This window comes from Rattus norvegicus, chromosome 5 (genome assembly GCF_036323735.1).
Source record: "Rattus norvegicus strain BN/NHsdMcwi chromosome 5, GRCr8, whole genome shotgun sequence".
Lineage (NCBI taxonomy): Eukaryota > Metazoa > Chordata > Mammalia > Rodentia > Muridae > Rattus > Rattus norvegicus.
The window spans coordinates 64,029,523-64,169,732 of record NC_086023.1 but is presented as its reverse complement, the minus strand read 5'-3'; the positions used below and the strand labels follow the sequence as shown (position 1 = coordinate 64,169,732).

The 140,210-nt window shown below is 47.7% G+C and overlaps 5 protein-coding genes, 1 long non-coding RNA gene and 1 pseudogene across 15 annotated transcripts; 3 read left to right on the top strand and 4 right to left on the bottom strand.

Moving 5' to 3' along the window:
• Positions 1 to 47: 47 nt before the first annotated feature.
• On the bottom strand, positions 48 to 760 carry LOC103692346 (60S ribosomal protein L24 pseudogene; annotated as a pseudogene).
• Positions 761 to 8,875: 8,115 nt separating this feature from the next.
• On the top strand, positions 8,876 to 11,707 carry Tomm5 (translocase of outer mitochondrial membrane 5). Its single transcript, NM_001398960.1, has 2 exons — positions 8,876 to 9,062; positions 11,263 to 11,707. Exons 1-2 carry the CDS (start codon positions 8,942 to 8,944, stop codon positions 11,295 to 11,297), a joined length of 156 nt encoding a protein of 51 aa, NP_001385889.1. The 5' UTR covers positions 8,876 to 8,941; the 3' UTR covers positions 11,298 to 11,707.
• An 18,971-nt stretch (positions 11,708 to 30,678) lies between these two features.
• Positions 30,679 to 77,024, top strand: Fbxo10 (F-box protein 10). Of its 2 annotated transcripts, none has more exons than XM_006238142.5 (11): positions 30,679 to 30,790; positions 50,048 to 50,468; positions 53,854 to 54,675; positions 60,681 to 60,830; positions 64,800 to 64,936; positions 66,619 to 66,689; positions 68,208 to 68,360; positions 69,132 to 69,395; positions 70,476 to 70,789; positions 71,837 to 72,018; positions 75,201 to 77,024. In XM_006238142.5, the coding sequence occupies exons 2-11, from the start codon at positions 50,445 to 50,447 to the stop codon at positions 75,373 to 75,375; spliced, it is 2,292 nt and encodes a 763-aa protein (XP_006238204.1). In that variant the 5' UTR covers positions 30,679 to 30,790; positions 50,048 to 50,444; the 3' UTR covers positions 75,376 to 77,024. The 2 variants fall into 2 exon arrangements, with proteins under 2 accessions (XP_006238204.1, NP_001414143.1); NM_001427214.1 differs by having other exon boundaries at positions 30,725 to 30,790; positions 50,048 to 50,638.
• A 1,808-nt stretch (positions 77,025 to 78,832) lies between these two features.
• On the bottom strand, positions 78,833 to 94,610 carry Polr1e (RNA polymerase I subunit E). Of its 2 annotated transcripts, NM_001107938.1 has the most exons (12): positions 94,464 to 94,610; positions 93,643 to 93,746; positions 90,043 to 90,119; positions 88,872 to 88,957; positions 86,691 to 86,749; positions 85,786 to 85,930; positions 85,231 to 85,338; positions 84,600 to 84,696; positions 83,506 to 83,639; positions 80,502 to 80,583; positions 79,716 to 79,847; positions 78,834 to 79,250 (listed from the first exon to the last, which is right to left on the bottom strand). In NM_001107938.1, the coding sequence occupies exons 1-12, from the start codon at positions 94,582 to 94,584 to the stop codon at positions 79,091 to 79,093; spliced, it is 1,305 nt and encodes a 434-aa protein (NP_001101408.1). In that variant the 5' UTR covers positions 94,585 to 94,610; the 3' UTR covers positions 78,834 to 79,090. The 2 variants fall into 2 exon arrangements, with proteins under 2 accessions (XP_038965799.1, NP_001101408.1); XM_039109871.2 differs by lacking the exons at positions 86,691 to 86,749; positions 88,872 to 88,957; positions 90,043 to 90,119; positions 93,643 to 93,746; positions 94,464 to 94,610 and adding an exon at positions 86,041 to 86,677 and having other exon boundaries at positions 78,833 to 79,250.
• A 1,023-nt stretch (positions 94,611 to 95,633) lies between these two features.
• On the bottom strand, positions 95,634 to 97,650 carry LOC134486934 (uncharacterized). Its single transcript, XR_010066514.1, has 2 exons — positions 96,652 to 97,650; positions 95,634 to 96,046 (listed from the first exon to the last, which is right to left on the bottom strand). It is a non-coding gene; the product is annotated as an uncharacterized LOC134486934 (long non-coding RNA).
• Positions 97,651 to 107,281: 9,631 nt separating this feature from the next.
• On the top strand, positions 107,282 to 129,928 carry Zbtb5 (zinc finger and BTB domain containing 5). 6 transcript variants are annotated; one of them, XM_063287335.1, is made up of 3 exons: positions 107,282 to 108,862; positions 125,781 to 127,827; positions 129,092 to 129,928. In XM_063287335.1, the coding sequence occupies exon 2, from the start codon at positions 125,785 to 125,787 to the stop codon at positions 127,795 to 127,797; it is 2,013 nt and encodes a 670-aa protein (XP_063143405.1). In that variant the 5' UTR covers positions 107,282 to 108,862; positions 125,781 to 125,784; the 3' UTR covers positions 127,798 to 127,827; positions 129,092 to 129,928. The 6 variants fall into 6 exon arrangements, with proteins under 6 accessions (XP_063143405.1, XP_006238110.1, XP_063143404.1 ...); XM_063287334.1 differs by lacking the exon at positions 107,282 to 108,862 and adding an exon at positions 109,318 to 109,455; XM_063287333.1 differs by lacking the exon at positions 107,282 to 108,862 and adding an exon at positions 109,379 to 110,737.
• Positions 129,929 to 130,445: 517 nt separating this feature from the next.
• Grhpr (glyoxylate and hydroxypyruvate reductase) lies at positions 130,446 to 139,877 on the bottom strand. 3 transcript variants are annotated; one of them, NM_001113754.1, is made up of 9 exons: positions 139,737 to 139,877; positions 138,235 to 138,365; positions 137,295 to 137,367; positions 136,665 to 136,781; positions 135,775 to 135,863; positions 134,774 to 134,878; positions 133,674 to 133,809; positions 132,199 to 132,329; positions 130,446 to 130,789 (listed from the first exon to the last, which is right to left on the bottom strand). In NM_001113754.1, the coding sequence occupies exons 1-9, from the start codon at positions 139,838 to 139,840 to the stop codon at positions 130,668 to 130,670; spliced, it is 1,008 nt and encodes a 335-aa protein (NP_001107226.1). In that variant the 5' UTR covers positions 139,841 to 139,877; the 3' UTR covers positions 130,446 to 130,667. The 3 variants fall into 3 exon arrangements, with proteins under 3 accessions (NP_001107226.1, XP_017449110.1, XP_017449109.1); XM_017593621.3 differs by having other exon boundaries at positions 130,481 to 130,789; positions 139,639 to 139,849; XM_017593620.2 differs by lacking the exon at positions 139,737 to 139,877 and adding an exon at positions 139,557 to 139,715 and having other exon boundaries at positions 130,481 to 130,789.
• Positions 139,878 to 140,210: the final 333 nt, after the last annotated feature.

The following is a 140,210-nucleotide window of genomic DNA, read 5'->3' as shown; positions in this document are numbered from 1 at the left end:
TGTTTAAGAGTTAAAGACATCTTTATTTTAAATTCTGATCTACCAAATTAGCGTTTGCCACCAACTCGGAGCAGAGACCTTCACAGCTTCCCGATCTTTTGTTTAAGGGCTGCCTTTGTAGGGGCCTTGACAGCCTCCATTGCTGTCTTCTTTGATGCCTGCTTGGCCTTTCTTGCTTCCTTGGCAGCCCTGCTACCCTGCTCTCCGTGAGCTTTCCTGACTTCTGGTTTCTGAGTCCTCTCGGCCGTTAAATCAGCCAGAGACGCACTGGTAATGGCTCACTGGAATTTGACTGAACCGCGGTCTCTTTTCTTTTGAATGTCTTCCGACTGTCCTTTCCTGTGTCTTCCTCTGGAGGGGACAGTCCAGGTTATCTGCCGAGGATTCCTTTTGGAAAGAAATGCAAGGTCACATTTGGTGTTAAGAAACTGGAAAACCTTCCCATCGGTCCAGGCGTATCGCCCCCCGTGTCCCGGGGCAGATCTTGTAAAACTGCACAGCTCGACCTTCCTGGTGACAGATGTCGGCCTGTCAGGGGAAAGACGGTGAAGAGAGAAATAAGCATTCTTCTTTTTCGGAAGATGTGTCATTTCTAAGCTGAGACCGGTGGTGTCTGTCTTTCATCAGACATGTCTGTCATGCTTTAAACATCAGAGGCGGTGTATGGAAAACAGAAAGTTGGAGAAACGCCAAAAAGATTACCATTGCTATAACAATAGTTGCTTCAGGATCATAGGAGATTGTTTTCTTTCTTCCTTAATTCTGTATCATTACAAAATAAATATATGGGGTTGGAGAGGTGGCTCAGTGGTTAAGAGCAGTCCTGGAACTGACTAAGTAGGAGAGGGCTGGCCTGGAACTCACAGAGATCCCCCTGCCTCTGCCTTCAGAGTGTTGGGATTAAAAGTATATGCCGCAACACCTGGTTTCTTGCTGTTCTTACAGAGAACCCAGGTTCAGTTCCTAGCACCTATATTTGGTTTCACAACCATCCAAAACTTCAGTTCCAGGGGATCAGAGCCCTCTCTGGTATCTGAGAACACCAGGCATGTACTTGATGCACATACATGCATGGAAATTTGCCAAATGCTCATATAAATAAAATAAAAATAAATCTTCAAAACAAACAAATATATATATGTGTGTGTGTGTGTGTGTGTGTGTGTGTGTGTGTATTGATTAAAAAAGAGCCATATGGGTTTTATATAATTATATTGTCATAGATAAATAAAAGCAATAAAATTTAAAGGTCATAGTTTAAATTGTTTGTATTATATTTTTATCCATATAGGTGTTTTGTCTGCATGTATGTCTGTGTACCACATGCATCAGTGCCTGGGAAGGCCATATGAAGGAGTTGAATCCCCTAAAACTGGAGTTACAGATGGTTGTCAGCCACCATGTGGTTGCTGGGAATTGAACCAGGAGTTTTCAGGAAGAGCAGCCAGTGCTCTTAGCCCCTGAGCCATCTCTCCAGCCCCCGTAATACTGTTTTGTAGTGTGTATGTGTGTTGTGTGCTGTATGTATGTGTTATATGTGGCTGTGTTCGTATGGAGAACAGATGTCAACACTGAGCTCTCCCTGCTCTCTTTTTTATATATTATTTTTATTTTCAGAAAACAGCTTGCAGGACTCAGTTCTCTTCTTCTGCCGTGTGGATCCTGGGGATCAAACCCTGGTCACTGGGCTCAGGTGTAAGAGCCCTTACTCAGTAGCCACCCTGCTGGCCCTCTCCACCTTACTTTTTGAGATCCAGGATCTAACACAGAACCTGGAGTTCACTGTTTCAGCAAGACGGGGTGGTCCCCTCAGGAATCTTCCCTCTTCTCTGCCTCCATTGCTAGGTTACAGACATGGTCACCACACCCACCTTTCACATGGGTGCTGGGGGTCTGAACTCAGGCCCCCATGCTGCTTCATCCATTGAGGTATCTCCCCAGCCCTGTGGGTCATTCTTTACTTCTGCAGATGACTAGGTTTTCCATCAACAGACGTCTAGATAAAGGAAATGTGGACTACCTACCTACCTACAAACACAACACACACACACACACACACACACACACACACACACACACACACTGGGTTTTTTTTTTCAGCATAAAGAAGAAGGCCATCTCTTCAGGAGAATGGATGGAACCACAGACCATGTAGGTAAGTAAAAAAAAGACAGATGCAGAAGGACAAGTGTGGGGGTTGGGGATTTAGCTCAGTGGTAGAGCGCTTGCCTAGCAAGCACAAGGCCCTGGGTTTGGTTCCCAGCTCTGAAAAAAAGAACCAAAAAAAAAAAAAAAGGACAAGTGTGAAACTTCTCTCTAGATATAAATAGATACATATGTACATAAATACATACACACATGTACATACACACATACATGCATACGTATATTGATACATACACACAGACAACATATATACATTGTTACATACATGCATACACATACACATGTACATATATACATGCATGCATGCATACATACATTGATACATACACACATGTACATACATACATGCATGCATACATACATTGATACATACATACACACATATGTACATATATACATTGATACATACATATGCACATACATACATATATACATTGATACACACACATACATACACACATACATTGAGACATAGATGTGATGTGAAGGCAGAAAGGGACTATGTTATTTGGGCAAGGGAAGGGGCTAATTTGAATGTGAGGACAGGAGAGGGTGGTGAGAGAAAGCGCTGTAATGATAAACAGTGCACTTGAGTGAAAGAGTCATTGTGAAGCCCACCACTTTGTATGAAGAGCATACACTAGCAATCTCTTTTTAATTAAAAATAGGCTGGGCAGATCTCTACGAGTTTGAGGCTAGTCTGGTCCACTTAGCAAGTTCCCATCCAGCCAGAACTATATAGTGATACCTTGTCTCAAACAAACAATAAAAAATGGGCTGGCAGATACGGCTCAGTGGGTAAAGTCCCTGGCTGCCAAGCCTGATGATATGAGTTTGGTCCCAGGACCCCCTGGCTTGGCAGCAAGGACATTTACCCACTGGGTCATTTCACTGTGCGCCTACCTTTCTTAATTTTATGTAGCCAAGCAAAACCAAGTTTACCAAATCTATAAGAAACAAATCCTTATGTAGAAATATAATAAATACAATTTGGGGAGTAAACAATTTCCTATCAGTCCAATATATACCTGGCCATCCATCCATTCATTCCCTCAATGGATGGTGAGTTTTATCATACATAAACACATGCCCTCATTGGCTGGAGGGCTTCAGAAGGACCAGTGATATACTCCTTATACTTGAGATGCTTCCAGACTTCTCAGAGAAGTAGAAGGAGACCATAAACTTGTAGATACGAAGGCCTAACTGTCAAAGTGAGAGCAGAGTGTTCTATAAAGAAGATGCCAGTGAGGTGAAGTTTATCAAAATTCTCTGCATTCTTTAAGGTTCAGAAGGGTCTTCCCTAGAAATACAAGGCTCTCATTAGGTAGTAATTGCTAGAAGTAAGACACCTTATCTATCAGGTGAGGATTATGAGCCTCTATCACAGAGCAATCTTGTTGTTGTTATTGTTGTGATACAAGGATTCATTCATTATACAACCCCAGCTGGCCTGGGACCCACTATGTCAGAGCCACCTGCCTCTGCCTCCCGAGTACTGAGATCAAAAGCATGCAATAGCACACCTGAGCAGAATATATCTACCTACCTATTGTGTGTGTGTGTGTGTCTGTCTGTCTGTCTATCTATCTATCTATCTATCTATCTATCTATCTATCTATCACCTATCATTGAAGGCATCAGTATGGAGGTCAGAGAACAACTTGCAGGAGTTGTCTTTTCGTCATGTGGGTCTCAGGTCATCAGTCTTGACGGTAAGCACCTTTACTTGGTGAGCCATCCCCACAATCCAACACAACAGGCTTCCATAGTCCAAGTCTCACTGGGTGATGGTGGTGCACGCCTTTATCCCAGCACTAGGGAAGTGAAGACAGGCAGGCCTTGGAGTTTGAGGTCAGTCAAGTCTACAGAGAGAGTTCCAAGACAGCCAGGACTACACAGAGAATCCCTGTCTCAAAGAAAATGGAACGGAGGGAGGGAGGGAGGGAGGGAGAGAGAGGGAGAGAGAGGGAGAGAGAGAGAGAGAGAGAGAGAGAGAGAGAGAGAGAGAGAGAGTCCAATTCTCTCTTCTTTGTCCTGAATTTTGTTTCATTTATTTTGAGGCCTTAGTGGACTTCTAAGTCAAGTTTACTTATATATTTTTATTTATTTATTTTTCAGAGCTGGGGACCGAACCCAGGGCCTTGCATTTGCTAGGCAAGTGCTCTACCACTGAGCTAAATCCCCAACCCCTATATTTTTATTTTTGCCTTGGTTTTCTTTGATATGAGGTTATCCTGTAGCCCAGGATAAGATGGGCTTGATCTCCTAATCTTCTTCCTTCCAGCTCCTGAATACTAGGAGTGAAGAAACGTTCAACATGCCCAGTCAATGTTGAAGGAGGCTAGGATATACTCCTCTCTAAGGAATGAGGAAGGACAGGATTTGAGTGAAATAATAACTCAGTCCATGTGGCTGCCATCATGGGTGTGGGAACAGCTGCTCTCAGCCTCTGGTGTGTAAGCCCTGCTTCTCAAGATGGAAGGACCCCCATTCTTTCTGTCCTTATCTCTTGGGTGAGAACTGACCACGAAGGTACTTATACTACAGGATATGATGGGGGGAAAGCCAAACTAGCCATCAGAGACCAACCCAGGTCACTCCTTCTTCTAACTCGCTCCTCTCTGGGCCCCAGCTTCCCTGTATGTGAAACAGAGAAGTTGAACTGTTCAGTACCCAAAGTCTGTTTTCTATAGATCATAAAGCGCAAGCTCATTGGTATTTTATGTTGTGTTAATTTCTCAGTCAAGGATCGTCAGTGAATCTCTGGCCATACACATACAAATTTCTCCCCAGTGATGGAGATCGAAACACTTAATTCTCTTATAGTTTGGTTGTACACTCTGAACACTTTCGTGAGGGCTGTCTGGGAAATTGAGTCAAAGGAAATGGCTCCTAAATTCCTCCTGGGAGCTAAATGGAAAACAAGACAGGCTATGACATCAGCCGCTATTTCCTCTGTGATCAAACTAAAGAACACAAACATCAATATTAAATTATGTATGCACACTCTTTATCTTTGCCTCTCAGCGCGCATCACGGTAAATCCTTTGCTCTTAGGTTTAGTTCATTATGTAGGAAGAACAGGAAACACAGTGAGCCTGGAAATATAGTATTTTAGTTACGAGTGACTTCGAAGATGAGACCTAAGGCACTCAGCACCCAGATGAGGAGTCTGAAATATGAAATGGCTCCATCCAGTGCTGACTTCTGGAGGTTTATCTCTTTATTTGCCTTACCTAAATTCACTGTGATTGGATGACACCAGCTCCTATATGCTAAATAAAGATACGTAAATAAGCACTATTTAAAAGCCTGAAATGGGGAGCCCACTCTTCTTTTTTTCTTTTTTCTTTTTTTTTTCCCGGAGCCGGGGACCGAACCCAGGGCCTTGTGCTTGCTAGGCAAGCGCTCTACCACTGAGCTAAATCCCCAACCCCGGGGAGCCCACTCTTATGAGTGTCTTCCGAGACTCTTAGAGGGGCCGTGCAAGGGGAAGAAGGTCAAGTTCGCCAGGATGAGCATTTCTATCACAGAAATCAGTCTCATAGATTTGATCCAGACCAGTAAGGCACGGGCTGCACCACAAGTCACTTTATTCCTTCTATGTCGCTCAAGGCCGGCAGGTAGCAGACCTTCCTAAGGAATCTTCATAAGAATTACATTGTCCTGGGGAGGGAGAGGTGCCTCTGAGTGAAGAGCACCCACAAGGAGGCTCACAACCATCTGGACCTGCAGTTCCAAAAGACTCAACACCCTGTTTTGACTTTCTTGGGCACCAGGCACACACACGATACACAGACATCCACATAGGCAAAACATTCGTACACACAAAATAAAAACAAACAAGTCTAAGACTCATACTGTCTTTTAGCTGATCAATTAGGTAGTTCCTACCCGGACATAATGCCTCTTTAGTTGAGCTTTAGATAAACATAATTCAGTGTTAGAAATCATTTTTTTTTGAATCAAGAAGCATGGGTTTTGCTAATTTAATATCGTCTTTGATGGTCTGTGAATCCAAGCTACTCAAAAGCATCTCAGTAGAGGGGGAATAAGTATTACCTCATCTAAACTAGGTCAGTGTTTGGAGCCTAAGTTATTAGAATTATGTAATTGACAATTACTTCCTTCCTAGTCTGTGTTGCCTCACTCTTCAGATGCAAATCTGCCTATTGGGATCTTTGGTTGGTGTGTTGGTTGGTTGGCTGGTTGGTTTTTTGGTTTTTGAGAAGGGTTTCTCTGTGTAGCCCTGGGTGTCCTGGAGCTCACTCTGTAGACCAGGCTGGCCTCCAACTCAGAGATCTGCCTGTTTCTGCCTAGATTAAAGCTTCTGCTGAGATTAAAGGTTTGTGCCACCCTGTGTGGCAAAATCTGTTTGTTACATTCTTTCCTACCTTGACTAATACACACACTGGTTATTTTGTTTATCTGTTTTCGTTTGACTCTGTTGATGTGATAACAGAAAGCGACTTGAGAAGGAAATGGTTTATTTCGGCTGTCAGATGCAGTTCATTACAAAGGGACGTCAAAGGTAGGTGTTGAAGGCGGGAGCCTGGAGGCAGGGATTGAAGTGGAGGCCACGGAAGATTACTGCCTGCTTTACTCAGCCAGTTTTCCCACACAATCCAGGATCACGTGTCAAGGAATGGTACTGCTCTTACTGGGCTGGGCCCTCCCACATCAATCACCCATCAAGGAAATGCCACAAAGGCTTGCCCACAGGACAATCTGATGGAGGCATGAGGTTCCTTCTTCCCAGATGACCCAAGCTTGTGTCAACTTGACAAGAATCTAGCCAGCACCCTAGCCGGTGATGTACATTGATGTCCATGCACTCCAAACTATTCTGCCCTCAGTGTCACAAATGGGATTCAAAATGCATAGATTGCCAGAGTTAAAAGAGACTTTAGAGCACGAAACAGAGACTTGTCCCTGATTTTGCTCGCAGCGGGAGGCATTGCCAAGTGTGATCTTTCTAGGTTCTGTCTGCAGCACTCATGAAGGCTGGACCTCTTCCTTGGAGTCAGCCCCTCTCACACCACAGCTGCCTCTCCTGGTCCACTGTATGAATTATAGATGCAAATGCTTACTAAAGCTTGAAGTAGATGAAGTTTTTTACCCTAACCCCAGGGTCTTGCACTCTGTCAATCAGGAAGGTGGGTAGTTATGCTAACATTATCAATCACCCTCATAGTAAAGTATTATTCTTATTTAACCCCAAATTCATTGTTGCTATACAGTCTGTCCTCAAAATAAGGCATTCTGATATTGAATTGTGTGAAAAATTCAGTTGTCTGATTCATGTCTGAGAACTCTAACAGTGCACTTGATTTCCTCTCATTTGTCCAGTGTTGATCAGTTTTGAATTGGGCTCATACTTGCTGCATTTCAAAGTCTGCATTAGAATATTTAAGGATCAGTTTTTGGAGAAAAATGAGTATACAGAAAAAATGTGGGAGATGTTAAAAATTCAGTGTCTGGGGCACTAGCAGTCTGAACTCACTAACTGAGGGTGATAAGCTTGAACTCTGGTTTTCGTATGTGTTTGTTTGTTTGCGTTGGGGCCGTTTGTTTTTTGAGACAGGGTCTTTAGTCCAGATTGTCCTTGTAATTACTTTGTAACCCAGGCTGCCCTGAAACTTGCCGGGATTCTTCTGCCTCTGTCTCCTGAGGGCTGAGATTACAGGTCTCAGACACTGTTTCCAGTGACCTTGAGCTCTTGTTTGTTTGTTTGTTTGTTTGTTTGTTTTGAGACAGGGTTTTTCTGTGTAGACCTGGCTGTCCTGGAACTCACTTGGTAGGCCCAGTTGGCCTTGAGCTCAAAGATCTGCCTGCCTCTGCCTCCCAAATGCTGGGATTAAAGGCATGTGCTACCACTGCCCTGATCTTCAATTCTTGACCCTCTTCTTTCCAGCACCCTAGTGCTGGGAACACAGGCTAGTTTTTGTCAATTTGACACCTAGGAAGAGAAAACCTTAATTGAGGAATTGCCTCCACCAGAAGGCCCTGTTGGTGGACTACTAATTGATGGAGGAAGGCTTAGCCCACTGAAGGCTGCGCCACCCCACGGCGCCACCCCACAGGTGGTCCTAACCAGTAAAAGAAAGTTAGCTGGATGAGGCCAGGGCAAGCTAGCCAGTAAGTACAACATCTCTGCTTGATCTCCGTTTCAGTTCCTGCCTGTTTGTTCCAGCTTGAACTCCTGCCCTGGCTTCCCTGGATAATGTAACAGTTTAGGTACAATAAACCCTTTCCTTCCTAAATTGTCTTGATGGTGTTTATCACAACAACAGTACTAGCCAGGGCTTCATGCATTCTAAGTAAACGCTTTGGCAAACGAATTTCATTCCCAACCAAGCTCTTTTAAATTCCAAACCTAGAAAACACAGATTATAATGTGCATTTTACGAAGCACTATCTTAGACACTTCATAAATGCTATTATTATTTATAATGGTATTTTTGCACACACCTCTCTACTTTGCAGCATAAAACAATTTTACAGTTGGCAGTCTCCGTTTCAGTCCAGCTGGGAACCAAAACACAGTCCAGATCCACCCAAGGCTCAGAGATTTAAGGCTGCGACCGCCCCCTTCAGGTCTCCTAGCTTCAGACACAAGCGTACAGGATGAAGTTTTTCCCTCACAGGTTCCCGTCGCATGACGGAAACAAGGGGTGGGACAGGAAGTGGAGCCTGGTTGAGTTCCGGGTGCAAGGCGGCCGCTGGAGCAGAGCAAGCTGCCGCTCTCGCAAGCTTTGGAGGCAGAGCTGCAATGTTCCGGATCGAAGGTCTCGCGCCGAAGTTGGACCCGGAGGAGATGAAACGGAAGATGCGTGAGGATGTGGTCTCCTCCATTCGGAACTTCCTCATCTACGTGGCCCTGCTGCGAGTCAGTGAGTGTCCTTCTGGGCTGTGACCGTGAGGCCACGCGTCCACGCCCAACTCTGCACGCGGTCGTGAGGCTTTAAACTGAGCATCCAGGGGAGAGTGGGGTACTTGCACGTCCAGGGCTACCCAACCACGCTCACTCTAGGGGTCTGGGGGTCCTGAGGCTGTGCCCAGTGCACGTGGTGGCAGAGGGCGCGTGGTTAAGTCACCTTTGCTCGCCCAACGTTTGTGCTTAAGGAGCTTACACGTATTATCCCCAGAGCAATACCCTCTTTTTGCAAACCTAGAAACGGTCCCCGGGAGATGGCTGACCCAAGGTCATTTGGCCGTTCAGACAATGAGTCTGACTGCAATTCCGGCCGAGCTCTTAATAAGGTACCAGGCGCTTTCTCTTTCTTCTTGCCTTTGCAGTAAAAAAGATTAGCTTTCTTTGTGTTTATTTGCACCGAGGGTGAAGTAAACGATTGTTATTTCTTGAAAAAATATCTGAAGCGTTTGATTTCACCATTAACAAGTTAATTCTGTTGCTTGATCTCGGTACCCCCTTAATCGAGAGCTTGAGTTCACAGGACACATATGCAAGGTTAAAGACACACTGTCAATTTTAAAAGCAGGGGCTGGCTAGATGGCTCACTGAGTTGGGCGCTTTGCCCAAGCTGGACAACCTGAGCGGGATCCCCATTTGGTGGCAGGAGAGAACCAATTTCCAGAAGTTGTACTCTGACCTCCACACCTGCACCACACCACGGAGTACACACAAAGTAAACAATAAAAAGATTTTTTTAAAGCATTGAACGACTTTCTAGCACTGTTCTCTAACGGTATGACAAGTGGACAACCCCTCCCTTGTTCTCAATAGAACATACTTAACATTGTTCAGTGCTTGCTTGCATGTGGCTGTCTTCTGGGCGGGGAGAGGCAGGAGTGGTTGAAATAATTGAAGAGCATACCAAATCTTTTAGAAGACTAGAGTTAGACTTTGCCTGGAACTTACTGAAGTGGAGGCCTCTCTCATTTGGGTGCCTCTTTTGCTGTACTCTCTCTGTATCGCTGGTTTCTCTGGGAGAGGACATCTCAGAGTGTGGAAGCACCCAGAACATCTTGCTCATCTGACAGCCTCTAAACCTTAGCTTTTCCATCCTTTTCTTATAGGGGAGAGCTGTCAAGAAAATGTTAGCCCAGTGATCTTTGTATTTGACACGCACTGGCCGGGCATGCTAGCACACGCCTTTAATCCCAGCACTCAGAAGGCAGAGACAGGCGGATTTCAGTTGAGTTTTAGACCAGCCTGGTCTACAAATGGAGTTCAGAACAGTCAGGGCTGTTACACAGAGAAACCTGTCTTGAAACAAAACAAAACAAAAAAACAAGAGACTTTTGTTATGTGTTTTTCTGCTTGTCTGTATGTGAACCACATGCCTACAAGTGCCTGAGGTCCAGAAGGGGACACTGGAACTCCTGGAACTGGAGTGAAACTGGCAATTAATTGTAAGCTGCCATCGATGGCTGGCTGCTGGGATCTGAACTCAGGTCCTCCTGATTGACAGCAGACACTCTTAACTGCTGAGTCATCTCTAACTGCTGAGTCCTCTCTCTATCCTGGTGATGCCACCTCAGTGTTCCAGACAGCTCTGTGTATGTCATTTATCAAGTCAGCACAGTAACTGGTGGGATGCAAAAGACACACACAGGTGACAGAGAGAAAAACCAGAGGTGTCTGTTCCGCTTGCCTTCCTCAGGGCTTTCCCTCCCCTGTGCCTTCTAGCCTGTGTTTTCCCAGTATTGGTCATCGAACCTGATAATCATTTGTTTCCCCTTGGGTTTTGGGTTAAATATCCCCACCTCTCCAAGTATACCTTGGGGATAAAGTCCTTGCCTGGCCTGTGCAGGACCTGGGCTCAACTTCCTGTAGTGCAAAATAGGTGAAAGGTCCCTACAGTAAAGAACTGTTGTAGCCCTTGAGGAAAGATGCAGTGGTTGTCCTTCCTGTATGGCGATGGTTATTGGGCCACATGGGAATGGGCGGCTTTGCAAGGCACTGAATCCCTTTTTGTGATTAGGCAGACAGAGGTTTGGTAACAACTTGGAAGTTTCTGAAACCATATTTCATAAAGTCTGAGACACCCACCCCCACCCATTTTATAATTGTGCAGTATAGCCTGTGGGCTCGTAGAGTAAAACCTAATCCGGGGGTTTTTCTTTCAGCTCCATATATCTTAAAGAAGCTGGATAGCATATGAGGCTTGGGAGTCCCATGGATGCATGGCATGAAGAACCACCTGGTGACAGCTTCTCCTCCTGTCTGCAGATGAAATGGCCCAGAAAGGTGTAAGACTGATTAAACGGACATTAAAAAAACGAAAACAAACAAACAAAAAAAAAACTACTTGTTAAGAACAAGTTGGGCTTTGAGAACTGACCTCCATAGATGAAATATAAAACTACTTGGGAAGTGCAAATATCCACCTCTGTGAGTGTTGCCGGAATTGTAGATAATGCCAGACTCTGAGGGGCCTATGTCTCAGCAGTCATTTCTGTTTACGACTTCTGTTCAAAGTGTTACTTGGGAAGAGTCTGTTTGGAAGTCAGCATACACCCACAATGACTTTAAGCACAGTCTATATTTTTAATAAACATTCTGATGAAGGAAGCGTGGGTTTTTGTGTTCTTATCCCACTTTGGTTGGTCATGGCCATCCCTGGAAAGACTGCTGCAGTATTGTGACTCTTGCCCCTTTAGTTTTGTTTGAACATGAGAATTTGTTGATCCTGCTATGTGGAATTGTGCTTCTTTGCCGAAATCTTAGTGAACTGTAGATGACTGCTTGATGCTAGAAATACAAAGACAATGAAAGTGGGGTGGGGTTGCTGTATTTTAGACTCAGATAGTTCTCTTTCTCTAAATGTGTTGGCAGAAGGGGGCTCTCAGTCCTCCAGAGCAACGGTCCATGTTCCCCTCTGTTTAGCCAGTGTATATGGGTTTGCTCTGTTGTTAAGAGTGTTTTTATTTTATATGTATATGTGTCTGCCTGTGTTGTGTATGTGCACCATGTGGGTGTCTGGTGCTAACGGAGACCAGGAGAGGACGTTGGATTCTCTAGACCTGGAGTTGGGCAGTTAGGAGCTGCCGTTGGATGCTGGACCTTCTGTGAGAGCAGCAACTGAGCCCTCTCTCCAGCAACGCCACTGTGCCTTAGTAACATGATGATGCTGTCGTTTCTGTCTTAGGTCTTGTCCACCTCTCCGTGTATTACCAGGATTTGGTTTCTTTTCATTCTTTGTACCCATCATGCGTATGTTTCTTGTCACCTGTCTTCCTCTATGCAGCCTAGTGTGGTTTTGGTTACACCAAATGGTTTTCTTTTCCTACATATTCCTATTATCCCCTAGATTTTGTTTTTCTATGAACTTTCCACTAAGTTAACTAACTTTTCAACAGGTGCCAAAATACACCGTTTGCTTTGGTCAGTCACCACATCTGCCTTCTCAGGGGAGTGTCCCTGGAGCCTCTGCTGTTCCCTCCAGACCCTGTGGCTGTAACCTGGGAACGGCATTTCTTATCCTTGCTATCGTTTGTTTTCTTGAAGCTCTGACTGGTGACATAGGAAGTGAACATTTTTAGACTTTTCTGGTCTGGAAATTGCTTTTTATCTAGTCACACGTTTGCTGAAGTTAAGAGTTCTGGTTGGAATCTTCACCCTTCAGGGTTTCAAGACATTGTGACATTGCCTCCAGCTTTGAGTGCTGCTGAGAAATCTGAAACCTTTTGACTTCTGGTCTCTCTGTGAGGCCTAATTTTTCTTTCTGAGAAACAAGGATCTATTGTACTGGTAGTCCCTTCCATTCCACAGTGACAATTCTGTGTGTGTGTGTGTGTGTGTGTGTGTGTGTGTCTGTCTGTCTGTCTGTCTGTCTGTCTTCACACCATGGTCAAGGATACTGCCCCTGCAGAGAAGTAGATTTGACTTTGATCTCCAGTGCTCGAGATGCCTGACTTTGAGGAGATAAACCTCTGAATTAATTGTCGTACTAGAATTAGAGTGGCCCATCAAGGGGACCGACTGGCACTTGATAAACAACAGTTACCGATTTCCAGATGTTTTGAGGTGTCTGTCATGCTGATGCTAATGTATTCAGAATTACCAGAGACATTAACTCAGCAAGTGTGGTGGCACCCAGTGGAAGAATTTTAGTTTGAGGCCAAACAGCAAAAATCACTTAAATTCATTACCAAAAAATAATGTTGGTGGGTCAGTATTGATGTCTTCTAACAAGCGGTGAAGTTGAGGGTCAAGTTTCAGTGCGGCAGCTAAATAGATCGGCAAAGATTAGACTTCGAATGTAATTTGTGTGCTTTTCTTAGAGATAAAATGTGGCTGCTCCTGCCTATTCGAGTGCCTGTTCAGGCCAAAGTAAGAAATGTGGCGGCTCAGTTCTTAATGAGTGGCTCCTTCTAGAAATGGAGTCTTCCTGCTACATATCCCTGGTGACCCTTGAACTTTTGAATTCTGCTGCTATGTCTTCTAATTGCTGGGGTTACAAGTGTGCACTTCTATACCCGGCCTATAAATAGCTTTTTCAATTCAGGCTATGCCCATTGGGAGTGTTCGGTGTTTGGAATAGATAATTCTGAAATAATATACTAGAAAATATTTAGGGTGCTGGAACAGTGGCTCAGTGGTTAAGAGCACTGACTGCTCATACAAGGGTCCCGGGTTCAATCCTCAGCACCCACGTGGTGGCTCTCAACCGTTTTGTTACTCCAGTTTTGGAGATCCAAAACCCTCTAATGGCATCTCTGGACACAAGGCATGGATGTGGCACACAGACACACACGCAGACAATACTCATACCCAATGAATTCTTAAAATATTTAGACCATGTACTTCCTCAGCATAGATGTCCTTGCAGTCTCCACTGTCCCCCCAGCATAGACTACACTTCCCTTAGGTTTTCAGTGACCTTGGTCCTCTTTAAGGTCTTGGTTGAAAGGGTGTTTTCTCAGTGAAGCTTTATTAATACCTTTTATAGGCAATAGGGTATTTCAGTTTATGAAGACCCAAGCCTGCTGTACACCTGTGTGTGTTCTGCTAAATTGATGTTACGTTTAAGATTTTTTAAGTTACAGCAGGGGTAGTGCGGGTTGGTTTTGGGGCTGCTGGAGCCTTGCTGGTCAGTTTAGAGCACTTGCTGCTTGCAGAGGGTCATGGTTTGGTTCCTATTGTTCACGTCAGCTGACTCACAATAGACTGTTAGTTCCAGGTCCAGAATATCAAGTGCTTCTTCTGGCCTCCATTGGTGCCTTCGTGAGCATGGCACACACACACACACTCAGATACATACATCCACACGAGCTAAAACTTTAAAAATTATAGAGTCTGTGCAGTACGCTCCGTCTTCCCCTTCCTGGCTTTATGTTTATTGTCACTGTCATTGGGCATGATTTTTCTTGAGAATTGTTTGTCTCTCCTCACTAAGAACGTGTTCTGAGGACAGGGATTTCTGTCTACTGTGTTCACTCTGTATCCCAGGATACAGGTCTCCTGGCGTCCAGCAGGCACTCGGTATTTGTCCAATAAAAGAATGAAGGAGTGGGCAGGGCTGGAGAGAGGACTCAGTTCAGAGCACCTGTTGCTCTTGCAGAGGACCTGGGTTCAATTCCCAGCATCCACATGGTGGTTCACAACCGTTTATGGTAAGTGATGCCATCTTTGACCTCTGCAGGCTCCAAGTGTGCCTATGTTGCACATACCTACATGCAGGCAAGAAACACATAAAGTAAATCTTTTTTTAAAAAGAATGGAAGTGTAGAAGCATGAAAAGTAAAGTAACCATAAAATGGCGAGGCTCTCAGAGGGGCTTTTCTTTCTCCCTTCCTCCCCTCTTTCCTCTGTCCCCTCTTTCCCTTCTCTCTCTTCCCTCCCCCCACCCCCTTGTGTTGTGTTTACTTATGATTGTGCAGGATCACACACTCAAGCCCACCCAGATGTTGGGTGTCTTTCTCTCTCAGCCTTCCTATCTTGAGGCAGAGTCTCACTGAACAAGAGGTTTTTCTGTCTCAGCCCAGCTTTTTATGTGGATGCTGGGGATTTGAACTCAGGCCCTCATGCTTGCCGAGCAAGCTCTCTTACCCATCTCCAGCTTTCTCTAATGCTTTACTTACTGAGCCCAACTATCATTGCATGTAATTGTTTGAATTGATGGAAAACAAGTAATATGAGATCAGATGATACAGAGAGTGAAGAAAAGGTTTTGGGACTGTGGTGGATAAGAGTAAAACCTTTGATTGGCTCCTTCCCAGTTCCACAGGAAAATAACAGCATATTTTATTTTACATCATTTAGTTGTTTTTTAAGTGAGGCTGGTCTTGAGTGTCTTAGGTCGGCATCAAACCAACTCTGTAACTAAGGAAAATGAGCATGAACTTCAGATCCCTGTTTCTTCTCCCTCTCAAGTGCTAGATTATGGGTAAATGCCACTGCAGTGTTTTTGCAGTGCTAGGGGTGGAACCCAGGACTTCATGCATCCTAAGCAAGCCCTTTACAAACTGAGCTACAGGCCAGCCCTGGTATGTTAAATACTCATGTTGCTTAGTTGAAAAAGAACTCTATGGCAAGTATATCTTTGCTTTGACCTACATAATGGCTCTTCTGATCGCATCCTATTAATAGTAAATAGTTGCCAGGCCATATACCTACACATCAAAGAATACATCCTCCGAGGCGTTGGAAGGATGACCGTGCCCTGCTACACCTGATGGTGTGCTCCTGTGAGAGGAGAGGTTCAAGTGTAACAAGGAAAACAGCACCTGTCCCGCTGTTTCAGTCATCACGTGCTGAGGTGCCTTTCAAAACAGACTGCAGTCTGAAGTCACCTGGGAAGCTTTGTAACAAAAAGGCCCATTGAGGCAGAATTGGGGATGAGCCCCAGTGATCTGTTTTTCCGTAAGCATTCAGATGATCTCATTGGCTCAGGATCTGCTCTGGATAACTGATAAACTCATATTAACTTAAGGTCTTTTTCAATTATAAAATTACATAATTGTTTAGGAATAAGAAACAAAAGGAAGACTGAGTGGTTGTGGGTTTCATTAGTAAAACTGTAGCATGAAGGACTGAGGGGTGTGGCTACTCACATCTGTAATCCAGGGCGTTGCTCCACATCTGCAAACCCAGCATTTGTTAGGTGGAGGCTGCCGGAGGGCTCTTAATGCTTGAGATCAGCCCGAGCTGCATAGCAAGACCCTCTCTCAAAATAAAAGGTCCTCTGCTCTGACAGATACTTCAAGGTTAGCCATCTGGCCATAGACGAGTGGGTAGTTAGTATTGATGGGGGACTGGAAACCTGGCTTCTCGAGGAAAGACTCCAGTACCAATTCCAGATGCTTAGCCCAGAGACTCGAGAAGTTGGGTTAGTGTTTATTTTGTTGGTTTGTTTGTTTAGACAGGGTGTCTTTTTATGCCCCGCTGTCCTAGAACTCACTCTGTAGACCAGGCTGGCCTCTGAGTGCTGGGATTGAAGGCGTGAGCCACTGTGCTTGGCTGCCTTTTGAGCTGCATTTCTTTCTTGTGTAAGTGCGCAAATTCAAGTGCAAACACTCATGGAGGTCAGAGGACAACTGTGTGGAGTCCTTCCTCCCTCCACTTCTCTGGGTCCAGCTGAACTCAGAACCTCAGGATTGTCAGCAAGCACATGGACCTGCTGGAACATGGCGCTGGCTCTAGAGAGCTGTTTTTACAGATGAAAGGGGCGGCCTTTTCACACAGGCAGAGTTAGAACACCTACTTTCCCAGAAGGCAGAATAGGAACACCATATTGAAGCTATAAAGGGGATTCTTTCCTGAACCCACATTATGACCAAGAGAAGCTGGATCAGGGAAGGAGCCTTTCACTTAATATTAATTATCTTTTGGCAAATTGGTAAATAGCAGTAAACAAAACAAAACATACGCCATGATCTTTTCTCTACTTTCAAAAACTGCTTTATACAAATTCTGCCCCACATTTCTCTGTTACATCTTAACAAAGATATCGAATAAATGACAACTTGAATTAAAGGAGAAGAATATTGGCTTTGTGGGTGAAGCCTAATGTCCAAGTATCAAAAAACATCTTAATGGAAGACTTCACAATCCCAAGTATTTCTTTCATTGTCTGTGGTGCACCAAGCATCAGTGGTAGGGAGATGACCATAGTCTTAGGGTTTCTATTGCAGCAAAGAGACCATGGCAGCTGTTATAAAGGGAAGTATTTAATCTGAGCTGGCTTACAGTTAAGAGCTTTAGTCCCTTATCATCATGGTGAGAAGTATGGTGGTATGTAGGCAGACCTGGTGCTGGGGGAGGAACCAAGAGATCTGTATCTGATCCGCAGGAAGAGAGGCACTGGGCCTATCTGAAACCTCAAAGTCCACCCCCAATGACTCACTTCTCCAACAAGACCCTACCTCCTACTAGTGCCACAACTATGAGCCTATGGGGGACATTTTCATTCAAACTACCACAGCTATGATCTCTGACCTTAAGAGGCTTGCAGGGCTGGAGAGGTGGCTCGGTGGTTAGGAACACTTACTGCTCTCCCAGAGGACTCACATTTGGTTCCCAGCACCCACATACAGCTCACAACCCAGTGACTCCAGTTCCAGGGGATGAGGCCTCTTCTGGTTACAGGCACCTGCATGAAGGATGCACATAAAGTCACATGGGCATGCACACAAGTAATTAAAAATAAAAAGCGGTTCACACCATGCTTTTAATCCCAACACTTCAAAGCTACATAGTGAGACACTTGTCTCCAAAAATTATGGAAGAAAAATATTTTATGGGGTCCAGCAGACGTTATATCTTTTCTCCTCTATCATTTTGTTTCTGATGACCTCATTATATAAACTCCCATGAGAGCCAAGTGCAAGTGCTTGGAGCAGATGGAGAAGAGCCTGGACCCTCTTTGATTGGGGAAGAAGCAGAGAAGGCTCTGTGGGGAAGGTACAGGAAGATTTGGACCATTAGCACTTGGCTAGAGAAAGAGTGTGTCTGAGAAGTCTGAGGAAGACAGGAGGCAGTGTTATTGAAGTGAACTGTTGAGCAGAAGCATAAGAAGTCCTCAAGGCCTTTGCCAGTTTCTGGTTTCATGCTTGGCTCTGAAGGTCCCATGCTGCCATCTGCTGAGTAGTATGTGTACTGCAATCCCAGATTTCACCATACAAGCCTCCCCAGTAAACCACCACCAGTCTTTATTACAGTCCTCATTTATACGAAACAGTCTTTCAGGGTGAGATGGCTTGGGAGTAAAGACCCTTGCCACCAGGCCTGAAGGACAGAGGTCAATTTCCAGGACCTAAATGGTGCATTCTGATTCCTGGTAGTTGTCCTTGACCTCCACATACATACATGTACACCCTCACATGTACACACATGAAAATACACATCACATACAAACACATGCAAAAACATGAAAAGGGAAACAGTTTAAAATGCCATACCCTTCCCCTACCCTGCTTTGAGGCCCTGCCTAGAGACTACTATACATAGAAGGCACATGTAAGGGTGCAAAGACCACTACTGCAGCAGCAGAACACTACAAAAGCACTCACATACCTCACCTTTTTCCTATAAGAATGTGTGTCCAGGGACTGGAGAGATGCTCAGTGGCTAATGGTACTACTTTCTGATCTTGCAATGTGTCTTAGTTAGGGTTTTACTGCTGAGAACAGGCACCATGACCAAGGCAAGTCTTAGAAAAACAACATTTAACTGGGGCTGGCTTACAGGTTCAGAGGTTCAGTCCATTATCATCAAGGGGGGAACATGACAGCATCTAGGCAGGCCTGGTGCAGGAGGAGCTGAGAGTTCTACATCTTCATCAGAAGGCTGCTAGCAGAATACTGACTTCCAAGCAACTAGGATGGGGATCTTAAAGCCCACACCCACAGTGACATACCTACTCCAACAAGGCCACACTTCCTAATAGTGTCACTCACTGGGCCAAATATATACAAACCATTACACAATGGACAGGAGTTCAGACCCCAGCACCCACATAGGGTGGCTCACAAACACCAATTCCAGCTTCAGGGGATCTGACAACCACTTTTGGCCTCCAGAGCACTTATTCACACAGACACATAAATGAAATCTTTTTTTTAAAAGTATGTTTGTACAGCGTGCATGTGTGTATGGTTTGTGTGCATGTGTGTGTTTGTGCACATATGAGTACTGGCCTGAAGTAGGCTGTCTTCAACTGCTCTCTACCTCATACTGAAGCAGAGTCTCACTTGTCCTGAAACTTAGTTCTGCTAGCCAGCTTGCTCGGGAGAGTCTGCACTCTTGGGTAGCAAGTGCTGCTTCACCCCTGAGCCACCTTCCTAACCCATGCTTTAGTCTGATATGATATTCTTAAATTGTCTCTTTAGAAGTGACACATGAAGTAGAGAGGTTGCCTCAGCAACCAACAGTGTTTACTGCTCTTACAGAATCTCCTGGGTCTCCATAAGAGTACCAAGTCTAAGAATAATGGGAATATAGGGAAGAGAAGAAACCCAGGTCAAAGGAACAGTATGTATTTTCAACAAAATCCTAAAAGAATAATTTCTTATCCTAAGGAAAGAGCTGCCTTCTATCAAGGTACAAGAAGCATACAGAACACCAAGTAGACCGGGCCAGAAAAGAAAATCCCCTCACCACATAATACTCAAAACTCTAAATGTATAGAACAGAGAAAGAATATTAAAAGCTGCAAGGAAAAAGACCAAGTAACATATAAAGGCAGGCTTGCTAGAAACTGACTTCTCAGTGGAGACTGTAAAAGCCAGAAGGGTCTGGACAGGTGTGCTACAGACTTCCTAAGAGACCACAGATGCCAGCCCAGACTGCTATACCCAGAAATACTTTCAATCAACATAGTTGGAGGAAATAAGACATCCATGATAAAACTAAATTTTAGAAATATCTATCTACAAATCCATCCCTACAGAAGGTGCTAGAAGGAAAATTCCTAAAGAGGTTAACCATACTCAAGAACACACAGGGAATAAATAATCCCAGACCAGCAAATCAAAAGGGAAGAAACACAAACACAAACACAATAATAGGAATCAACCATCATTGGTCATTGATATCTCTCAACATCAATGGTCTCAATTCTCCCAATAAATGACACAGACTAATAGAATGGATGTGAATGCAGAATCCATCTTGCTGCTGCATCCAAGAAATATACATTAATATCAAGGGTAGACATTACCTTAGGATGGATGGCAAGGGGCATTACAAGCAAATGGACTTAAGAAACCAGCTGGCATAACCATTTTAATATCTAAAAAAGAAACAGACTTCAAACCAAAACTAATCAGAGGAGACAGGGAAAGACACTACATACTCATCAAAGTGGACATTGCAACTTTTTTTTTTTTTTGGTTCTTTTTTTCGGAGCTGGGGACCGAACCCAGGGCCTTGCGCTTCCTAGGCAAGTGCTCTACCACTGAGCTAAATCCCCAACCCGACATTGCAACTTTTAACAGCTATGCACCAAACACAAGGGTACCCAAGTTCATAAAAGAGATACTTCTATGGCTCCTCACACACTGATGGTGGGAGTTTTCAGTACCCCACTTTCACTAATAGACAGGTCATCCAGACAAACTAGAGAACTGCTGGAGCTGACTGAGGCTATAAACCAAACAGACCTAACGGATTTACAGAACATTTTACCCAAACACAAAAACATATACTGTTTTCTCAGCACTTGGGAACTTTCTCCAAAATTGACCATACACTCAGACACAAAGCAAGTCTCAATAGGTGGAAGAAAGTCGAAATATCGCCCTGCATCCTATCTGACCACCGTGAATTAAAGTGGGATATTGCCAACAGCAGACACCGCAGAAAGTTTACAAACTCACAGAAATGGAACAATTCACGACTGAATGAAAAAATAGATCAAGAAAGAAATGAATGTGCTGGCTAGTTTTATGTCAGCTTGACCCAAGCTACAGTTGTCTGGAAGGAGAGAACTTCAGTTAAGAAAATGTCTCCACATGATCCAGCTGTAGAGTATTTTCTTAGAGATTGTTGGGTGGGGCCATCCCTGGGGAGGTAGTCCTGGGTTCTGTAAGAAAGCAGGCTGAGCAAGCCACAAGGAGCAAACCAGCAAACAGCGCCTTTATCAGCTCTGCCTCTAGGTTCCTGCCCTGTTTGAGTTTTTGTCTTGATTTCCTTCAATAATGAACAGTGAAAGTGAAAAAAACCTTTTCCCCCCTCAATTGCTTTGGCCATGGTGTTTCATCACAGCAGTACCAATCTTAACTAAGAGAAACGAAATGAATGAAAATGAATGCACAACAAACCCAAAATTATAGCACATAAGGAAGGCAGTTCTTAGAAGCAAGTTCATAGCACTAAATGCCCACATTAAAATAAAACAAAACAAAAAGCGGGAGAGATCTCATACTAGCAACTTACTGGCACAATGGAAAGCTCTAGAACAAGAAGAAATCATGCCCCAAAGGAGTAGATGGCAAAAAATAATTAAGTTCAAGGCCGAGATCGATGAAAACAAACACACAAATAAGAATGACACAAATAATTAGTGAAACAAGGTTCACTTTTTGGGGGGGACAATATTGACAAACACTTATCCAAATTAACTAAAAGGCAGAGAGAGAAGATACAAATTAACAAAATCAGAAATGAAAAGGGGACCAGAACACCAGACGCTGAGGAAATCCAGAGGATCATATGAACATATTTAAAAACCTGTACGCCACCAAATTGGAAAGTCAAAAAGGAATGGGGAACTTTCTGAATACATACTATTTATGAAAGTTAAATCAAGACCAGGTAAGAATTCTTCCAGACTTTCAAAGAAGAGTTAATGCCAACACTCATCAAATTATTTCACCCAATAGAAACAGAAGAAACACTCCTACTCATTACACAAGACCATAATTACTCTGCCACGCAAATCACAAGAAAGAAAACATAGATGTAAAAATTCTCAATAAAATAGATCCAAGAGCACATTAAAAAGATCATCCACCATGATCAAGTTATGCTTCATCCCAAAGAGCCAGGGATGGTTTAATATATTAAAATCAATAAATGTAATTCACCATATAAACAGACTAAAAATGAACCCACATGGTCATCTCATTAGATGCAGAAAAAGGTCTTTGACAAAATCCAATACTCCTTCATGATACAAGTCTTGGAGAGATCAGGGATTTAGGGACATACCTTAACATTTTTTTAAGGCAGTTTACAGCAAACCCACAGCCAACACCAACTTGGAGAGAAAGTCAAAGCAGTTTTACCAAAGTCAAGAACAGGACAAGGTCGTCCACTCTCTTTACACCTATTCAACAAAGTACTTGAAGTCTTAGAACAATAAGACAATTGAAGGAGATCAAGGAGATACAAAGATACAAGTTTGAAAGGAAGAAGTCAAAGTATCTTTATTTGTAGATGATATGATAGCATATATAGGTGACTCTAAAAATTCCACTAGGGAACTCCTACAGCTGATAAACACTTTCAGCAGAGAGTCTGGATGCAAAATTAACTCACAGAAATCAGTAGTCCTCCCGTATACAAATGACCAATGGGCTGAGATAGAAATCAGGGAAACAATGCTTTTCACAATAGCCTCAAATAATAGGAAAATATCTTGGGTTAACTCAAGCGAGGCAAGCCCAAAACTTGTATATAAAAACTTCAAGAAGGACATTGAAGAGGATATGAGAAAATGGAAAGAACCCATGCTCATTAACAGTACGATTTATACAGTAAAAATGACCATCCTACTGAAAGCAGTCTACAGATTCAATGCAATCCCCATCAGAATTATTTTTTTCCTTTTTCTTTTCTTTTTTTTTTTTTTCCGGAGCTGGGGACTGAACCCAGGGCCTTGCGCTTGCTTGCTAGGCAAGCGCTCTACCACTGAGCTAAATCCCCAACCCCTCCCCATCAGAATTATTAACTCTTCATAAGTCTTGAAAGAACATTTTTCAGCTCAACATGGAAACACAGAAAACCCAGGGCAGCTAAAATAATCATGAATTACAAACAAACAAAACAAAACAAAAGAACTGTGTAAGGTACCACTCCCCCCCCACCCCTATTTCAAACTGCACTACAAAGCTATGGTAATAAAAACTGCATGGTATCGACACAGAAACAGACGAGTCGATCAGTGGGTTGGAGTTGACAGCACAGACATAAATCTATGGACACATGATTTCTGATAAAGAAGCCAGAAACACAGAACACTGGGGGCGGGGGCAGTGTCTTCAACAAATGGTGCTGGTCAAACTGGACACCTGCATACAGAAGATTGCAGATAGATCCATACTTCACACCCTGCACAAAACTCAACTCCAGATGGATCAAATACACCAACAAAAAAATCAGACACATTGAATCTGATAGAAGAGAAACCTGGAATAGCCTTGAACTCATTAGCACAGGAGACAACTTCCTGAACAGAACACCAATAGCACAGGCACTAAGATGGACAACTAATAAATGGGACCTCACGAAATGCAAATCAAACAACCCTGAGATTTCACCTCACACCAGTGAGAATGGCTAAGATCAAAAACTCAGGTGACAGTAGATGCTGGCGAGGATGTGGAGAAAGAGGAACACTCCTCCATTGTTGGTGGGATTGCAGACTGGTACAACCACTCTGGAAGTCAGTCTGGAGGTTCCTCAGAAAATTGGACATTGAACTGCCTGAGGATCCAGCTATACCTCTCTTGGGCATATACCCACAAGGTGCCCCAACATATAAAAAAGACACGTGCTCCACTATGTTCATAGCAGCCTTATTTATAATAGCCAGAAGCTGGGAAGAACCCAGATGCCCTTCAACAGAGGAATGGATACAGAAAATGTGGTACATCTACACAATGGAATATTACTCAGCTATCAAAAACAATGACTTGGGGCTGGGGATTTAGCTCAGTGGTAGAGCGCTTACCTAGGAAGCGCAAGGCCCTGGGTTTGGTCCCCAGCTCCGAAAAAAAGAACCAAAAAAAAAAAATGACTTTATGAAATTCGTAGGCAAATGGTTGGAACTGGAAAATATCATCCTGAGTGAGGTAACCCAATCACAGAAAAGCACACATGGTATGCACTCATTGATAAGTGGCTATTAGCCCAAATGCTTGAATTACCCTAGATGCATAGAACACATGAAACTCAAGATGGATGATCAAAATGTGAATGCTTCACTCCTTCTTTAAAAGGGGGAACAAGAATACCCTTGGCAGGGAATAGAGAAGCAAAGATTAAAACAGAGACAGAAGGAACACCCATTCAGAGCCTGCCCCACATGTGGCCCATACATATACAGCCACCCAATTAGACAAGATGGATGAAGCAAAGAAGTGCAGGCTGACAGGAGCTGGATGTAGATCTCTCCTGAGAGACACAGCCAGAATACAGCAAATACATAGGCGAATGCCAGCAGCAAACCACTGAACTGAGAACGGGACCCCTGTTGAAGGAATCAGAGAAAGGACTGGAAGAGCTTGAAGGGGCTGGAGACCCCATATGAACAACAATGCCACCCAACCAGAGCTTCCAGGGACTAAGCCACTACCCAAAGACTATACATGGACTGACCCTGGACTCTGACCTCATAGGTAGCAATGAATATCCTAGTAAGAGCACCAGTGGAAGGGGAAGCCCTTGGTCCTGCTAAGACTGAACCCCCAGTGAACGTGATTGTTGTGGGGAGAGCGGCAATGGGGGAAGGGTGGGGAGGGGATTAGGGGGATGTTTGCCCAGAAACCGGGAAAGGGAATAACATTCGAAATGTAAATAAGAAATACTCAAGTTATTAAAAATTAATTAATTAATTAATTTAAAAAAAATGGGGCCTCACGAAACTGAGAAGCTTCTGTCATCTCAACAAAGCTGCAGCCTACAGAAAGCGAAAAGATTTCTACCACCTACACATCCAAAGGAGGGGTAATATCCAAGATATATACATAAAACTTAAAAAAAAAACCCTACATATCAAAAACAATCACCAAATAACCTAATTTAAGAATGGACAGGGTACAGATCTAAACAAAATTCTCAAAAGAGGAAATTCAAACATCGAGAAGCATCAGGGAAATACAAATCAAAAGTACTTTGACATTTCATCTTTGTTGTAGTTCGTTTTGTTTTTGAGACAGGGCTTCTCTATGTAGCAAGCCTTGGTTGTCCTGGACTGGCTTTGTAGACCAGGCTGGCCTCGAACTCACAGAGACCTGCCTGCCTCTGCCTCCTGAGTGCGTAAATTCATCTGAATGGCTAAGATGAATAACACAAGGGACAGCTCGTGCCGGCAAGGATATGGAGCGAAGGGAACACTTTTCCACTGCTGGTAGAGTGGAAGCTTGTACAGCAACTGTGGAAATCAGCGTGGTGGTTCCCCAGGACGATGGGAAGCAATCTACCTCAAGATCCAGCTACACCACGCTTGGGCATCACCCAAAGGATGCTTCATCTTACCACAGAGATGCCCGCTCAGCCATGTTCAGTGCTGCTCTATTCATAATTGGAAACAACCCAGATGTCCCACAAGAGAAGAATGGATAAAGAAAACGTGCTTCTTTTACAGAATGGAGTCCTCTCCGGGTGTTAGAAAACTCTGACATCCTGGAATTTGTGGGTAAATGGATGGAAACAGGAAAAAACCCTTCCTGAATGACATAATCCCAGACCCAAAAAGATGAATATGGTGTGTATTTGCTTACGTGTGGTTGGTAGCTGGTAAGTCAATGGTCACCAAGCTACAGTCCATAGAACCACAGAGGGTAGGAAAGAGAGAGGTGATAGATCTGCCTGGGAAAATATAATAGATCATTATGGATGGACGGGGGAGGGGCTGGAGTGGGAGGATCAAGTGGGAAGGAGGAGAGCAGAGATACTGGGAGAGACAGCTAAAATTAAGGCCCATTTGAGGGGTAGAACGAAAGCCTAATGCAGTAGAAGCTTCCTAAAGTATAGATATATATGAAGGTGATCAAATAATGGGGAGACAGAGTCCCAACTGTTCATCTCCTGTCTCAAAAAATAAAGCTTCCAGTTCTGGGATTGGATTACATCTAACTGAATTGTTGGGCAAAGGAGTCCATGAGAACCCCAAACAAACAATCCCCAAGCTGTCGCCAAGACATTGCTCTCCGCAAACCGACAGCAAGGCCCCACTGCTGACGACAACATCTACATGATTCATTGATCATGGAGACGCTGAGCCTTCACTCTTATGTTCTAGCGGCTTTGGTACAGGAAGGTACTCCGCATGCTACCACAAAAGAAGTACAAACGCCAAGCCGGCCGCGAACCCTTTGATGGACCTTGGTATTCTGAAAGATGTGCTAGAGCACTGGTGGGGCAAAGATCAAGGGACCGACCAAACGGCTGATTTCACTTATGGCCCCTTCCACAGACGGAAGGTATGGATCGGACACTGCTTGGGTGACAAGAACCAGAGACTAGATGACCCAGGGACCTAAGGTAAAAATCAAACACCACTGGTCTTTTACAAAAAGTAGTACTAAAATGACTCCTGGTAACATTCTGCTATACTCATAGATCAGTCTGACTCAGCCACCAGAGAAGCTTCCGCCTGCAGCAGATGGGGAAAAGTACAGAGATCCACAGGCAGACGTTATGCAGAGAGTGAGAGACCTCGGAACACTCAGCCCTGAGTGGGACGTCTCCACCTAATCCCTCCCCTCAGGGCCCCAGGAACCCTTGCAAAGAGGATGTGGAAAGAGCGTAAGAGCAGAGGGGAGGGGGGTTGGGGATTTAGCTCAGTGGTAGAGCGCATGCCTAGGAAGCGCAAGGCCGGTTCGGTCCCCAGCTCCGGAAAAAAAAAGAACCGAAAAAAAAAGAAAAAAAAAAAGAGCAGAGGGGAGGCACCGAGAAAACAAGGCCCCTAAATTAACATGATCAAAGCTCCTATGAATTCACAGAGGCAGGCAGTGTGCACGGGGCCTGCAAATGTGTACCAGGTCCTCTGTGAATATGTTATAACTTCCAGTTACATGTTTTAAGATTTATTCATTTATCATATATGACTACACTGTAGCTGTCTTCAGACACACCAAAAGAGGGCACCAGATCTCATTACAGATGGTTGTGAGCCACCATGTGGTTGCTGGGGTTTGAACTCAGAACCTCTGGAAGAGTAGTCAAGTGCTCTTAACCATTGAGCCATCTCTCCAGCCTGGTTTTTAAAAATCTTATTATGTTTTATTTTGTTAATATTTTATTATTATCCCTTAGGGGGAAGAACCTGTTTGTTGTTTCTAATGAGAGGCAAAAGGGAATGGATCTGGACAGTAGGGGAATTGGGAGGGACTGGGAGGAGTAGGGGCAGGGGAAGCCATAGGCAGGATATATTGTATGAGAAAACAATCTATTTCAATAAAAGGAGAAAAAGTGAAGGTGAAGAAACTTTTGAGGAAGATGCTGAATGGTGGCTTCTGACCCCTTCCCCACCCATGGGCATGTGCACATACATGCACAAACAAACACGTACACACCCAAATACCACAGAGACATAGAGAGAAAGAAAAAAATTATATAGCAGATGTACAATGATACTTCTGCTTTTGAAACTGGATGTTCTATTGGCAGCCACCTCCCCAAGCAGCCACTCAAAATGTTTATTTTCAGCTTTCATAAAAATTCAGTTAAGAAATTGATACAGAGACATGGATACATAATGCAAATATTGTGGGTTGTTGGAACATGGAGATGAGCATGTGGAAAGAACACTAGAATCTGGAGTTCATAGTCCTGAGTAACAGCTTCAGTTTCTTAATATAAATTATGTGAGTCTGAATTTTTAGTTATAAACATCAAAATCCAATTTTGGCAGTAGTAAGGAAAAATATTTTTATTAAAAACATAAAAGGAATTTCAGGATCACCAGGAAACATAGAGAATCAGGCTGGGATGCCAGCCAACTGGAACATCACTGTTTATTGACCATTGGGTACCACTTCGAGGGATGGCAGCTCGCAGCTTTCATGGCACCCAAAGATGCTCTGGTCAAGTTGCTGGCATTGTTTTGGAGGTGTCGTTATATAACATGTAGGTCTCACTTCTGTACGGGGATATTTATTTGTAAAATTAGAGTTACATGGAAAGACAGAAAGTATCTAGAATTTCAACTTCCATAACAAAATACATAGTTTGCTTCCGACAAGCTCATCAATGAAGACCTCTCTCAAACGGTGAGCTCATCGATGAAGACCTCTCTCAAACGGCGAGCTCATCGATGAAGACCTCTCTCAAACCGTGAGCTCATCGATGAAGACCTCGCTCAAACAGCGAGCTCATCAATGAAGACCTCTCTCAGACGAGAAAGAAAGTTGAGACCCTCAGGCAGCCAAAAAGGATGACAGCTGTTGGGTTACCTGTGGCTGGTTGACAACCTGAGTCTAATCTGTCCATAAAGCAAAGGTTTTCATGACTGTGGGGACTGTGTGTCCCCTTATTCATTTGCTATAAATATGGGTTATGTGCCAGGCTGCTAAGGGGAGCAAGCCCACTCTAGTCAAACGAAGCAGAGAAGTCAGCAGACATTTGAAAACAGAGAAACATTGCACAAACGGAGGCCTGTGCCAGACAGATGAGGGCAGGAAGAGAGGAGCAGCCAACCGCTTACAAACGCTGTTCTTGTGCACAGACACGCATGTAGCCAAAGCACACATATGAATAAAATAAAGATAACTACATCTTAAATAAAACACCACTGTCCTGACGTTTAAATACTTATTAAAAGAAATAAAACCCCTCACGTGGCCCCTGTAGAAGAAGACAGACAGCATGCTGTGGTAGACAGCCCCCACTGTTCTCCTTTGAAAGTCCTAACCCTTTTACAGAAATGCCAACACAAACAATAACGTTTGACAGCACAAATCCAGGAACTCAGGCTTTTGATTGCATGTTGAAATTCACATCCAGCCTGCTGGTTTCATACAATGGGTCACTTTTCAAAGGATTAGACATGTGATCGGTTTGCCAAACGTAAGCAACATCCCCAAGTTTGTTGTAGTAGGAGTTCATCCTGTTGTGTGCTCGACTTGACCTAAACATGGCCTTCCCACTACATCTGTGAGCCTGGTGTACAGCTCTCAGTCTTTAAATTGTTGGGGTTTGGTCTAGGTGTTTTGTTTGGAGTTTAAACAAATGACTAATTGAAGGCTGGGATGTAGGTGTGTGTTGGGAGGGGATGTACCACTTGCCCAGAGTGTGCAAAACCCTGAATCTGCCCCAACCACTGCATAGAACAACAAATTTGACTCTATTGCAGAATGGTCTCAAATCCGTGTGCCCCCACATCCACTACCAGTACTGCAGGCCAGTCTCTACTTCTCTTGTCTTTTCACTACAAAGTAGCAGTGTCGAACACCCGCATTCTCCATCCCTTCAATGGCTTCCTTTATCGTGGCTTATGAAATACTGATGACCTCTAATACCCTTTGATCTAAGACCTCAGGTTAGTAGGGTGCAGATTGGAGAGACAGTTTAATAGGTTTATTGTTCGTGCACAGGATCCACTCGGAGGCTCACAACTGTCTGTATTCAAGTTCCAAGCGCTCTAACTCCCTCTTCTGGCTCCCAGGGCCTCCTGCATGCACAGGGTGCACATAAACCAGATACATACAAATACACATAAAAATTAAAAATCCTAAAACAGGGGTTGGGGATTTAGCTCAGTGGTAGAGTGCTTGCCTAGCAAGCGCAAGGCCCTGGTTCAGTCCCCAGCTCCGGAAAAAAAAAAAAAAAGAAAAGAAAAAAAAAAGAAAAAAGAAAAGAAAAAAAATCCTAAAACAAACAAACAAACAAACAAAAAAGAACCTTTTTATTTTTCTAAGGAGCAGTCTTGTCTCCCTCAGTGCATGAGCTGTCTCACATAGGCTTTCTTTGTCCTCTTTCATATTGCTACTGTCATGAGGTCATCACATTCCTCAAACCCTAGTTTGAAGCCAAAGTGCTCTTTTCACATACTTCATATAGTTTTAAATACATATGGACTTAAAAAGCTTTTTGTGTTTATCCCCTTTACCACAGAATGGATTTCAGAACAGGAGCCACCACCACTTGTTCTCTTGGGCCCATAAACTAGTAGTTGGAGCAACAAGTACTACACATCTTTTGCGTACACCACGCATTGTTATGCCAAACGCTTTCCACACAACCCACCCATGGCCCCAGAATCCTTCTTGACTTCTTTTTTTTTTTTTTTTTTTTTTTTTTTTTTTGGTTCTTTTTGTCGGAGCTGGGGACCGAACCCAGGGCCTTGCGCTTCCTAGGTAACCTTCTTGACTTCTAGCTGGGATCAGTTTGTTCTCAGGGTGAACCCAGCTCCTATGTGCTCATCCGCACTGAGCCCAGAGTGCCGTTAGGCTATAGTGGTGATGGGAAAGATCCACATTGACCGCCCACCTCCCCCAGGAGCCTCGTGCACTTCCCGCCCACGATGCTATTCCCACCCCTTCAAAGGCCACGCTCGCCCTCCGCGGAGCCTCGCTCGCCCCGCCTTTCCCCACAGTCTCACCGCCGCGCGCTCTCAGTCCAGCCCTACACCCGCGTCACGTGACAGCCATCGGGGGCGGGGCGCGCGGCGAAGTCGGACCCCCTCTGGCAGAGCTCCGCAGTCCTCTGGCAGCCCTGCGGCTTCCAGGGCGTCGCGGCCGCGGCCGGGGAGCGCGGCTCCCAGAGGTAAGAGGCGCGGGTTCCTCTGCGCGCCCGGGAGGTTTCTCCGGAGCCCGCGGATGCTCCAGGCTACCAGTGGCTCTATCCCTCCGTGGGCCCAGCGTTTGGCTGGGGTGCGGGGACCCGGCCTTGGGCAGTGTGCGGGAGGTAGGGCCCTCGGCCGCCGGAGCTCCAGGAGAGCTGTGCCGCGGACCACCCCCCACCCCGGAACCACCCGCGGTCGCCTGCAGCTCCAGGGCTTTGGGAGTGTGTGAGAGAATGAATTCGACTTGGCGGTTTGCTAGCCTTCACCTGGGATTCTGGAGAAGGTGTGCTGTCGCGCACCCAGTGGGTCTGGTTTTAACAAGTCGCGGAGCCTCGGTTTCTAAAATCTTTGAAGGAAGAGAGATAACCCCTGCCCGGCCTCCCTCCTGCACTGATGGGAAAGCCGTTTGGAGAGCCATAACTCCAGGGTTGGTTTAGTTCCACCACCCACTAGCCAGGCAACCTTGAGCCACGTCGATGGCGCTTCTGTTAAAATGAATTCTTCACCCCGAGGTTGCTGTGAGGATTAAGCCTGAAACGTTGAGGACTCCTTAGAGAGCACTCTCGGTATGAGCATTATTAAATAGCAAGCTAGATAGGACTCCATGATAGACGTCTTTCTTGGAGTAAGCACACCGTCCACTGTACATGTGATTCTGAAGACAGTGTCGTTTTGGCTGTAGAACCCTCTCCCCTTTCCCAGGCCCCCTCTGCCTTCTGTTTCATATTGGCATGTGAACCTGTTGTTCCTACCGAATGAGTCAGGCAGGATGGGAACGATAATTTACTTGAGCAGATGGGTATCGGATTCCCTCTGAGGGGAAAGAAAACTGCCAGGCATGTGCCGCCACCAAAAGAAAGAAAGAAAAAAAAAGCACAGTAGAGTGATTGACTGTCTCCTGGAAGATGCCTAGAACCCATGGAATTCAGTTGTCTCCAGCACATAGACCAAGAACGAGGCCAGCACTTTGATTTTTGCTCACACTCCAGCACTGTTGGCCCAGGGTAGTAGAAAAAATGCTTGAGCGTTCCTGTGTTCTAACTCAACTGTTCGTTTATTCTGGCTATAAGAACCAGACAATGATGTCTGCCCCCATAGAGCTGTTTTCTTAGCTAGCTATGTTAGTTATATAAAAGCCTATTTAGTGCACACACAGGTGTGTGTGTGTGTGTGTGTGTGTGTGTGTGTGTGTGTGTGTGTGTGTGTGTCTATGTCCGTGTGTGCCTGTGCCCCTCTGCTGGTTCTCAGTATGTTTTATGATAACAATAAGCTCTCAGCTCCCAGGGAGCTGGCCTCATAGCAGCTGGCCCCAGGGGACCAGCACACGAGAGAGGCTTGAATGGTTTCATGATCCCTCTCAGGTCTCCAGCCCTGGTGGAAGCTTGGTGAGATTTAGAGACTGGAGAAAATGGCCCTTTTTCAGTCAGAGCTTTTAAGAAAGGATTTCCCCTGGCTTGGAATGCCAAGATTTCTTTGTCTCTCTGGTTTCTGGCCTCTTATTGTTTTTAGATATCTAAAGAGAGCAGCCCTCACCACAGGGCCTTCATTTTGGTTTCCATGGTTATCAGGGGAATTACGTTTTTCATGATGGCAGCACCGGTAGCTATTGAGCCGTGTGGCCAACCACCAGTCAGTCACCCATCAGTCTCGTCCTGCATTCTGGTTTGTTTCGTTTTTCAGCTGTAGTGCAGACATAGTCTCCCTTTTCTTTTTCCCTCCCTTCCTCCTCCTCTTCAACAAGTGACAGTGTGAAGAGGGGTGGGAATAAGAACAGACAAAATAAAGGCAGACACAGGAGAGCTTAGACTCTCCCACTTGGGCCCATCCCATTGGTGATGGCAGTAATGGCGGTGATGGTGGTGATGGTGGTGATGGTGGTGATGGTGGTGATGGTGGTGATGGTGGTGATGGTGGTGATGGTGCAGTGCATTAGACTAAGGGTGTGGGGGACAAGTCAGTGAACCCCTGGACGATACAGACAGTGAATCAGCAAGAGCTCTCGGAGGCGGAGGGATGGTGTCCTGGGCAACAAGTATGCCTCACCCGCTTTTCACAGGGGGTGCGCCTTTACTGGGCCTTAGTCACAGAGGGATACCAGATTGCACAGTAGCATTCGTTCCTTAGTCACAGAGGGATACCAGATTGCACAGTAGCATTCGTTCCTTGAGTCTCCTTTAATGGATGGGCCTTCTCCTCTTGAGTCACCTGTCCTGGGCTTGATGTGAACGAGCCACTGATTTTCCTGTCAGCGCGAGAGTCACCTGACATAACGGGGTTGTTAACATAAAGGGACACTGGAGAAACAGCTGTTTAAGATCCACGTGTTTCGGTTGAGTTGTTTAACCCGGGTGTCTAATTTCTCAAGATGGCTACTGATGCACTCACACATTTTTTTTTTTTCAAGTATTCTGCCAAGTAATCTGAGGCCTTCATTAGTAAGGGTTCTAAACTCTCTGGAGGCTTCTGTAGCCCAAAGGGGTCCTTCTTGTCACTCTCGGAGGAGGGAGAGCACTGAGTTCTGCACCCGATGGTTATCTCTGACAGACGTGGGATGTCACTGGAACGGCTGCCCCGCACAGTCCAGAGTGCAGTAACTGCTGCTCAGTGCCCTTTAAGGACCAGATCCCTGCCAGCCAGGCCCCACGCTGGACTCTCAGGTTGGAACTTAATTTAGTTCATGTGCACGTGCTTAGCTTTGTGTTCCCAAAGCACCACTGGCTGGGCCTTCGATTGAGCTTGCTACTAGGCTGGCTTCTTGTAGTCTTCTGGGGTCACCACAGATCACCGAGATTCTCCCCCTTTCTAGCCTTTTATCTGAATTTAAGGGCTCTATCGCCTTTCCTTTTCCTGTGCTTAATCCAAGCAAGTCCCTTCGGTAAACTAGTTCTGCTTTGTCCCCAGGGCTTAAGCAAAGATTCTCAGGAACTGCGAATTCCAACAGGATGCCACCCAGGACTTTGGGTGCCTCTTCACCCTTGTTTTTCCAAGTGTAAGAAGGGCCTTTGGGTGATTCTTGGCAAAGCACACGTGTGTTCCCAGGTGACTGTGTGTACCTGCAGTCCTAAGAGGCTAGGCAGTTGTGAACACCCCCCGGCTCAGCCCTGCTTAAGCCGGGGTGGGGCAGGCTTGTATTTGGCATATACTGTGTTAGGAATTTGGGACGCAAGGTTTTAAATGAAAAACAAAGGATTGCATCCAGGCAAGGTGACACTGCCATCCCAGCTTTTGAAAGACTGAGGCAGGAGGATTTCTTGAGCCTAGAAGTTTTGAGTCAGTATGGCAAGATCTCGACTCAGAAACAAGCAAAAGCCTGGTTGGGAGAGTTTTCACTTGTTTTTGCTTTGTTTAGTTTCCCTTTTTATTTTCGATGATGGTTTTGGTGTTCTTTCAATTTTTCTAAGAATCAGTATGTTTATCGTTTTCTTTGTTTCGAACGTTGTTTACTCTGAAAGATAACATATACAGATGTGGCACAGATGTTTAGTTTAGCAACGAGTTGAGGTAAGTCACAGTGTAGACTCCACAACCTTAAGAAACGGAGCGTGGTCAGAGCCTCCTTCGAAGGCCTGAGCTCCCCAACCCCATCTCCCCAGGCCCCTCCCCCCAGAGGCTGCCATCTTGACCTGTGGATGGCCATCTCTTTGTCTCATCCCTGGTGGGTGCGCATTCATCTCTACACAGTACCATTTAGTTTAACTATGTGTGTGTGAGGTCACCCTGTCCGTATCCTGTGTTTTGCCTCTTTTGCTCAGCGTATCACTTGGCACGCATCCATGTGGTAACCTCACGTCCGTCGCTGACAGATGTGCTGGTGCGAATAGGTCACAGTAAGTTCAGTCAGCCATGGATGGGCCCTGGGTTGCCAAGAACATCCTCAGACGTAGTCTCTGTCTTTGAAATTGCATTTACTCATTTGTTTGTTTAGTGGTAGGAGGCATGCCAGAGGTGGCTTTCCTTTCACCGTGTGGGCTCCCGGCGTGGAACTCAGAGCATCAGGCTTTCCTCCTGACCCGTCTCTGGCCTTCCTCAGGCAGAGTCTGCTGTGTGTGTCAACAAGTTTCCTAGGTTATGTTCATACAAATAGAATTGCGTTGTTGTTGATGGTGGCTGTTTTTGTTGTTTTCGTTTTTCCCTGTTGGTTGGTTGGTTGGTTTGCTCTTTGAGACAAGATCTGACTGTGTAGTTCATGCTGTCCTGGAACTCAGTATGTAACCAACACTGCGCCGGAGCACAGACAGCAGTCCTCCTGCCTCAAGCTTGTAAGTGCTAGAGTCTACAGGTAGGAACTACACGCCCAGCTTCCAAATCTCTTTCCTTCCAGCAGTTCGTGAGTTATATTTGTTTCCGGTCTTGGGAGATAACTTGCTTTGGCCGCATTATTGTTTTTATGTGTATAACGTGTCTCGAGGCTTTAACTTACTTCTCTGGTTGTTGCTGATACTGAGCACATTTTTACAGTTAGTGGACGGTCTCTGTGAACGACTCAAGTCACCAGACTTGTTTGTTAATGTGGTTCCAGGTTGCCAGGGTTGGCGGGACTTCCTCCACCCGTCCATTCAGCTGGTCCTGCAGCTACTTTAAGAGAAGCACGCACTGGACTCGACACTGTGGTCCACATATAAATGAAAGCATGCAGAGTGTGTTTATCTAGATCCCTGTGGCCTCACTTATATAGTTTTCAGGCTCATCCATTTACCTTCACTGTGCGTAGGTGCCGTGCTTTTATGGTGGATGGACCTTTAGGATGTGTTCATGTCCTCTGTGTTGTCTGCAGAGCAGCAGTGAGTGTGAGTGAGCAGATGTCCCCAGGAGGCTCTGGAGTCCTTTGGGTATGCCTGGGAGTGGTCTGACTGGGTCATGTGGTAGGCGTCTCTCTGGCTCTTCTAGGAACCGCTCACAAAGATTTTGATAGTGGCCACACAACTTTGCTTTCCCAACTACAATGAACGAAGGCTTCTATCTCCCCACATCCTTGCCAGCATTTGCTCTCACTTGTTTTCTTACGGTTAACCGTTCTGACTGGGGTGGACGACATGTCAAAGTCGTTTTCATTTGTGTTTCCCTGATGGCTAATGCCATCAGCATTTTAAAAGATACATCTTAGACATTTGTGTTTAAGGTTTGTTTGTTTGTTTAAACTGTGTATGATGAGTTTAAAGAGGTTCCCCATAATCTCAGGCATTTGAATGCTTGGGGACCAATCGGTGGCACTGTTTGGGGAGGTTCAGGAGGTGTGGCTTTGTTGGAAGAAGTACATCCCTGGAGGTGAACTTAAAGATTCACGCTCTCTGCTTTCTGCTTGTGTTTTAAGACGCTCTCAACTTGCTTTTCCAGCTATCATTCTACCACTGTGGACTCTGACCCTGTGGAACCAGAAGTCCAGATAAACTCTCTGTCGTTACATTGGTCATGGTGTTTTATCCCAGCAACAGGAATGTAACTAAGACACTGGGCTTCACTGTGTTTCCAGGTCACACAGTGACCTGGAACTTGGAGATCTTCCTGCCTCTGCCTCTACCTCTCAAGTGCTCACATTAAGGGCACATGCTACCGTGTTAGTCACCGCTGTCTTTGCCTGTGTGTGTATGCATGTGAGTGTACGTGTGTGTGTGTGCATGTGTGTGTATGCATGTGTGTGTACGTGTGTGTGTGTGCATGTGTGTGTGTGCATGTGTGTGCGAGTGTGCATGTGTGTGAAGATCAGAAGACACTTTTTAGGAGAAGGCTCTTCCCTTCCACTTTATTCAGCTCCGTTAGCTAGTTTTTAAAGATTGGAGAGTGTGTTTTCTTGGTGTTTAGTTTTTCTGAGTTCTTTGTGTATTGTAGACACCAATTCTCTGTCAGATGTATATGATAGAGACCTCCCCCATATCCCATATTCTGTAGGCTGCCTCTTCAGTTTCTTCTGCAGTATTTCAACGTCATGAGGTTCCACTTGTTGATTATTAGCCACTGGAGCCCCGTTTAGAAAACCCTTACTTAAGTACACCCTGAAGTACTCCCTACACTCTCTCTGAATCTTCGGTTTCAGGTTAACATTGAGATTTTGACCCACTTGGAATTTTGTGCAGGGTGACAGATAAGAAACCACTTTCCCCACAAGACCCAGAACATCTCAGAAGAGGGAATAGAAAGATTCTAAGAGCCAGAGTTTCAGAGAGGACCAAGGTGAAGTAGTATCTTCTGGATATGGCAGGGCTGACGAACACACAAACCGACAGCAGCTGTCATCTGCACAGAATCAAACCGGTCAGTGTCCTAGCATGAAGTGGACAGGGAATCCCAAGCCCACGCTTAGCTGAGGAGCTTTTAACAGTTGATGACTTCTGCGGGAAGGTGAGTCAGTTAAGAGTATCCCCCAGTAGTCGACCCTGCTGCAGTGGGCTGTCCCACACCCATGAGTGCATGGACGACACAAACATCACACTCTCGTGCCTCTGTCTCCCAAGGGCTGGGGCTCCGTGGGTTATAACAAATAATCGTTTTCGAAAAGACAACAAGGAATTAGGAGGAGAGTGGAAGATGTATCCAGGAGGAGTGGGGGATGGACATCATTAAGATATGTCTGCCTCAGCCACTGTTCTATTGCTGTAAAGAGACACACGACCACAGTAACACTTACAGAAGAATGCATTTAGTTGAGGACTCGCTTACAGTTTCAGGGAGTCAGTCTATGATCGTCATGGTGGGGAACATAGTGGCAGGCAGACATGATGCTGGAGTGGTAGCTGTGAGCTCACATATCATCTGCAAGTTGCAGACGGACAGACAGACAGAGAGAAATCACACTGACCTGGCCGGCATGGGCTTTTGAATCCTCAAGCTCACCAACCACCTCCTTCTACAAGGCCACACCTCCTAATTCTTTTTAAATAGTCCACCCACTAGGGACTGAGCAAATATATGAGTCTGGGGTAATTTTTCATTCAAATGACTACATACTATATACATTCTCAAAGAGTTGATAAAAATACGAAAAGAATAAAGGAAAAAAATCCCAGGGTAGCAAGATGGACCAGCAGAAAAGGGTGCTTGCTACCAAACCTATCCATCAAAGTTCAGTTCTAGGGTCTACATGGCGGAAGGAGAGAACTGACTCTTACAGACTGTCCTCTGACATCCACGTAGATGCTATGACAGGTGCCTGCCTCCAGAATAAATAAATGTTGTTTTTTTTTCTAAGATCTCTCCTGAATTTCTGTTCCTGACAAGGGGCATTCACTTTAGGTAAAATATCTATTCTATGTGGTATCTTGTGTGGCTAAGGCACAGGTTAAATGGACTGGAACACAGCTCTAAGGACAAGGAGAGTGCTAGGCTTGATGTCACAGTCCTGTAACCTCAGCTGCTTGAGAGGCTAAAGAGTAGGGTTGCAAGTTCGAGGACCGCCTGGGCCACAGAGCGAGTTCCAGAGCAGCCTTGGCATTTTAGTAAGTCCGTATCTCAAAACGAGGACCGGGGATATAACCTAGCACACACAGACCCTGGGATCATTGCCAGTGCCAAAAACTAGATAAATGAAAATGAGGAGGAACAGACACTGCTGGAGCTTATGTCACAGAGGTAGAAAGTTTGAGGCCAGCCCAGGCGACATAGCCTGCTTCTTTGTAAGAACAAAGAAAAACAAAAGTGGAGGACCTGGCTGTGTAGCTCAGTGGTAGCAAGCTTGTTTGGTGTGCACAGGACCCTGGGTTCAATCCCCAGTGCTGTGACAGACTGTGTAGAGCAAAAGTGAGAGGAGGAGGGGGTGGGTCCATGTGTGGTGGGGCTTTGGTCTGTGAGGGATCCAGACTTCCCACCTCATTCTGGAAGGACCGGCATCTGGCCCTTCAGAGCTTACCATCTGCCCCCTTATTTGCACTTGAAATAGAAAAGCTCCCCAGAATCTGATATTTGGACCGCGGGGGCCACGCCCACCTGCTGCCAGTGCTGCTCTAACGATCCTGTTCTGAATAAAAACTTATTCTCTTTGCCATTTGATGGTCAGGAACCCAAAACTTGCTTACTTCTGTTACAATAAATGCTCACTGGGGCAGGGGAATGGCTTACTGCTCTTCCTGAGAACCTGAGTTCAGTGGCCCTTAGAGACCCCAGCCCTAGGAGATCAACACCCTCTTTTGCACTCTCGGTTCGACTCCCTCTGCACTTCAGACATTTTTTTTCCCCTAAGATGCTGAGAAAAGTGGCTCAAAATTCAGGGAGGAAGAGGAAGGGATTTGATTTAGGAAAACATCACAGGAGAGGAAATCTACCATTTGCGGTGTTTACTGTATGTCAACTCAGTGTTAACTGTTTCCCAGGCATCTTTCATCCACCTAATGAGCCTCTAAGGTAGCATTACCTCCATCTCTATAGATGAGGAAGAACAGCCAGAGACCAGACTGACTCCATTGAATGTTTAATGTCACCAGTCAAGTAGCAACTCCTTGGTGTGGAAATTGCCTCAAGCCGAGTGTGATTAAAGAGAAGTGGCTGGAGCGGGCTGTGGCTGGCTGGGAGGCAGAAGGGGACGAGAAGGACACTGTCTTGTTGACAGTGCTTAGGCGATTGGGGTTTACTAGCCAGGTAAGGAGGGGCCCTGGAGTTTTGTAGATGTTTTTTGTTTTTACTTGAAATCCTAAGTCTTTAGACTAGGCCTCCCAGCTGAATGCTGTCAGTCCAAATCTGACGTTTTATGACATTCCATAGTAATTTCAGGATCAACTTCATCTTCATGGTGGGTGAGGCCAAGGGTCCTGTGCACTCACTTGCTGTGAAACCCGACATTGCAAGGAAGGACCTGGGTGGCAGGCGGTTGGTTGTACTACGGGGACTTGAGACTCCGTCCAGGTTAGGAATCCATCCTCAGATACATTACTGCCAGGTCCTGGGATGAGGTGTGCAATGCAGTTTGTGTTGTGAATTCTCACCGAAATGACATCCTCCAAATACCTTCCTCGTGGGTGTGGTCATCCACACCTTTAATCCCACCGCCCAGGAGGCGGAGGCAGACAGAACTCTTGAATTAGAGGCCCTTGTGGTCTACCTATTGACTTTCCAGGCCAAGCAGGGCCATACGGGGAGAATCTGCCTCAAAAAAAAAAAAAAAAAAAAAAAAATCAAGCAAAAAACCCAAAACACCCCCTTCCTTACCCTTTCAGGCTTGCTTACTAAATTTGTGAGAATCAGGATTAAGGGCCAGTTCAAAGGGTTCCCTGATGCACGTCCCTTCCTAGCTAAGCCTCAGTGAGCAGGCAGGCCCCGGGCTGACAGAGGAGGGCAAAGGGAGGGTCTGTCTGAACCCCTGCGAGCTCCTGACTTTGACCAAGCTCACAGTATCTGGATTATAGTATCTGATTTCATTGCTAAGAGTACTGTCTCCCAGGCGTAGGGGACTGAGGCTTGAAGAAACAATGGAGGGCCCCACTGAGGCATTTAGGGTTTTCCTCCTTTCCCAAAGCCTATGGATGTGTGGGTTCAGGCCTATGTACAGGCTTTTTGGCTCATTTTACTCTCTCTTACTTTAGAACGGATTCGAACTAAAACCCGCAGACATAGAGACATCTCCTTTCATTTGAGATGTTTAATCATTAACGTGTTAGAGTTGTTCCTCTGTACAGTGTGTTCTTGTTTAACTGGTGCTTTGTATGCTCCACAGAGTGGGTGAGAAATCTCGTTTCCCCTCCACATGGATACTAAAAAAGGTTTGCGCTGCCCTACATCCTTTCTTCTTATTGATTTTTTAAAACTAAATCTAATTTCCCACCACCTTGCCACGAAGATGTCCTCCTGTAAGTGGGAAGCAGTTGGTCTTGGCTGTTTGGGTTTGGTCGAGGCACCAGGTCTCTACAGCCCAGCCTCAGCCTCACCCCCCTCCTGTTTGCCACCACCCAGGCTCTGGGATTTGCAGTCGTGTGCACCACCATGGTGGTTTTGTCATTGTAGAGCAAGAAAGCAGAGTTCAGTCGCTGTAGAGGGAGGCAGAGCTAAGCTAGAATGTAAAGCCCTGCGTGTCCTTGGTGCAGTTCTTTCACCACGATATGTAGAGCCTTCTGTGCAGAGGCCCAAGGCAGCTCCCAAATTAATTTGTAGCTCTGGTGGGGTCCATGGGAACCGGCTGGCGTTTCTGGCTGACCCTGGAGCTGTCTTAGTCTGACTAAGAACTGTCCTGTTTAGCTGCAGCTTCCCCTCAGAGCTCTTCCTGACACCTGCCTTACTCCTGTGCACGTCTGGGGTAACTTGCTCATCCATGAAGTCTGCTTGCCGTCCTGAGTCTCTCCTTTCTGCCCTCAGGCTGAACTCCCTCCTGGATCTGTAAAATGAGGACGGGACTGCTTCCATTTAGTGTGTCCACAGGAGCTCCTAGGAGGTTAAAGGGCCTTCTCTGGGGCTGGAGAAGATGGCCCAGCAGCTTAGAGTATTTCCTGTTCTCCGCTGGGCTTGGTGGCATATGCCTGTCATCCCAGCACCCAGGAGGTCGAGGCTAGCCTGGTCTACAGAGCCAGTGCTAGTTTAGAGAGACAGAGAGACCCTGTCTCAAAAAACCAAAGATAAATATTAAGTGAAGTACTCGCTGCTCTGGCAGATCATCCGAGATTCGGTTCCCAGCACCACACAGCAGCTCACAGCCGCCTGCAAGTTCAATTCATGGGGACCTGACACCCTCTTCTGTCCTCTGCAGAAACCTTCACTCAGGAGTCATATATTTACACAAACACACACTTATACACAGATAAAAATAAATCTTTGTCTGATGGCACCCAAGACTTAGTGTTCCAACAACCCTCTAGATTCTGGGATGCCACGTGGCCTGGAGTCATGTGGCTGTCTCCAGTGGGAGGGTGGGAGACCACGGAAAGCATGTATCACCCTGAAGAGATGTGAAGAGAAGATTATGAAGTAATTCATTGGAAAAAATAACATTTGTTTGGAGACACGGTGTTGCTTGGATGTAACCTAGGCTGGCCTAGATCCCCTGTCTCCTGATGGGATCTCAGGTATGTCATTCCAGCCTCAAGTGTGTCTGTCACTCCAGCCAGTTTTTATTCCCTAAATAGGGTTTTTCCTGAGGCACTGGATGCTTTTCACCTCCGTTGTGTTTTGCTTTGGTTTGTCAGGGATGGCATTGTTTTGGTTAGAGGGGATATTGTTGTTATTTTCGGTGGACGAATTTTTGTCTTCTGCTGTGTAGAAAGCAGGACCCTGATCTGCTTCCCCACTGAACTGTGAGGCCTACCGCTGGTCTCAGACATGGTGAGTGTTGAACACACACTGAGGTTTTATTTGTTTGTTGTGCAGTGCTGTGGTGGTGAGTCTGTGGTGATGATGGGAAGTCTCAACACTGTCAGTCCGGTAAGGACTTACTCATTCAGTGCAAAGTGCCCGCCGTGGGCTGCATTCTAGACCAACTACACACAGCGATGCAGCTCTCCTGGCCTACAGGGCTTGCGTTCCACTCAGGAAAGATAAAGAGGAGGAGAAAGTCTCTCTGCTGTCTGTTCTGGTGAGTGTCAGGCTAAGTGGGTGTGTTGGGGTCAGGCACTGAAGTCCCCCAGATTCTGAGGCTGACAGAAAGCACCGAGAAGACAGACAGACAGCAAAACCAAACTGCAGAGCCTTCCTTCTAGCCCTCTCCACAGGGAGAGTACTACAGTGCTTGAGGACGTTTTGAGCACTTTCTCCTTTAGAGGTGTGTCCTATTGTGCATCCTGTACCTGCTGGACTGGCAGGGCACTTGGTCATCAGACTTTCCCTGCCTTCACTCTGTACTGGCATTTCCTCTTGTGCCAGGTCTATATTCAGGGCACTTCCCTAGAGTCCATCCCTGCAGCCTGTCTAATAAAATAGTCCTGAACAGTTGTTTACACATGAACACACGCGTGTGTGCAAGTCCCGTTTTATCTCTGGGTAGCATTTGTGGTAATGTTTGCCTCATTCCTTTCTTCCTTTTTTCCATTTGCATCATTTCTTATCTGTCTCTGAGGATAGGAACTTCTTCTTCATTGCTCTTCAGTACTTGGAACAGTGCCTGGCTCATAGTAGGCAATCACATACTTGTTAACTAAATGCCACTTTTCTTTAGAAGTTGTCAGAGATGTGTACACTGTGGCAGAAGAGTCATCTGGTGAGAGGTCTTAGTCTTACTTCAGAGGTGGGAAGATAGGCTCAGAGAGGTTTGAGGACTTGCTTTAAGCCACAGGGCTGGGAAGCAGCAGTTCGTACTTGCTGAGAGCGAAGTCTCGTGGGCTCACCTCCCAGGAGGAAGCCTCTGCCCCTTTTAACTGAAGTTGGGGATACTGATTGGCCTGGAGTCCTGTGGCTCTCTCCAGACCACAGAAACACTGCACTCACCTCTCAGGAGCATATCAAATGTGGAGGTGATGGGGCCTGCCTGCTTTCCCACACGTTGTTTTCCAGTTCTTACAGACGTCACGTTACAGGCACACAGGCCCAGGGGACAGTTGTTACTTTTTAATTCCATGCTCAGAGGCTCCAGTGGCAAAAAGGAAAGGCAGACGATGTACAGTACTCTTTTAAAAACTGCTACCTAGTTAGAGAATCCCTGGCTGCATGGATCCCAGTGGACTAATTTTGTAAATACAGCTGAAAGGAATGGAACAGCAAGGGACTGGCAGGGAAATAAAGGAGACCTTTATCTGATCCTAGGGGGATCCTGAGGGAGGATTGGCCTCAGCCTGTCTACACTGAGGACCCCTGGAATGGGGGACGAAGTGAATCTGGAGAAAGGGTAGAAACCGGCTGCCTCCTGAAACCTCCTGAGAGGCCAGGAGCGAGGTGGGACTGTTTGCTTCCTGAACCCAAAACTCAAAGCTGCAGTGGATTCTGTGTGGAATGCAGTCTTTGTCTTTTTTTCCACTGCTATAACAAAATATTTGAGCACAGACGATTTAAAGAAAGGGGAGGGGGAGGGCAGCCAAGCAGTGATGACACACAAACCTTTAAATCCAGCACTCGGGAGGCAGAGGCAGGTGGATCTCTGAGTTTGAGGCTAGCCTGGTCTACAGAGTGAGTTCCAGGACAGCCAGGAGTACACAGAGAACCTGTGTCTCAACAAAAACCAAACCAAACAAACAATGAAACAAACAAACAAACAAAAATGGGCAGGAGAGATGGGTTTAGAGGTTAAGAGCACTCACTGCTCTTCCAGAGGTCCAGAGTTCAATTCCCAGAAACCATGGATGGCTCACAACCATCTGCAATGGGATCTGATGCCCTCTTCTGGTGTGTCTGAAGACAGCTACAGTGTATTCATATAAATACAATGAATAAATAAACCTTTATAAAAACACAGGCCAACAAAAAGGGAGAATTTATTTAGCTTAGGTCCAAGAGCATGAAAGCACAGGGGTTGGGCCTGTGGTCCTCCATACCTGAGAAGCTAAGACAGGAAGCACAGCTGAGCCCAAGAGTTCAAGGTCACCTTGTATAATTCAGAAGACCCTACCTCAAACCAAACCCTACCTCTCAAAACCAACCAAACAAGCAAAGCTAAGAGCACAGTGTCCACATCTGCTTGGCTGGAAAGGCCTCTTGTTCCACGATAAAACCTCAGAGGCCATTGCATGCTGAGGTGACCAGTGAACTGCTACTAATGACTACATCGTGGGCATCCTGCTCTAACAACCTCAATGGTAATTAGCTCCCAAAGGTTCCTTCAGGTGCCCCTGACATATGACTCTGGAGATTAAGTTTCTAACACGTAGTTTGTTGGGAGACACACTCAAAATATTACAGATGTTTTTGCCCAAAATTTCTCAAACAACCCCACAATCTGAGGGGAAAACATTTTCACTTAATATTTGCAAAGTTGTGACTTCTTGCTTTTACTGTTCCACTTACCATACCTCTTGTGGATCTCCTTAAAACAGCTTTGGCCAGGCCACGGCCCTCCTGAGAGACCTGCACCAGACTTCCAGCCGCTGGGACTGTCACTCAAGGTCTCTGCCAGTCTGGACTGTGTGAGGGTGTAGAATGTGAGTGGCTCAAGGGAGGAGGGAGCGAGACCAGCTGAGGAAGTAATTAAGAGCTAGACACCTGCTCAGCTCTGAGAAGAGCACTGTAGTCCCTGTGGAGTATCCATGGAATGGGCAACCTCAGGGTTTCCGGAGGCATCACCTCATGCCTTTAGAGCAGTAGCTCTCAACCTTCCTGACCCTGGGACCCTTTAATACAGTTCCACATGTTGCTACTTTGTAACTGTGATTTTGCTACTGTTATGAATCATAATGCAAATATCTGTGTTTTCCAATGGTCTCAGAGGACCCCTTTGAGGAGGTTGTTCAACCTCCAGAGGGGTCATGACCCCTAGGCTGAAACCTGCTGCTTTTGAGCTTCCCTTGCTCTGCTAGTTGAGTAGCCCCAAGTTCTTAGCATCTTCACTCAACAATTTCCCTTTTTTTTTTTTTTTTTTGGAGACAGTCTCACTGTGTAGACCAGGCTGGCCTTCAGCTCACAGATATCCTCCTGTCTCTGCCTCCTGAGTGCTGGGACCAAAGGCATGTGCCAATCCTCCAGGATTTTTACTCTTCGACTCCTTATTCATATTATTACTGGAAGAATTTCTGTTCAGAAATTTCTAGATCAGTCTCATTATACATGGAAGGGGGTTCTCAAAGATGTAATAGTACATCCAGCTGAGGAAACAATTTATTTACCTGAAGACTAGGGTGGAGACTTGATGGTGATTCACCTCTGCTTGTTCAGTTACTTATAACTAGTGTAGTAAGCTTGTATTTTGTGCTCAGTTTTGGGTTTTGCTGTAGTCTTTGAATTGTGGCCCGGGGCATCCTTTCTTAACAGGCTGCTACCATATGGATGAGAAAGCCACCTGGGACAGGTGACATGTGGGCTGAAGCTGTACTTAGCATGACCAGTGGCTATAATTTGGGTAGTTGTAATTTGGATGTCTTTTAACATCACTGCTAGGAATGGGGTATTATTAGCAATAGATCCCAGGGGGACCCTCATGGACGGATGTGGGAGGCTCAGTTCTCACCGGGAGCACCTGCCAGCTGTCTTCTGTAGAAGTAAAGGGCTTGATGGACAATGTGTTGTGGAAGTGCACCCCTAAAGAGAGAACAGTGCTCATTGCACTCCGGAGGACCAGTGTGAGGAAGTGGGGCACGGAGACGAGGAAAGCATGGGTGTAGAAGTAGGTCAAAGCCCTAAGGAATGATCACAAGATACCCCCTGAGCTGCAGCACTCCGTCCTGATTCGCATGAACACAGGCTCTGGGAGGTGTCTGCATATTTCATATTTTTATGGGCGTGTGGTGGCTCTGCTGGTTTTGAGATGATGTCATAGATAATAAAGGGAAGGGAAGTGAGAAGCGGCTAGTGCAGTCTTGTCAGTGAGCCCCTCGCAGGGAAGAAAACACTAGAGAGAGTGAGTGGCGTGGCAGGGCAGCTGTTAAGTGGGAGGGGAGGCTCAATATGTACTAGGAAGCTGAGATGTAGTCTCCGAGTGTCAGGGCTGGGTGGAAGAAATGTTAGTGTTGTCCCAGCTACAGGAGGGTGTGAGGCAGGAGGTTGCCAATGGAGGGCCTGCCTGGGCAGTTAAAGCTCAGTCGTAGATCACTTGCCTGACACGTGTGAAGCCCTGAGTTTGAGCCCCAGAATGAGGAGTGGGGGTGGGGGAGGGGAAGAAAGCATTTTTGGTGTTCATGACAGAAATTGGATATGACCGGCTTATGCCAAAAGGAGAGCATTTATGTGTGATAGAGTTTTGTAACCCAGGCTGGCCTTGAACTCCCTGATACTCCCAAGTTTTGGATTAGAGATTTGGGTGACCACACCCAGTCAAAAGGGGCATTTGTTAGAGAGGCATGGAGATTACTGGTAGCATTCAAAGGCCAAGGGTAAAGCTGAGCTTAGAGGCTGGCACTGTGACCTACAGCAAAACTGGGATGCACCTTCCTTCCATTGCTTCCTCTGGTTCATCCTCTGTGTGGCTCATCTTCTGCCTTCGTCTTCCAGCACCTACTCCAGAGTTTATCGCTTAGGAAAGGAGCCAGCAGCTAGAATATCATGTACACCTAGGGAATGTCTCAGTGGTCCATTCGTGTCAGATGCAGCCTGTCGTGGGCTGACTGTCATGTCGCTATGTACTTCCTTTCAGAGACCCCTGCTTCTGTAATCATGCGATATACATTGTTGGTAAGGGGCAAGAATATTCCCAAAGAAAGCAAGGAGGCAGCAGTGGGGGCAGCCAGTCCAGTGGATGGTTAGGATTACACCAGGGAGGAGAGAAGCCAGGACAAAACCCCACCATGATTCTTAGGGAAACACTAGTAATTAGCTGATATGGGAGTGGTAAGGGAAAGACACATAGATACTTAGTTTTCATTGGTGTCTAGGACATCCAGATGCTAGGACAGCTGCAGTCAAAGATGGCCTTGCTCTGTGCGATCCAAACTCTTTTAGGTAGATTTCAGGGGCATGTCAGGGATCTCATTCCTTATTCCCAGGGTACATGCACCTGTCTGTCCTCTGTCCTCACCTTTTTTTTTTTCTTTTTCTTTTTTTCTTTTTTTTTTTTTTTTTTTTTTTTTTGCCTTGACTTCATACTACATCTCTACTCCTTTCTATATGGCTGTTTCACTGTAATGATTTGAATGAGAACAGCCCCTCATGAGATCCTCAGTTTGGGGCACTGTTTGAGGAGGCTTGGGAGTTGTGCCATTGAGAAAAAGTGTGGAATACAGGAGTGTTCAGAACGATTCTGTCTGTGGAGGCCTCAGCTCAAGAGGTTTCAGAGGCAAACAGTATGCGCAACCGGGCTAGCGATCTTTCCGTGACATTTTGGTGAAGACTGTGGCTGTTCCTGCTAGGATGGCCTGTTGACCTTTACCGTTACAATGCTTGATGGCTCCAAAGCTCAAAGTCTATCACGTGCCTCAAAAACCCAACGTGGTCAGGTCTGTCACAGCAGCGATATCAATTGCTTTTCTCTTGCTGTGGTAAGACACCATAACGAGGCGGCTGATAAGAGGAAGGGTTTATTTGAGCTATGGTCCCAGAAGGCTAGAAGTCCATCACCATCATGGTGGGGAAGCAGGCAGGCAAGATGGCAGGAACAGCTGAGAGCTGACTTGTTGGAGTGCAGGCGGGATGCAGAGAAGGTGAGCTCAAATTGTCCTGGATCTCCAAACTGTCATGCCCATCTTCAGTGACACATCCCCTCCAACAAGGCCTCACCTCTTAATCTCTCCAAACAAAGCCACCAACTCAAGACCAAGCATTTAAACATCTGAGCATACAGGGCCCACCCATTCTTATTCAAACCACCACACTCTACTCCCCGTCCCCCAGAGGCTTGAAGCCACATCAAAATATAAAATGCATTCAGTCCAACTTCAGAAGTCCTCATAGTCTTTCAGTCTCAGCACTGTTTAAAATCCAAAGTCTCTTCTGAGACTCATGGCGATCTCTTAATTGTAACCCCTGTGAAAGCAGATCACATACTTCGAACATACAATGCCCCGAATATACGTTACCATCCCGAAAGGGAGGGAATGCTGGACCAAAGCAAGACAAACTCCAGATCCTAGAGCTTCATATGTGGTGTCTAAGGCTTAGACGGCTCCATCCTCCCTGCTTTGCTGCCTGTACTAGTACCACAAGGCTTTCTCCACAAGGTTGGGGCTCTGGTTTCTGGGAGTCCTGGGATCGTGTCCTTAGAGAGTCCGACTGAGGACAGTAGAGACCTACACATGGCAGGGATTGGGTGAAAATCCCTGAGGACCCAGTGCTAGTGACTTTTCTTGTCATTTTGACCAAATGTGTGACAGAAATAGCCAAAAAAATTACTTATTTTGGCTCAGAACTGACGGTTCCTTTTAACTATATGTGTTTGGGCAGATATCAAAACAGAGAGAGTATATGATAGAACGGGTTTTGTTGTAGTTTGTTTTATTTTGGGGACAGGGTCTCACTTGGTAGCTCTGGCTGCCCTGGAACTCACTCTGTAGACCACAAAGACTTCGAACTCACAGAGACATGGTTGTATCTGTCTTAGTGCTGAGCTTCAAGGCCTGCGGCACTATGCCTGGCTCATAGAAAAAAAATATTTTTAAAAGATTTATTTATTTATTATAAGTACACTGTAACTGTCTTCAGACACACCAGAAGAGGCATAGGATTCCCATTACAGATGTTGTGAACCACCAAGTGGTTGCTGGGATTTGAACCTAGGACCTCTGGAAGAGCAGTCAGTGCTCTTATCCACTGAGCCATCTCTCCAGCCCAGAAAATATTAAAAAAAAACAACCTTATTTTTATGTGTAAGGGTTTGTCTTAGTTAGGGTTTCACTGCTGTGAACAGACACCATGACCAAGGCAACTCTTATAAGGACAACATTTAATTGGGGTTGGCTTACAGGTTCAGAGGTTCAGTCCATTATCATCAAGGCAGGAACATGGCAGCATCCAGGCAGGCCTGGTGCAGGAGCTGAGAGTTCTACATCCTCATCTGAAGGCTGCTAGTGGAAGACTGACTTCCAGGCAGCTAGGATGAGGGTATTAAAGCCCACGCCCACAGTGACACAGCTACTCCAACAAGGCCACACCTTCTAATAGTGCCACTCCCTGGGCAGAGCATAGTCAAACTATCACCGTGTATATGTATATGTATTCTCATATGTTCATGTACATGTGTTCATGTATGCCATGTGAATGTAGGTGCCTGTGGAAGCCAGAAGGAGGAACTGAATCACTGGGACTGGGTTACAGATGGTTGTCAGCTGCCTGGTGTGGGTTTGTGCTTTTAACATCTGAGCCATCTCTCCATCCCCAGAACTCCATTACCTCACAAAATATAGAAGCAAGAAGAGGGTGGTGCCAGATGAGACCAGGGCAAGGTACAGCTCCAAGAATAGGCCACCAGGTCCTGCTTCCTGAAGTTCGGTCCCACCTTTCACTACTTCCTGATGATGCTGTCATATTATGAAGCTATCAAGGAACTAACACATTGATTAGCCAGTCCTCCTGACCTTCTCATGTCTGGAACTGCAGCACAGACTCACCCAGAGGTGTGCTTCACTAATTCCTAGGTGTTTCTTAGTCTAACCACATTAACGATCAAAATTAACCATCACAGATTCTGGTCGAGGGAATGGAGCCCTCTGATTGGCTGCGCCTTGTTCACTTGCTCATCTCTGGGATCAGGAGGCATTATTCTTAAAAGGGGAACAACAAAATGAAGTGACTAGAGAACATCTTCTTTTGTGTCTTTCTCCCAGGTGACCATGGAAACGGGCGGCCTCCCCCTGGAGCTGTGGCGTGTGATCTTAGCCTACCTGCATCTTCCTGACCTGGGCCGCTGCAGTCTGGTGTGCAGGGCCTGGTATGAGCTGATCCTCAGCCTGGACAGTACCCGTTGGCGACAGCTGTGTCTGGGCTGCACTGAGTGCCGCCACCCCAACTGGCCCAACCAGCCCGATGTGGAGCCCGAGTCCTGGAGGGAGGCCTTCAAGCAGCACTATCTTGCCTCTAAGACCTGGGCTAAGAACGCACTGGACTTGGAGTCTTCTATCTGCTTCTCTCTGTTCCGCAGGAAGAAGGAGCGACGTACCTTGAGTGTTGGGCCAGGCCATGAGTTTGACAGCTTGGGCAGTGCCTTAGCCATGGCCAGCCTCTATGATCGAATCGTGCTTTTCCCAGGTGTGTACGAGGAGCAAGGGGAAATCATCCTGAAGGTGCCAGTGGAGATTGTGGGCCAAGGGAAGTTGGGTGAGGTGGTCTTGCTTGCCAGCATTGACCAGCACTGCTCAACCACCCGTGTGTGCAATCTTGTCTTCATGCCAGCCTGGTTCTCACCAATCATGTATAAGGTGGGTGCACACCCGATGCCATCCAGTCCCCACCCCACGGCCTTGGCCTCAGTGCCTGCCCTTTAGGTTAGACTTGAGAACTTAGTATTTTTTCCTACGTGCACACTCCCGAGAGCTGAACTGAGAAGTGGGCACACGGGTCAGTAGTTATGCTTGGTGCCTTAATTCAAAGCTCCCTTAGAAATGAGAGGTGGGCTAAGGACAACATTTTTGTGCCTCTTCTATTCCTAAGAAGATAGACTAGAGCACTGGGTAGAGTGGTGAGGTGGCAGCCATGCAGCATGGTGACAGGACATTAGCTGAGCAGCATGTGGGGGGCGGGGGAGGCAGAAACCCTCAATATCTGAAGCTTGATCTGTGCAGGAGTCACTGCTTCTCAAGGATACCTGGAGGGAAAATCAGGAAATACCAGTCCAGCATAGGATTCGTTAGCACAGAGCAGTCACCTTCTGAACAAAGTGTGTGTAGAGAGAGGAGCTGGTGGCCCTGTAAAACAGCACAGAGCCTGTGCACTGGCTGGCAGTGGTCCTCTTACAGCCAGCAGCAAGCCCTTGTCTTCATTGTAATGATCAGTACCTCATTGGAAATTCATGACACTCAATATGTGCCAGGTCTCAGTTTCTCTCCCCCGGAGCCCTGGGAGGATGCTGCATCCCCTGGTTTTATAGATGAGAGAAACTGAGGCCCAGCAACAGCAGCATAAGCAAGGTTTTGGGCTTATGGGCAGAGCTTGGACCCAAAGCCTACTAATAATCAGGATAAGCTCCGTCTAAGCAGACATCTGTGGTGATCACTAGCTGTGGTTCCCTTGGGCAGATGAGGGGCATTAAAAGCCAGAGACGCTAGTAAGTTTCCCAGATGGGTAATTAGTGAGGTTAGAGCTCAAATCCAGGCCCTCTGGTTTATAAAATTACATCGTGCCAAAGTCCTTGGGAGCCTGAAAGCCTGTGTTTTAGTTCGAGAATGTTTTATAAGGAGTAATGGACGTCCCTGTTCTGGTCTGCAGACCCAGAAGTAAAGTTTGCTTCTAGAAGCCAGGCTCCAGTCCCTTCGTACCTTGAAATACATTGATTCTTTTTTTTTTTAAAGATTTATTTATTTATTATATATAAGTACACTGTAGCTGTCTTCAGATACACCAGAAGAGGGCATCGGATCTCTTTACAGATGGTTGTGAGCCACCATGTGGTTGCTGGGAATTGAACTCATGACCTCTGGAAGAGCAGTCGGGTGCTCTTAACCTCTGAGCCATCTCTCCAGCCCGAAATACATTGATTCTTAGAGTAAGTGCTCACTGGGGCCTCTGCTGCTGCCTTGCAAGCATAGCCTCCTCAGAAGACAGGCCTGGCCATGGCTGCTTCTTTGTAGTCAGACATCTGGTTTAGTGCTTCGTATATTTGAGTGCTAAAGTCCATGATGGTCTTTCAACTTGAAAGGCACAGAGATGTTCTTGCCTGAAAACTGCAAAGGCCAGGACAACGTCTCAGAAGTTTTCAGTGCCTTGTAAGAGAACTCTAGCGTCGACTGCATCTCCAAGAAACAGAGGACCAGGAGGGAAGATGGGCTTCACTAGCAGCAGGAAAAGCAGTGTAGCCATAAGGCGGCACCCGCAGCAGCTGGGGTCCATGTAGTCACCCTCCGCTGAAAGCCATCGAGGCAGGTAGAGAATGTTTTTAGCTCAAGGGCAAGTTTATTTGGGTTGTTGGTTCGACTCAGATTCATCTGGTGGAGTTCATGTGAATCCGGAAATGGGTATAGAGTAGTTTGACTTCACCAAACTTACCCATCGCTCAGGCCTAGGGCTCCCCCCTTTCCTACCCCAGACTCCTGAGGTCCTTGCATCTCTGACCTCAGATAGCAATAGCTGTCTGAGTCTGACTCTGACTCAGATATCACTGAGTCTGAGAACCAGCTTTGTGACTTATAAACTTGCATGCCTCATGCTACAGACAGGGAAACTGACGTTTAGAGAGATGAAGCCATTTGTCCCAGGTAATGCACTTAGAAGAGGCAGAGCTGTGGTCAGCCATCAGAGCATACTCCCAACCACTGACCTCATCCCCTGTCTTTTCTCTTTGAAGATGAGACCTGTCATTTACATTGCAAACCCTCACACCAGTAACTGCACAGACTGGGCTCTCCTAATGCCTGTGGCTGAGCCATAACCTGTCCCAGTCACAGAAGTGTTAAATCTCTTCTTGCCTCTCCTCTACTGTGCCCAGAAATCAGGGCCCCAGCACAGCACAGCCCTTTTGTGTACTGCAGGCCAGCAGGTTCAGGTAGAGAACGTACCTGTAGGCACAAGAGAGTGTGGATGAAGGAAAAGTGCTTTTAAAAAGGTACGATCAGGAGAAACTTGTGCATGGTAATCGTATAACCCAGTCACTAAGCAGGGACTCCCCTCCTCCCCTTGGTGAAGTCCAGCTCGGATGCTGGGTAATGCTCTTGGGACTGCACCAGCTCCTGTGTTTGTGAAAATACAAAGCATCCCCTAGGTTAGAGTGGCCCGCCTCCTCCCTCCCCTTCTCCATATCTGTATCAGTTCTGTCTCGCCGGCCTCCCTGTGCTGCAGCTTCTTCCTGCCTGCGTTGCTAGGCAAGCACTGTGCTGCCAAGTGTGTCTCCAGCTTCCCTTCTTCCTAGTCCACCAAAAAGAAAATAAGGGATCGGGGAGTGCGGTGGGGGAGGACAGTGATTCTCACCTAGCATTTCATGAGTGCTGGAGAATTTATTTAAGACTTTTTTAAAAGGATTCATTTACTTTATATAAATGAGAGCTCTATCTGTATGTACACCTGCGCGCCAGAAAAGGGATTCAGATCCCATTACAGATGGTTGTGAGCCACCATGTGGTTGCTGGGATTTGAACTCAGGACCTCTGGAAGAGCAGTCAGTGCTCTTAACCACTGAGCTATCTCTCCAGCCCCCTATTTAAAACTTGAAATACATACATGGATCCCACGTAGAGTGTGGGCTTTCCTTCCATGTCTTTCAGGATTAGAAGGATACAGTGACTGGCAGTTTCTCTTGTGCCTCTTTGATGCAGACCTATTTCCAGGACCTCTGAGTGACAGCTGACGTCCTGGCCTTTTAAGGAAGAGAGGAAGTCGAACCAAGGGCCCTTCTGTCTCTGCCCTCCTTGAAGAGCAGCTTGGGTGATAACCATCAAAACAAAGTGTAGGCTTCTGACCATATCTTCTCCTTCTTGTTCCCCAGACCACATCAGGTCACATCCAGTTTGACAACTGCAACTTTGAGAATGGACACATCCAGGTCCATGGCCCAGGTACCTGCCAAGTGAAATTTTGTACCTTCAAAAATACCCATGTCTTTTTGCACAACGTGCCCTTATGTATGTTGGAAAACTGTGAATTTGTGGGCAGCGAAAACAACTCTGTGACCGTTGAGGGTCACCCGTCAGCCGACAAGAACTGGGCCTATAAGTACCTGCTGGGCCTTATCAAGGCCTCTCCCATCTTCCTCCCTGCAGAGGACAACGACTTTTTAATGTCCTTGGACTTAGAGAGCCAGGACCAGGCCTGGAGCCCAAGGACCTGTGACATTGTCATCGAGGGCAGCCAGAGTCCTACAAGTCCAGTCTCTAGCTCTCCAAAGCCAGGCTCCAAGGAGGGAGAGGTGGGCAGCGATGGGGAGAGAGTGGCCCAGACTCCAGACAGCAGTGACGGCGGCCTGAGCCCCAGCGGTGAGGATGAGGATGATGAGCAGCTCACCTACAGACTGTCCTACCAGGTGCAGGGCCCCCGCCCTGTTCTGGGCGGCTCCTTTCTGGGCCCTCCCCTACCTGGAGCATCCATTCAGCTCCCCAGCTGTCTAGTTCTGAACTCACTGCACCAGGAGCTGCAGAAAGACAAGGAAGCCATGGCGCTAGCCAGCTCCGTGCAGGGCTGCCTTATCCGCAAGTGCCTCTTCCGGGACGGGAAGGGCGGTGTCTTCGTCTGCTCTTATGGCCGCGCCAAGATGGAAGGAAACGTCTTTCGGAACCTGACTTATGCAGTGCGATGTATACACAATAGCAAGGTACTGTCCCAAGGACCAGCACTGTAGCCTGAGGCCTCCCTGGGCGGTCTTTGCCAAGAGCACGAACTTGCTTTTGAGAGGGCTCCAGTGCTGTGCGTGGAAAGGGTGTGGTGAGCTGTTTGCATCTTTAAATGATTTTTCAAGCTTATTACATACACTTGACTTCCTGTCCATCATCCAACTTGGATAAGACAAACGTCTTCCCATTTCCCAGAAAAAAAAAGATGGGGACCCAGAACGGGAGAGTCTTTGAGCAAGTTTGAGACAGAGCCCAGGTCTTGTACCTCCACTCACGTCTGTCATTCTGCTTCTCTTGCATGTTGCAGAGGTGTTCATAGGAGAAAGACATGGTCGCTGCCTTCATTTCAGACTCCATTGGGATGGTCCAGAAGGGTTTCTGTAGAAACAGGCGTCTGGGGGCTGGGGATTTAGCTCAGTGGTAGAGCGCTTACCTAGGAAGCACAAGGCCCTGGGTTCGGTCCCCAGCTCCGAAAAAGAGAACCAAAAAAAAAAAAAAAAAAAGAAACAGGCGTCTGAGCTGAGTGGGGTGAAGAGTGGGTGCAGGGCAGGTAGAGCACACATGATTGGAAAAGGGGCGTGTTCCAGAAAGAAACAAGTGCACCCCATGCCACGCTGTCTGTGAGGCTGAGTCCCTGTGCAGCTGGAGCACACTGAGAGGCTGTGGGGCTGGGGAGGTGGTTTAGCAGTTAGGAGCACGGTGGCTCACAACCACCTGTAACTCCAGTTCCAGGGGACCCAAAGCCCTCTCCTGGACCCCGTGGGCACCAGACAAGCACATACGTATATGCAGGTAAAATGCTCATTCACAGAGAATAAGATAAATCTTAAAAGAACTTTCTTAAAGACAGAGCTGTAGGTACTAAGCAAGGGCCACTTTGCCCAGAGTCTGGAACGGTAGGCTTCGCAGAGCAGCTCACCAGCCGCTGATGAGAAGTCACGGCGAGTGCTGTGTGGCAGCCTCCATATCCATTGCGGTTGGTGCCACGGAGGGTTTTGAAGGGTGAGCAGCCTGACAGAAGAAGGCATGGCAGTGCCGTGGGCTTGGGGCTCAGCTCCCATCACTCCCCTGTAGTTACCTGCACTTCTGTACCACGAGAGAGTGTCCATGTGGCTTCTCTCACTGAGGTCTGAGGGCCTGGTGCCTCCACCTTAGCAGAAGTGCTCAGTGAGCCAGTAAGCATTGCAGAGACCACTGTGGGTCTTACAGGCATCGAGAATGGTCAGTTACAACTGTACTTAGTTGTCTGTAACATGCCCACTTTTTTGTTTGTCTTTGGCTGCTGGGTTGGTTTTGGTTTTTTCCAGGGTTTCTCCGTGTAACAGCGCCCTTGTGGTCCTGAAACTTGCTTTGTAGACCAGGCTGGCCTTGAACTCATCTGAGATCTGTCTGCCTCCCAAGTGCTGGGATTAAAAGTTAAAAGCGTGTGCCACCTCGTTCAGCTTCCAGGCCCATTTCTAAGGACAATTTTAAGTTACTATGAAAACACAAGACTATACTATATTATAAGCAGAAAATAGATTTTTTTAAAGGAAGAAGGCCTAGCTTGGTGGTGCATATCAAGAATCTCAGTACATGAGAGGCTGAGGCAGGAGGATCACCACAAAGCTCAGACCAGCCTGGGCTACTGAGACCGTGTCTCGAAAGGAAACAAATGTGGAAGGGGGCTAGTTTACTTCCACAGGCACCACGATGAAAGGTCAGGTCTGAGCCCTGCAGAGGACTCTTCTCTTCACACAATTATCAAGGGCATGGCTGATGGGCAAAATTCTGCCTTTGCTGCCCATGGTTCCTTAGGGATGGTGAAGATGATTAGCGAAGGTTCCCCATGGAAAGTCCGAGGTTGGTAGTGTGGTGGTGTGTACCTGTGAGTCAAGCACTCAGGAAGTTAAGGCAGGCACATCACAGATTCAAGTCCAGACTAAGCTGTGACTTTAGAGCCTAATCTAGAAGGGGGGGCCTTAATAGTGCCATCTGGTCTATAGCGGGTGCTTAGTAAGCCTTTTTAAAAGGTGGTAACCGTCTAGTTGAGAGGTCCTCGGATAGATGTACTAGGGTGTGGCACAGGAACCCATAAATGAGGGTACCTGACCCACCCTCAAGGAGCCAGGACAGTCTCCTAAAGTATGTGTGCCATTGGCTTAAACTGCAGGAGGAACAAGAGTTGTCAAGAGGTGGGTAAGAGGACCTGGAGCCAGAGAGGACGCAGCACACACAGGGAGTTGTGAGGTCCTCAGCCGTGGCGGGAGGGGAAATGTCAGGAGGAGTGGGGAAGGGCATCAGGTGGAGCTGTGGCGGTTTGAATTCTGGAACATGGCCGAGAAGCATGAAGAGATCTGTGGTCTGATCTGTCCTAGAAAGCTTACTCCGAGGCTCCAGAGATGGGGAGGAGAACCCGGCAGCCTGGGAAAGAAGAGCAGGGGAGAAAAATCAAGACCCTCAGGCTGAGATCTCTAGCCTGGGTACATGAGGCAGTGGAGGAAACATGGAGGACCGAGGAGTGACCAGAAAGATGAGCTTAGCCCTGGGCGTGCTGAGGTGGAACACTGACACTCAGCAGAGGCCATCTTCTCTGTCTGGGACAGGGAGAGGTGTGTGCTGACACACTGGGTGCACATGGGGCCTGTCACCCTGCAGGCCAGCAAGGACAAACAAAACTTACAGCCTTAGCTGTAGCCATATTGGACGGTTGCCCCAGGAGACATTTGGCAGGAGTTATTTAGCCAGAAATCCGTGGTTTGTTTCTAGCAAAGAACCTGGAAACTGATTTTCAGGGATTTGGACAAAAAGGGAAAAAAGATCAACATGTGTTTGGAACTATCGTGAGTGCTAACTGCTGTCATGAACACAAGTCTGGGTTGTATGTAGGTGGGAGTGTGGAGCGTGCTGGGCAAGTTCCTGAGTTGAGGGTCAAGGTGTTGATCTCTGGCCGGAGGGCTCCCAGGTCCTAAAATACCCCAGCTGGCAGAAGCAGCCTGGCTCCCTGGGGCTCCAAGAAGCCTGGTGTTCTTGTGTAGGTTGTAATTCCTGGCTGGAAGCCAGGTGCACTGGGTTTGGAAACTCGCACTCCACGGTCATCTTTCCGGAGTCAGACCTGGCAGGAATCGAGCTGGTTCGGATGATGGTGGCATTGTGACTGGCCTCAGTTTCCCTCATCTTTTCCTTCTGCTACTTCTCTGTCTGGCTTCTTCCCTTTGCTCCTGCTTCTCTGAGAGGCCCCTCCCTCAGCGGTCAGCCTCCCTCTCCTGTACGTGGTGGGATCTGTGAGGCTGCACAGGAGGTCCTGGCAGGGAACAGTTCTCCAGTGCTGTGCTTCATCTGGGCAGGCATTACGTCCTTGGGTCTAGGGGGAGATCCGTCAGTGGTCCTTCTCAGCCCCAGCACTATGGGCTTTCCTTCCTCGTGATCTGGGCCAAAACCGAGTTTCCTCCCAATGCCCCTTCAGTTGTAGGCAGAACCTGAGTCTTAGGCCACCTGTCACCAAAATATCCCAGAGGCATCCGTTAAAGTATTCAGGTTCTTGTGTAGCACAACCAAGAATGGAACCACATGATTGAAAATAAAATGTATATACTCCAGATGTGCTGGGCCATGGCCACGTGACCCTTTATAGGTCACTTGCATAGCTCTGTCTCCCATACTTGTATATGGCAGGGCTTCTCTTGAGTATATTCTACTGAATGAAGCCAAAGTGGGGAAGGACAGGGTAACGCTGGCTTTTGTTTTCTCAGTCTCCTCTCCCTAAGGGCCCTGGGGTGTGTTGCCTTTACCCCACTACTTAAGGCCAGTTCTGTGGACAGCTAGTCCAGGACAGCCGTGTCCGCTAGTTTTCCGTCAGTGTGATCCAAGCTAGAGTCATCAGATGACTGGGAGCCTCAGATGAGAAGACGCCGCCATAAGGCCGGATTGTAGGGCTCCTAGGTTCTATAAGGCAGCAGGTTGATCAAGCCAAGGGGTAGTAACCCTTTCATGGCTCTGAATCAGCTCCTGTCTCCAGGCTCCTGGCCTGTTTGGTTCCTGCCCTGGCTTCCTTCAGTGATGGACTATGGTGTGGAAGTGTAAGCCAGACCCTTTCCTCTCAACTTGCTTTTGTCGTGGTGTTTTATCACAGCAATGGTAACTCTAACTTAAGACCATGGTGCCTTGCTCTGCCTAGTGTCTGCCCTGCTTGCTCCCAAGCTTGTCTTGCTCTGTTTCCCTTTGGTGGACAATCTCACTATGTAATCACAGCTGACCTCCAGGTCACAGAGATCCTCCTGCCTCTGCCTCCCAAGTCCTGGAATCACATGGGTGTTCATTCCTCCTCACTCAACTACTAGAATTTTACAGTCATGAATAATTGATCTTAATACACAATTATTTAAAACAATGTGCGTGTGTTTATACTTATCACACATAAGAAATTAAGGCAGGAAACACATTCCTTTAATATGTGGGAGTTGCATTGTCTACCTTGTTTAAAGAGACTTCTTAAACACCCAGATTCCTGGCACTCTCATTGGAGTATTAGTAGCCTTTGCAAACCAGCGACTACACCAAGAATCACAGTTAATAAGAACAGGATTTAAAAGAACAAAACCAAAATTGTGTGAGCGCACACATGGGTGTGTGCGAGGGAGGGGGTATATGTGCAGCTGTGGACAGAACTCCTTCAGGTCTTCTTTCACTAAGCAAGCTCCTCACCAACTGAACCATCTCCAGGTCACGTAACTATTTGTTTTGTTTTGTTTCAGATATTTTTTCTCAACTGATGTTTGTTTTCTGCTTTTCTTTTGTTTGAGATAGGGTCTCAGCACGTAGCCCAGGCTGACTTCTCCCACCTTCCTTCCCTTTCTCTCCAGTGCTGGGACTAGAGGCATGCGACACCATACTGCAGATTTAACTAAATAACATTTTTTAAATTAAGAATTGCCTTGGGCCAGAAGTCATCGCCATAGCTGTGATTCTGGGCACCTGAGAGGCAGGAAAGACCATGAGTTCCAGATAGGGCTGGGGATGTGTCTCAGTGACAGGATACTTGCCTGAGAGGTGCAAGGTCCCAAGTTTGAGGCCCAGCACTGCAAGGTCTTGATTTTTGTAATGGGAGGGAAGCCCGGGAAGAGGACAGCACTGGCTGTGTAACCAGCACTTGCTTAGGCGATGGATTTTGATGAAAGGTCGGTGACAGGGACAGATCTGGAACTAATTGCGTTAAAAGTTGCTGTGGGCTAGGGATGTACTCAGCAGTACGCATGAAGTGCCAGGTTCAGCAGCACTGTAACAGTGTGTGGGGCTGCAGCTCTGTAATTCCAGGACTAGGAAGGCAGACACAGGTGGGTCCCAGGAGCTCAAGGTCATCATTGGCTACAGAATGAGTCTAAGGTCAGCCTGGGCAATCTGACACCTTTTAGAATGCAAGCTCAAGAATGTGAAGTTTGCAGACCTCTTGGTCTGAAAGCATCATTCCATCCCATCATCTAGGGATTCAAGTAAAGAGGGTTGAGCCCAAACCAGGCTTCTGAGTATTAGAAGAAAAAAAGCACCCACATGGCAGCGTCACACTGGATAAGGGAGACTACGTCCTCTGAAGCACAGAGCAGGGAGATGGGGTACACAGAGAGGGGCCCACTCACCAACTGTGAACTTTAGGGACTAGATGGGAGGAAAAGATTTGCGTGTTCTTCTTATAGAGTTCATTATTATTACTATAGATTGTGTGTGTGTGCATGTGTTTCTGCGTCTGTGCATATGTGCCTGTGTGTGTCTCTGTGTCTGCCTGTGTGTGTGTCTGAGTGTATCTGTATGTGTACGTGCACCACAGCATAGGTGTAGAGATCAAAGGACAACCTTGAGGATTTGGTTCTCTGCTTCCACTATGTGGGCCCTGGACATTGAGCTTATGTCGTCAGGCCTGTCAGCAAGTGTCTTTGCCCTCTAAACCATCTCCCCTTGTAGTTTCTGACCATCCTTTGACACCCCCCAATTTTTTCCCCTCTCTTCTGTTTAGATCGTCATGCTCAGGAATGATATTTACCGCTGCCGGGCATCAGGCATCTTTCTTCGATTGGAGGGCGGAGGCTTGATCGCTGGCAACAATATTTACCACAATGCAGAGGCTGGCGTGGACATTCGGAAGAAATCCAACCCACTCATCCTGGTACTCTTCTCTGTTCTTTTGCCGTTCAACTCTCTTCCTAGGTGATTAGGGGACAAGCCATACCCTGAAATTTTCATATCAACAGAAAAAAGTGGGACCTGGACAAGGAAATTTCCCAGGGCCTCCTCAGTACTCATGCACGTCTGACTTTGACGCTAGTAAAGAGGTTCTGGCTTCCTATATGACAGGTGAATCTAATGTCATCAGTCGCTCTTTGGGACAGGTATGCATTACCCTCGGGTGGTTTCATAGACAGGAGAGCACATGGAGTTTGGTTTTGTTTTATTCTTATTGGAAGATACAGACAGTTCTCTTGCAATTCAAGCTGCCCTCAAACTTAATACATACCTGAAACTGGCCCAAAGTCTTAATCCTCCTGCCTCTACCCCCCAAGCCCTGTGGATTACAAACCCGGCTTGCAGTTCATGTGTTATCAGCATGAGAATGACATACAGCACTTGAATATGGGGTTGGGGAGGTGGATCAGTTGATAACGTACATGCTTGCCATGCAGGCATAAAGTCTCTAGGTTCAGGCTCCCAGCATCTACATGAAAAAGTAGACATGGGGGCTAAAAAGACAGCTGAGCAGTTAAAGGCGCTTACTGCTCTTCCGGAAGACGAGCGTTCAGTTCCTAGCCACTCATCAGGCAACGTCTGTAACTCTGTTTTCAAGGAATTGGATACACCTGCATGTATATGACGCTCACGGGCACACACACCACACATACACACACACACACACACACACACACACACACACTTATATACACATACATACACACACACCACACACACACACACACACTTACATACACATACCTACATACACACACACCACACATACACACACATACACCTCCACACCCCCACACCTACACACACCACACACCACACCCCCCCACACACACACACACACACCACACACTCACCCACACACACCACACATACACACACACATACACACACACCCCACACACACCACACATACACACACACACCTCCACCCCACACACACCTACACACACCACACACACCACACACGCCACACACACACATACACACACACACTTAAGAAGGGGCATGGATGGTGGCACAGCTGTAATCCTAGTGCAGGAGTTAGGAACAGGAAGATCCCTGGGGTTTACTGGACGCCAGGTCTAGCCCAGTTGGTGAGTTCCACATTACAAAAGAGGCCTCAAGAGATAAGGCACAGAGTAACTGAGGAAGACACTCAATGTCAGCCTTGGTCTTCATGCACTTATGCATATTTATACATGTGCACACACACAAACACATGCATACCACATACACAAACACATTATACCACATACACAAAACCCTTGCGTTTGTGCCTAGTGTACGAGATACAGGCTCCATGGTTGACTTTTCCTGAGATTACCAGAAATTGGGGAGTAGTGAGTTTGGAAAATGGTGGCTGTCCTTGTGTAGTGAGCGTTTTTGTTCCAGTGCTTCTAAAGCTCCTATAGGTATAGCCGTCCACGAAGCAGGACAATGTTCCTAGTGAAGAGGTGGGGCACAGAGGGCACCAGCAAGGGCTGGGCTTGAGGTTCCGGCTCAGCCCTGATGTTCTTAGATCTTTGTGTCTAGCTGGCCATGAACACCTTGGGTAGAGAGTTCTTAACTCTATTTAAAGACACACCTGGCCAGGGACTCCTGCCCATGCCTCCCTTCCCCTTGCTGGGCCTCTGCTGTGCATCTGGTGGGCGATAGATACACTGCCTTAGCAGGAAGCTCCTGACACAGTTGCCGACACTGTTGCCAGAGAGACGTGGGGAGTGTGCTGGCAGTGGGTAGGCCATTCCTGCAGGCAGAGCAGGGAGAGGATGGGGCCCACTTCAGTCCTGGCGTAGTGAAATGTGGAGGGATATGTGTCATGCCTATCTACGTCTCTACACTTTTCAGCCTCTTCAGGGGTGTCTCCTGAGCTAGCAGCCCCTTCAGAGATCTCAAAAGACAGTAAGAGTGAGGGAACCCATAGCACTGTACCCTGCTGTCTGGTTACCTCTCGGTGTCCAGACTCAAATCAAGTACAGCCAGGGCACATGGGTAGAGAAGGGCTTGGTGTGCAGGCCTGGAGTGAGCGAGATGTGTGATGTTTCTGTGACGACGCAGGAAGCTTAGGAGTTTATTCAAGAGGCTGTGTCTGTACATATTCACAGAGAAAGCACTTTAGGGATGGACATGCTCTTGGGCATGCTCAGTTAAAGATGCATTTGGTTTAAGGTCATTAATTTAAGACAAAAAGATGGCAAGTGCACTTTTGTACACACTTAATTAGTTCAAGGTCATGGACCACAGGTTCAAAAGGTCACAGTGATGGACAGGAGCTCCTGGGCATGCTCTGATTCTGTCATAGCTGCAGTCGATAAAGGGAAGAATACTTGAAGGTGCGTTAATACAGAAATTTCCCTGCCTCGATTAACAGTTAATAACAAGATAGGCTTGAAGTCTGTGTGAAGTCATTGTTTTGTTGGTTTCTTTTGTTGGTTTGAGTTTGAGCTCTGTTGTCGTTGTTGTTGTCGTTGCTGTTGTTGTTGTTGTGGTTGTTGTTGTCGTTGTTGTTGTCGTTGCTGTTGCTGTTGTTGTTGTTGTTGTCGTTGCTGTTGCTGTTGTTGTTGTTGTCGTTGCTGTTGCTGTTGTTGTTGTTGCTGTTGCTGTTGTCGTTGTTGTTGTTGTCGTTGCTGTTGTTGTTGTTGCTGTTGTTGTTGTTGTCGTTGTTGCTGTTGTTGTTGTCGTTGTTGTTGTTGTTGTCGTTGTTGTTGTTGCTGTTGCTGTTGTTGTTGTCGTTGTTGTTGCTGTTGTTGTTGTCGTTGCTGTTGTTGTTGTTGTTGCTGTTGTTGTTGTCGTTGTTGTTGTTGTTGTTGTTGTTGTGGTTGTTGTTGTTGTGGTTGTTGTTGTTGTTGTTGTTGTTGTTGCTGCTGCTGCTGTTGTCGTTGTTGTTGTTGTGTTTCTTGTTATAAAGCTCCAGCTGTCCTTCAACTTTTGATTCTCTGCCTTAGTGCTGAGATTACTGCCATGCCCAAGCGGGCAACCTGGCATTGTTCGTAATCTCAGCACTGGGGGGCGGGGGAGGGGGATCAGGCAGATTCCTGGGGCTTACTGGACAGCCAGCTTAGCCTGCTTGTATAGTTTTAGTCCAGTGAGAGACCCTGTTTCAAAAAACAAGGGTGGGTGCTCCTGAGGAGAGACATCTCTAGCCTCTGCACTCAACATGAGCACACACACACACACACACACACACACACACACACACACGCACGCACACACAAATAATTAAAATGAGAAAATTTTAGCAAGATTTTAGCTCTGTCACAGACATTATTTACAGGCATGTGCCTGTCCCCATCTGTACAGAGGTGACAGGAGTGAGTGTCCTAAGCATCCTGCCCACATAAACCTCCTTTGATCTTTCCCAGTGAAGCAGGAAGCCCCCCAATACCTGTAGCCTTTCACAGGCTGCCCTTGAAAGAGGACCAGAAGCCAAGTGGTTCTTACCCTTGTGCCCACACAAGGCCCTTACCCTGTCATTGGCCCACATTATCTTCTGCTGCATTTGCTCCCTTCCCTGAGGGGTGGCCACATAGTGTGACTTGGTGTGGCTTGGTTAGATAGCTTTATACTGGGAGGTGGGGGGCTCCAGAGACTCAGATACTTTCCATAACTTCCTGCTTTGGGAAAAAGGCACAAAACCCCCCAACATCAAAGGCCCCATAGCCATGTCCCAAGGCTGTGGGAGGACCCGTTCATCTTCGTATCCTGCCTACTGTTTGCACGCACACAGCTATGTAAGGACGGCAGCTGCATAGCTTAGTCCCTCTGCTGTGCGCGAGGGAACGTCTCGTGGTGTTTTATCGTGGCCGTGTCTGTCTTGGTACAGCTGTGAGGCAGGATTCGCTCACTCCACTCCCCATGTTTGCTGTGTCCCACCTCTCCCTTTTACTTGCAGTGTAACCAGATCCACCACGGTCTTCGATCTGGCATTGTTGTCCTTGGCAATGGGAAAGGTGTCATCAGGAACAACCAAATCTTTTCTAATAAGGAGGCTGGCATTTATATCCTGTACCACGGAAATCCGATTGTGAGGTAGGCACTGCCCTGCCCAGACTGTCTGGCACTTCCACGGCCCCTCACGCCCCTTCTCTGTGCCTGTCTTCCATTTGAAAGCCGTTGTTTACAGCTGTGTTGCTCCCAGCAAAGGAAAGAGTCTCCATCTGTAATCCCACCCCAAGAACACTTCTGCCCGCACTCCTGTCCTCTCTTCCAGTTAGCCGTGTGCAGGCACCTGATTGTCAGACACTGCTGTGCATGTCTAACAGACACAGCAAAGGCCAACAAGTGCCTGCTGCCCCTCTAGTCTAGCGTGAGTAAAGGCACTTGCTACCAAGCCTGACAAACGGAATTTGTTCCCAGGACTCACATGGTGGGAGGAGAGAACCAACTCTTGCAGGTTCTCCGACCTTTAAAAGTGCGTTGTGCATGTGCCAGAGCAGCAAAGAGCCAGGGGTCCCCGGCAGGAGTGTTCAGCCATCTCTCCTGCCCCAAACTAGCGCTTTAAAGCTGAGGCTGCCTCAGGAAAGCATTGCCCTGTGTGCACTGTGGCACGACACTCTATACCCACAGTTTGCCTGCCGTTTCTGCCATGCAGCGTAAGAGTGGAAAGAAATGGCAGAAAGCCTCGGGCCAAGGAGGGTGGTCTCTGAGATTCAGGGCAGCAGCTTCGGTTATGGCAGTGTTTTAGGGAAGCAGCTGGCGTCAGTGTGCAGCAGACACTCTGAGGAGCTTTGCCCTGCACTTTCCCTTAGGAGTTTTCTTAAGTGTTGGTGTGTAGTGCTTGCCTACCCCTGCGGCAATTGGAGGTCATATCATTGATCCCCATGATTTATCTAGTCTGCTACTTTTAGGCAGGTAACATCCCATTGCTAAGGATGCTTTCGTAAGCGTAATGTGTAGTCATAGTACATCCTGTGTGTTCTAGGAAACCATTAAAGAGCTTTGACTGGAGACTCACAAGTCTGTGTTGCTGTCTTTTAAAAACACAGCCATCCTGAGAGGATTGGCGGTGCTTTTATTCCTCTGTGTTTCTTTGGTTTAGGAGGTGGGGGCAGGAGAGTGACACAGAAAGAATCTGAGGCCTCAGACTGAGGCACTGCAGCACCGAGAGTGGTAGAGCTCTGATTATTCTCAAAAAGCTCGGTACAGCATCCTAGAAATTCTTCATGCTGCCACGGCTTACCCCGTGACACGTGTGCCATGGCGACATTTATGTAAATGTCTATGTGTTGAGTGACACAGTACAGAAAAGCCATAGAGAAGTGGATAGTGTTGTAATTATGTTCCAGAGTTCTGCATCCTAGGGACAGCCAAGGATTTCTAAATGCCTAGATTATGGGATTTCAGGAGGTAGCTGTTCCCTGTGAACTTGGGCTTACTAAGCTTACCAAGGAAGGCAGTAGAGAACATGATGGTCTGTGGATAAAAGCACTCACTTTGTAAGCCTGACAACCTGAGCTTGATTCTTGGAACCCATGGTTGAAGGGCAGAACCAGCTTCCAAAAGTTGTGCTCTGACTTCCACATGCATGCTTTAGTGCATGTGCGTGCGTGCGTGTACACACACACACACACACACACACACACACACACACACACTCACGAGTGCGTGCGTGCGTGCGTGCGTGCACCATTTTGAAATGTTTTCAAGGGAGACACCTGAACCATGACATAGGTGCCTTGGTCTCATGTCTTTCCCTGTCTCTTCTGTCTTAGCGGAAACCACATCTTCAAGGGGCGTGCAGCTGGCATAGCAGTGAACGAGAATGGCAAAGGCCTCATCACAGGTATATGATGGGGACCACTGGAGCCATAGCCAGCCAGGGCAGGTGGCAGCCAAGCCAAGCCTGCCATCACTCCACCACCTTCAGGCCCTTATGCCACCCCTTTACCTACCCCAGACCTCCTTCAGTGATTAGCAGGTAGGCATTCAGGGTGCCAGTTCTATAGGTGGGCCATGCTTTTCATAGGAAGACCCAGTATAGCACGGTGGAGGGGCACCATCTCTGCCAGCCTCTGGCTCACCAGATCGCACTTCCAACTGCACCAATTAAACAAGTGTCTGAGTTTCTCCATACTTTTGTGTGGGCCTCTGCCAGCTCTGTGAATCTGTCCGCCCAATTCTTGTGTATCTTTTATCCTTACACCACTTCCTGAGGGAAGCCTGCCCTAACTCCCCTTGAACACAGATAGTGTACACTGTGCACAGGACTCCTCCTCTGCTGAACATCTGACAGTTTCTTAGCGCTTTCTTTCGTCTGCCTCCTCTGGTACCTCCTCAGGCAAGGATCACACCTGCCTGGCATGCCACTGGAGCCTGGGATCGTGATTGCAGAGTCATCATTTACCAAGTATTCATAGCTCAGCCATAGCCCACGTGCTCAGCCTGTATGTGGCCCTAGGTTAGATCCTAGTGTTGAGAAGAAGAAAAACCAAACAGAACACTTATTGAGCACCAACCATGTGTAGCCCTTGTTTCAGGAACTGGTCCTGTAGCAATAAAGGAAACAGACACCAGCTCTGCTTCCAGGAACTGACAGTTTAGAAGGGAAAGCACGTAAATAGGTAAAAGCATGTGTAGACGAAAACTGCCCAGCTCAGAGTGACGGCCATTTGCACAAGGTGAGCTCTTGAGATCCTATGACCGTGATAGACTTCTCCTCAGGGATGACGCATAATCCCGAACCTGAGGTGGAAGGAGTCCATGAGTCAGCTCTGTGTGCAAGGGAACAGACCTGTGAGAACAGACCTTCATACCTGAGCAGGATTGAGTAGGGCGGACTGTGCCTGCAAGGGGGGAAACATATGAGATAGGGTTGCAGAGGCAGGATGGGCCCATTGCACAGGGTCTGGTAAGTACCCCAGCCCCTGGAACCAGGTCTGCCTTGCCACTCACTGGGCCGAGGCAGCAGTGCCTAGGACCACCCTTTTGACGTGAGACTTGAACACCAGGAACTAGGGGAGGAGGTAGCTCCCAGGCATGGGACAGGGCAATGAGGTCAGAGGGCAGGCCTGAGGCTGAGGGCAAGCGTATGGGAGGGAGTTCTTCCTCGCAGGTCTCAAGGCTGCTGGATACAATGGGAGTGGAGACACAGGAGTGTACCAGACACAGGCTTTGTCCTTGGGGAAACAGATGAGTGCCCTAACAAGCCAGTGGGTGAGCTTCAGGGTGCTGGCTGCCGGCAGCATGGGTGTGGGTGTCCTAGTCTGGGTGAGGGTTGGGACTGCTTTCTCTTAGCTCTTCTAGTCATCATGGCTGACTGGAGGTGGCTCTTGGGTGCTGACCTCTTCACATCTCCCCATAGAAAACGTCATCCGCGAGAACCAGTGGGGAGGTGTAGACATCCGCCGAGGCGGCGTCCCGATCCTCAGGAGCAACCTCATCTGCTTTGGCTACTCAGATGGCGTGGTGGTGGGGGATGAAGGCAGAGGACTGATAGAAGGGAATACCATCTATGGTGAGAAGCATGCCCCTCGGGTCATGATCTGCGACCCAGCCCACCTGGGAGGCAGAAAGCCCAGGTCTCGGCCCTAACTAGTGGGATCTGACAAGGTGCTCATCTCCTCTAGGCCTCAGAGACCTCGTGTGTAGGACAGGCCTGGTCTCTGGCCTCTTAGCAAGAGGGCCTCTCTTCACCTCCTGACCCACTTTGAGCCCAGAGGTCAGCAAGCAGTGCTCTAGCTCCATGGAAGAGAGTAAAAGGCAAGGGGTTGTCTGCTACAAGTGTCCCCACCTCATGGCCATCCTAACTCCTCCCATCCCTTCTCTTTCAATACAAACAGTGGAAGATTTAATGGAAAACATGAAAATTACAGAAAGTACTGATCTTGCCATGAGACTTTAGACAAAGCCTCACCCTTTCTGGGCTGTATCTGATAATATCTGGAGCCTGCATTACTCAAGCCTACGTCTGCTCACTGCCACCTTTAACCTTCAAGACTGCCTTGTAAAGTAGTTACTAACCCGCCTTCATGAGGACATGAGGCACTCACCCAGGGTCACGACTAGGACGTGGTAGGGCTGGGGTTCACACTGAGCCTGCTCCCTCACAGAGAGGCACTGGTGCCCCCTTTGCACTGCCCAGTGGGGCTCTGCAGGCCTCAGAGCACTGAGAATGATCTAGCTTGTGAGGTGACTTGTCTCAATAGTTTTTACATCTTGGGGGTAACACTGGGTGCTGCTTCACCTATTCGGGGGGTCAGTGACAGGCTCTTTTTCACCGTCCCAGCTAACAAAGGATGTGGCGTGTGGATGATGTCCTCCAGCCTGCCCCATGTCTCCAGCAACCATGTGAGCTACAACGGCCTGTATGGGGTGGCAGTGTTCAGCCAGAAAGACGGTGAGTTCCCTGGGGGCCACGGGGCTCAGGAGAACTTCAGTGAGGACGGGGACGCCATCCTCTGGGAGACGGAGCTGGAGAAGGAGGATGACCCACTGCGCCGGCCCGTCACCGTAGCTCTCGTGGAGTCCAACAGTATTAATCACAATGGAGGTGAGTGTGCCCACCCTCGCTGGCACCCTTCATGGCTCCCACCACCCCGGGGCTCTCTGTCCCAGCCTGTCCCAGCCACATTCCATGTTTTGTCCTTACTGACTAACTAAGCCCAGAACTTGTCCCATATCTTCTTACCTCTGCCCCACTGACGTCACTAATGTATTTCTTTTGCTGGGAATCTCTTCCTATCTATCTGTCCCACACCAAGGAGTCTTTCTAAGTTACTACAAGCATAGCCCCTCGTCCTTTCCTCCTTGGATTTGTGCCCTGAGTCAGACCCAGGTACATGGGGCTGTTAAAGGTCTTAGTTGGCTTTCCTTTCTGAATAGTTTTTAGATTTATTTATTTTGTGTGTACGAGTGTCTTACTACATGTATGTCTGTGCATCACGTTCATGCCTGATGCCGGTGGATATCAGAAGAGGGCATTGGATCCCTGTGGAACTGCAGTCACAGATGTTTGTGAGCCGACATGTGGGTGCTTCTAACCACTGAGCCACCTCTCCAGCCCCATCCATGACGTGTTTTATGGGACACAACTCTCAAGTTCTATTGGAGTAAAGGAATAGATTCACGGGCCCTGGGAGGCGCTGTCCTCCAGAGTGATGTTGAGTAGTGAGCGCAGTAATAGCAAGCAGCCCCCGGGGGATGCGTTCTGCCAGCACACTCAGGTGGAGGACTTCTCTGTGAGGCCTGGTAGCACAGGCTAAAGCATGAAAGGTGACTCACCCAAGTCAGGGCAGACAGCGTGGGCGCCAGCTACCAAGAGGCGGGCTCCACCTGCTCCTGAAGCAGCCTAGGGCCTGTCTTCCACACTGCCTGCTCCCAGAGATGTTTCAGTCTTTTTTACTTTTACTGCAACTCTCTTGCCACTGAATAGGTTGGGGCTGTGGGAGACCTGAGGCGGGAGCTTCGGTCACAGGACTAAGACTAAGCCTTACAGCTCTGTCCCTGGCCACATCAGGAGGGATTTGGTGCTTCCTCCCTACTGTCCGGGAGTGCACACTTGTGGTGAGGCTGTTCCTCCCAGCTGGCATCGTCAGGGTTGACCTGTGCCCCTCCCATTCCCACACTGTAGCATCAGGAATCTTTGTCCAGAGCAGCGAGGCACTTCAGGTCACCGCCAATGTGATCCATGCCAATGGGGACAGAGGCGTCACCATTGTTCAGAGCAGCCAGCTCACACGAGTGGCTAACAACAGCATCTCCTGCAATCGCCAGAGTGGGGTCAAGGTGGAATTTCAATGCAAGGTGGAGCTCCGGGGCAATGGTATCTATGACAACAGAGGCCATGGCATCATTACTAAGGGCGATGGTACCGCTGTTGTGGAAAATGACATCATCGGCAACCGCGGCAGTGGACTGCAGTTGCTGCCCAGGTCTGACACTAAGGTAAGTGTATAAAGTGTGTGATGTCGGTGGGCTCAGGCCTGGCTTGCACACACTGCTGAGAGACAGCCATCAGCACTCAGAGCTACGAGGGGAGTCAGAGCTCTACACGGCATGGCCATGCTGCACGGAGGGGGAATGTGTAAACTGGGTCCCAAAGGATGAACACTGTACCTCAGCAGGAGGCCAAGAGAGACAGTGTCACCAGTGTCATGTAGACTCACGGTGCTGGGAGCCTTTGCTGTCTTCTTGGTCTCTAGCCTGGTCCTGGCTATTCCAGCCCTCACTGGCAGAGTAAGCTTGCACTGGGCCATCGTGCAGTAGATACTTAAGAGAGAGTATCAGGGCACCCACTGTGGTCAGGAGGGGATTCCTCCTCAGCCGTTCGTACATCCGGCTAACCGTCACGGTTTGCTAGGAAGATTCCCTGAGACCCCTGTGCTATGTGAGGTGCTCTCTTTTGGACCTTTGGGGCACGACCACCACCCTGCCCGGCCTCCTGAGTACCTGTCAGTGCCTCCTGTTTCCTCGCCAGTTCTGGCACATGACCATAGCTCTGAGCACCTCTTAGGCAAAGCAGTACACGGTGCTGGGCTTCACTAGCATCAGACAGACACAGCCACTGCCCCGTGGACTGTCAGAGGGTCTCAGCTCCAAGCTTCACAAATCAGCCACGTACGGAAGGAGTAAAAACCTGGACTCTTCTGAGTCCTCAGGAACAGGAGCAAGAGGGGCACATTGTGGGCTCAGTTGGGCTGCAAGGAAGTATGGCTCTGGCACAGCATCCCTTTCTGGTAGACCTTTCATACTGCTTCCAGGAAGATGTGTCCCCAGCTCGGCACCTGCCGACCTCCTGCAGCCTGCCCGTCAGCTCTAGGACACCTGTGGGTCCTCAGGGTGCCCTCTGCGCCCCACCCAGAGCTCCTCTTGCTCTGTGATGACTTCTCCAACATGCTCAGACTTAATGGTTTTATAACAGTCACCCGCTTGCCTGATTTGCACCAGTCTGTGGGTCTCTGAGATATGACAAACCCTGGCTGCTTCTCCTAGGTACTAAAGAACCGGATCCACTCCTTCCGGGCCTATGGCATTGCAGTGCGGGGCCGTGTTAAGGCCCTGGTACAGGAGAACATCATCTTCCAGGGCAAGACCAACAAGACCATCTTCCAGCAGATCACAAACAACCGAGAGTGCATCATGCAAAACAACAAGTTCCTTGTCTTCAAGAAGAAGTAAGTGGGCTACGGAGACGGGCCCTGGGTAATGCACTTACTGTGAGCACGAGGACCTGAGTCTATGTCCCAGCACCGACATAGATGCTGGTTATATTGTCCGTTGAGTCTGGTCTTTGATTTAGCCAAGTGCAGCTGTAGTCAGCCCGGTGCATTGCTTGTAAGCGGCTCGCTCTTTCTGTTCTGTCTTTAGGTCAGCATACAGAGCAGTGGGTTTATCGTGGCATTTTCACACATGTGTGATTAGTACAGTGTTCTTCCCTCTGCCCATCCTTACTCTTCAGCATGGTGCTTGCTGGCCTTCCTCTGCCTCCCAAAGTAGGCCCCTTTCCTTTTCTTCTTTTTTCCTGGATAATTTATTTAATCATTTTAGTCCTCTAGATAAGGAATACAAAGGCATGTGGCTGATGCCTTTAACCCCAGCACTTAGAGGCTAATTCAGGAGGATCACCCAGTTTGAGGTCAGCCTGAGATAGAATTGGGGAAAGAAAGAAGTAAGAAGATATATTTTGATACTGTGACTAATGCTGTCCAGTTCTTAAGGCTTGAAGAACATCCAAAGGTTGGCAGTGTTACTAATTCTCTTCTATTACCATTTGTGAATGGCCTCTAAGAAACAGTAATTATTTTAACCATGTAAATGTTTGGGAATATGTTGACCCTGAACATTTTAATGAAACTCCAAGTCCATCATTCATCAGTAAGTTTTACTGGAATATAGCTGTGTTCATTTGCTGATACACAAGCGCAACACATTTGTAAAAACAGGACAATATAAGCCTAACATGTTTGCTATCTTGGCCCTTATAGGAATTTCCTAGACTTAAACAGCAATGTTGTAAACTTTCTGGAATTCTCTGAGCTATTCCCAAGATGGCTACTGTCTGGAAAATGGCTCTTACTCTAACTAACAAGTATCTAGCTCTAAGTAGTGCACAGCTCTCAGGAGACACCTCTAAAAATTATAGCCTGAGGTGGAGCTCAGTGGCCAGAGCAGGAGTCCGTTGCTGCCCTAGCCCCCAAAGCGAAATGAACTTTACAAGCATTCTCTAGCATTCCTTCATGGCTCTCAGTAATTCTCTAAAAACAGTTTTAACTCTTCCTTTCCATCTGAGCTAAACTATTTTAATTAGGACTCCATGTGAAAGGGACTTTGTATATTACTCAACACAACACGCTCCTGTCAGAAACCTGAGTCCTCATGGAGCAGTTTTCTCCTGGAGATCTGAAAACCACACATGCACATTCTGTGCACACTGCTTCCTCCAGGGGTGTGACGAGCGCTCTTCTGGAAGGCATCCTGGGCTGGCATCTCCAGATATTGGCAGCTGGCTACTCTGTAATGCCCGGAGTTCCACAGGACACAGCAGCCCAGGCAGAGGCCATCGAGGAAAGGCCCAATTCCTTTCACCTGTATTCTCTCTCTCCCTCCCTATCCCCCTAGGTGGTTTCTTTCCTTGTTGATGTGTAAAGTGCCTAACAAAAGCAGTTCAGAGGAGGAAAGGTTTATTTCACCTCACAGTTTGAGCATGAACACACCACAGTAGGGAAGGCATGGTGGTGAGGTCGGCTCTAGCTGTGGCAGTAGGAGCGGGAGACAGCTGGTCACATCATGTCTGCCGTCAGGAAGCAAATGGATAGATGCTGGGGTTGTGCTTGCTTTCTCCCTCAGCCCTTAGGATGATGCCGCCCAGTGAAGCTGTCTTTCACACTCTCAGACTGCTCTGGTAACACCCTCACCAGTACTCAGAGATAGGTCAGTTCCACAGGTGAAGGCTGTTCTTGGCTGTCAACTATATCTTGAATTGACTGAAATGGAAATGGCCAGGTACAGCTGTGAGGTTCTCTCAGGAATTAAGTCTTTTGAGGAGGGAGGACACACTGTTAATGTGGACCACACCTTCTGCTGGCAGCCTATATAGGACAAGGCAGAAGGAAGCATTTGCTCTCTGCCTGTTTGCTGTCGCTCTCCTGGCAAGTCCCTTCCTTCACTGGCCTGAGAGCCCACCCACTCTGGGATATGGCATGTACTGAAGACCCGGGACATCCGGACTCATGGACTGACCTACCAGTGGCTTCTACAATTTCTGTTAGTAAACAGCCATTGCTGGGCTAGCCGAACCACTCTATAAGCTAGTTTAATAAATCCTCTTATATAGAGAGATGCCTCAGAGGAAATGAATATGTATTCATTCTGCTAAGTTCTGTGCTTCTAGAGAACCCAAGTACATTAAGTTATTCTAGTCAAGCTGACAGTGAAGAAAGACTATCATAGTGTCTTTTCCACTCTCATAACACTATCCCCCATACACACGGACGCGCTTTTCGTCTGGATCTGGATTCTGTACAGGAATTGTGGGGATTGGCTGCGTCTGCACTGAATCCCATTCTTACACTCATTGTGATTCTCTGCAGGTCCATCCATTGTCTACATTTCTGTTAGTGGATGTGGAGGCTGTTTATTTCCTAGCTGTTGTGCTCCGTGGGGCAGGGAGCATGGCTGTGCGAATGTCCCTGTGGGTGGCCAGGAGTGCAGTGGTGGTTCTGGTTTTAGCTGTTTTATGTACATGTGTGAGTGCTTCATGGACACCTGTACAGCATGTGTGTGCCTAGGGCCTGCAGAGGTCAGAAGAGATAGTTGGAGTCCCTGGAAGTTGGTCACTCTTTCTTTTTGTTGTTTTTGTCTGTTTTATCCAGATAAGGTTTTTCTGTGTAGCCCTAGCTATCTCAGAAGTCTGTAGACAAGGCTAGGCAGAACACTGGATTAAAGCATGTGCCAACACACACACACACACACACACACACACACACACACACACACACAAATGCACATGCACATGTGCACAGATGTAGCAGCTCGTTTGGCTGCTCATCACCTCAGCTTGCTTTTAGGTAGTTTCTAGTCTAGGATGGTGATAGATGAGGCTTCTACACCATTCCCGCTCACAGAGCCGCTATGGGCAGTGGTGGGACAGAAGCCACTGAATCATATCCAAATCCGGAAAGAAGGGGAAGTTGAGGGCCAAAGAGGAAATGTGACTTCCTTAGTTTCTCATCAGTCACTGATAAACCCACACCTAGATCTGCACTCTGAGATCCAGAGAACTGGAACCAAAGGTGAGACAGCCACTCACCAAGTGCTCGAGGTCTCAGGTTCACCGGCTTTCCTTCTGCATCCACAGGTCTGACACCTGGCGCCTGGTGAACCCACCAGCACGGCCCCACCTGGAAAACTCACTCCGGGGCTCCTCTGCAGCCCACAGTGGGCACAAGGTGGCAGCCATGGCAACCAGGATCACAGCCCGTGTGGAAGGTGGCTATCACAGCAACCGTAGCATCTTCTGTACCATCCTGTAAGCGAGAAGGCCTGCCTCGGGCCCAGGCCCCGGACGGTGCAGAGAGCTGCAGGCTGACTCCTGAGGTGGAAGTTAAGCCTGGGAAGTCTCCCAGACCCACCCCCATCTTACAAACCACCACTCCTGAAGTGGGCCCTCGGCCTCCTGGGGCCTAAGAACGAGGAGTTACCTCTAGAACCCTTAGCTCCAAAACCTTGGCAGGAAGGATCTTGGGACATTTCCCCAGGTGCAGTTGGAGTGTCTCCAGTCACTCCAGTGGCACTCAGAGGTTATGAAGAGCTGCGGAGACTTAAACAGTACACGCAGCTTTTAGGTCAGTTGTTCCAAGCTACAGAAGACCTCTCACTTTACACAGACCAAGCTGACTCTTCTCAGGGAAGAGAACGCTTACTTCTGACCAGGAAGTAGCTGTGGTGAGGTGGACACAGCTACCCCTTTCCTGAACCTTGACTCTCTGGGTCCCTCTTGGGCCTATGCCAGCCTCCCAGCCGCCCCTGGGAGCTGCAGTGTTTATTAAACAGCTCTCCTAGACTAGCAGCGCATGGTCCTGTGAGCAAGGAAGGGCTTGGGACAGGAGTTCTTCCTGAAAGCTGCCTAGGAATGACAGGGGACATGTTACAAATAAGAGGGCAGGGGCTGCCTTCAGTGTGTGGGCAGGGGCTGGGCTGGGCCCCCTAGGATGAACAAAGTTACTGTCCTCAAGGGGTACCCCAAGTTCAGAGCGTTAGCTTAGCACCTGTCACAGGATTCTGACTGTGTGCACACATACATTCCAGCTCCCCTAGAGTCCAGCCTGTCTAGACAGACCCCTGCCTCACCCCGACGTGTCCATGTCCTCATGGGTGACCAGCTGCCTTGACCAGCCCTTCCGTATTCCCCACTCTGTGCCTTGGCTTGAGCTTGTTTTTCCCCCTGGCATGGCCCTCCCCAGCTAACTCCATCTGCAGATCCCACCCTTTACTCGAGGGTGACTTTAGCTCGACACTGCCGTCTCCATGTGACTCTCCCCTTGCTCAGGTGATCGTGTCGCCCAGCACCCTCAGCCTTGCCTGCCCTCCTGCTCCTCAGGACACTGAGCACTTTCTGCCTTGCTTTGGAACTCTGGGTCCATACCCGTCCTGCCCGTCCGCCTGTGAACTCTCTAAAGGCAGAGCCACCTGTCTGTCCTTTTGTCCCAGCCCAGAGCCAGAGTTGAGTTAGTGGCTGAAGTGATGAGAGGTCCAGCTCCCAAAGGGCTTCACCAGACGGCACTGACGGTGGCGAGCTTTGCGAGCCAGGCTGAGGAAGGGATCTGCATGCAGGGCCAGCTCTGCCTGACGACCCCTTTCCCACGTGGCCTCCACTGCAGGGCCCTCACCAGCCTTTGGGGTCACTGTCCCACACTGGGCCCTGTCCCATGCTGGTTCTGTGGAGCCCTAGGTGCTGCTGTGTGGGTGGGTGGGAGGGGGAGCTCTGACTTCTCCCTAAGCACTCTGGGAAGAACACTGGCCTTTCCCATGTGTAGCACTGTCCACTGCACTTGTCTGGTGGCCCCAATGTGAGTCGCTGTATAAAAATGCTGCCTTTGTTATTTTGTAAGAAATGACTTTTCTGTGAACCAAGTACTCACGAAATCTCAGTAACCAAAATAAAGTTCTATATTTTAAAGGAGGTGCCTCCAGGGCCTCAGCTTGGTCCACACGTTTGCTGGAGTTCAGTGACCAGTAGGGACCACCGCCTATTGCAGAGCCCAAGACTCATCAGCTTTCTCCTACCGTGGCTCTGAACTCAAAGCTGGAGGGCGCCATCTCAGTCTCCATAGCATTCAAAAGCTGTAACTCTAGTCCTGCCCAGGGGCCTCTCTGAAGACAAAGTGACAGTACCTTCCTAGGGCTCATCAGCTACATGAGCGTCCTGGACTTGGGCCACTCGCTCAGTATCTTAGTGTTGCTCCACCCACCCCGGGCTCAGTACTAGGTTAGCGTTTAGGTCTCCACATTTGTTTTGTACGTGTTCATGTCGAGGTCAGAGGACAACCTCTGGGGAAGTTGGCTCTCTCCCATGTGGGTTCCCGGGACTGAACTCAGGTTGCCAGACTTGGTAGCTGGGTCCTTTGCGGAACACTGAGCCATCTCCTGGCCCTAGTATTCAATATTGTTGTCGATATTCTAATGTTTTCCATAGAAAATAGTTTGGTTTAACTCTCAGCAGTCCACCCCTAAGCTAAACTTGCCTTGTAAACTCCTTCTGGACGGGGGCGTTCACGGAAAGTTCCCTCTGGCTGACGCCTCTTGTGCGCTGCTGGTTGCATTTCAAGCGACCATGTTTAGCTGAAACCAGCCTTGAACTCATCTCTCCTTCTACTACCAAACGCTGGGATCCCAGGCACGTACCACCACCCGGCTCAGAGCGCAGCCTGTCTGTCGCCATCAGCTGTTTTATGACTCTCTTCATCCAGTGTGGCACTGTTTCCTAGAGAACTGATTTCCTGTGTGGTGTGGCCTGCGTGTGGGGAGGCCGGAGTACCAGGTGTCTCCTATTACTCTCTGCCATCTTCCTTTGAGGCAAGGTTTCTCCTGGAACCTAGAGCTGGGCTGGCAGCCAGGAAGCCTGGATGGTTTTCCTGCCTCTGCGTCCCAGTGTCGGGAATGTGGGTGCTGGTGTCTGTGGGACCTTTAACCTTTAGCTCTCTCCAACCCCCAAAGAACAGTCTTCATTGCTGAGCTCTGCTGATGTGGGTGTGCTCACGACTCTGCTCACTAGTGGAGAAGGGACTGCTTACAGGAGTCGGAGCTCCCCTTTCACCTTGTGGACCCATGACAGGCTTCTTGTCAACTTCTGCCCTAAACTCCCTTATGGACCCATGGCCACAGGATCATTGGCATTGTTAAAAGCCTCGAGCCTCTATCTGCAGCTCCCCTTCCAGACCCCAGAAACTTTATTACCAGCCGTGAGTCTGTTGAGGCCTGAATCCAAAACCAGGCAAGGCGCCAAGCTGACGGTTCATGCTTCCCACATGGACTCACCCTAGTCCCCACTCCCTTGCCTCTCCACATGGTCTAACCCAGGAGGAAAAGCTGTGGCTATCGCTTCCCGGCTTGGCTATGCCATACCATAGCAGGCTCTTCAGTTAGATCCCACTGCCAGCCCTAACAGAGCTGCAGTCTCCTCCTCTCCCTACTCGGTCTTCCAGGTCCTCTGTTTGTTATTTTGAGACAGGGTTTCTCTGTAGCCCTGGCTGCCCTGAACTCGCTCTGTAGACCAGGCTGGCCTCAAACTCAGGGATTCCCCCTGCCTCTGCCAACTGAGTGCTGGGATAAAAGGCGTGGGCCACCACTGCCTGGGCTCCAGGTCCTCTTTATTAACTTCCGGTTCCAAGTTCAGACTGATAAGATCTTTTGACTTCCCCAGACCCTCCCAAACCCTACAAAGGAGAAACATCTACCACTTCAAACCACAGCAACGCCAAAGGAGGGAGATGAAGTCAAACCAGGGCCATCGTTTTAATTTCTGATAACTGGAATGCTGGCTTTCGGCATGGTAACCATGCTAAAGTAAGGCCTTGCAGGTGTGGTGGAGCGTGGCAGCATCCCAGACAGGCCCAGAATTCATAATCCTCCTGCCTCAGTCTCCTGAGTTCTTGGCTTCTAGGTATGTACCACAAGGTCCAGTCTACTTTCTTTTTCAAAAAATAAAAAAGTAAGAATGAAGTGAAGAGAAGTAGCTGTGGAAAACGTCTAGCTCATTTTTTTCCGCTTCGACTGTCGGTCTGAGGTCTGGGCCGGAGGCAGTGGGACGGACAGAGTGCCCAGTCTATGATCCTCTTCCCTGCCATCTGCCAGGGACACCTTTCTTTTGGAGATCTTCAGCCTCATGGCTCTCGCTATCTCAATCATCCTTGGGAAGGAACAGAGCAAATGGTGAGGATGCCTGTGCACCGCTCAGGTCAGGCAGGGCAGAGAGCTCACTGCTCCATCCATGAAGCAGGGTTCTCTGTCCACCCCTCACTTCGCCCTGGTCACGGTGATTCAAAGCCCACAGGGTTATTGAGAACAGCAAGCTGTAGGCAGCTCAGGCCTGAAGCCCAGGCACCCTTCTGGGGAGTGAGGCCATTACTTTTCCTCCGATTCTTTAGTTATTTAGAAAGTCAGTGAGGGACACTGAATGAATTCAATACCGTGCCTCTCAAAGAGTCATCAATCATTCATTCCTTCAATCACTGAGAACTGTCTTCTGGTCCCAAGATCTTTCCCATGAGTCACCCTGTCCCTTAACCACCCTTCAGCAGGGCATCATGCTCCGGGCAGGAGTAGGGATCCCCCCCAGGCTGCTGCAGGGAGCACCGTGCTCTACTGAGCTCACCTTTTCTCACTCAGCTTCAAGTCCCTCTGTAACACCGTCAGATCAATCTGGAAGTTATTTATGTGCAGAGCAAGGATGATTGCATATGCAGTGATCTTGGCCTTCATAGAACTCGAGATTAAGTTCCGTAAACTGTAGGGTCAGTGGAAATGAAGGAGAAATGAGGTTAAATTCCATAAACAAAATAGGGACACGGGAAACTTTCTCTCTGTGGTTAGTGTTCCCAGTTTGGGACTGGGGTGGGGGTAGGGTAGGATGGGGGGACAAGCCACACAGCCTGTTCTAAGGTGCCCAAGTCTCACAGTGAACTGTGAGCCAAGCCTTGTATCCCCTAAGAGACAGAAAGCCCTGCCCACATTTCCCCATGCAGGGTGGCAGCACTGCTGTCCTGCGTCTGTCACTGTCTGCTCAGCAGGCCTGCAGGACAATCACCTCGAACTCAGTGCTGCCCCTGCTGCTTCCAAGCACAGGCAGGAGCAGGAAGCACAGCCCAGTGCAACAGCCAGGATGCTGCTGGAAATCCTGTCTTCTAAGTCCCCACACTGGCTGCCCTTTTCTGCAGCTCTGCAGCCATCAGGGCGCATGTACTTTACTGCAGGGGTCACAGCCAAAATAAAATGAACACTTCCAAGGGGGACAGTGTATGTGATGTCTGTGTGCCCCTAAAAGCCAAGCGGAAGTAATGAGCCCTTTGGCACTGGATCTCGGTGGACGTGAAACTGCGATGAGCCCCACCCTTCACTACCACCTCCCACCTGCTTTCCTCTTCATACAGGAGCCCCTGACCTGCCGTTGTTGTAGGTCAAGCAGGTGAACTGCTTCAGCAGCTTGGTGTTGATGATGTGCGGGATCCCAGGTCCTAAGGCACCTAGAACACAAAGTTCCATCATTGTCCTGGAAGTGCACAGGCCACACCTCTGTTAAGAGGGAGATTGGTGGGGGGGTGAGGAAGGGGGTGTTGTAATGGCCAGAACCACATGGTAAGAGGATCCAAAGCAGCCACTCTGAGGTCAGACATACCACTGGTTGTTTATGAAGGAAGTGAGAAGATAGAAGGACACACTGACGAAGACTAAGCACAATAAGATGCTGGACAGTAAAGTCTGAACCGGTGAGATGATGCCATAGGGGAAGATGTGTGCCACCAAGTTCCAGGAGTCACAACAGCAGAGGACAGATTCCCTGGTTGTGCTCTGACCATGGAGGCACTAGGTAGGCGCCCCCAACAGCTACCCACAAACAAGTGCATGCAGGGTGGAATGGGGAAGGGACAGGAATATGAAACCCGGGAACTGAGCAGGTGGGCACACAGAAACAGTGAACAGGCAAACTGACAAGCTGATAGACTAGATGCCATTTATACCTCATACCATGTAATTTACTCGTTATGGTTTTGTTCCACTTATATTGTACAGAAAAGAAGGGACGTAGAGGGAGGTGTTGATTCCCTAATTGGTTCTTGATTGTGTCAATTCAATAAAGGAGTCAGAAGCCAATTGCTGGGTGAAGGGGAAAAGGTGGGATTTCCAGGTTGGATGGCGGGGGTAGAGGAAGAAAAGGGATGCAGGGAGAGGGGAGCTCTCTTCAGACCAGGTTTTAGAATGAGAGGACAAGACAACCATGTAAGGTCTTAGGGCAACTAGAGCGGGTGAATTTCTGATATAGGATAGCTGTAAGCTTAGGGTAATAAATTCTATACCCAGAAATTGTGTTATCTGGCAAGTTTTAAAATATTAAAACTGTCTTAAAGCGTTTCTCATCCTCGGGCAAAGGCAGAGTAGTGGCTGGTGACTTGGCGAAGCTAGCTGGGAGGGGTAGGGGACCCAGGGAAGGGCAGGGGACCCATCCCAGTCAGGACACCAGCTGGCTGTTGGCAGAGCTAAGCAGAGAATGTGGCCGGAGCAAAGGAGCCATTGTGTTTTTAAAGTTGCACGGTAGGTATGAGTGTGTGGCCACCACATACGCTCCTGGAAACAGGTGGAACTGTGAGTTTTTTTTCAAGCCAGGGTTTCTCTGTGTGGCTGTCCTGGAACTCACCCTGTAGACCAGGCTGGCCTCAAGCTCAGGGATCTGCTTGTCTCTGCTTCTCAAGTGACTGGATTAAAGGCCTGTGCTACCACCGCATGGAGGAACTGGAATTTCTAACTTTACAAACTGACTTTCTCAGTCTGAAATAAAGTGTTATAACACTACCACCAAAACAGGGAAGGAAGGAAGGGAGGAAGGAAGGAAGGAAGAGAGGAAGGAAGGAGGGGAGGGAGGAAGGGAGGAAGGAAGGGAGGGAGGAAGGAAGGAAGGAAGGGAGGGAGGGAGGAAGGGAGGAAGGGAGGAAGGAAGGGAGGAAGGAAGGAAGGAGGGGAGGGAAGAAGGAAGGGAGGAAGGAAGGAGGGGAGGAAGGGAGGAAGGAAGGAAGGGAGGAAGGAAGGGAGGGAGGAAGGTAGGAAGGAAGGGAGGAAGGAAGGAAGGGAGGGAGGAAGGAGGGGAGGGAGGAAGGGAGGAAGGAAGGGAGGAAGGAAGGAAGGGAGGGAGGAAGGGAGGGAGGGAGGAAGGGAGGGAGGAAGGAAGGGAGGAAGGGAGGGAGGAAGGGAGGAAGGGAGGAAGGAAGGGAGGAAGGGAGGAAGGAAGGGAGGGAGGAAGGGAGGAAGGGCGGAAGGGAGGGAGGGAGGAAGGGAGGAAGGAAGGAAATGTAGTTTGATGTCAAGGTAATACATGATTGGACAATAGAGAGTGGAGCAGGGACAATGTTTTTGTAAGTCGGGAGAGAGGAGGAAGGGGGATCGAGATGGAGTCTTCGGAGGAGGATGGTTCAGATTTAGGTGAATTAGATTGACTTTATCTTGTCTAGGTGGGTGGTTTATATCTTTATCAATTGGCAGTGAATTTTCTGTGTGGATGAATTGTGGATTGAGAATTTAACGTGTAAATCTAATTGCTAAATTACAAGTTTCTGGAACTTTTGATTTTACTGGGCTAAAGAGGACAGTGTGTGAAAGAAACGGCTGAGAGGCAGTTGGAGTGTGTGGATCTGGTTCTGTTGCCCTCAAGGAGCGAGAACCCGCAGGGCCAGCAGATATGTGTGTGTCAGAGTGGTAACTAGCACCTAGGGGACCTCGTGGAGAGGGCGGCTAAAAGGAGACAGCCGGGAGAGGGCGGCCTGCAGACCTCATAGCAGAGTAGCAGCTGGAGCGAGTGGGTCCGGCTTGCGGGAGCAGATAGAAAATGTTCCTTTTTAAATTTTACCACAACAATGAGAGAGAGGGAGGGAGGGAGGGGGAGAGAGAGAGACAGAGACAGAGAGAGAGAGAGAGACAGAGAGACAAGCCAAGTTCGATGGGGCACTCTGGAGGCAGAGCAAATGACTCTGTGAGTTCAAGGCCAGCCTGGTCTGTACAGAGAGTTCCAGTCCAGCCAGGAATATACAGTGGGACTGTGCTGTCCTACAACACCAAAGCAGCCTGAAGGTGCAAATCGAAGCTCTGACTACTCTGTCACTGCTGTCTGTCCTGACGCACTCCCTCTTTGTTCCATTTGACCTGGATACAGTGTTTTCCTAACAAAACAAAAGCAGTGAATGTGCTCCCTGGAAGCCCCATCCACCCTGTCCCCATTTCCAGAACAGAACAAAGAAATTCAGAGAGGAGAGGCCTGTGCGGCTCAGGCAGGCAGCGGGAGCAGGAGGAAGGGCAAGGTGCACAGAGGCCCTGGACAGACATCGATGGAGGTGATGTCAGAACCACAGACAAGCCAGCAGCTGGAAAGAGCTGGGATAAGAGAATGCTGTGGGCCTTACTTTTCCCTTTTATCACTTTCTGAGCTCGGAATCTGAGGAGGGCATCTAGGAACCAAATGCTCCGGGCTTGCCGGTTTCGCTGCACCTCGTCTGCTGGCAAAGACTTCAGCATTTCTATGATGAAGGAGCAGTGGCTAAAACAAGAAAGGGTCACAGCAGCACATGAGGGGAAGCAGGCTCTCAGGAGCCACACCCCCTCCCCAGCACACCGTCCATACACCCAGAGCAAGACGGCTAAGGAGGCCCGCCCTTCAGGGTGCACCAGGTTTGACTGACAGACTCCATCGCACTGAATAAGGTAGACAGCAATAGTGGATGACTCCTATAATCAAACTCCACGTGCACCCACACGCAAACACATACACCACGCACACACAAACACATAGGCATTCATACACACTCAGACACACACACGCACAATCAAATTTTTAAAGAGTAGGGGAGAGATGGCTTACTAGAGTATTGCTGCTCTTGCAGAGAACTCCAGTTTGTTTTCTACCACTCCCCTGGGCCATTCCCAACAGCCTGTAACTACAGATCTAGAGGATCCCATGACACCCATGTCATAGGCACACATACACACATACAAAATCTTAGAAAAGAAAGGAATAGTTAGAAGAAAAGGCTCAGAACTAAGAAATAATCTGACTATCATTTAAAAAAAAGTTGTTTTAATGGCAAAAGAGAAGAGGGATGGATAATCTCTGTTATTTAAAATAAATAATGTTTAGAATCCGTATTTAATTTTAGTTAAGTCTGTCAGCATGCTGTCACAGAGAAGCCTTGCTTTGGGCTCCCAAGCTGGCCTTTGGGCACTGACAGTGACACTCTGCTTCAACAAACAGTAGAGGCGGGGCAAGCTTTGGTCCCCGGCCCCAGACTACAGCACCTTACTATCATCTCCCAGCTACAGGCTCTACACACATGACCACTCCTCTTCCTTGAATCCACCCACAGCTCCTGGAAGCCTAGCATCGAAGCTTGCTCCTTCCTTCATTCCAGGCTGCGCAGACGCCACCCATGCTTCACGGGGCTGCTTTCTATCTGACTGGTTTTTCCCATGACTCACTGAAACCCCATCTACCCACGAGTACCTGTTCTCTTCCACCATCTTCAGTATGTCTTCAGACATGACCTTTCTGAAGGCTTCGGATGGGCTTTCAAGAGCATCATACTCGGCCGGGGACAGGACTGGTTGCGGGTCAAGAACGTGACTGAACAAAATGGAAACCCATGGAGCTAAGTCGTCCCACAGGGCCTCATTTCCCAGGTAGGAAAGCAAAGAGAAGAGGGAACTCACAGAGGAAGCAGGGAAAAGCTCAGGGACCCTGAGTCTCAGACCCCGGCTTAGGGATCACTTCCTACCTGGACCATCCTCCCCCTTCTCTTCCTTATCAGAGCGTCTGTCAACATTTCCAATAAACCAGACTCTAGGTTCCAACTCTTCTCTCAGTATGTCTGCTCTAGACTTTGACACCAGCCAACTGTTGTAGAGAATGACCCCCACAGGGCTAAGCCGTGTCCCTCTGTCCTATGGGCCAGTCAGTACTGAGGAAACCTAACTGACCAACCTCTTGCTAGCAGCTCTAGGACATGGGGAAAAGATTTGGATGTCACATCTATTAACGTCACAGACGATGACCACCCTTCTACACAGCCTGGCTCTACCAATGTGTACAAACATCACAGCCTGCAGATTAGACACCCGCTCGTCAGCAAGGATACTGTCTTCAAATCTATACACGTCTTCGGGCTTGGTGGCATCAGCATGGCAGGGAGGAAGGTAGAGGGAGTCATTTTGCAAGTCATCTTGCATGGCATCGCTGACCAAAGCTTTCAGTGAAGAAAAATCAATGTCAGTGTCGGCTTGTCTGGTTTCAGGCTCCCCAACGCCCCACTAGGCAGTGGAGACCACGAGTTCCGAAACTCAAATCGGAACACCTGCCAAGATCTGAGCTGCCTGTCAGGCTGATGCAGAAAGTGAGTACCATGTGTTTGCCCTCGATTAACTCAGAACAGAGTCCAAGAGATGTGGGCTGCTAAGTAATTACTGCGCGACATCGGAGAACCCCGACCAAGGGCAGGGCTTGCACACTGCCCTTCCAATGCCTGCTCCCCTCCTGGACTGAGGACAGGATGGGGTGGCGTGTCTCTCCTACTTCCAGGGTTACTCCTGAAGGCCCTCGGCCAGCACGGGAAGGGAGCCAGCCCACCGTTTGCCTCGGTGAGCGCTCTCAGGCCTTCGCAGGCACAGTCTTCACCCAAGCTCCAGCGACTCACCACTCACGCCCTTCGTGTCAATGATACTCTCTGCGGCTTTAGCTACTGTGAAATTCAAAGACTCGCTGCCAACTTTGTTCATTCTCCGGGAGTTCAGGGACCGCTTCTGCTTGGTGCTTCCAAAGGCTTCAATGCAAGAATCCAACTGTGGAAGACACAAACCCAGTTACTAAAGGATCGGCTGGGCAGCGTGGCAGTTCCCAGTTGTGTAAGCATAAGCAAGCTCGGGGGCTGCCTGAGCCAGGATTACGTCACCTGCCAATCAGGCTGAGTCCTTTCTCATGCTTGTCCATCTCAACGCACGCTCCACATCAGCCCTGAGGTTTGCTGTATGGTCTCCCCCACTTACAAATCTACAGTTTCCCATCAGGACAAAATGAAGACTTTACTAGAATCAGGGTTAGTAAATCTGTGGCACACGGCCTACCCATCTCCCATTCTGTGCCAGTAACGGACATTGTTAATAAATCACTGGTTCTCCCCAAGCCATACAGAATGCATTCTCTTTTCAGTGGTCCGGGCAGCTCTGAGAAGTCAATCTATCACCCTGGGGTGAGATGGCTTCTCTAAGACTCCCCTAGAGCAAGGAACTCAAGGAACTGACTTTGTTTATGGGAGTTTCCAGGCACAATCATTTTCTACATTTTGAACCAAAACTTAAAGGGTTTTCTACTCCATCAGCCCAGAGAACAGGGTGCAAATGCTGACGTTAGCTACGTTGCCCTGGCTGAGGCAGCAGCTGGTCTGCTCCCTGGGAGGCTGGGAAGGCCTCTGCAGGTAGCAACCATGCAGAGTACCACAGACCAACTGAGCTGGGGCAGCCAGTGAGGGCCAACTGAGTTCAAGGGGACTGGTACACAGATGGGAAACCAGGACGGGAAGGAGCCTCCTAAACTGTCACTCACCTTGTCCCTGAAGGTCTTGTTCTGATTCTCCAGAGGAGGCCCATGCTCAATAGAGTCTTCTACAGAAACACAGAACAGGAAGAGAACACAGAACTGTGAGGCTCACAAAGTGTATTCTGCTGTGTTTTAAATGGGGTCTGACTATGCTGCCCACGCTGGTCTTGTGAGTTCAACTGATGCCCAGGTCTCAACGCCCACAAGCAGCGGCACTGCAGACACCAGCCACTGTGCTCAGCTCTGTAAGGCCTTAAACATCTTCAAAGCACTTAGCGCTGATTTAACATTAATCAGAGAAAAGCAGATCTCCTCATTCCAAGATTTCCCTAATATGAATGTACACTGTGAATGCTGAATATACTCTCAGTACACAAGTAAGAGAACTGGGGAGCAGGGGTCCTCCGCTCCAGCCTCTTAATCCATAATCAGGGAGACATGAGGCCTGCAGACACCATGACTGGCCCTAGCACTTTTCCAGGCGGGCCAAGAGGATCAGAAACCAAACCCTTGGCTCTTCCCATAAGCAGATTTGCTTTGCTGGTCAAAGTCCTGAAGGCAGGCGTAAACGTGAAGCGAATTTTCACATGACGCTTTCTGACCTTCCACAGACAGAGGACTCATCCAGCAGGACAGCAGTGCAGTGGCCTCGCCTGAGCTAGCTCAGCCACAGGTCACCTGACTCAGCCGGGTCCCAACAGTGGTTTAGGAAAAAGAAGGAATAACAGTAGAGATAATTATGTGGTACTCGTGAAAGGTGTTCAGAACAGTGCAAGTGTACAAGTACCCAAAATGAAAGTTGTGTATGTGCTACCCAGAACAAGCCAGTACTTATAAACTATTTACATGCAGCATAAAATATGGCTCATCAAAAGATTAAACAGCTTTGGAGTCTGAAGACTGACCAAGCTCAGCTCCCAGCATCCACATGGTGGCTAACAACCAGGGTAACTTCAGTTCCAGGGGCTCCAATGCCCTTCTGATCCCCACAAGCACTGCATGTGTGTGGTGCACAGACAGTAGACCCATACAGATAAAATAAATAAACCTTAAAAAAAAAAAAAAAAGACTTTTAATAGTTTCACTTTGGTAGGTTGGCAGAGGGCCAGCAGGTAAAGGTGTTTGCCACCAAGTGTGATGACCTGAGTTCCCATTCCTGAATCTACATGTTCGAAGGGAAATAAATCACCTTGCTTGAATTGACCTCTAACCTCCACACATGCACGGTGGCATGTATACACATGTAAAATAACGAAGAAATGTACTAAAATATTTAAATTTCCACTGGAATTTCTGTGTGTATGGAGCTTGTGGCCCAAACACACGGACTTCTGTGTGGATCCCCAGGCCCATGGGAAGCTGGGCGTGGTGGCACACACATGGGACCCGAGCACTCCCACAGCAGGATGGGAGGCAGACACAGGAGAACCCTAGATTGCCAGCCTACCCAGAGCCAGCAGGACGTGCTGTCTCTCATGGTAGGTTAGGACTGACAGCGAAGGTTCCACTCTGACCCCGTGTTATGCTGGGGCGCGTGCGTACCTGCACTCACACGCATGAGGAGTTAAGGAGAACCTGTGAAGGGAGAGAATGTACTGAGGCCTGACTGACTCGGCTGAAGAGACACTCTTACTTGCCATCAGATCCTTAGCCTGGAACTTGAAGCACAGTGGGGAATCAATAAATGATTCATTTAAAAAAAAATACACCTATAACTTTTCTAATTAAAAAAGGAAGGCAGGGTTGAGGATTTAGCTCAGTGGTAGAGCGCTTGCCTAGGAAGCGCAAGGCCCTGGGTTCGGTCCCCAGCTCCGAAAAAAAGAACAAAAAAAAAAAAAAAGGAAGGCAAAAACACCTGGCAAGGAGGCTTCCTGTTACAGCTGAGGAAAATCTGTTTGCCAGGCAGACACACAACGTTGTGAGTCCGCACCCCTCATCACATAAGCCTGCATGGTGGCACACACCTGTGACGTCAGCACTCGTGCAAACGCAAAGGCAGGGCCGACCTCAGCTGCCCAGCAGAGTCAAGGGCCTCTTGGACTACATGAGACCGTGTCTTTAAAAGGTGTATGGGGGAACCCATTTAGGGAAAGAAACTGCAAATGCATTTTAGAAAACAAAAAATGAACTCATACGACAAATTCAAACTGTGCAGTCTTTAACTGAACTGCCATGTCTGGAACCTACCAGCAAACAGGGGCTGCATGTTGAATACTTCCGCATCATAGACTTCCATTTGGCCAGAGGTCTTATTCAGAATGCCCACAAAGTGTCTGTGCCGGAAGGAAAGACACCATAATAGGTTACTCAAAAGGAACTATTTACACAATTCCCGTTCCCCACGCACACAGGGTCCCAGCTTCTTTCTGTCAGAGGAAGGCATCTAATTGCTCAGATGTAACGGTGATCCCTGCATGGAGAGGGGACAGTAGCAGGTGAAGAATAGAAGATGGCTGTGGACTGGAAAGGCCACCAGCTACTTCTTTTAACCAATCACATTTAGAGCCACTGCTGTTACCTGGAACCCTTCTAAGGTATTAAGAATCCAGAATTAGGGTTGGGAGAGATGGCTCAGCGGTTAAGAGCACTGACTGCTCTTTCAGAGGTCCTGAATTCAATTCCCAGCAACCACATGGTGGCTCACAACCATTTGTAATGGGACCTGATGCCCTCCACTGGTGTGTCTGAAGGGAGAAACAGTGTACTTATATATAAAATAAATAAATCTTCAAAAAAAATCCAGAATTAAACTATAATTTTGGCTTGCATAAACTTTATGGAGACAGACACAAGCACACCCTAGTTCCTCCTGGAGAGATCTGTGGGAGGCAGGGTGTCTTTGTAAGTGCTGACGAGCAGGAGTGGGAGTGAGGGCTGAGGCCCAGCAGGACTCTGAAAGGTTTCCCTAAGGTGCACTGACGCATCCTGAGACCCCATCCACCCTGTTCAGCCCTGGGAATAAGACTCTTCGACTGGACATGCTGTTACAAGGAAGACAGCAGAGGCGAGTACAGGGCAAAGCTACCAAGGTCATTCATTCACCAGTGACATCGCTGTGACCCAGAGCCTTGAGGATCCCAACTCCCCTTGTCCCAAGGCAAGTGAGCAGACAGCGGATAGGACAGTCACAAATAATGCCATAAACAAATAAGGTCTTTAGAAACTTAACAGAGGAAAGCATCTTTTCCTCTCCAGGGTGTCTACACCTGGTGTAAGGAACTTGTGAGCCTGGAAATGTAGGGTCCTGGCAAACCTTCGGATCCCTCCAACTACCCCCCAAACAGACACCAAAGTCACCAGTGACGGTATCACCAACGCAACCTCCTTTTACCTCTGTCATTGCTTGGTTATCCATTACCTGCAAAGAGTGTTGCATTTGAGGGCGCCAGTCCCAAAATTGTTTCCAACATAGGAGAGCCTGTCTGTCTCAGCGGCCTGAAAAGCAGGGAGGGCTCCGTGAACAGTCAGCACTGAGCATGTGCAGCGCTTTATGACATGTGCAGAAGCCTTCGAGTCAAATGTACCAGCCCCAGATATCCTCCAAGTGACTCAGCCCCGTCACATCTACGCCATATTTAGGGTTTCTCTGGGGGAAAGGCAAGAAAACTTTGGAAAGGGAACCCCAAATACCATAAGGAAGCTTCAAAACGATCAGTAAAGTTCTTGGGGGGGGGTGGGGTTGGGGGTGGGGAGTAGCACATAAGATTGAATGAAATTTAAAAGCTTCTGCACAGCAAAACAAACACTACCCAAAGTAGAGAGACAGCCTACAGAATGGGACAAATCTCTGCCACATATCAATAGTATTAATCAAACAAGGGATAGATCTCGAGGGTATACAAGGAAATGTAAATATTAAACATTAAAAACACCCTCAAATAATCTAGTCAATAAGTGGGCTGATGACCAGAATAGACATTTCTCCGTGGAAGTAACACATGCCACCAATAAATACTTGAAATGTATTCAATACCCTTAACCATCAGAGAAATGCAAAGTGCTTTGATGCCTGCTGAGTCCGCTCCCTGGGTAAAGTCTAGAGGATCACCTGAGATAGAGCCCAGAACCCACATGGGAACCGAGCAGAGGCAGTTTCCTAAGTTAGTCCCCTGACTTATATGCATGTGCAGACACACACACACACACACACACACACTCATACACACACACTCACATACACACACTCACATACACACACACTCACATACACACACACACTCACATACACACACACACTCACATACACACACACTCATACACACACACTCACATACACACACTCTCTCTCTCTCTCTCTCTCTCACCCAAAATAAACTCTGCTTTTTGGGCTGGCAAGATGGTTCAGTGAGTAAAACCAATAGCTGCTAAATCTGATGACCTGAGTTCAATCCCCAGGACCCATGTTTTGGAGAGAACTGATTCTTCCAAGCTACTCTCTGATCTCCAGTGTGTACCATAGCACTCTTCCCACCTCCCCAAACACAGGCAAATAAACGTTTCTTTAAAATAGCTTTGATTCAGGCCTGGTGACACTCAGAAGGCAGAGACAGGTGGATCTCTGTGAGTTCAAGGCCAGCCTGGTATAAAAAGCAAGTCCAGGAGAGCCAGGGCTATTACACAGAGAAACAACAACAAAACAAGCAAACAAGCAAACAAACAAACAAAAAATGCTTTGAGATTCCATCACACCCCAGTCAGAATGCCTATCACCAAGAAAACAAGTAACAACAAGTGCTGGCAAAGATGTGGGGAAAGAACTGTTATTCACTGCTGGTAGGGCTATAAACTGTTGCTGCCATGGTGGAAGTCAGTGTGGAAGGTCCTCAAAAACTAGAAGTGGAACTGCCGTATGAGGCAGCTGTACCACTCTTAGGCACGCACCCAGAGGTCAGTCAGCTCACTGTACACGCACTTCTACAATCGTGTTTTTTGCCACACGATTCACAACAGCCAGGAAATGGAACAAGCCTAGAAGTTCATCAGTGACAAAAACAGATAAAGAAAATGAGGTAAGCATGCACAAGGGGACTTTCTCAACCATAAAGAAAAATAAAACCGGGCTGGAGAGATGGCTTAGCGGTTAAGAGCACTGATTGCTCTTCCAGAGGTCCTGAGTTCAATTCCCAGCAACCACATGGTGGCTCACAACCATCTGTAATGGGATCTGATGCCCTCTTCTGGTGTGTCTGAAGAAAGAGACAGTATATTCACATACATATAATAAATAAATCTAAAAAAAGAAAGGAAAAAGAAAAATAAAACCATGATACTGGTGGGGAAATGAAGTGGAATAAAACAGACTTAGAAAAAAAGCGTTTTTCTTCTCATATGCAAAGTCTGGGTGTGACTCTGTGAGTGTGTGAGTGTGCACACATTCAAGGCATGAGAGTAGAATCATAATTAAGAGTTGTAAAAGAAAGGAAAACCAGAGAGAGAGGCTGATACAGTATGTATGTAATGAGATAGTTATGTGTTGCGGGTGTTTGGCCTTTATGCATATATGCATGCCTTATTTATGAAGTGCTCACAGGAACCAGGAGAGGGTGTTAGGTCCTCAGGAACTGGAGTTATAGACAGTTGTTGCCTCCATTTGGGTGCGGGGAATTGGACCCAGGTCCTCTGGAAGTGCTCTTTACTGCTGAGCCACCTCTCCAGCCCAGTATGTATGTCATGAAAGACTTATTTGGGAGGGTGGCAAGCAACCGGCAAGAGGGAGATATGGGGGATGGCAGCGGGCAGAAGGCAGTGGGAATACAGATAAAAATAGCAGTTGGCGGCACAACAGAACTAACCAGTGAGGCCTTGGTCTTCTAGCACTTACAGGTACCGGGATCCTGTCCAGAACTGCCTTAGCCCAAGTCCTAGATCTTTGCCGACCTTTCTGACATTAGCTCTCCCTATGCACCGAGGCCACTGGAAACGGCTGGCTCGATTCCCATCACAGACAAGCTTTTCTTCTCTGTCTTTTCACTATGGACACCAAACGTCAGCTATCACACCATCCTTCATTCCGATTCACCCTTCTCGGGAAGGCATTCAGACGAGCAGAGACTAGGTTTCCTACAGAGCTCGCTAGGCTCTAAGCACTCCCTTAGACCCCAAGCTGCGTCTACTGTATGCCTGTACTACTTGGTGAATTTGAGTCTCTGGAGGGCAGATGCTCTTAACCCTGGCATCCACCCAGGAGAGGCCAGAGATGCTACAAAGCATCCTGTGGGGCTGGGTGGTGGTGGCACATGCCTTTAATCCCAGATCCCTGCACTCAGGCGGAGACAGGTCCCTGAGTTCAAGGCCAGCCAGGGCTACCCAAAGAAACCTTCAAAAAAACAAGAAAAACAAAAAAGCATCACTCTGGGGTCAGGAACACTCTTCCATGGGACCTTCATGGGATTCCCAGCACCCACAAGGTTCCACAACCAACCATTTGTAACTCCAGTTCTAGGGGACCCAGTGCCCACTTCTGACTTCCATTAGCTACACACATACACAGAACATAGACAAAAATGAAAAACACCCATACACATAAAACAGGGTTGAACCTGATCTCTGAACAGCTTCCCTAGGAGTTGCAAATCCCATTAAGGTGCTTCCTTAGCCTGCTACAAGAGGACATGGTGAATATTCAATAAGGGGGAAACATATGAAGCCAGGAGTGGCTGGTGCTGCACACCTTTAATCCCAGCACTAGGGAGTCAGAGACAGGTGACTCCCTGAGTTCAAGACCAGCCAGGTAGTAAATTCCAGAATAGTCAAGGATAAACAAAGAAAACCCGTCTGGAAAGATAAAAACCCATATAAGTGAAAAGCTATCCGTTCACCCCAAATCTTGCTCCTCAATGGAGCCAGAGTCCCATTTGCTACTCCTTCGTTTCTCCCCCTACCCCCCGCCATGTCTGCCCACACCAAGAACCTTCTGAGGTCTGCAGAACCCAGACAACCTGTACCAGCAAGCACTTACCAGGATCCGATGGCACTTCTGCCTGGGGTTTACCAAGTCGGTGCTGTTGTACAAGGTGAAGCGCATGTTGCCTGGATTCTGCAGCTTCCCATTGGAGAATTGGACTGTAAGAGTGTAACCAAAGAATGAGACACGGGCGGAGTTGGGGATTTGGCTCAGTGGTAGAGTGCTTGCCTAGCAAGCGCAAGGCCCTGGGTTCAGTCCCCAGCTCCGAAAAAAAAGAAAAAAAAAAAAAAAACCAAAAAAAAAAAATCCTCTTTAGGGGCTGGGGATTTAGCTCAGTGGTAGAGCGCTTACCTAGGAAGCGCAAGGCCCTGGGTTCGGTCCCCAGCTCCGAAAAAAAAAAAAAAAAAAAGAATGAGACACGGGCAGGACCAGCAGGGTGAGGTGGGGGATAATGAGGGGATTGCATTGTGGCTGGAAGCCGGTAGCGACGGCAAGGAAGCTCATGTCCGACTTTTAGGGGGATTGAAGGAAATCCTGGTTCAGTTCTAAAGAGGGAATTGGAGGAGGGGAAAGAAAGTGACCTCGTGGTAGGGTTGTGACAGAAGAAAATTACTGAGGGAATTCCATTTACTGGCAAGAGAGGGAACTCTGCTCCTAGAGGGGAAAAAGGGCGAATGAGAGACCTGTGGAGATGTCAGATCCTGGGCAGTGTCCTAAGAAGTATACGAAGTGATGACAGATGAATGGAGGGAAGAGGTGATGGTGGCAGGGGTCCTGTCCCAGCTCCAGGCAGTGGACAGGGAGCTACCGTGGTACCCAGATCTTGGAAGGGGACAGGGTTATGCGGAACTCTGCTCCTATCCGGCGGTCTTTACCCAGCACAGCTTTCTGCCTGTCGTCGGGCTCTCCACAGTACTGCCATCTTGCACTCTGTAGCACCTCTGTCTCCGTGTCTCCAGTCTGGCCATCCATCCCGGGAGAATCCGGCGTAGCCATGAGCTCGCTGGTTCACACGCGGACTCACAAACCGGAAGTGATATCTAGTCCCCGCCCAGAGCACTCCAGCAATAAGACCACGCCCCTTACAGGGTAGCTCTCGTCTCCGCCCATTCTTGGTTCCTCCCGCGATGACCACGCCCTTTGTAGGAGGGTGCAGTACCTCCTCTTTCCTAGCTGGCCTCCAGATGAAGAGCTTAGCTTTTGTAATGTATTTCTCCCCACAGGCTCTAAGCTATGGGACCAGTCCTAGACCAAAATCTCCAAAACTGAACCAAAATAAAAGAAACCGTTCCTCTTTAAGAGCTGTCTTCATTTTGTGTTGTTATTGTCGTTCTAGGGAGACTATCACCTTGTCTGTAATCCTGGTTGACCTGGAACTCGCTCTGTAAAACAGAATGGCCTCAGATTCACAGAGATTGGACACTCGGTTTTGTCTCACATGTTTTGTTAAGGTAATATTAAAAAAAAAAACCTGACTAATGTAGGTCCTTTCCTTAAGTAATTTCAATACAGCTACCCGAATAGAAAACTAACAGTGATACGACCATGTAATCTTTCTTTCTTTTTTTTTTTTTCTTCTTTTTTCTTTTTTTCGGAGCTGGGGACCGAACCCAGGGCTTTGCGCTCGCTAGGCAAGCGCTCTACCGCTGAGCTAAATCCCCAACCCGTAATCTTTCTACAGTATCCAAATTCCCCAACTGTCTCGATACGGCCTTTACAGCTAAAAGATCCTGTCCAAAATCTTGTTGCAGCCTTACGCTTGTAATCCCCGCATTTGAAAGGAGGGCTGCCGTGAATTTGAAGCCAACTTGGGCTCTAAATGAGAACTGACACACACGCAAATTATACTTTGCTTCTACCTGTCAGAACTCCTTGGTTGGAAGGTTACTTTCTCTGACTCTTCTCAGTGTTTTTCAATTGATTGTTTCCAGAAGACGAAAGGGGCTTAGTTAACTAATTAGTCATCTGCCTCTTCCGTGAGTCTTTTCCATACACAGCTTATTTGAAGTTAACAACGCAGTGAATGTTAGAGCCTATTAGAAACATTTTATTTGTTAAATTATTAATTTATTTGGGTCCCAAGAGGGAATGTGTGGTAGAGCAAAACTGCTCCTTTGGTGGTCAAGTATGAAAGGAGGAAGAAGGGGCTGAGGTCTGTATTCCTTTTAGGCTGAGGCTGTCTTCAAACTCCACTCCTTCTGTGTCTGAGGGAGACTATGAACTCCCCACCCTCCTGTCAAGTGCTGGCATTGCACCATCACACCCAGCCAGAAATTTTATTTCTTTTCTTTCACTTCTGCACCTCCAACTCCTGGAAGGTCCCGTAAAAAGAAAATGGGAGAATCTCAACAAATGTTGAGTGAGAGGGCTGGCAAGATAGCTCAGTGGATAAGGCACTTGCTACCAAGTTTGATGGCCTTCTTTGGTGGAAGAAGAGAGTTTACTCGGTAACATATACCTGCACACACAAAAAATAAATAAAGGTAAAATAAAAACTTTAGAAGGGATGAAGGAAAGGGTAGGTAAATAGATCGGAACATGTCATCAAGTTCTTGGAGCCTAGGGCAGGAGTGCCTCTCAGAGATGCTTAGTAACGTTCTTGAAACCAGTTAGCAAAGGGTTTGTACATAATCGATACAATGTATGGGTTCACTGGTTACATGAAAATGCACAGTTATGTGGAAGTTAAGAAGTGCCAAAGAAGAATGCAGTATAAGAAATCAGGTGCAGTTCTTGGGGTGAGTGTCTGGACTCCTCTACAGCACAGGGACACTATGACTTTGCTATTTAAAGTGCCATGGTCGGGGGTTGGGGATTTAGCTCAGTGGGTTCGGTCCCCAGCTCCAAAAAAAAAAAAAAAAAGAAAGAAAGAAAGAAAGAAAGAAAAAGAAAAAGGAAAAAAAAAAGTAAAGTGCCATGGTCTTTGAAACAGTGACATCATTACCTGGGGGTGCTCTGAACCCGAGGGTGACTATGAACTCCCCACCCTCCTGCCAAGTGCTGGGATTACATACACACAGGCACCATCACACCCAGCAGGAAAGTTGGTTTCTTTTCTTTTACCTCTGAATCCATCAGATCTTCTGACTGGAAATCGGCTTGTGATTTGGATATAGTTGAAGGTCGGGAAACTCTGTTACACCAGAATGAGTTCCTTTTGGGGTACCTCTTTACCAGGAGGACATAGTCACTAGAAGTCCTCTGCATTGGCTGCCTTCTTCCTGGTGGGAGAATGAGGATTCCCAGAATTACCACAGGCGAGAATGCAAAAGATAGAGATTCCGCCTGGGAAAAGAAAGGACACCCATTGGTCAGCTGGGTCAGAACTGCAGTACACTCCAATGTTGCTCAACTAGTTAACAGCCAAGGATACACAGACAATGTACGCATATGCATACATTAAATAATAACAGAAATGGGACAGAAAGAACGCTGGGAACCTTTTTCAAGTAGCAATCTAAGGTCAAAAATTTACAGTGGCCTCCTTTGGGATTAAAAGCACGGGTTACTTAAAAGTACGCAAAATTTAGCATAAAAATCTTTGCTTCTTAAATTTAGTTCGGAAATTCAGAAATATCTGGAATTCTCTTTGGGTGTGTTAAGGAAAATTTGAATTTTAACTTGGGGGGGGCTGAAAATTTTCACATTTTCCAGGGCAATATCTCCATCTGCTGGCGTGTCAGGGTATTGCCGATAAAGGTGGAACAGAAAGGGAGAGTCTGGTTTGCAGCGGTTACCGAGCTCCCAGACCAACCGCTTTCATCTTATTTCACCGCTTCCTTTCTTACACCAACACCTCTCCTCGTCTCCCATTCTCCTCTTCTGTGTTGCCTCACTCTTTAGTCTTCTGCTCTCTCCTTCCCTTTCTCTTCTCTCTCAGTCGACGCGAGCTTCCCAAGCACCTAGGGGCTTGTCTTCTTAAGGCTGACTTCATAGTGAACGGATTTTTGTTTGTTTTCTTTGCATGGAACTAAATCTACCGCAGTTTCGAGCCATAACTCGAGCTCTGATCTTTGGGGCCATGGAGAGACTAACCAATTCCTCTGCCAGAGGCTTGCAAAACTCTCCTGCCGCTGCCGCCGCCGCCGCCGCCGCCGCCGCCTCCTCCTCCTCCTCCTCCTCCTCCTCCTCCTCCTCCTCCTCCTCCTCCTCCTCCTCTTCCTCTTCCTCTTCCTCCTCCTCTTCCTCCTTTTCTTTCTTCTATACTTTCCACTCACCCACCAGCTTCAGCAACTCCTTCCAGCTCTCTGCTGTTTCTCACATACCAACACTTAAAAACAGTTCCTTTTGGTCCTAGGCACCTCTGGGAGTCATATGCCACTATACCCAGATCTGATGTCCCAGATCTGATGTCCCACATGCGTCAGTACCGGTCTGGCTAGGCAGCACAGAGCAGAGTCCATCCTCTACGTCCCACTCTAAAGACCACTATATCCATGCATGCATTTATTTACTGACTGACTGACTGACTGACTGACTGACTGACTGACTGACTGACAGGGTCTTGGTATATACCCCTGACTGGCCCGGAATGCACTACACAGACCAGGCTGGCCTCTAGTGGGTCAATGGGACCTTGGCCTCCTAATATTCTTGGCCTCCTTGGTATCTTTGGTTACTCCTTGGTAACAGTAACTTTTCTTTGATAGGTTCTTACTGTAAGGCTGCCCTTACACTGCTAAGTAGCCCAGGTCTTCAATTCTGTTCCATTGGTCTATCTGTCTGTCCCTGTACCAATACCATGCAGTTTTTATCACTATTGCTCTGTAATACTGCTTGAGTTCAGGGATAGTGATTTCCCCAGAAGTCCTTTTATTGTTGAGGATAGCTTTAGCTATCCTGGGTTTTTTGTTATTCCAGATGAAGTTGCAAATTGTTCTGTCTAACTCTCTGAAGAATTGGATTGGTATTTTGATGGGGATTGCATTGAATCTGTAGATTGCTTTTGGTAAAATGGCCATTTTTACTATGTTAATCCTGCCAATCTATGAGCATGGGAGATCTTTCCATCTTCTGAGGTCTTCTTCAATTTCTTTCTTCAGAGGCTTGAAGTTTTTTTTTTGTTTGTTTGTTTTTTTGTTTTTTTTTGTTTTTTTTTTGTTTTTTTGTTTTTTTGTTTTTTTGGAGCTGGGGACCGAACCCAGGGCCTTGCTCGCTTGCTAGGCAAGCGCTCTACCACTGAGCTAAATCCCCAACCCCGGTTTCCCTAATTTCTTTCTCGGCTTGTTTCTCTTTTGTGTAGAGGAAGGCTACTGATTTATTTTAGTTAATTTTATACCCAACCACTTTGCTGAAGTTGTTTATCAGGTTTAGTAGTTCTCTGGTGGAACTTTTGGGATCACTTAAATATACTATCATATCATCTGCAAATAGTGATATTTTGACCTCTTCTTTTTCAATCTGTATCTCCTTGATCTCCTTTTGTTTTCTGATTGCTCTGGCTAGAACTTCAAGAATTATATTGAATAAGTAGGGAGAGAGTGGGCAGCCTTGTCTAGTCCCTGATTTTAGTAGGATTGCTTCAAGTTTCTCTCCATTTAGTTTAATGTTAGCAACTGGTTTGCTGTATATGGCTTTTACTATGTTTAGATATGGGCCTTGAATTCCTATCCTTTCCAGGACTTTTATCATGAAGGGGTGTTGAATTTTGTCAAATGCTTTCTCAGCATCTAATGATATGATCATGTGGTTTTGTTCTTTCAGTTTGTTTATATAATGGATTACGTTGATGGTTTTCTGTACATTAAACCATCCCTGCATGCCTGGGATGAAGCCTACTTGATCATGGTGGATGATTGTTTTGATGTGCTCTTGGATTCGGTTTGCCAGAATTTTATTGAGTATTTTTGCGTCGATATTCATAAGGGAAATTGGTCTGAAGTTCTCTTTCTTTGTTGGGTCTTTGTGTGGTTTAGGTATAAGAGTAATTGTGGCTTCATAGAAGGAATTCGGTAGTGATCCATCTGTTTCAATTTTGTGGAATAGTTTGGATAATATTGGTATGAGGTCTTCTATGAAGGTCTGATAGAATTCTGCACTAAACCCATCTGGACCCGGGCTCTTTTTGGTTGGGAGACCTTTAATGACTGCTTCTATTTCCTTAGGAGTTATGGGGTCGTTTAACTGGTTTATCTGTTCCTGATTTAACTTCGGTACCTGGTATCTGTCTAGGAAATTGTCCATTTCCTGTAGGCTTTTGTAGTAGGATCTGATGATTCTTTTAATTTCCTCTGATTCTGTAGTTATGTCTCCCTTTTCATTTCTAATCTTGTTAATTTTTACACACTCTCTGTGTCCTCTCGTTAGTCTGGCTAAGGGTTTATCTATCTTGTTGGTTTTCTCAAAGAACCAACTTTTGGTTCTGTTGATTCTTTCTATGGTCCATTTTGTTTCTACTTGGTTGATTTCAGCTCTGAGTTTGATTATTTCCTGCCTTCTACTCCTCCTGGGTGTATTTGCTTCTTTTTGTTCTAGAGCTTTTAAGTGTGCTGTCAAGCTGCTGATATATGCTCTCTCCTGTTTCTTTCTGCAGGCACTGGGAGCTATGAGTTTCCCTCTTAGCACAGCTTTCATTGTGTCCCATAAGTTTGGGTATGTTGTACCTTCATTTTCGTTAAATTCTAAGGAGTCTTTCATTTCTTTCTTTATTTCTTCTTTGATCAGGTTATCATTGAGTAGAGCATTGTTCAACTTCCATGTATATGTGGGTGCTCTTCTCTTATTGTTATTGAAGACCAGCTTTAGCCCGTGGTGGTCTGATAGGACGCATGGGATTATTTCTATCTTTCTGTATCTGTTGAGGCCTGTTTTATGACCAATTATATGGTCAATTTTGGAGAAAATACCATGAGGTGGTGAGAAGAAGGTATATCCTTTTGTTTTAGGATAGAATGTTCTATAAATATCTCTTAAGTCCATTTGGTTCATGACTTCTCTTAGTCTGTCTATGTCTCTGTTTAATTTCTGTTTCCATGATCTGTCCATTGATGAGAGTGGGGTGTTGAAACCTCCTACTATTATTGTGTGAGGTGCAATGTGTGCTTTGAGCTTTAGTAAGGTTTCTTTTATGTATGTAGGTGCCCTTGTATTTGGATCATGGATATTTAGGATTGAGAGTTCATCTTGGTGGATTTTTCCTTTGATGAATATGAAGTGTCCTTCCTTATCTTTTTTGATGACTTTTAGTTGAAAATCGATTTTATTCGATATTAGAATTGCTACTCCAGCTTGCTTCTTCAGACCATTTGCTTGGAAAGTTGTTTTCCAGCCTTTCACTCTGAGGTAGTGTTTGTCTTTGTCTCTGAGGTTTGTTTCCTGTAGGCAGATGAATGCAGGGTCCTCATTGCATATCCAGATTGTTAATCTATGTCTTTTTATTGGGGAGTTGAGACCATTTATGTTGAGAGATATTAAAGAATAGTGATTATTGCTTCCTGTTATATTCACATTTGGATGTGAGATTATGTTTGTGTGCTTTTCTTCTTTGTTTTGTTGCCAAGACGATTAGTTTCTTGCTTTTTCTAGGGTGTAGCTTGCCTCCTTATGTTGGGCTTTACCATTTATCATCCTTTGTAGGGCTGGAGTTGTACAAAGATATTGTGTAAATTTGGTTTTGTCATGGAATATCTTGGTTTCTCCATCTATGTTAATTGAGAGTTTTGTAGGATACAGTAACCTGGGCTGGCATTTGTGTTCTCTTAGGGTCTGTATGACATTTGTCCAGGATCTTCTGGCTTTCATAGTCTTTGGCGAAAAGTCTGGTGTGATTCTGATAGGTCTGCCTTTTTTTTTTTTTTTTGGTTCTTTTTTTCGGAGCTGGGGACCGAACCCAGGGCCTTGCGCTTCCTAGGCAAGCGCTCTACCACTGAGCTAAATCCCCAACCCCGATAGGTCTGCTTTTATATGTTACTTGACCTTTTTCCCTTACTGCTTTTAATATTCTTTCTTTATTTTGTGCATGTGGTGTTTTGACTGTTATGTGACGGGAGGAGTTTCTTTTCTGGTCCAATCTATTTGGAGTTCTGTAGGCTTCTTGTATGTTTATGGGCATCTCTTTCTTTAGGTTAGGGAAGTTTTCTTCTATTCTTGTTGAAGATATTTACTGGTCTTTTGAGCTGGGAGTCTTCACTCTCTTCTATACCTATTATCCTTAGGTTTGATCTTCTCACTGAGTCCTGGATTTCCTGTATGTTTTGGACCAGTAGCTTTTTCTGTTTTACATTGTCTTTGACCGTTGTGTCGATGATTTCTATGGAATCTTCTGCTCCTGAGATTCTCTCTTCTATCTCTTGTATTCTGTTGGTGATGCTTGTATCTGAGGCTCCTTATTTTCCTTTGGTTTTCTATAACCAGGGTTGTTTCCCTTTGTGCTTTCTTTATTGCTTATATTTCCATTTTTAATTCCTTCACCTGTTTGATTGTGTTTTCCTGGAATTCTTTCAGGGATTTTTGTGATTCCTCTCTATAGGCTTCTACTTGTTTATTTATGTTTTCCTGCGTTTCTCTAAGGGAGTTCTTCATGTCTTTCTTGAAGTCCTCCAGCATCATGATCAAATGTGATTTTAAATCTAGATCTTGCTTTTCTGGTGTGTTTGGATATTCAGTGTTTGCTTTGGTGGGAGAATTGGGCTCCGATGATGCCATGTAGTCTTGGTTTCTGTTGCTTGGGTTCCTGCGCTTGCCTCTCGCCATCAGGTTGTCTCTGGTGTTACCTTGTTCTGCTATTTCTGACAGTGGCTAGACCGTCCTATAGGCCTGTGTGTCAGGAGTGCTGTAGACTTGTTTTCCTGTTTTCTTTCAGCCAGTTATGGGAACAGAGCGTTCTGCTTTCGGTGGTGTAGTCTTTCCTGTCTACTGGTCTTCAGCTGTTCCTGTGGGCCTGTGTCCTGACTCCACCAGGTAGGTCGCTTGGAGCAGAAAAGTTGGTCTTACCTGTTGTCCCGTGGCTCAAGTTGCTCGTGGGGGGCTGCTTTTGAGCTCTCCATGAGGGCAGCAACCAGGAGGGCCTGCACCGCCTTTTTGCCTTTTCCTGGGGCCCCCGTGCACCGGAGTCCCAGATGGCGTTAGGTGTTTTCCTCTGGAGTCAGAAATGTGGGCAGAGTGTAGTCTCTTCTGGCTTCCCAGTGTCTGCCTCTCTGAAGGTTTAGCTCTCCCTCCCATGGGATTTGGGTGCAGAGAACTGTTGATAGGTTCCCTTCAGGTCTGGGCGGTGTCTGGACTGAGGAGGATCTGCCATCCCAGTGCCCCTATCTTCCAGTTCCCAGAGGCCATATACAGTTTCCTCTTGGGTCAGGGATGTGGGCCGGGGTGGGCAGTATTGGTGGTCTCTCCCGCTCTGCAGTCTCAGGAGTGCCTACCTGTCCGGTGAGGTCTCTCCCCCAATGGGTTTGGGAGCAGTGAGCTGTGGGCCGGAATCAGCGAGGTTGGGGCTCCAGCTAAAAACCTGAAGTGTCCAGTCCCAGAGGAATTTTGCCCCTGTGTGTCCTGAGTCCATCAGGCAGGTCACTTGGAGCAGAAAAGTTGGTCTTACCTGTGGTCCCGCGGCACTTTGCTGTATTTCTGTATAATTATTATTCCACTGTATTTGGCTTTGTGTGCTCTCTTTAAAAAAACATATTGTAGTGGGAGTGGATAGTAGAACATGTAGGTGATATGTAAGGAGAGAGAGAATTCCGGGAGCTAAAGGGTTAATCTGAAATGGGAACTGGGGTGAGGGCAAGGGGAGGGCACACTCCTCCCCATTTTAACTGGTCAATAAAGGCTAGAGTCTGTGATTGGGCAGTGGAGGGGAGAGGTGGTATTGGGACTGGAGATTGGGGGTTGGGGGGGGGAGAGAGAGAGAGAGAGAGAGAGAGAGAGAGAGAGAGAAGAGAGAGAGAAGAGAGGACAGAAGAGGAGGAAGCATAGATGTAGCAGAACCCCTTGGCCAGTAGCAAAGGCTCTCATTGCTGGGGGATAAATTAGTACAGTGTTAGATCTGCCCGGTCTAGGCATAGAGCTTGTAATTATAATAATTGGATTGTATATATATATATTTTTAAATCAGTCTGAATTTTATTTACATGAGTGCACTGCCTCCAGACAGTGTCACTGTCTTCTGATACCAGAAGAGGGCATCAGATCCCATTACAGATGGTTGGGAGCCACCATGTGGTTGCTGGGATTTGAACTCAGGACCTCAGGAAGAGCAGTCAGTGCCCTTAACCGCTGAGCCATCTCTCCAGCCCCGGATTGTGTATTTTTATATGGGTTTATTGGGGTTGGGAACTACTGCAACAAGGGAGAGTGGAGGTTACACAAAACTAATGAGGTATGAAGCCTTCGAAAACCCTATTAGCTTGCGAACTAAGAGTACAGTTTTTAAGGGTTTATTTTTATTTATGTGTCCGTGTGTGCGTGCGCACGTGACAGAAGAGGCCAGAAGAGGGTGTAAGAGCCCCCGGAACTGGAGTTAAGGCAGTAAGGAGTTGCCTGCTATGGATGCCAAGGACCAAACTCCTCGGCTACTGAGGCAGATGCTTTTAATCACTGAGCCATCTCTCAAGCCCACCAAATAAAACTTAAAGAGTTTGAACAGAAAGGCCCCACACTAGGAAACAAGGACACTCTTAGAAAACTGGTTAGTAGACAAAAATCTCAGTGCCTGGCAATAGTCACCAGCCTACAAGATATTGGTCACCCTGGTCTGCATAGGGCGCTCCAGGCCAACTAGGGCAACATGGTTAGATCCTGTCTCCAGCCTGAGTGGAGAAGGAATCCCAAGGCCCTACTGGTAGCTTCGGAGCCATTGGCTATTGTTTAGCTGCTGGGGGAGGGGAAGAGGGGGGAGGGGGCGTCATCGGCATGGTTTGCACATGCTTGGCCCAGGGAGTGGCACTATTAGAAGGTGTGGCCTTGTTGGAGGAAGTGTGTCACTGTGGGGGTGGGCTTGGAGACCCTCCTCCTAGCTGCCTGACGATGCTTCTTCTCCAATGGGACTTTAGGAGAATTTGTCTCCGTGAGAGATGTACTCAGCTCCTCCTGCACCAGGCCTGCCTGGATGCTGCCCTGCTTCCGCCTTAATGATAACGGACTGAACCTCTGAACCTGTAAGCCAGCCCCAACTAAATGTTGTCCTCTATAAAACTTGCATTGATCATGGTGTCTGTTCACAGCCATAAGACCCTAACTAAGACAGTCACTTTAGGATTAACTGGTAGGTTCCCCGAGTCCAGTGGGTGATCCTATGACCCTGTGCTTATTGGACTTAGTGGCTTAAGTGAAGAAGAATTATGAGAAGGTCATGTTAGGAGAGGAGAGGAGGGAGTCCTGGGGAGAGTTGGGGAAGGAGTTGTGGAGATGATCAAAATAATTTGCATGCATGTATGAAACTTTAAAAAATAATACACATCAAAATTTAAAATGCAAATAAAAATTGTACAGGGTACAGTGGCTTAGACTTGTGATCTCAATACTGTGGGACTGGAAGGAACAGAAGTTCAAGGCCAATGGGACTTTAGGAGAATTTGTCTCAGTGAGAGCGTGGGGAGAAGATAGCCTGTAAGTGCTGTCTCAAGTCTCATATGACAGCAACTGAGAGTTACCACAGTGTTTACACTGAGGCCACTTCCAAAATTTTCACCATTATCTGAATTACTTCAGTGATCATCTTGCACAGAAAACTTGGGATTTTTTTTTCCTTTTTCCCTCTTTCCTTTTTCTTTCCCCTCTCCCTTCCTCCCTCTTTTTTTTTCCTTTTTTTTTTTTTTTTTTTTTTTTTGAGACAGGGTCTCCGGTTGCCCAAGCTGGCCTTGAACTCCTGGTTCTCCCGCCTTTACTTACTGGGTGTTGGAATTACAGGCCAACACCACCACAAGCAGCCTAGTTCTAGGATTTTATTCTTTTTTTTTTTTTTTTTTTCGGAGCTGGGGACCGAACCCAGGGCCTTGCGCTTCCTAGGCAAGCGCTCTACCACTGAGCTAAATCCCCAACCCCTAGTTCTAGGATTTTAATTGACAATTAAAAACCAAGTCCTTTTTTTTTTTTTTTTTTTGGTTCTTTTTTTCGGAGCTGGGGACCGAACCCAGGGCCTTGCGCTTCCTAGGTAAGCGCTCTACCACTGAGCTAAATCCCCAGCCCCTGATGATTCCTTTTTAAGAAGACTTTTCACATGCTTAGATGTTTGCCTGTACGTGTATCTTTGCAGCATGTGCCATGGGGGCCATAAGACGATGTCAGATCCTCTGGAACTGGAATTGCTGATGATTGCAAGCTGCCATGTGGGTCTTGGGAATGGATTCCAGGTCTCTTTAAGCTTGTGCAACAAGTGCTTTTACCTGCTGAGCTATCCTGTCAGCCCCACAGCCTGTCTTCTTGTTTTGAGACAGGGTCTCTTTATATAGTCCTGGTTGTCCTGGAACTCACTATGTAGACCAGCTTAGCCTTGAACTGAGATTCATTCACATGTCACTGCCAGGCTCAACTCACAGTCTGCCTTTTCATACTGAGTCTCTAGGTCTGTCTGTCTGTCTTTTTTTATAAGTATGATAATCTCTGCTCATTTTAGTATTTTCTTCACACACATACATCCTTTTTTGGACAGGGTCTCACTTTGTAGACTTGGATGAAATACTGAATAAAATAACCTGAAGGAATAAAGATGCCGGCACAGATATAAAAGAGTAACTGCATGGAATATTTAAATCTATTGAGGAATGAGGAACAACTTCGGGAAAGTCTGGAAGGTACAGAAAAGTTAGGTTTTTTTTCAGACAGGGTCTTTGGCTGCACAGGCTGGCCTGTAACTTCTGGGCACCTGGATTTTTTCCATCAGTCTCCTAAGTAGCCGGGGCTAAGACATACCCCACTATATCCAGCCTGAAGGTATAGATTTTTCTTGTTAGGTTTATGTGTATGAACAATTTTTCTTCATGTATGAATGTGCACCATGTGCATGCCTGGTACCCTTAGAGTTCCGAAGAGGGCATCGGATCCCCTGTAACCAGAATTAGGGATAGTTGTGAGCCACCATGTGGATCATCTGCAACCACAAGTGTTCTTAACCACTGAGCCATGTCTCCAGTCCCAGGTACAGAAAACGTGGATTCAAGTGAATTCTATCCACAGACATACCAAACATGAGAGTATTAAGATTTTTGTGCACAAAACCTGCTAACATGGTGCATAAACTTTATTTTTTTCTAATCTGAACTACAGATCAGCAATGCACTATTATAGTGGGTTTTTTTTTTTAATTAATAGTTTCATTTTCTATTTATGGTTGTCTGCCTTCATGGGTCTCTGCACACCACACGTGCTATACCACATGTAGCACTCACAGAAGCTAGGTGTTAGATTCCTTGGATATAGAATTACCGATGGTTGCGAGCTCCCCTGTGGGTGCTGTGAACAGAATCCTGGTCCTCTCAGAAGAACAGCAGTCAGTGCTCTTAACAACGGGGCCACTTCCTCAGCCCTGTATTATGTTTTTTGCACGAGACAGATGAAGAATCTTTGATAGGTTTGTGTGGCCTGTAGGCCTTTTCTCTGTGGTGTGCTTTCTGTGATGTTCCCCAAAAGTGAAAGCATTGAACCCAGGACCTCGTTCAGCCAGGCAACCGTCCTGTCACTCAACTACATGCCCTGCCTTTTTTCAAATTCATTCTCTCCCTCCCTCCCTCTCTCTCTCTCTCTCTCTCTCTCTCTCTCTCTCTCTCTCTCTCTCTCTTTTCTTTCCTTTGCAATAGAGACTTGTTATGCAGATCTGGCTGGCCTGGAATTCACTACAGGACAGGCTAACCTGGAACTCCCAGAGATCACCTTCCTAAGTGCCAGGATTGAAGATTTTCTACTACTGATGGAGCTATACAAGTCCTGTCCCCAGCCCCACCAGTGCAGGTTATTGGATTTAATTTTGGGTGTTAGTGACAGAGCCCAAGTGAGTGTTAGGCAGCATTCTACCACTGAATTAAGCCTCTCAGGAGACCCTTATTTTGGGAGGACAAAATCTTGCTCAGTAGTCCAGGCAGGCCTCGAACTTCTGACTCCCCTGTCCCTGCTTCCAGAGTGTTGTGATTATTAACAAGGGTGGAAAACTACCCTAGGCTGGTATTATTTTGAATGTACATGGGTTCATTTAGTCAAGAGGAAAGCATTATATGCATATACCGGCATTTAAAAACTCTTGTCCACACACAGATTGTATCCTTTTCTTCTAATTGCTGTGGGGAACAGTCTGAGCTGTACTTCCCACGTTTCCCCTGTTTCAGTTGTGTACGGTTTTAGAAAGAATTTGCCAGCAAGAAGAGAATGTATATTTTAAAATTTGAGATTTCTTCAAGGAGAACATCTATGGCAGTCCCACCAAAAAATGGGAAGGGTGTCGACTTACAAGCTTTGTTGTCGTTTGTTGTTTACTAATAGGATGATAGGAAATATTATCTAGTTACAGAATTACCATATGATCTACATATGGGAAAGGTTTTTCATTAGTGCTTGGCTTATTGTCAGCATTTTATATTGTCCTCGTTAGTTTTTACTGTAGCCACTTGGGAAGAGGGATTGCTTGCTAACTGATTTGGTAAGGTCCATCCCTTGTGGCCTGTCCTTCCTCACACAGGCGGAACAGAGCAAAAGAAAGACAGCTGAGCCCAAGCCAGGAGGCAGCGTGAGTCTATGGTTTCTGCTAGAGTTCCTTCCATGACTTTCCGAAACCATGGTGATAAGCCCAATAAACACTTTCCTCTTCCAAACTGCTTTGGTCAGTTTTATCAAAGCAACAGAAAAGCAATCCGGAACATATATCTTGATTTTACTGCTCGCTGGTGTACATGTATGTGAACTGTAAAACGTCAAGAATTGACCATCAATTGAAAGTCACCAACTGATGAACCATTGCCTTAAACAAAGCCAAAGTCACGGACACTTCCAGGCGTTAACGTCGGAAGGGACTTGCAAGACGCGGTATTCGACCGTTCTAACGGTATTAGAAGCTTGCGTGTCGCCTCCTGAGGTCACTCAGTTCAGAGCCCGGCGGCACTCGCCGGTTCGGACCCTCCCGTTGCTAGGCTGGGACGTCTGAGCAACTGAGACGTGATGCGGGCGACGATCCGCCCAACCACCATTAGACCAACGGCATTTCCTACTCATCGTGAAGCTTGCCTTTGGGATCCATTCGGCTCAAATGGCTCCTTGGGGTTTCGTTTTTCTCTTTTCCCAAACAAGTTAGAAATAACCTACAGCTCGCAGGGTGAGGAGGCCACCAGCTCTTCAGATTCCAGGTCACTGCGGGACGAAGGTAGGAAAGCCGTCAGCACCAGCCAATGGAGGGACTCGGGGCTGGCAGTAGTCATTGCGATTGGCTCAAGCAGACGGAAAACACTAGCTTTCCTTATTCATGCTGAGTCTTGATTGGGTGTAACACAAAAATAGCTTTTCTACAGGCCAAACCTGGTGTTGCTAAGTGACAAGTCCCGCCTTCGAAGGCCTTTGAGATCAATTTTACATGCTGTAAGGCAAATTGTGATTGGTCAGAGAGCTCACGGATGCTGTGGTAGTAAACACAGCCAGGGTTCTGGGGCTGCGGATTGGTCAGATTTTCAGGACGTCACTCCTGCCGTGGCCCCGCCCTCCCGATGATTGGCCATTGGAGGTTTGTGGGGGCGGTGACTTGTGTACCTCACATCCGTTTACTGTCGGCCTCCGCTGGGTTCTCAAAGAACCGCGCGAACGGGCTGAAGGAGCCGGGAGCAAGGGGCGGGGCGTGGTGGGCGGAAGTCGCCGCCGGGGACGCTAGTCTGGACCTTCCCGCCTCCTTTCACAGGGTCGGTCCGAGCGGAGGAGGGCCACCGCCTCCTCCTGCGAGGAGAAGGGGGGCGGAGCCCGACTCAGGTGAGGCGTCCCTATCAGCTAGAGTGGCCTTGGCGAGGCGCGCTCACGTGCAGGCGGTTGAGCATCGGGAGCGCGCCGAGGCATCGGGGAGCGCGCAGACATACCGGGGCCGCCTGTCCACCTTGTCTTGCTGCGGAGGGGTATTGTTACCCTTCGCCTCGGAGGGGCCAGGCGGGTGGTAGCCCGGTTCTTGTGCGCAGGCGTCCCCTGTGTCCCGACGCCCGGCGTCTGTGCGGGGTGGGGCAGGGACTAGTGCCCTGCGGATCTCCCGCTGGAGATGGAGCCTCTCCGTATGCAGTGGGAACTCGCTCCGGATCTGCATCCTGGCGGGATGAGCCGAGGAGCGGCTGCCCTGCGGGATGGAGACGAGTGGCCCTCTTGCTCCTGTCCTGGGTCTTCCTGAACGCTGAGGTTTCGTTTCATCTGAGCAAGGCCATAAGCTGTCTGGATTCGGGAGCCGGCGGCGGACAACAGGGGTGGAGTCAGCGTTTGGGAATGCCCCAACTTGTTAGATAAAAGTGTTTAGTAAGCATTTATTGAATGGCCACTTCTTCCAGGCTTCGTGCGAGGACCTGTGGGGTGCGGTGTTAAGAGACAGCGGTCCCATCTTCCCTTTGGAGGACCGACTGCGTTGCATGTAAACAACAGTAGAAATAAGGGAGTGGGTTAAGGGTTCCTGCTTTGTTTTATCTAAAGTGCCACTTACTATGGTCAATCTATCTCTGAGCATGGTGGAGGATATTGTAGGAGGCACATTTTGGGTTTTTTTTTGGAGGAAAATTTTTGGGTCAAAGACTCAGCAAGGTCTCGATTACCTTAGTAGTGTGCTCTGAGTCTGGTTAATTTAAATTAATAACACTCGTAGCTTTCAAGGACTGAAAACAAAATATTTCTAAAACATGTACTTGTAGTGTTGAGTTGTATTTACACACATTTAGCTTTTAGAGATTGAAGAAAATACTGTGCCTTAATCGTTGGTGATTTGTCTTTGTATGACATGCTGTGCTTTATATTGTTTTAAAAAGTGGACCGGGCACTTGATTGTTTTGCTAGAGATTTTTGTTTTCATTTGCTGAAAAGTCTTGTGGTTGGCAGTAAGCTAAAGGCTTACTGCGTAGGGGAAAGGACAGAGGGCAGAGAGGAGAGTGTTAGAGAAAAGCTTGTAAGCCAAAGGAAGGCCTTCCGCTGTCCTGTCCGCTTTAACCCTTCTGGAAATCTCAGCAAGCTTGGGAAGACAAGAGAGACAGAGCTGGCCGCTGCTGCAGCCTTGGTGACCCGCCAGGTAAGGTCAATAGCTCGCGGGCTCATTCTGGGCTCTTGGGGTTTGCAAATAAATGGTCCAGGGCTTTGTGAGAAGTCTGTTTTCTGAAGGTTTGCCTTTTTTTCCTCCCTAAAAGTTGGGTGGAAACAAAACTTTTTTGTCTGCTGGGGTGCTGGCCATATTTTATTCTAGGTAGTTAGTGTGTCTCCAGTAGAATTCTGCTGAACTAATAAATAATGAGATTTTGGGTAAAAGCATTTTATAGATGGGGCATTTTCCCACTTTTAGGGGTCAGTGTGTTCAGAACAGACTATTATAGACTACCCAAGTGTAAGAATTTAAAAAAAATTGTTTGGACAGCAAAATGTACGTTTTGGTATTTACCAAAATGCACTTGGTATGTCAAGTTCTTAACATGAATTATATCCTATTAAAAAAAATACTTTAGGGGCTGGGGATTTAGCTCAGTGGTAGAGCGCTTACCTAGGAAGCACAAGGCCCTGGGTTCGGTCCCCAGCTCCGGAAAAAAAAGAACCAAAAAAAACTTTAAAGTCCTGTGTTCTGTGCTGAGTGAGAGCAGCAGAAGGTGGTGTGGTGCTGACTCCTGAGTTGGCCTCCAGCTTCCTAAGAAAGGGGAAAAAGAACCCTAAATACAGCTTCCATGTCAACATGCAACTCAAGCAATGTCTCAGAATGTGAGTTAACTGTAAATGCGCTTTCCTGGTGTTGGGTGTGAGCCCGAGCTCTTTGGCTGCACTTGCTCTTGTTAAACAGGGATGGAGTGAGTGCAGCACCACACTGCACCTTTGTCTGAGGTGACCTTCTCACATGTTCAAAGACCTGGTGCTTCTTAGATTCCTGCTCCTTACAGTTTATTAGTCTTGCCTTTGGGTTCTAGTTATCATTCTCTTTGCTAAAACACTTTTTTTTTAATTATGGGAATTGGAGAGATGGCTCAGTGGTTAGGAGCAATGCCTGAACTACTTCTGATGCCAAACACCCACATGGTAGCTCACATTTGTAACTCCAGTCCCAAGGGATCCCACAGCCTCTTCTGACTAAGCCAGGTCAGTCAGTCAACAGAGACTCAAGGGAGGGAGTGAGGACTGAAAAGGGGAAAAAAAAAACTAGACAAAACTATACCATGACTTCAGCCGGTGCTGAGGCTGAAGCAGCTTTATTCTTTCCCAGTCTGCTTTTATATCATTCTGGGTACATCCAAAAAACCTGGTCAGTTCTTAGATCAAAGACAGAGTAATCAAGCGAAGTAGTAAAAGATCACACAAGGTAGTTAGATTGCAAAGTAGTAAGCGGAACCCCACGGTCACTCTTTCTAATATTCTTATCGGAGCCTACTTCCTTGTCTGAGCCCAGTGACAAATGCCAAATTCCTAGAAGCAGCCCCCAAAGCTCTCAACGACTGAGGGAAACTTTTTCAAAAGCTTTTGTTACTGGCCTGAACAGATTAGAAATTATGTGGGAGAAGTGACTTGAGTATAACAGAAGAGATGCTAGGATCTTAGTATTCAAGCTTATCTGTAGATAAGTTTTCTTCTGATCTATCATAATTGAATATGTGATGGTTCTAGTGGTTCTTCAACTCTAAAACTAGGTTTTAAAAAATAATTTATATTTTAGGTGCATTAGTGTTTTGCCTGCGTGCATGTCTGTGTGAAGGTGTGGGATCCCCTGAAACTGGAGTTACAGGCAGCTGTGAACTGCCATGCTGGGAATTGATCCTGGGACCTCTGGAAGAGCAGTCAGTGCTCTTAACAGCTGAGCCATCTCCCCAGCCCTAAAACTAATTTATTAAACTTTACTTTCTTTGAAGAGAGGATGTCATAAGTAAGCTTATTATAGCTTAGTTGATAATGTTTATATGGAGCTCAGACCTTTGGTTCGAGCACCCTGGATGCCAGGTCAGGAGACCCTGTCTCCAAACAAACAAACAAAACTGACAGCATCCTTTCCATCTTCTTGTGTTACACAGAACTGTTCAGTTTATAGCCACTGGCATTTTAGGCTTAATAAAATGTGGAGCAATTAAAAAACTTGTCCTCAGTTACTTCGTTGTAATTGTAATGAGTGAGTTTTACCAATCTGCCTTCATGCTCTTGAAGTTTGTTACTAAGAAGAGCTGATGAGGAGTGAGGGTCGCCCTTATATAAATGAAAATTAACAAAGTATTTGTTTTGCAAACTTTAATGAATGATTAAATGGTGGTGTACTTTTTGGAAATTATACATGATAATTGTTAATTTTTATAATCAAAAAGTGGGTTTATAAATCCTTTATAGTCAGCTTTTCAAATTAAAATGACTAGAATGAATTGCTTCCTGTTTTCCCCTGTATATGATATTGTTAACATGGTATAATTGATTTTTCAATACATCTTAATCAGTCATAAAATGAAATCATCTCAACATATCTTTCTCTAAAATTGCCTGACATTCACCTTTTGTTATCCTGCTTTAGTTTCTACTACAGAGAGGTCAAGGAAAGATGACAAGGGAAACAAAACCTGTTTCCTCCTCCCAGAAAGGCTACACATATACACACCCATAGCACGTCTAGTGTAACATATGTCGTATTCCTTATTGAATAGAAGCTCAAAAGCAGCTCAGCATGGTCAAATACTGAACATCGTAAATTTTATGTGACTCATACTGCTTTAAAAGCAAACTCAATATAAGAAATTAACTTTTTCTGTCCTCTACCTTTTTACTGGTAAGAGACTATTACTAGAGGTTTAGGGCAGAAGACCTCTAGAAGGCCCAGTAGGCCAGTCCCACCTGGCCCAACATTGCCAACCAAGCACAACATTGGTGAAGGGTGGAAAAGCAGCTTTAGTCGGTGTGAGCACGTAGGGGAGGGCAGACGGTTCAGTGATTGCGGATCTGCCTTGTATCGGCTGACAAGAACTTGAGATGTTGTAGGGAAGGGAAACAGGCAGAGACTGAAGTTTGCACAGCTGGCAGAGCAGGTAATCCTGGTCAGGCCAGTGGTCTGACTGGTCACTGTCCTTGTTCTGGTTCTAGAGCAGCTGCTGCCCCATTGGCATTTGCATCTGCTTCCCATAAGATTTCTCTTGCTTTAGGAGAACCTCTGTTCTAGTCTTGGGGTGATTTGCTCCTGTTTGGGCCTGGGAGACCTTTCCCAGCCATTGATAGGAGGGTTACTTCCATTTCTCTGTCCTAAAGATGATTTTTCATCTGTCCTGTTAGTCCTAAAATCTAAGGTAACTGCAGAGCGGGAACCCAGGAGGACAAAGTTAGAGAGGGGCAGAATGGAATCAGTGAAGGCTGTTTGTCAACCCTATATCAGTGTCCCCAGTACCTAGACATCGCTTTCTCAGAAAATGTCACCCCAACCCCCACTCAGAAATAATACTCTAGCCAGAGGAAGTGATGCACACCTTTGAACCCAGCACTCAGGAGGCAGGCAAGCAGAACTCAGGAGGCAGGCAAGCAGAACTCTGAGTTCAAGGCCAGCCTGGTCTACAGAGTGAGTTCCGGGACAGCCAAGGCTACACAGAGAAATCTTTATCTCAGAAAAACAACAGAATTAAAATTTCCTTCCTTTACTTTCTCTTCCTTGTTTTGAGACAAAGTCTCCCTCTGTAGCTCTGTGTAGCCTGGAACTTGCTCTGTACATCAGGTTGGTCCCAAACTTGTTGCCAGCCTCCTACCTCTCTGCCTTGTAAGTACTGAAATTATAGGAGAAAACCATGGTGCCCAGCAAGAAGTAAATTCCTCTGTTGGGAATAAAATGCAATGGAAGGTATTTGTGCTCTGTGCACACCATTGTGCAAGCGTAGTGTAGAGGTAAGAGAACTCTCAGGAATCTGTTCTTTCCTTCCACTTTATGTGGAGTCGAGGAGTTGAACTCTGGTTGCTCACTTGCACATCAAGTGCTTTTACCTGCTGAGCCGTCTTGCCTCCTCCCTGCTCCCCCCTTTGAGACAGGATCACATGTAGCCCAGGTTGGCCTCGTGTGTTGGAGGACGACCTTAACTTCTTATCTTCCTGCCTTCACTTGTTGAGTGTTGAGATTGTGTGTGTTGGACACTGCATTTACTTTACTTTTCACTGATTAATTAGTTTCCACCTTTATTTTTATTTTACGTTTATGGATGATTTGTCTGCTACTTTGTGCACCACATTTGAGCAGTGCCTAAGGAGAGTAGAAGTTGGATCTCCTGGAATTGGATATACAGGAGGTTATGGGCCACCATGTGGGTGCTGGGAATCAAACCCAGGTCCTCTAGAAGAGCAGCAAGTTCTGGTAGACACTGAGCAACTTCTTCAGCCCCTACTTCTTAGTAGTGTTTTAGATTTATTTATTTCTATCTTACGCATGTGGCTGTTTTGCTTATTTGTGCCTATGCACTACGTGTATGAAGAGGCTAGAAATGGGTGGGTCCACTGGAACATGAGTTAGACTACTCAAGTCTGTGGCTGCTGGGAATGGAACATTTATATTCTCTCTCTCTCTCTCTCTCTCTCTCTCTCTCTCTCTCTCGCCTTTAAAGATTTCTTTATTGATTTTTTTATATAAGTACACTGTAGCTGTCTTTGAGACACACCAGAAGAGGGCATCAGATCTCATTACAGATGGCTGTGAGCCACCATGTGGTTGCTGGGATTTGAACTCGGACCTCTGGGAGAGCAGTCAGTTTTCTTAACCACTGAACCATCTCTCCAGCCCAAAGTAGAACATTATTAAGGAGGTCAATCTGTAGAGAAAATGGCCAGTTTTTTGAGTATTCACACTGATGTCCTAAGCAGTGGTGTTAATGTATTTTCTTCATCATACTTTAGACATTACTAGAAATCTGTTTTTCAGGTAATAATTGTACTGTACACACACTGTGGGTCAGAGGTACCAAGTGATAGATTGTTTGCTGTTCCTCCAGCCATACATACCCATAATGAATCATTTTTTGAGATTTATTTAAGAAACATGAACCCCCCCCGCCCCCACTCATTAGAAGGTTTTAGAAAGGCCGCTTTGGAGTAAAATTCCTATCTGCTCAGTGAGAGCTCACATACAACTTTTATTTATTTATTTTTTTTTCGGAGCTGGGGACCGAACCCAGGGCCTTGCACTTGCTAGGTAAGCGCTCTACCACTGAGCTAAATCCCCAGCCCCACAACTTTTATTTTTTATTCGTACTTTTTAAGATTTATTTTTATTTACATGTATGCATGTGCAATCCTGCTGAGGCTCAAAGAAGGCATGGGTCTCCTAGAGCTGGAATTTCAGATGGTTGTGAGCTGCCCAGTGAAGCTAGGAACATGCTTAGGTCCTCTATAAGACCAGCAAGCATTCAACCACTGAGTCACCTATCAGGCCCTGAAAGCCTTTAGACTGGACCTCAGACTCTCTTAGAGTTGCTTAATAGTTTTAAGTAACAATGATCTTGATTTCCAGTTGTTTCTATCAGAACATAGAGTAGCAAATTCTATATCTTACAAACTAAGGGAATTTTAATACTTCTTTTATCCAAAAAGCTTTGCCCATATGATTATTGAGCCAGTGCCTTGTTATGTAGGCCAGGCTGGTCTGAAACTCACTTTGTAGTCTACTCTGGCATCAAATTTGGTGTCCATCTGTCTCATCCTCCTGAGAGGTGGGATTATAGATGTGATCCATTGCACCTGGCGTTAAAAAGATGTTTTGAATATTCTATTATATCTGTATGGGTGTTTTGCCTATATATATATATATATATATATATATCTGTGATCATGTGAGTGCCTGATTCCCACGGAGGCCAGAGTGGGCACTGGACTTCTGGAACTGGAATTACAAAGGCTTGTTAGCTGCTGTGCGGGTGCTGGGAATCAAACTGGAGTCCTGTGGAGGAACAGCTTGTGCTCCACCTTTAACTGCTGAGCCATCTTCCCAGCCTCCCTCCAGAACAGTTTTAAAATAGCCGTTTCTTAGATTTTTTTTTTCAGAGAAGTGTAACTTGAACCTCATCTTTGACTACATGGCAAAATCCGACATGAGCCAAGTACTATAGTTTGGTTGTCGCCTAGAGATTCATATATTGGAAGTTTGGTCCCCAGAGTAGTCATGTTAAGATGTTGGGCTCTCTGGCTTCCTATGATCTCTTCCTCTTGCTTTATTCTTACTGTTGGGATGCCATCCGTCATGAGGTGAGATAGCCGCTCTGACCAGAGGTGTCTTATATGAGAGCTTGTATTTCATTATAGTAATGAAAAAGGCACGTTGATATAGACTAAAGTTAAAGGAGAATTCTTCAGCTCCTGAAATCAAGAAGTTCTATGGTGATACTAGCTTTAGTCATGATTGGGTCTTGGGGTTTTTTAAAAAAAGATTTATTTTATGTATGTGAGTACACTATAGCTGTCAGACATCAGAAGGGGGCATCAGATCTCATTATAGATGGTTGTGAGCCACCATGTGGTTGCTGGGAATTGAACTCAGGACCTCTGGAAGAGCAGTCAGTGCTCTTAACTGCCAAGCCATCTCTCCAGCCCGGGGATGTATTCTTTGAACACTGCTTTTTCTTGCTTTGGTCTCATTCTCCAGTTGGTAAAAGTGGCTACCCTCAGTGCTAGACTTAAATTCCCTCACAGTTTTTATCTGGATATCAGTATCTCCTTGATAGCATCACTTAAAAGTCCAGAGAGCAGGCTTTAACCTGCGCGACTCGGGTCATTATAACTCTCCTCTGTGCAGTGGGTGTCAAGTTGGCCATGCCACTCCAAATCACCTGTCAGAACCATGGGCTGTATGACCTTTACTACATGGCTCAAGAGTGGGCAGGAAAGGGCCGGATGTAGCTGAGTTGGTAGACTGTTGACATAGCATCCACAAAGCCCTAGGTTTGATCCTGATATCATAGACTTTAATCCCAGCATTCTGGAGGTAGAGGTGGGAGTGGCAGAAGTTTGAGTTCATTCTTGGGTGAGGAGATAGCTACATGAGACTGTCTCAAAAAGGGGGTAGGGGGTAGAAAGCAGTTTCCTCCAAAGACATTGTAGACAGAGAGACGGATCAAAAACAGCTTTTTAGAGGTACTAGTTGACTGTTGACTTGTGAGGAAGTGTTAACAGGTTTCCTACCATTTGGGATATTCACCTCACAACTTCATTTAGTTCTGTCTTACAGTCTTGGAGGATGAATGGGCTTAAAATGAACCTTGGAGGTTGCCAAGGCTGAAATGGTCTTAAAGTCAGGCTTACAGTCTGGAAGGATTCTGTCACTCTTAAACCATTGAGCATCTCCAGCCTCTGAGGCCTTTTTTTTTTTTCTTTTCTTTTCTCTTCTTTTTTTCCCCCGGAGCTAGGGACCAAACCCAGGGCCTTGCGCTCACTAGGCAAGCGCACTACTGCTGAGCTAAATCCCCAACCCCGAGGCCTTTTTTTTAATGCTCCAGAGCTCCCCTTTTAGAAAAGGCCAAGGCTGAATTTGCCATAAAGTTGGGCCCTTACTTGGCTGCTGTTGCTTTCCTCTCCTACTTCTTGGTTCTAGCTCCTCCCAGTAGCATACATCTCTCTCACTGGAGTCCCCGTGAGGTCTGCTGTGGGGATTACAGATGAAGGCAGCATGAATCAGAGCCTCCTGCATGTTCATGCTCTTGGCTGGCTGCTGAGAGTCACAGTAATTCATTCCTCTTTGCGCGTGCATTTGGAATATTGACTGTGGCACTTAGGGACAGAGAACATACTGAAAATGACACCGGTATTACCTGCAGGTTTGTTGGCCTTAACTCATGGCTCTATTTCTGCCTTTATAAATTATGCTGTGTCAATGTAAAAATGAGCTCTTGTTCCGAGCAGTATAAGAAATGGTTTATTCCGAGTCAGAGCAGTGAACATTGATTATTTACCCGGAGTAACATACTCTGCTGGAAGAGGGCGCATGAACTTTTGTCATCACAGAACAAAAGGAAGTCATGAATTAGTGTGTTTACCATGTACATTGGTGGGGACATCAGGAAATGTCTTCTGTACACTTCCGATACTTTGACATTCTTAGCTTTGGGTTAGTAGAAGCTAATGGTCTGCTAAATTTGACAAAACATAGGTGTTGTGGGGCATAGTGGTGCATACCTTTAATCCTAGCATCCAGGGGGTAGATTTCTGAGTTTGAGACTATCCTGAGTCTACATGGTGACTTTCAAGACAGCTAGAACTACTTAGTGAGACCTTGTCTTAAAAATAACAACAAGAGCTGGAGAGATGGCTCAGTGGTTAAGAGCACTGACTGCTCTTCCAGAGGTCCTGAGTTCAATTCCCTTCAACTCCATGGTGGCTCACAACCATCTGTAGTGGGATCTGATGCCCTCTTCTGGTGTGTCTGAAGACAGTTACAGTGTACTCATATACATAAAATTAATCTTTTTTTAAAAAAAAGATTTAAAAAATAACAAAACCATTCTAGATGTTTTTGAATTTATTTATTGTGGGTAGGTAGCACGTGTGCCATGATATATGGATGTGAGAGGACAACTTTGTGGAGTTGGGTCTGCCCACCTTTATGGCCTTTGTGCATTGAACTCAGGGCTTCAAGCGTATGCGGCAAGCACCTTTACCCTCTGAGCCATCCTGCCTTCCCTCATATGAAAAGTTGTACCCAATAGTCACAAGAATGTTGGGTTAGATACAGAAGTTGTTTGGAGATGGCTATTGAAAGGGACTAATGGGTGGTGGGGGCAGGGGCTAGAGCGAGAGCTCAGTGGCTAGGAGCATTTTTTCCAGTTGTAGAGGACTGACCTGTGTTAGGTTCCTAGCACCCACGTGGTAGATTACTGATTCAGTAACTCCAGTAGCAGGGATTTAGCGCCCCCTTCTGGCTTCTAAGGGTACCAGGCCCATGTGCAGACAAGACACTCATATGCATAAAATATAAATAAATCTTTTAAGATGGGGAGGGAACAGTAACAGCATTTCGGTCTCAGTTTGAAACAGTCCATTTCTTCGTAGTCTTGATGGTTTATCAGTCTCGATGGCCTTCAGTGCAGATGTGGCTTCCTTTGCTGCTGTTATTGGGGAAGGGGGTTATTTAGATTTATGAGACCATTGCTTCTTGAAGAAACTGGGAAACAGAACAATAAAAGGAAATGGGTTTATTAATGGTTGCAGCAAACCAGGGAAGGCCCTTACTTTCACCTTTTCAGAACAGTGCTACCAGTTCCCAGGAAGCTGACACCACGACAGGGACACACTTATGTAAGTTGTCAGACCGTGAACTTTTCCTGGGAGACAGGTGCCTCTTCTAGCTGACAGCAGTGTTGGCCCCTCTCTCTCTCATCGCGGCATTCTCAAAGACAGTTTAACTTCTCTGGGGTCTGTTTAGTAGCATTTGATAGCCAAGTGGAAGCACACAAGTATCTCTCTCTTTAAAAATGTATACACACATATTTAAAGGTTTATTTTTATTTTATGTGCATGGATGTTTTGCCTGCCTGTGTGTCTGTCTATGTATGTGTGTCTGTCTATGTACACGTTCATGCCTGGTGCCCTCACAGGCCAGAAAAGGGTGTCAGGTCTCTTAGAACTGGAGTTATGTTTTTGGTGCTCAGAATTGAACCTGGGTCTTCCAGAAGAGCACTAAGCCCCTACCCTGCCCTTTTCAGTCTCTCAGTCTGACGGCCTCATCATGCTGCTGCTGCTGCTGCTGCTGTTGTTGTTGTTGTTGTTTAGATGTACAGATAAACTAATACAACCCACTGAGACTTGTTGTTGTCTGTGTGTATATTAAGGTCTGAACACTTGTATTGGCTAACCAGTTAGGTTCATCCCGAGGAATGGATAATTCCCTCTCTCTGTGGTCATTCATTGCCTGTGGATCTTTGTCTACGGGTGGGACTCAGATTTTCAGGTAGCTCCTGAATATCTCCTCTCCTACCAAAGTGGTTCCAGTTCCCACTCTTTGACTTTAGTCTTGAGGGATTGGAGAGCTATGCTGGATTTGGTGTGAAAGTTCCCAAGGTATGTCTGAGACAGATCATAAATAGAATACAAGTGGGAGCCGTGAGAGGTTGTCCAGCTAGTGTCAGGTAACAGTACCCAAGAGCCATCTCTCTATAGCCTCTTAGCCTACTTTTAGAAGTGCTGGGACCAATGGCATAGGCAACACTGGCTGGCGTCAAGTCCACAGTTGGCCTGCTTTAGTCTAAGTGCTGAGATAGCTGACCACCATGCCCAGAGTAAGTTCATTTTATTCTGGCCAGTTCCCCTCTCGCCTCAGGGTAGTTTTCTCTGAAGACACACATCACAGAATAACTGAAGAATGAAACTGGAATCTTGAGCTTGAAGCATTCTACCATTGACCTGAATCCCCAACTCAACTACACAAGTCATGCACATTTCCAAGGAAGCTGAGGTAGGAAGACAGCATTTGAGGCCTGCATGGGGCTATGTAGGAAAACAACTTTTTGTTTTTGTTTGTTTTGAGACAGGGTCTCTGTAACCCTGGAAGTTGCCTGTCTCTGCCTCCCAAGTGCTGAGATTTAAAAGGTGTGCTATCATGCCTGGCCCTGTTGCTGCTGCTGTTACTGCTGCTGCTGCTGCTGCTGCTGCTGCTGCTGCTGCTGCTGCTGCTGCTGCTGCTGCTGCTGTTGTGTTGTTGTTTTAAAGATATGCCCTGTTCTATCTCCCACTATTATGTAAACCTTTGTCGTGGGTCATTTCCGCCTCATCTGTAGCCTCTTGTTAAAGGTCTGTGGACCATGGGAAACTTTCTTCAAAACAGTGCTCTTGGGATCCCAGCTTCAGGTTGTAAGTGCTCTGTAGAAAGCAGGGCTGGCATCAGACCTTGGCATTTTAGTGAGTGACCTTCTATAGAAAAGTGGTCTTTTCTTCTCAACTGACATTTTAAAAAGTAAGCAGATTTTTCTCACAACTGCTGGTTGTTGAAAAGGCACCAAATAGACTATTATCGTGGTTTGAATATGCTTGGCCAAGGGAGTGGCATTATTTGTAGGTGTAGCCTTGTGGGAGTAGGTGTGTCACTGTGGGTATGGGTTTTAAGACCCTATCCTGGCTGCCAGGAAATCAGTCTTCCTTTAGATGGAGATGTAGAACTCTCAGCTCCTCCTGCACCATGCCTGCCTAGATGCTGCCTGTTCCCACCTTGATGATGACACAATTAAATTGTCTTTTATAAAACTTGGTCTCAGTGTCTGTTCGTAGCAGTACAACCCTGAGACAGAAGTTGGTCCCAGGGACTGGGTACCGCTGTGATTGCTGACCATGCCTTTGTTCGGAAGAATGGATTTTGAGATTTTGGATTTGGATGGCGGTAGAATGCTTTAATAGGGCTTAATGGGCTATCATAGGGGGCATATGGAAGACCTCATTACTGAGAGTGATTTGAATTGTGCAGAACTGGCCCGAGAGGTCTCAGTGGGGAATTTCAGTATGGGGCCTAGAGACTGACTGTTGTGGTATTTTGGTGAAGAATGTGGCTACTTTTTTGCCCTTGTTTGAAGAATCTGCCTGAGGCTAAGGTGAAGAGACTCAGATTAATTGCATTGGCAAAGGAAGTCTCAAAAAAGCCCAGCCAAGAACAAGCGTAGCAAGCTTAGAAAGGAAAAATATGAAATACATGGTTCGAGTATTAGAGACACCAGGAAGTGGAATGGAGCTGAATCCTGTGTGCTAGGAGATGGCAGGTTAAGGGAGTGGGGTTTTGGGGCTAGATCCTACCCAGCCAATTTAGATCCAGGCATGGTGGTGTGCACCTTTAATCCCACCTCTGGCTCCCAAACTCACCCTTTTTTAATTTAAGGTTTCATAATATTGATTGGTGATTTGTGAGCTTGTGCACACACAGTTCAAGGACAACTCTCGGTTATCATTTCTCTCCCAGGACTGAGCCCGGTCTGGGCAGGAAGTGCCTTACCTTCGGAGCCACTCACCAGACCCTGCACTGTTTTCTCAATCACGTTTCCATTTTCCGTCTGAGTTTCTGAGGTCAGAGTTAGGCAGCTCATTAGCTAATCTTGTGTTTGTTCAATTTTGTTTCTCCTTTGTCTTAATCTGGGAGGTTTGCGCAACCATTTTCTTCCAATTCTGTTAATATACTCCTTGCCATTTCGAATGTCCAGTACCTTTTCTCCTTCTCTCCCCTCCCCACAGGCTAGCGTTGAACTCAGTCTGCCTGCCTCAGCCTCCCTGGAGCCAGGATCACAGACACGCCACTGCAGGCACTCAGAGGAGCACTGCTTGGTCTCCTCAGGTTCAGTGCCAGCACCACATGAAGCTCACGACCACCCCCAAGTTCAGTTCAGGCCGTGACTTCTGCCTCCACAATACCCGGCATGCATGCGGCCCACAGACACACATGCAGACAAAACTCCCTTAGACAAAACTCCCTTACACATAAGACAAATAAATCATCTTTTAAAAAAGGAGGAAAAGTACTTTTTTTTTTTTTTTGGTTCTTTTTTTCGGAGCTGGGGACCGAACCCAGGGCCTTGCGCTTCCTAGGTAAGCGCTCTACCACTGAGCTAAATCCCCAGCCCCGGAAAAGTACTTTTATTCCATGGGCATACTACCTTATCTAAGGACATTGGTCGCAGGTGCTTTGTTTTGTTTTGACCTCAGTTTCCCCCTAATCATTTCTGTTTGTCCCAAATGGTCCCCGACTGTTCTGTTTATTTGGTGCTTTGCTCTCATCAGAATTATTACTCCATTTTATGTGTTGTGAGTATTTTCTCTGCATGTATGTCTGCATTACTTGTGTGCCTGGTGTCAGTGGGAGTCCAGAAAAGGGTGTCAGGTCCCCTGGAGGTGGAGCTACAGACAGTTGTGACCAGCCACACAGGAATCACCTGTGACCTCTGAAGAGTGGCCAGTGCTCTTCCCCCCCCCCCCCCCCCCCCCCCCCGGAGCTGGGGACCGAATCCAGGGCCTTGCGCTTCCTAGGCAAGCGCTCCTACCACTGAGCTAAATCCCCAACCCCGTGGCCAGTGCTCTTAACCAGTGAGCCATCATCTCCCCAGCCCCTGGTGCTGGCACTGTGTTAGAGGCTTTTCCCCAGTGTGCTGCTCCTTCACATTCATAGACGAGAAGGCTAGACTGATGGAAGCTGAGTGAATGGGCTGTCCTTGAAGATGGATGTGTTTTACCATATGGGAGCCAAGTACTTTATTAGGCTTTCCAGTTATCCCACACATACAAATGTCCAGTCTCCCCGGGAAGGACAAGCCTGGCCACTCACACTGCGAGTCATTGAGCAGAGCAGGTTGAGGTGGGAGTGGTGGAGGTGAGGAACTGCAGACTAACTCAGAGCTTCGCTTCCACTCAGCACTCCTGGGCTCTCAGGAGAGTCTGCTTCAGCACCCCTTCCCGGCTCTCAGAGGCAGGGATCCCACATCTTCCTTAGAATTGTCTGTTTATTAGTCTTTTCTCCCTGAGGTGTAGATTCGTCTTGCTGGTCTGTTTCTCTATGGTACTAGACATGCTAGGTGTTCTGCGGAGATGTCTGTGAACCAGGCTTAGCAGTTCATTCATTCAGCTCCCTGTCCTCAAAGACAAAATGGACGGCTTGTGTTTCTGTATAGAGCCAATAGGAAGCTCCAGAGGTGCCTCACTAGGGTTAAAGTAAACCTACTGTTTTATCTGTAAATATTTCCCTATCTTTTAAAAATGCTACTTTTTAAAAAGAAACGACACATGCTACCTAAAGGAAGACTTATTTATAAACCCTAAGTGAAATTGTAAGCAGTCATTTTGCCTAGTTCTGTAGGTGCCCTGTCATTTCTGAGAGCATGGCTTTGAGTCAGGCTTCTTTGTGGCCTCACTTCCTCTTCTGTTATTTCCTATTATTTTTAAGATAGAATCTATTGTTTTTTGTTTTGTGTTTTACATTGTAAGGTATTACTGTAAAACATTTTATCCATATGATCCATGTACTTCTAGCAAGTTTGTAAGTTATAACACTGAGCACAGCTGAACTTGATACATTTCTGTCACACACTGGGGTCCCACCATCCCAGCTCCAGTTCAGTATTAACCACTGTACATATACCTTTGCTGTGCCCTGGTTTTATTTTATTTTTTAGCTTGTATTTATTTTTTTTATTTCATGCACATGAGTTCTTACTTCTACATATGTCTTTGTACCATGTATGCAGTAGGCCAGAAGAGGTCATCAGTTCCCCTGGAACTGGAGTTACAGAGGTTGGGAGTCACCATGTGGTTGCTGGGAATTGAACTGGGGTCCTCTGGAAGGGCAGTTACTGCTCTTAACTGCTGAGGCATCTCTCCAGCCCTGCTTTATACCTTTAAAAAACCCCAACCCCTCCAAAAGGCAGTGCCCTTGGTGCTGGCTTCAGGACTGCAGTAAGGGGTGTGGGAGGGGAGGGCATATTTGCAGTCTGCCCCGTCTCTATAGCTAGTAATCCTCTCCACTATCGACTCGGCCTTTTCACTAAGGTTGCTAAGGCTGCTGGAATTCACTGTTCTCGGGAATGCTGGCTGCTAACAGCTTTCAGTGGGGCTTTTCTAACAGAGACCCTCAGTGTTCTAAGCAAGTTACATGAAGGGCTAATGGATCTGGAGCTCGAGCTGAACTGACTTTTGCCCCTTAGTTGACAAGGTCTTATATGTAGGTACCACTTATATGACGTTACTAGATGTCATAAGCTTTAAAAGCTCCGAATGTGGCCAGCCATCCTTTAAAGTTGTTTAAAATTGCACTGATTTGTATGAGTGCGTATGTCTGTCTCCTGGTGGGTGTTTAGTGGTCACAGCTCAGCTTTTCTCCTTTTCCTCCATGTGGGACCCAGGGATGAAACTTCAGTTTGTCAGCCTTGGCATCAGGAATATTAACTGGCTGAACCTTCTTGTCAGCCTCCCCTCTCCCTCCTTTTTTTCTGAGACAGGGTTTCTCTGTGTAGCCCTGGGTGTCCTAGAACTCACTCTGTAGATCAGGCTGGCCTTGAACTCAGAGATCTGAGTGCTGGGATTAAAGGCTTGTGCCACTGTGGCCTGGCTAACACACTTCTGAGTGCATTGATGTTCTGGTTCTGAGTTGAGCTTTGTTAGGTCTTAACACGGTTTTCCTGTGTCTTGTATAGGACAATGGATTTTCCTGGTCACTTTGAGCAGATCTTTCAGCAGTTGAACTACCAGAGACTTCATGGGCAGCTCTGTGACTGTGTCATCGTAGTGGGAAACAGGCACTTCAAAGCCCACCGCTCTGTGCTGGCCGCATGCAGCACGCATTTCCGGGCCCTGTTCTCAGTGGCAGAAGGAGATCAAACCATGAACATGATCCAGCTGGATAGTGAGGTGGTGACAGCAGAGGCCTTTGCTGCCCTGATTGACATGATGTACACCTCCACCCTTATGCTAGGGGAGAGCAACGTCATGGATGTCTTATTGGCAGCCTCTCACCTGCATTTGAACTCTGTGGTGAAGGCGTGTAAACATTACCTGACGACAAGGACGCTCCCCATGTCTCCCCCCAGTGAGCGTGTCCAGGAGCAGAGTGCCCGCATGCAGCGCTCTTTTATGCTGCAGCAGCTGGGACTGAGCATCGTGAGCTCAGCCCTTAGTTCCAGCCAGAGTGGCGAGGAGCCATCAGCCCCCATGAGCTCATCCATGCGCAACAATCTGGACCAGCGGACACCCTTCCCCATGAGACGCCTTCACAAGCGCAAACAGACTGTGGAAGAACGGGCCCGGCAGCGCCTCCGATCCTCCATGGATGAATCTGCCATTTCAGATGTTACTCCAGAGAGCGGGCCTTCGGGAGTTCATTCCCGGGAGGAATTCTTCTCCCCAGATTCTCTGAAAATTGTGGATAATCCTAAACCCGATGGGATGGCTGACAACCAGGAGGACAGCGCTATGATGTTTGATCGGCCTTTCGGTGCTCAAGAAGATGCCCAAATGCCCAGCCAGTCAGATGGCAGTGCTGGCAACATGGCCTCTCGTGCAACTCAGGTTGAAACTAGTTTTGAACAAGAAGCTGTAGCTGAGAAAGGCAGTTTCCAGTGTGAAAATCCTGAGGTTGGCCTTGGGGAGAAGGAGCACATGAGAGTGGTGGTGAAGTCCGAGCCCCTGAGCTCTCCCGAGCCGCAGGATGAAGTGAGCGATGTGACCTCCCAAGCAGAGGGCAGTGAGTCTGTGGAGGTAGAGGGAGTGGTGGTCAGTGCCGAAAAGATAGACCTCAGCCCCGAAAGCAGTGATCGGAGCTTTTCAGATCCCCAGTCCAGCACTGACAGGGTCGGGGACATCCACATCTTGGAAGTCACAAATAATCTAGAACATAAGACCTCTTTTAGTATTTCCAACTTTCTCAACAAGAGCAGGGGGAGTAACTTCAGCACAAGTCAGAGCACTGACGACAACCTCCCAAACACCACCAGTGACTGCAGGCTGGAAGGCGAGGCCCCGTACTTGCTGAGTCCAGAGGCTGGGCCAGCAGGTGGGCCGTCCTCTGCCCCTGGTTCCCATGTAGAGAACCCATTCAGTGAGCCTGCAGACTCCCACTTTGTCAGGCCTGTGCAGGAGGTGATGGGCCTGCCCTGTGTGCAGACCTCAGGCTACCAAGGAGAGCAATTTGGGATGGACTTTCCCAGGTCTGGTTTGGGTCTCCACTCTTCCTTCTCCAGGGCCATGATGGGTTCCCCAAGAGGAGGAGCCAGTAACTTTCCATACTACCGACGAATAGCTCCCAAAATGCCAGTCGTAACTTCTGTCAGGAGCTCACAGATCTCTGAAAACCAAGCCAGTTCCCAGCTAATGATGAACGGGGCCAGCTCATTTGAAAATGGCCACTCTTCCCAGCCTGGCCCTCCGCAGTTGACCAGGGCATCTGCGGATGTCTTGTCCAAGTGCAAGAAGGCCTTATCAGAGCACAATGTCCTGGTTGTGGAGGGAGCTCGAAAGTATGCCTGCAAGATCTGCTGTAAAACTTTCCTGACTTTGACAGACTGCAAGAAGCACATCCGAGTCCACACAGGAGAAAAGCCGTACGCCTGCCTCAAGTGCGGCAAAAGGTTCAGTCAGTCCAGCCACCTCTATAAGCACTCGAAGACGACCTGCCTGCGCTGGCAGAGCAGCAACCTCCCCAGCACTCTGCTCTGATGGCTGTCCTCGGGGGACGGCACAGGCCAGGTCTGCACTGGAGCTAAAACCAATGCCGGCAGGCAGCTCTTGCCCTGGACTCGGGGTCTGAGCTGTCCGGTGGCTTTCGTGAATTTCCGCCAGTAGTAAGCAGAGAACTGTTAGTGTAGCACTTACCTGCGCATTTCTTAGGGTGGAGGAATGCAGTCGTAAAGTAGTTTGTCATTGTTAAGAGTGTCACATTTAAAAACGGAAGTGCAGAAAACATTTTAACACTATTTTAAAGCTCTGTGGAGCATTTAATTAAATTTCCTGTGTCCCGTGATGGCAGTATTCCATCCCTGGACAGCCGTGCAAAGCCTATGTGTAACCAGGTGACTTGGTGCTATCTGACAAAAGGCCCTGGTGACAAGCCTGTCTGCCACAGATGCCAAAGTGTATCCTGAGCTAGTCCCGGGCCTCAGAAGGACTGTGTTTTTTACTTCTTATCCGAGTTGGCAGTCGCAGGCACTGCCCTCCGATGGTGCTCACACTGGGTCCAGGTAGATGTGCCCTTGATAACAGGTGTACGTACCTTTGAGTACCTCTCTCTAGCATAGGTGTTTTTAGTAATTTTTTTTATTTGTCCTAAAAACTAAAGTTATAAGTGGAGTATGTACTTGTAGGGAGTGACAGTGAGGTGTTTCTGTACGTGCTGTGTTAGCAGTGTTTGAACCAACGTGTAATTCCGATGCTATATTTGTTTGACGTAAGTGGGAAGCTGGTGTCTGTCTTTATTCTGGTGATATGGAGTCCTGTGTATGGGTTCTCATGGTGCATTTGCCTTTCACTGCACCGGATGCCCCAGGCCACCCACGATCAGCTGGTCTTGACATTGCCACCGTCACCCCCAAGCCCTATAGAACGCCTCTCCTGGGCGTAACCAGTCAACCAGCCTCAGCGGTGCTACTGCTGCTGTGCTTTTGTTCCTGTTCTGTGCTGGGCTCTCAAAGCCTCGCCTCAGCTTTCAGTGGTGTGGCTCCTTTAACTCAGCGTCGAGTCATTTGAAACTTAAGTGTAGTAGCATACGTGTCTCAGTTCTTTACAGGCTCTGGAAGAGTCAGGCAGCCTACAGCATAGAATTCACCAAAAATATCCAAGGTTCTAGGAGTGGCATTCAATTCTCTGTCAGGGTCTCTCTATCCGCTGCCTTCCTGTCCACTGATCACCATGCTGTCAGGTTGCTGCATCCTGACGTGCACCCAGGAGAACAGCACAGGTTCACACGTATCTGTAAGCTCAAGTTTAACAAGAATTCTTCTCATACTTTTTTCAGAGATACCAAACCATTGTATGCAGTTCAGAGAAATTCATTAACTTTAGAGAGCCACATGTCTGTATATCCTAAGACAGAAGTGAGCATGTGTCCTCTCTGGCTGATGTGACCATGAAGCTGTGGCCCGACCGGTGATGCTCCTAGAGGGCATGGCATCCGAACTGATTCCCAGGAAGAGCCCGAATGGGAAGCTGGCCTCCTGCTGAGCAGTGTGGGGGGAAGAGACCACTGAAGGCAGTGGGTCACTTGAGAAATGTGGTGTGGCTTATTGTCAGCACCCGTTGACACTCGATGCAGGTGGATCTCTCCATCCACCTTCATAGGGACCAGTAGGAGTCAGGCAGTCAGCATGGAGGACTGGTGAGGAGCCAATGTCACAGGCATAAAGTAGCAGTTGTCCCTCCTGTCTTAAAGATGTGGTGCTTCGAGTCTACTCACCTCAGCTTCGATACAAGCGGACTTTGCTCTGGGGCCAGTGCCGGCACTCGATGGTGCCTGCCTGCCTCTGCTGCTGGGTGGACCTGGAATCTCATCTACCTCGTAGTCAGTCTCTTCATGTGAGAAGCAAGCTTGAGGCCAGTGTCCTCCAACATGCTGCAGCACTCAAAGCTGCCCCAGGGTCCCTGGGAAACTAGCCCAGGGCTGCTGGGACCTGGAGTTTCACTGGGATTCTGACTGGGACTGGGGGCCTGACTTTTGATGTTTAGCCTTAACGATAACCCGGAATAATCATGTACAATCTTCTGGAGATGGCATCGAGTGTAGAGGCGCCCGTCGGGTGCTAATGCTGGTCGAAACATTTTAAAATTAAAAATTTGTCATATTCATGCCTCTAAACACACGGTCTCCTTTGCTAAGGTTTGGGTTGAAATAAAATGGAAGGGCTCTGTACTGACCCACTGCTAGGTTGTCTTCAAGTCAGTGGAGCCTCCAAGATAGGAGTGCGCCCATCCTTGAGGTACTCCAGCTTTCCCTGCAGCTGCCTGCATGCCTGCCTGTGCTGTGTGGGAAGGGAAGGTTCGCAGTGGCAGTGCTTGTGGCCTAGCCTTGGGGAGGAATGAAGGTGATTTAAAAGGAGCACCTACCCGGAGCACGGGGAACAAGGGGTAGACACGGACACCAATCAAAACTGGGAATCCTGCCTTCACTACTGCTGACCGATGGTGCTGGCTTGCCTTCTCCCTTCAGTTTTCTCCCCTTTGTAATCTGCTCTTTCACCGTGGACATGGTACTGAGTTCAGGCCCTATGTTTTTCTGGTTCTGCTTGTATCTCCTCAGGGAGAGGAAAGGGAGGAAGTTTGGTTGAGGGCAGTGTGGGAAGCAGAGCCAAGCAGATCCCAGATTCCCTGAGATGCTCTTTTTGTTAGTGCCCCAAGTCATAGACCTAGACACCGTGTCAGAAACTGTTTAATGTTAGAATTACAGGCTTTTGGCAAGTATATGGCAAGCCCATCTGTCCGTTCCCATGTCCACTGAGAACACAGCAGAGGGGGCATGCCCCAAGCTCTGGCCTCAGTCCAGACTTCAGCTTGGGTTTGTCCAGCGAGATGTCTCCAGTCCATGAAAGCCCATCTGGCTACAGCTTGAGTTCACTGGGCATTGGCTCCCCTCTTAGGCCAGCCAGCAAGTTGTTAGCCGCCAGCAAGGACATGGTGTTGCGAGTTTTGTAGGTGGCACTGCCGATGTGGGGCAGGATCACTGAGGAGAGAAGGAAGCATTGATCCCAGGTTACCAGGACAAAGGCTCTGCCTCCACACTCCTACCAATGTGTCCTCTGCTTGTGTCCTCCTACACTTAGGGAGGGTAGATGTTCCCCATGAACCCCATTCCTTTAGGGTTCAGAGGGGCAAATGCTGAGACCCATTTGGGTCTCCCATTCCCCACACACATGCACACAAAAGATTTGAACCCTTAAAAATATGGTAGGCAACAGGGAGTCACTTGTAGACAGTGAAAGTAGGCACCAGCTTAGAAGCCTAGCAGCTAACCCTGCACCCTTGAAAGTGATGGCTTCTGAACTACAAGAGGTAACTCGATGATGGAATGCTGGGTGATACCGTAGGTGCCTCTGGTTCCAGTGCAAAGCAAATGAAACTCTAAAGAGCTGCCTGCCTTCCAAAGCAGTATGAGGACATGAAATGAGGATGTGGCCAGTTTTCCTGGCTGTGGACAGCCAATGTTCGTTGTAGGCTGGCCACAGCGATCAGGTCAGGAGGATTTTACTAAGGGTTGCAATTCAGGTGCCTTCACTAAAGAGGCAGCAAGGACATGTGCGCAGTGCAGAGGGACACCAATAGCCCTGATTCCTCTCGGAAGGCTGGAGACAAAAAGGAAAGGCAAGGGTTGGGGATTTAGCTCAGTGGTAGAGCGCTTGCCTAGCAAGCGCAAGGCCCTGGGTTCGGTCCCCAGCTCCGAAAAAAAAAGAAAAAAAAGAAAAAAAAGAAAAAAAAAAAAGGAAAGGCAAGCCCTGAGGCCAGGGTCTCAAAACACTCCCAGGGCACCAGCACCCTCAGGACCCGTTAAGTGCACAGTCTCAGGCTGCAGCCCAGACCCGCAGAAGCCCTTAGGGCAGGACCTGACAATCCAGTGACTGTCCCTCCAAGAGACCACAAACGATATTAGAGCAATTGCACTTGCTGACAAAATAGCAATAGGGCAAGCCCAGAAGTATCTAGGGCCCTCGAGGACAAAACGGGACAGAAGCTCAAAAGGCTGAAGAGGGGTCCAGCTCAGAAGTTGCCTGGGGGCCTGATGGCTGGTGAGCGCATGTGCTGGAGAGCCTAAGGAACTCTCCAGCCACACCATGAGTGAGCTACCACTCGATAACTTCTGGTGGTGTCATTACTTTCCCAAACACCGTCAACAGCCATTTAGAGCCATGAGTAGCTAAGCTATGGGAGTTAGGTCAGCCTCCCTTTAACAAGCCTGTTCACCTCTTGGACCTGTCTGGGGACCCAGCTGAGCACTGCACTCCTGTTAAACAGCCCTCACTATTTATTATTCTACGCACTCCCAATCCCAGGCAGGGTTAGCATTGCTTCAGCTAGCTCCCCGGCCAGGCCTGCTCCACAGGGCAGCTATGCATTTGCACTAGAAATGGTTCTTACCGCAGTTCTTGAGGGTCAGCAGGGGGTGGCTTGGAGGCAGTGGTTCTGGGGTGGTCACATCCAGTCCTGCTGCTGCAATCTGACCACTGGCTAATGCCTGGTACAGGTCTTCCTGGTTTACCACATCTCCTCTGGAGGTGACAATGGTGATGGGGGAAAGGCTCAGAAACTCTCTCCACCCAAGCCACCTTTAGGGCAGAACAACTCACAGAATACATTTTCCCATACACCAAGCGCCTGCACTGACTTCTCAGGCAGGACTAACTACAGGGAGTCTGCATGAGAGTGCTCATCTTGACCAGCGCCCTGCCACTCACTAGCTCGTGACAGAGCTAATAATCTCTTACGAGGGCCACCGGGTTCCTAAGAAAGCCCTACCGTGCAGGAGTTCTGGTGCATGGGAGTGTAACACAAGCACTCTGCACGCACAGGGCCCAGGAGACTGCAGTTGTATTAGCCCACACAGGCGCTTCTGATCTAGCTGGCCCCTAGACCGTGGCCAAGAACCACAGAATAGCCATCACATATTTGGCCAACAAGGGCAGAGAAACCTACCTGCACCCATGTGAGCCACCAATGAGGTCAAGAACTGGCTTTCTGGAACCTTCCTATCGTGCGCTCAGTAGTACTTGAGGAATGGACTATCAGCATGCAGAGCCCTGGAAAGCCTGGAGTGCATCCTGGTGCTGGGTAGGTGGAAGCCAGGGCTGCCAGGGGCATGAGTCCTGCTTTGCTTTTAATCCCACGCCCAGGTCGCGCTTGGTGGCTAAATGTTGGTACCCCGGGGAACGCCGGAAGTAGGCAGACACTTGCGGAACACATGAACCCTTGAGGTGGTTTCACCTAACGTTCTCAAACCTGGTTTCAGGTTCAAAGGAGCTAGATATGGTGCTGCACACCTATAATCCCAGTCCTTGGAGGCTGAGGCAAAAAGATTACAAGTCCAAGCCAGACTTGGCTTGAGTGAGGCTGTCTCAAAAGCAAGGGTCAAAGGGTGCCAACTAGGGAGGAGTTAGGGAGGCAAGGACAGGGGCATTGCTATATCACAGGACCACTGCCCTGAAGTGAGTTTTAGGGTCTGTGTCCCCAAGGCCACACAGGTTCAATGAAGTTAGGCCAGGCTCAGTAACATGGAAGATTGGTCTCTGAAAGACCCTACAGAGGCCCCAGCCTTTGCAGCAGAGGGAAGCGGGCCTGCTGGAGGGCCCTAGTGACTTGCTCCCAGAATCACACTACTGTGAGCCGAACCCTGGGCAAGGTTGGGTTACTGCAGGGAACCAGAAGGCTGGGCCCTGTGCTAACTGCTCTTCCTCTGGAATTTCTCAAAGGGCTGTTGGTTTATGGAGGTTGACATGCCCGTCCTGAGCCCTCTCATCACCAACCAATAGAGAACAGAAACTCCCGGTCAACTGCATTCGACACGCCCATCTCCAGGAGTGCGAGGGGACTCAGGGACAAGGACCGCCCTCAGCTACCTGCTGATGTTGATGAAGACAGCAGTGTTCTTCATCTTCTGGAAGAAGTCCTTGTTGCAGAGCCCCCTGGTAGCCGGTGTTAAGGAGCAGGACACTACAATGAAGTCTGACTCGGCAGCCAGCTGAGCAATAGGCACTGAGAGGAGAGAGCTTCATCAGAGGCTGACCACCAAGGAGGGGCAGCAAGATGGCAGAGACCAATGAAATGGAGTAGCTCCCATATGCACACAGGAAACTCTCAGGATTCCAGGCATGGTAGCATATGCCAGCAATTCCAGGGCTCTGGAGACTGAGGCAGGAAGAAGGCTACCTTGACTTTGAGGCCAACCAGAGCTATACATTGACACTAGCTCAAAAAACAAAATCAGAGGGCTAGGGAGATATCTCAGTGTGTAAAGTGCACATTGCATGAGCATGAAAATCTGAGTTTCGATTCCCAACGACCCCCACCTAAAAAACTGGTCAAGACTCCCAAAAACTCCCAACCCAGGAGAGATGCAGACAGGTGGTTCCCTGGAGCTCCCGGTGCCCGCCAGCCACATCAGTGAGTTCTTGGTTCAGTGAGAGACCATGTCTCAAACACTGTGACGTCGGAGTTATAGAGATGGCTCGGCAGTTGAAACTATCATGAGGGCCAGAGTTGGGTCCCAGCACCCATATAATAAGCCACACAGCCTGACTATGCCTGCAGTAGAAACTCTGAGATGGGCAGAAACAGAGCAATTGCCAGGGCTTCCCACCTAGATGAGAAAACTTCAGGTCTAGGATCCATGATGGAAGTCTGTGCCCCTGACTGGTCCTCCATGTCTCAAGGAGGTAGAATGCATAACACATAAAGATCACAGAAGCCCCCGGACAACTCAAGCTCCTGCATCCTGGCTGTAAATCACACACACACACACACACACACACACCTGCATTCTGCCTGTAAATTAATCTCTCTCTCTCTCCCTCTCTCTCTCTCTCTCTCTCTCTCTCTCTCTCTCTCTCTCTCTCACACACACACACACAGAGAGAGAGAGAGAGAGAGAGAGAGAGAGAGAGAGAGAGAGAGAGAGAGAGAGAGAGAACGCAGAACAGAAGTCAGGGTCGTTTCTTACCAAACTCTGCCTGAAACTCTGCTGCTTCCTGAGGCCTGGGCTGGCGCCCCGTGTAGAGAAATCTCTGGACACCAAATGGTTTCAGTCGTCGAGCAATGGCCTGACCTAGGGGCAAGGAATCCATGATTTGCTCCCACCTTCCAGAGGGCAAGTGCCGGTTACCGGTAGAGGTGGGTCCTTTTTCTGTCTTAATGGGGCTTAGGCTGCCCCAGAGTGACAGATCCCCAGCTAGTATACTGCCCTCAGGGACCTAGAGGCAGTGCCACTCTCTGTAGGACTGGCTTACACTGGCTTCACATGGTCCCAGTCATCTTGACGGTCACTTGCTGACCTTCAGCAAGAACTGGATGTGGCATCTCTGAAGAGAGGGGTTCAAGAGATCTCCTCCCTCCTTCTGAGTCCTCTACTTCTGTGAATACAGCCCTACCTCATTTGACTTTTGGTGGCATTGCCAGCTGCCGACTTGCCCTACCAGACCTACCAGAGTTTTTCATGCATGCACACAGGTGAGGGCACTTGTGTTCTCAGACTGGAACACACCCCAGGTTATTGGACTCCTCCAAGAAGCTCCAAGGAGTGTTGGCTGTCCAGACAGGTCACCTTCAGTCCCCACCCCTAGGCTGCCTCTGTACAGGCAGGATGACAGCAGCTTAGCCTCCCACCAGGCTTCAGAAGGGTCAGCACTGAAGGAGAGGGGACCCTCGGCTGCAACTCCAGAGTGGGAAGTAGCCCACCTTCCAGAACCGGGGTCCAAGGTTGGTGCAGGCTTTCCCACGGTAGCCTGATTCCCATGGCTAGCCCAGCATCTTATAGCCTTTGCGCAAATTAGTAAAAGAACCCTGGCTCTCAGCAAGCTGCCCCTGAAACCAGAGTTCTGGGAACTCGAGCTGCCTTTTTATTCCTTTAGCCACATGCACAGCCTCACCAAAGGACACCGAGGACCATGGCACTGGGGTCTCAACCAAAAGGGGAAAGCCGAGAGCGGGCAGTGGGAGCCTCACCTATGCGCCCCAGCCCCACAATGCCAACAGTGCTCTCGGAGAGTCCATAACCGCACATCCACAAGGGGCTCCAGGAGCTCCAGCCACCGCTGTGGGGAGAAGGGTGGTGAGCAGCAGTCAGACCTTGACAAGAGAAAAGGGACCACACAGGGGCCCACACCCGGAGCGCTCCTGGCCTTTGTCTGAAGCTAATTCTGCTTCCAGGTCATAGGACAAGAGTGGCTAACAAATGAATGGATCCCTTTGAAGCCAAGAGGGACACAGGGAGTGAGCCCATAGGTAGGGCAGAAGGGCGACCTGCCCCAGGCAGAATGCGAAGCAAACTTAAGAGTGGGGTTTCTGAACAAGTTCTGGAATCACGCAACACAAAGGTGACCTCCAGAGTGCACCCCGAGACCCTGCGCGGGCCAGACTCGGGCTTCTCACCCAGAACCCTTGCACCTGATGGGAAAATGCTTTTCTCTGTTGTGCCCACGGTGTCACGTGGCCGCTCGTGCTGCCCCTGGGCATTATCGAGAAAGATCCCTGTTCCTCACATTGAAGAGTCATGGCAGTGTGATATGGGCAGCCTTGACTCTCAAAGGTATTTCTTGTCCTCTAGCTTGTCACCCCCCTTCAGCATGGGGGATGGGGGAATTCAGCATTCCACCCCCAGGTCCGGGATCCATTCCACTGCTTCCGGGTCAGCAGAATTTGCTCCTCCCTCAGCTTCACCTCTCATGACTTCCCTTCCTGTTCCCTTTAACGCAGCTCTGCGTGTGCTTTGTGCTTTAATTATTTTAGCTGAATCTATCTCCCTAATCCAGAGACAAAGCCTATCTGGACGGGGCTGCCCTGAGCGCTCAGGTCTCACTGCGGAGCCTACCTGACTTTCCCAGGCATCCACTTACTTCTTTACTTCCTCTATGGCTTCCGGCAACCGGCGGCAGGTGGTGAGCAGGAGGGAGACAGCAAGTTCTGCCGTGGCGTCTGTCAGGACACCTGGCGTGTAGCCCACCCGGATCCCGCTAGGAAGCAAACATCTGGTTATAACATTGGCCTTAAGCCACTTCACCCATGTCTCCCAACGGGTCATTTCCACGATGTTCTGCTGACTGCCAGAAAGCTCAGAACTGTAAATGGTCCTCCATCCCATCACTCCCTGCTCTGGGGAGGATACGAAAACAGAAGCTCAGGATTCACAGTCTGCAGCGAGTGACTACCTAACCGTCCCGAATTTCGTCATTGGAAAAAGAAAACAACAAAAACAAACAAACAAACAACAACAAAACCCTGGCCTTTTCTTCTTCCAGGAGATCATAGAGATCAGAAAAGAGAGCAACCCTGTCAGGGTATGGTCGGTCACAGGTCATCATTGCCCTCTAACCTTCTGGGTTAATGTGCTTTGTGCAGTGGTGGCTACTTAGCATGGGCCACTTGGCACTCTCACGGAAGCACATGACACCAGGCAAGGGGAGAGCTCCTCTGGCGCAGCCTCCCCAAGGCAGGCCCTCCCTGTCCAGAGTCCCAGCTGTACTCACCGTTTCTTGATCTCATCTAAAGCCAAGTGGTCAACCCCCACAGACAGGGTGCTGATGACTCTGAGGTTGGCTCCTGTTGTGCAGAAAACACATGTCTGTCCTCGAGGAACCCAAAGCCACGTTCTGGGGTTGGTCTTAGGAATACCGACTTATCATTTCTTAAATGAGGGGAGGAAGCTGCTATCCCTGTCCCTAGTATTAAGTTGATCTACTTTGCCACTGACTATAGGAGCTCAGGTAGAGTTCTGTCCCAGTTGCTGAACATTCTTCACGCCTTTTCAGGGCTCTTAACTCTCACCCACCAGTGGTTGTGGGTCCCCTTTAGCCACACCAAAAGCCTCTCCCCACCGACACTTGAAGTGCTGAGGTGGCTGGGGTGTGACTGTATCCTGTGCTCTCCTCCACTAAGTATCTGTCTGGTTAAGGCCAGGGTGAGAGTGGTTCTGCACCGAATCTGGCAGCCTAGGGTCTGAAGTGTTCCTTAAACTGACACAGTACAACTTACAGGACGATGTTCACTCTACCCAGGAATGAGACCTGGGGCCACTGCTGTGCGCACCCATCCTGGGTACCTATCAGTGCTCAGCACAGACAGTGCTGGGCCCCCTGTCCTGCAGCACACAGGCCCAGAGAGATCTCAAGGTCACAAAGCAAGGCCGTGGCACAGCAGAGAGGTTCAGAGCCCAGGATACCCTCCCTTCTCCACCCTCCAACCTCTACTCCCACCCAGGTATCACATGGTCTTTGCCCTCTTGGAGCCTCCCAGGATCTTACAAACCAGATCGGGGACAACATATGTCAACTGGAGCTACTGCTGGGGGCGCCCTTAGAAGACAGGGAAAACACTACAGACAAGCTCAAAGGCCAGTTACAGCAGGCTGGTGTGCTCACCCGGCACGACCCCCCTCAGAACGTTGGCTCAGGCCGACTCAGCACATACCCGCAGCATCCAGAAGTTTCTTGTCCACGCGGTCACTGAGGCGGCAGAGCAAGCCATAGGCCCCCGCCACGCCTTGCTCCAGATCCTTGCTGGGGATGGGATCATCCGAATTCCACTGCTCTACCTCACAGCTGAAGGAAAGGGAAGCCACTCAAAGAATGTAGAGGGTCCTACAGTGTGCATGGCTGGCAAACATGGGCTTCCACGTGCTATGGCCTTAGGCTAGCCAGAGTTAAGGTCACTCGTGGGGAGGCTCAGAACTGTCTGGAGTGTAGCTGGAGGAGGGGCTGAAGGGCTACCAAAGTGGGGAAAGTTGACAAGAGCTGAAGGCTCCCCTGGCCATGGGAGCACTTGAGTGTGCTTCCTTAGCAGCCCAAAGTGTGAGGTGCTCCTCCAAACCCTTCCACTGAATCCAGAGCGGTCCTGGTGTGTGTACACAGGAGACACTGGACAGTGGCTGGCAAGTCCCCAGGTCCATTCGTCTCAGCTCCTCAGGACCAAAAGTACCAACAAAACAAGTCCTTAGGAAAAACTGTATTGTGCTAGAAAATCTTCAAAACAAATCACATTCCCCAAACCATCAGAATTTAATCCCAGCACTCTAAAGGCAGTGGCAGACCTATCTCTGTAAGTTCGAGGGCAGCCTGGTCAAAAAGCAAGTTTCAGGACAGGCAAGGGTGCAACACAGAGAAATCCTGTCTTGAAAAACAGAAAACAAACAAACAAACAAGCAAACAAAAACTGACTGCTGAGTGCTCTCACCTCCACCCAAACTGGCACCGTAATGCAAAGCTGTCAAGACAAAGTGGCTAAACCGGCAGTGGGAAAGGACTGAGCATAAAGGCCAGGTCTGCCGCCTGGAGCTCAGTGACCCTGGGGCCCTGTGTTCTCAAGTCGGTGATAGAGAACTTCTAAAGCTGACTTCACAGTGTTGGAAGGACTGAAAGTCTGTGTTCACAGCTCCAGATAAGATTCAATAAACAATCATTCAAAGATTCAGAGCACAATCATCAAACGCAAACGGCCCCATCCAGTATCCAAGGAGGCAAGCCAATGGCTGCCATAGTCCCTAAACACTCCTGCCTGCCAGCTAATCTCAGAGGGTAAAATTCACGGCCTGAACCTTGCCTCTTAGGCAATCTCACTTCACTGAAGGCTGGAGACCAATATCCTGGAGCCAGGAGCAAGCCGCCACCCGGAGAATTTTCTCTAAGGCGGCCCCAAACTCCAAGCCAGCCCCTTGAGGACACAGCTGGCAACTCCTGAGCAAAGCCCCCAAGCGCCAGCGCCACCCTCCCCGATCCTGGCTCCACTTAGCCTGCCTGCCAGGCGCCCGGCTCTTGGAAGGTAGCCCCCAGTCCTGGGACAGCTCCGGAAGCCCCAGCCGTGTGTCTGGAGACTCACGATCTACCCAGCGCGGCTGCAGGGGTGTCTGAGGTTGGGTGGACTGGACAGCGTGCCAGGGGCTCAGCTGCAGACCCCACGCCGACGCGGGCGCTTACTCTGTGGCCTGGGCGAGCGCAGCCCTGCCCTGGGCCGGCAAAGGGCCAGTGACGAACACCTTCATGAGTCGCGCGGGTTTCACAAGACCCGCAGCTGCAAACATTAACCAACCTAGCCTAGCAAAAGGCGACGGAAGTGTGGGCGGGGCCGGCGTTGGGGGCGGGGCCAGCGCTGGGGGCTGGGCCGAGTCCGGACCCTAATCCATCCAGTGTGGCTGGGGCTGGCGCTCTGCAGATTTGGGTGTCCGGGGAAAGAGGCCCTTTATTTGTGTGGGTTGAGTGTAGGGCTTCAAGAGCCTTCTTGGGTGTGTGTGCTTTCAAGAGTGACAAGGTCTCGAGACTGTCAAGCATCCCTAAGAGCCTGGAGTGAAAGGCATACTGAAGAGGGCACCTGTGTGAGCGGCTATGGATATGTCTCTGACTATGCTGTCAGAGTGAGGAAAGGAGAAAGCCCTGATAGCCCTGTGAGGGCTA

Excerpts from the sequence above, each read along its gene's own strand:
- Tomm5 (NM_001398960.1), top strand. The coding sequence starts at position 8,942 with ATGTTCCGGATCGAAGGTCTCGCGCCGAAGTTGGACCCGGAGGAGATG. Across the intron at positions 9,063-11,262 it reads CGTGGCCCTGCTGCGAGTCA|CTCCATATATCTTAAAGAAG; the intron begins GTGAGTGTCCTT and ends TTTTTCTTTCAG.
- Fbxo10 (NM_001427214.1), top strand. The coding sequence starts at position 50,054 with ATGGAAACGGGCGGCCTCCCCCTGGAGCTGTGGCGTGTGATCTTAGCC. Across the intron at positions 66,690-68,207 it reads TGGCAAAGGCCTCATCACAG|AAAACGTCATCCGCGAGAAC; the intron begins GTATATGATGGG and ends ATCTCCCCATAG. Across the intron at positions 72,019-75,200 it reads TTCCTTGTCTTCAAGAAGAA|GTCTGACACCTGGCGCCTGG; the intron begins GTAAGTGGGCTA and ends CTGCATCCACAG.
- Polr1e (NM_001107938.1), bottom strand. The coding sequence starts at position 94,584 with ATGGCTACGCCGGATTCTCCCGGGATGGATGGCCAGACTGGAGACACG. Across the intron at positions 93,747-94,463 it reads CAGGCAGAAAGCTGTGCTGG|TCCAATTCTCCAATGGGAAG; the intron begins GTAAAGACCGCC and ends ACACTCTTACAG. Across the intron at positions 86,750-88,871 it reads CATGCAGCCCCTGTTTGCTG|AAGACTCTATTGAGCATGGG; the intron begins GTAGGTTCCAGA and ends GTGTTTCTGTAG.
- Zbtb5 (XM_063287335.1), top strand. The coding sequence starts at position 125,785 with ATGGATTTTCCTGGTCACTTTGAGCAGATCTTTCAGCAGTTGAACTAC.
- Grhpr (NM_001113754.1), bottom strand. The coding sequence starts at position 139,840 with ATGTTTGCAGCTGCGGGTCTTGTGAAACCCGCGCGACTCATGAAGGTG. Across the intron at positions 136,782-137,294 it reads TTAGATGAGATCAAGAAACG|CGGGATCCGGGTGGGCTACA; the intron begins GTGAGTACAGCT and ends TTTGCTTCCTAG. Across the intron at positions 135,864-136,664 it reads GCCATAGAGGAAGTAAAGAA|CGGTGGCTGGAGCTCCTGGA; the intron begins GTAAGTGGATGC and ends TTCTCCCCACAG.